Source organism: Cajanus cajan, chromosome 3 (assembly GCF_000230855.2).
Source record: "Cajanus cajan strain Asha chromosome 3, NIPB_CcT2T_4, whole genome shotgun sequence".
Classification (NCBI taxonomy): domain Eukaryota; kingdom Viridiplantae; phylum Streptophyta; class Magnoliopsida; order Fabales; family Fabaceae; genus Cajanus; species Cajanus cajan.
Window position 1 is genome coordinate 81110016 of NC_138519.1, and position 127459 is coordinate 81237474.

The 127459-nt window shown below is 33.6% G+C and overlaps 13 protein-coding genes, 1 long non-coding RNA gene and 1 other non-coding gene across 23 annotated transcripts; 6 read left to right on the top strand and 9 right to left on the bottom strand.

The window, feature by feature from the left end:
- Positions 1-328: 328 nt before the first annotated feature.
- LOC109807831 (Rhodanese/Cell cycle control phosphatase superfamily protein) lies at positions 329-7698 on the top strand. The gene is made up of 14 exons (XM_020370490.3): positions 329-524; positions 710-812; positions 952-1797; positions 2115-2215; positions 2321-2435; positions 2682-2759; positions 2924-3016; positions 3416-3499; positions 4227-4325; positions 5241-5303; positions 5753-5783; positions 6207-6253; positions 6488-6546; positions 7108-7698. The coding sequence occupies exons 2-14, from the start codon at positions 774-776 to the stop codon at positions 7325-7327; spliced, it is 1875 nt and encodes a 624-aa protein (XP_020226079.1). The 5' UTR covers positions 329-524; positions 710-773; the 3' UTR covers positions 7328-7698.
- Positions 7699-10756: 3058 nt separating this feature from the next.
- Positions 10757-33177, top strand: LOC109808066 (ARM repeat superfamily protein). Of its 4 annotated transcripts, XR_002240545.3 has the most exons (32): positions 10757-10927; positions 11177-11299; positions 11557-11714; positions 12603-12647; positions 12795-12873; positions 12980-13053; positions 14907-15013; positions 15579-15761; positions 16402-16605; positions 16975-17203; positions 17292-17363; positions 17460-17809; positions 18114-18306; positions 19370-19613; positions 19691-20030; positions 20489-20669; positions 20786-20926; positions 21065-21326; positions 21457-21912; positions 22286-22746; positions 23879-24015; positions 24118-24299; positions 24405-24785; positions 25121-25246; positions 25433-25498; positions 25575-27358; positions 27456-27735; positions 29613-29906; positions 30808-31338; positions 31429-31561; positions 32133-32488; positions 32573-33177. XR_002240545.3 is itself a non-coding variant. In XM_020370885.3 (31 exons), exons 1-31 carry the CDS (start codon positions 10859-10861, stop codon positions 32387-32389), a joined length of 8142 nt encoding a protein of 2713 aa, XP_020226474.1. In that variant the 5' UTR covers positions 10757-10858; the 3' UTR covers positions 32390-33177. The 4 variants fall into 4 exon arrangements, 3 of the variants coding, with proteins under 3 accessions (XP_020226474.1, XP_020226475.1, XP_020226476.1); XM_020370885.3 differs by having other exon boundaries at positions 32133-33177; XM_020370886.3 differs by having other exon boundaries at positions 18114-18300; positions 32133-33177.
- A 1667-nt stretch (positions 33178-34844) lies between these two features.
- LOC109808937 (putative magnesium transporter NIPA1) lies at positions 34845-38351 on the top strand. The gene is made up of 9 exons (XM_020372138.3): positions 34845-35035; positions 35119-35301; positions 35379-35435; positions 35675-35765; positions 35970-36130; positions 36213-36340; positions 36460-36597; positions 37668-37760; positions 38024-38351. Exons 2-9 carry the CDS (start codon positions 35175-35177, stop codon positions 38204-38206), a joined length of 978 nt encoding a protein of 325 aa, XP_020227727.1. The 5' UTR covers positions 34845-35035; positions 35119-35174; the 3' UTR covers positions 38207-38351.
- A 9489-nt stretch (positions 38352-47840) lies between these two features.
- LOC145956610 (uncharacterized) lies at positions 47841-50758 on the bottom strand. The gene is made up of 2 exons (XM_083072158.1): positions 49199-50758; positions 47841-48878 (listed from the first exon to the last, which is right to left on the bottom strand). Exons 1-2 carry the CDS (start codon positions 50361-50363, stop codon positions 48844-48846), a joined length of 1200 nt encoding a protein of 399 aa, XP_082928284.1. The 5' UTR covers positions 50364-50758; the 3' UTR covers positions 47841-48843.
- Positions 50759-54784: 4026 nt separating this feature from the next.
- Positions 54785-56302, top strand: LOC109807857 (chalcone synthase 1). Its single transcript, XM_020370529.2, has 2 exons — positions 54785-55045; positions 55172-56302. The coding sequence occupies exons 1-2, from the start codon at positions 54868-54870 to the stop codon at positions 56158-56160; spliced, it is 1167 nt and encodes a 388-aa protein (XP_020226118.1). The 5' UTR covers positions 54785-54867; the 3' UTR covers positions 56161-56302.
- A 655-nt stretch (positions 56303-56957) lies between these two features.
- Positions 56958-60925, bottom strand: LOC109808787 (uncharacterized). Of its 2 annotated transcripts, none has more exons than XM_083071473.1 (12): positions 60839-60925; positions 60671-60764; positions 60548-60596; positions 60357-60458; positions 60206-60270; positions 59900-59998; positions 59624-59703; positions 59323-59539; positions 58657-58712; positions 58471-58566; positions 58210-58393; positions 56958-57316 (listed from the first exon to the last, which is right to left on the bottom strand). In XM_083071473.1, exons 1-12 carry the CDS (start codon positions 60859-60861, stop codon positions 57194-57196), a joined length of 1188 nt encoding a protein of 395 aa, XP_082927599.1. In that variant the 5' UTR covers positions 60862-60925; the 3' UTR covers positions 56958-57193. The 2 variants fall into 2 exon arrangements, with proteins under 2 accessions (XP_082927599.1, XP_020227515.1); XM_020371926.3 differs by having other exon boundaries at positions 58210-58390; positions 60839-60924.
- A 130-nt stretch (positions 60926-61055) lies between these two features.
- LOC109807678 (cation/H(+) antiporter 8) lies at positions 61056-66692 on the bottom strand. Its single transcript, XM_020370254.3, has 3 exons — positions 64918-66692; positions 63834-64841; positions 61056-63070 (listed from the first exon to the last, which is right to left on the bottom strand). The coding sequence occupies exons 1-3, from the start codon at positions 65176-65178 to the stop codon at positions 61970-61972; spliced, it is 2370 nt and encodes a 789-aa protein (XP_020225843.1). The 5' UTR covers positions 65179-66692; the 3' UTR covers positions 61056-61969.
- On the bottom strand, positions 66135-66222 carry TRNAY-GUA (transfer RNA tyrosine (anticodon GUA)). The gene is given in 2 exon segments: positions 66135-66170; positions 66186-66222. It is a non-coding gene; the product is annotated as a tRNA-Tyr (tRNA).
- Positions 66693-66929: 237 nt separating the features above from the next.
- On the bottom strand, positions 66930-70988 carry LOC109809319 (uncharacterized). 3 transcript variants are annotated; one of them, XM_020372583.3, is made up of 9 exons: positions 70527-70986; positions 70361-70450; positions 70183-70287; positions 69959-70111; positions 69484-69582; positions 69252-69380; positions 68784-68963; positions 68155-68271; positions 66930-67210 (listed from the first exon to the last, which is right to left on the bottom strand). In XM_020372583.3, exons 1-9 carry the CDS (start codon positions 70755-70757, stop codon positions 67049-67051), a joined length of 1266 nt encoding a protein of 421 aa, XP_020228172.1. In that variant the 5' UTR covers positions 70758-70986; the 3' UTR covers positions 66930-67048. The 3 variants fall into 3 exon arrangements, with proteins under 3 accessions (XP_020228172.1, XP_020228174.1, XP_020228173.1); XM_020372585.3 differs by having other exon boundaries at positions 67100-67238; positions 70527-70988; XM_020372584.3 differs by lacking the exon at positions 66930-67210 and adding an exon at positions 67617-67836 and having other exon boundaries at positions 70527-70988.
- A 1611-nt stretch (positions 70989-72599) lies between these two features.
- Positions 72600-75988, bottom strand: LOC109809267 (Sec23/Sec24 protein transport family protein). Of its 2 annotated transcripts, none has more exons than XM_083071470.1 (2): positions 73585-75988; positions 72600-73105 (listed from the first exon to the last, which is right to left on the bottom strand). In XM_083071470.1, the coding sequence occupies exon 1, from the start codon at positions 75848-75850 to the stop codon at positions 73649-73651; it is 2202 nt and encodes a 733-aa protein (XP_082927596.1). In that variant the 5' UTR covers positions 75851-75988; the 3' UTR covers positions 72600-73105; positions 73585-73648. The 2 variants fall into 2 exon arrangements, with proteins under 2 accessions (XP_082927596.1, XP_082927597.1); XM_083071471.1 differs by having other exon boundaries at positions 72600-73128.
- An 11279-nt stretch (positions 75989-87267) lies between these two features.
- LOC109809678 (purple acid phosphatase 15) lies at positions 87268-91337 on the top strand. Its single transcript, XM_020373053.3, has 8 exons — positions 87268-87826; positions 88397-88588; positions 88833-89166; positions 89284-89501; positions 89776-89966; positions 90162-90446; positions 90555-90674; positions 90963-91337. Exons 1-7 carry the CDS (start codon positions 87553-87555, stop codon positions 90672-90674), a joined length of 1614 nt encoding a protein of 537 aa, XP_020228642.1. The 5' UTR covers positions 87268-87552; the 3' UTR covers positions 90963-91337.
- Positions 91338-91480: 143 nt separating this feature from the next.
- LOC109809680 (PLASMODESMATA CALLOSE-BINDING PROTEIN 2) lies at positions 91481-98397 on the bottom strand. 2 transcript variants are annotated; one of them, XM_020373054.3, is made up of 3 exons: positions 97925-98384; positions 92641-92686; positions 91481-91864 (listed from the first exon to the last, which is right to left on the bottom strand). In XM_020373054.3, the coding sequence occupies exons 1-3, from the start codon at positions 98241-98243 to the stop codon at positions 91669-91671; spliced, it is 561 nt and encodes a 186-aa protein (XP_020228643.1). In that variant the 5' UTR covers positions 98244-98384; the 3' UTR covers positions 91481-91668. The 2 variants fall into 2 exon arrangements, with proteins under 2 accessions (XP_020228643.1, XP_082927600.1); XM_083071474.1 differs by lacking the exon at positions 91481-91864 and adding an exon at positions 92186-92550 and having other exon boundaries at positions 97925-98397.
- A 789-nt stretch (positions 98398-99186) lies between these two features.
- Positions 99187-102199, top strand: LOC145956488 (protein FAR1-RELATED SEQUENCE 5-like). Its single transcript, XM_083072094.1, has 7 exons — positions 99187-99213; positions 99360-99425; positions 99510-99659; positions 99789-101598; positions 101647-101759; positions 101843-102001; positions 102143-102199. Exons 1-7 carry the CDS (start codon positions 99187-99189, stop codon positions 102197-102199), a joined length of 2382 nt encoding a protein of 793 aa, XP_082928220.1.
- A 1357-nt stretch (positions 102200-103556) lies between these two features.
- On the bottom strand, positions 103557-105331 carry LOC145956611 (uncharacterized). The gene is made up of 4 exons (XR_014432850.1): positions 105237-105331; positions 104830-104905; positions 103946-104250; positions 103557-103854 (listed from the first exon to the last, which is right to left on the bottom strand). It is a non-coding gene; the product is annotated as an uncharacterized LOC145956611 (long non-coding RNA).
- Positions 105332-107142: 1811 nt separating this feature from the next.
- Positions 107143-109882, bottom strand: LOC109807255 (F-box/kelch-repeat protein At3g23880). Its single transcript, XM_020369777.2, has 2 exons — positions 109064-109882; positions 107143-107412 (listed from the first exon to the last, which is right to left on the bottom strand). The coding sequence occupies exons 1-2, from the start codon at positions 109880-109882 to the stop codon at positions 107143-107145; spliced, it is 1089 nt and encodes a 362-aa protein (XP_020225366.2).
- Between the last annotated feature and the right edge of the window lie 17577 nt (positions 109883-127459).

Consider the following 127459-nt stretch of genomic DNA (forward strand, 5'->3'; position numbering starts at 1 on the left):
ATTCTATCTCTATGGACCAAAAATTGTTATATACCTGAATACAGGTACAGTACAGGTATGTTTCCTAAACAGTGGTATGTGATTCTAACAATCCCATTATTTAAACCTCAAATAATTAGCATCACATATTAAAATCATATGAATTTTTTTTTGCATACACGTGTCTCAAAAATACTACTTAAAATTAAAAAAAAGATAACAAAATTATTCCATAAAAATTATACACACAACATTTTTGAAATTTTAATACTAATAGTAAATTTGTTTGGCATCAAAACGAGTGATCCATGTGTGATGTGAGTTTGTGTGGTGTCGTTGGTGCATAAGAGACGAAAAAAGAAGCAAATAGGATGAGCCGTGCGTGTTCCACCATATCCATTTGGATAATCTACCAAAACATTCCACAAAAATTTCTCTTCTACGTTTATTTTTAAATAAATAAACCTTAAGCTCAATCAAACTTCAAACAATAAATTAACAAAAAAGAGGGGGGGACATAAGCACACGCAAAGGAGCTAGCTAAGGTGAGTAACTTTGTAACACATTAAATTAAAACATATTAGATTAAAGATTTGTGTTAATTTGGATTGGATGCTTGTGATTTGGAGTATAATAACACTTTGATTTCAAAATCACGGTTCTTGTTTCTCTAATTTGTAAAATATAAAATATAAAATAATTAGAAATGTATGTGTTGTTGATTTTTAAGCGGAGGATGATAGCAGGGAAAACCTGTTATGTTTGATTGAAGTGTTTGTTTAGTGATCGTCAATATGAGAATGTTGCCTGTTTGCTCAGCCACATCTTCCCAGGTCAGTTTCTATCCATTTCTTTTCAATTTTCTGACAATGTTCAGTGCTTCTGCTTTGTTCAGCATACATTCATGATCTGTCTGGGTGCTTCAGGAATAGCATATCTATCACTGTGAAACAATTGATGTTGTTATTGCAGATTCCCTTGTTTGGGGGATTACACCCAATTCGAAAGGATCTTGAGAGCAGATGTGTGGGGGAAGAAGGTTTGCATCTGGCTTCACAATATGGAACACATTCACTGAGAAATTCATTTACAGTGCAAGCTACAAAGACGGTCTTGGCTAGTTTTTCCTCACCAACTGAATCAGGATATCTTACAAGCACATGGGGTTATTCACCAGTGACAACAGATGGGTATCATTCACTTAGTAATGGGGAAGTCACACACATGGAGAGTTATCATTTATCTTCTGTGGACTTTGCAGAACAGGCACCGACACCACCAGAAACACTATCAAGTACTGATATAATGCCAGAGAAGTTTGCACCAAGTCCTAGTTCAATTAATGTGGACAATGAATCGTTAACCAGTACAAAAGCAAGTGTTGGAGACGTTTTCGCTGGGATCAATGAATCATTCAATGCCTCAATCAATAAGGGGGAAGATGCTTTACGAAGCTCAGTGGATACAGCCACTTCTTTTGTAGATTCTATTGTTAAAACTGCTAATGAATCTATAGACAACGCTTTTGGTAAGGCATTTTCGGCTGTTGATCAAACAGGGGAATTAGCAAATAAGAAACTTACCAGCTTTTCAAGTGAGCTGGGTGGAGTCACAAATAAAGTACCTGCTGTGGCTATTGATGTGTTGCGCCGCACAATTGTAGTAGTAGAGAGTTCTCTAACAAGTGGGGCTTCCTATGTTATCTACCTATATGGGTCTGCCAAGGAGCTCCTTCCTGCAGGAATTAGGGATACAGTCAATGTATATGAAGACAAAGCAACAGAAATCTTGAGGCCTGTTGGGTCCGCAACGGAAAGGGTAATGTTTTACAGATTAATAGAAGTTTCAATAAGATCCTTTACTCTCAACTTTACCTGATTCTAAGTCTTAAATCTCCTTGAAAATCTCATATGTTTGTTTGAACTTGATTTGAGTTACCAAATAAGTTGAGTCAAATCATCTTCTTCACGCGTGGCTCTTCGACAGCTTTGTTTAAAAAGTTCTTTGCACTTATTGGTGGTTGAAGTATTCTGAATATATGTTCTCAATATGTTGTTTCGTTTCACAAACATTCTAAATTTGTTAGCTGTTTCTAGTCTTTTTATGAATTGTGACAATTTTTGCTCCATCGACAGATATACATGGCTGTCTATTCATTGGAGAAGGGTCTCGGCTTGGATCCAAATGACCCAATTATTCCATTTATTGTTTTTGTAGGCTCTTCAGCCACATTATGGTATGTGAATTTCTCCTTCTTCAAAAGTAAATTTTGTTATTTATCTATTAGCGAATTCAATTTCCATCACAAGCACTATCTGTAATAGATTTCAGAGATATGCAGGGCCTTTTATTGGTTGTGGACATACGGAGGTTACTCAGGAGATTTATCCCCTAAATCAGCTTTGGAGCTTTTGGCTGAGGACTCAAATGCTGCACTTATTGATGTCCGCACCGAGGCAAGTTATGATTTAATTTTTCTGGCTTTTATTCATAGCAGGAAAAATAGTTATATAACTTTTGAAGGTAAAGCCCGACTATCCCCGTGTTTTGAAACCCATTATCTTTTTGTTCAACACTTATTCCAAACTCAAACTATGGTCATCTCATATTTTGGAAGTTTTCCTATCATTTTGCATTCGTTTGGCCAACTATTTTGATATCAAAATTGTCCAATGCATTTACTGCTCCTTTTTTTTATGCAGGAAATGCGAGAAAAAGATGGCATTCCTGATCTTCGACGGGCTGCTCGGTTTCGTTATGCAAGTATAATTCCACTTGAGGTTGGTTTAAAGCACAATAATGTTTAAAAGATGTGACTTGGATAATTGTGGTACATCTTAACTTGGTTAAATGGGCAATCCAGAATCTTGGTCGTTTGTTAGATGGGTTAGTAATTAATTTGTAATCTGTCTGTTGCTAATATAGGATATTACACAATTGTCAGGTTGATGGCTCCATACGCAAGTTGTTGAAGAGTGGTAGAGATCTCGATGACTCCTTGATTGCTGCTATTATTCGAAATTTGAAGATTGTTAAGGTGTTTTATCTTTGTATCTCAGAATACGGACTATTATTTCATGGAATAAACCCAAAAACTTTTCCTCTTTTTAGATTTTCTCTTTCTCTATTTTAATATTATGGTTTGAAAATACCTTAAGAGTAATACCAGTGACTACATGCTAAAGTAATGTAGTGTTTATAAAATAAGCATTGTCTTTTGGCAGTTTCATCATTTTAATTTTTCTGAGGACTTTAAATGGGGCTTTTAAAGTGGCTGTGCCTATATATCTTGCATCCTGCACAATAGGTAGAAGTTCATTGTATGAGATAGTCACATATATTCAATGAGTTGAGTTTGTGTGCCAATACTTTTTATATATGATTAGGATTTGGCATGACAAATGATGTCTCAAAATCTTATTTCTCTGGCCTATAGGACAGTTCCAGGGTTATTGTGTTGGATGCTGATGGTACTCGTTCTAAAGGCATTGCAAGATCCTTGAGGAAAATTGGAGTCAAGGCAAGTCTGTTAATACCTGCTGAGATATTTGCTGCAAAATTACTGATATGTTACATAAAATTCTTTGCTGAATTTAGCTTTGTACTGTGAGGTTTGGGATCTAGATAACACAGAACAGTTTATGTTGCTTCCATATGTGATATAGGATCCTTGAAATTGGCATTTGTATTTAAAGGTTGGGGTTGAAGAGCTCTGCCATGTGAAAATGTAAGATAATGATAGAGAAGAATCCCGGCTAATGTACCCACTATTCTACATAACTCAACTCTATGTTATTGTCTGCTTGATTTCAATGTTAGCCGTATCTTTATCATTGATATAAAATATAACATGATAGTTCTGAATAAAAATGGATTGAACTCATACTTTTGAAGTTAAAATATTGTTATTTATGAGCTAGTTCATAATACTCCAGCAAAGGACACAAGGCTTTGATTGCTTGAAACTGTAAAAAAAAAAAAAAAAGAATTTGATTGGATTCCAGATGCCCTAACTCATATGTTCAATCTAACACTTAGTCTTTCCATGTCAATAATGCCAATTGTCAGATATGTATTAGACATAGAGACAGCTCCTTCTAATTCAAGTATCTGTGCTTTAGTGGTTGTTTGTATGTCCCAGGTTGACTAACAGATACATTCTGTGCAATCTACTTAATCACCAACTTTGAAATCAAATCCATATAATCGAGTATCATAGAATTGACAACCTGTGTATGATATTACAGAATCCATACGTGGTTCAAGGTGGCTTTCAGTCTTGGACTAATCAAGGTGTCCGCATCAAGGAGCTCAAACCAGAGACAGCACTTTCCATACTCAATGAGGTATTAATCAAACTACTGTTATTTACCAATTTTGTTAGCTTAAGTAACTAAAAATAATGGGATGAAAACTCTAGAGGGTTAGATAATGGTACTGGCATACTGCTACTCAGATGCTTTAACTATGAATTTAAGCCTGAAATCACCAAATTGATTTCTATAGTAAGCGATTGGCTAGCTACCTATAATTATTTGTCTTCCACTTTTCAATGTCTGTCTTTTGAAAATTAACACAAAAGTTTCAACCATGTATGATTTTGCATTTTATTTTAGTAAACTTTAAAGTAGTCCCTCGGTATCTTTCTTTAGGAGTTTATCAAGAATGCAGTTGCTTTATAAATCTTCTTTTAGGACAAAATAAGTGCAAGTATAAATTTTTAATCCAGTAATTGCTTGTCTCTGATTCTCTCTTGAATAATTAAGACTTCTGCCAGCCTTCTTTCTACTTATTTTAGTATGACTTCCTCTTCTGTGTGTGTCAGATACAAACCCAAAAAACAGAACCTGAAATTTAAGAGAGGTTAGAAAACTGAGAAGAGAGTAAGTTAAACAATGCTTCTGTAATGATAGATTGAATGACAAGCAGAGAAAAAAAGAGAATACTCCTTCCCAGGGTTTCCCTATATAACTGAGCTAGAGCTGGTTTCTCCAATATTAACAATTCAGAAGGAATCCTCTTTTACCCCCTGTTACTATTCAAGCTAGCCACCTAACCAATTCTTTCACTACTCTTTTTACCTAACTAATTCTGTAACTACTCTAACTGTGTCGACTTCTTTCATTATTGTGTCCTGGGTCCCATCTGTTTCTGTGTCTATGCTTTTTAATTTGAAGACATAAAAAATTAAAAGGGAAACTTAAGCTAGATTTTATATGTTGGGTTTTAATTGATGCACATGCATTTTGGTACATTTACAGGAAGCTGAAGCAATTCTGGAGGATGTTAGGCCTTCTCCTTTGCAACTTTTAGGTTATGGTACAGTAAGTGTCGACTTACTTGAATGACATTTTGATTTTTCCAACTGTTATTAGTCAATTTGGTTGGATTCTCTGTTAACTATTAAGTCAAATTTGTATGGTTCATGTTTTTTCATAGCAAGATATGTAGAATACTACCATAGGGTAGAAAACAAATTTTTAGTGGAGCAACTTGTGTTGTGAAAAGTAAGGGGGAAAAGGAATTTGATAGCAGTTTCTAGTTATTTAATTTGTTCTTTTGTTCTAAATTTTTAGAAATTCACTTATTGCTGCTTGAATGTGTGTGTAACTGAATATTCCTCAGTAATAGACAATAATCTTAAACAAATATTTTGTCTACTTCCTTGGTATCATGAAGGAATCTTTTTCATATTTTTATTTGATTTTTCAATGGCTACATGATTATATTCGATTTTATTATCTGCTAATAAATGCAATTACTTTTGTTTCAGGGACTTATTGCAGGGCTGTATGCATTATTAGGTGCGTCCATGTATAAACTAATAATTTGTTAAGAATTTAAAACTCAATTTTTGGGTTCCATTAAATTCTATGGCAGTAGCCTGAGGTTGTAGAATTTTCTTCATTTTAATAGGTGCCTCTGCATACGTATGCCCACAAACATAGATTTGTGTGAAGCTGATTAGTGATTAGTCTACTTTTACTCGCACTATGTTTAAGAGGTTATGTAGTATATGCATATTTGTTTTGATTCAGTAGCTTAGACTGAAGATCTAAATTCATCAAAAATCATGCACTAAGTGATTCAATGTCTTTGATTGATTTATTTTTTAATGAAAACCTAATGAATTCCATTACTTTATTGTTCACCATTATCAAGTGGGATGAGGCTTTTTTTCCCCCTATTTTTCCTGATCTGACAAAGCAAAATCAATATTGTTTCAGAGTGGGAGAAGACATTACAGTTAATTGGTACATTTGGCCTCGGTTTGGTATGTTCATTTTCCTTTCAGAGTGGAAGTGCTTTTCAATTGAATTGTTTCTTTCAAAAGTTTCAGAGGGAGATTTAGTTTATGTATCCACTTTATGTTGGAAATCACATGGTGGGCTCGTATATCTGTGTTCTGGGAAATTCTCAAATTCTGTCATGTTTTATAGTCTCTTCTTGGTCCATATCATCAGAGATTTTCCATTTCCTCACAAATGGTTCGCTGTATATTTACCAGACCATATATTTGCGGGTTTCTTCATATGAAAACTCAGAAGATCTAAGACAAGATGTGAGGTAAGTCTACTTCACGATGGATATTTGATCATATAATCACGAAATTAGACTACCTTTTAGTAATTTAAATATTATCTTATGAATATGGTCATATATTTTCCGTTTTTAACAAGTTATCTTAATATTCAAGTCATGGAAAGTCTGTCACAATCATCTTTATGTTCTGAACTATTGCCTATATATTATGAATCATGTTAACTTAATTTGCCGTTGCATAGACAAAAGTTATGATTTTAGACTTGTAAAAGGATCAGAACATGTGTCTATACATAGACTGATAAACGTGAACATAGAGAGCGTGACACAAATGCATAAGCACTTTTTATTTTGGGGAGAATAGTTTCGGTCTGAAATTTCATGACATCTAGAATATATTTCTCTCCTAGAAGAATAGAAAACTAAAAAATTTAAACAAATAATCAATCTTCGGTGTAGAAAGATATGATTTAGAATAGTAAATAGCCGCTAACAAAAATACCAGTTTCTTTATCCTTTCTTAGCATTTTTACTGTGTCATCTGCTATAAAATTTGATATCATTGTCTTATTTTCTCCTTCAAAGGTTGTTGCTTGCTCCTATTAGACTTGGAGCTCAAGCATTTTCATGGGCTGCTGGAAAATTAGAATCCAATGGCTTAGGATTACCTACATCCCCTTCATCATTAGATGTTCAGAATCGGGTGTTGCAGGCTGCTGCCAAACATGAATCCCAACCATCTGATAGTGAAGGAAACCAAGATCCAGTTACGGAGTCTACTGTTCCTCTCAATCAGAATGTATGAGATCATTCCAGATTGTCATGTGCTAACATGTGAAGCAGAACAGAGATTACTATGGTCACAGCAAATTAACTTCCATGACTGAAAGTTTGCAAGTTGACTTTATCCAACCTTTGCCAAACACTATGCTGCCACGTAACTCGTCTCTACCCTGCCTGTAGCCATTTCGAAAATATGGAGAAAAAAAAATTCACAAGGATGATTATGTTTTTGTTGCATGCATGCCAGGCCACATTGCTTGGTACATTTTCCATAGTCGAAATAATAAGAATGTAACTATTTGCGTGATGTAAATTGTACTAAAAATTGTGGTGGTGCAACTTACTGTATCGCAAACTAATCCTTCAATAAACTCGTTGCAGTTTGGTCTTCTATGATCCGTTTGCCACCGGATCTTGCCACCGGATCACCTTGCCATCACGTAGCACGCAGTGGAAAAATAAAGGAAAGACAATAATTGTTGTTTATGGTAAACAATATTTTATAGATAATTATGAAAGACAACTAATTGCTATTGTATCAAGGGTTGACAAGAGAAATTATTAGATAGTGAAGAACCCTTAAATGTCCATGGTCTCGATCAATTTTTATGTGACACACATTTAAGTTTGTCGATGTATAAGTAAAAAATAAAAACCACTTAATTATATATTATGTAAAGATTAGTTAAGAAACATGTTCAAGTTTATTAATAATTTCTAAGTGGACACAGAGGCATTGTCAAAGATATGCTTGGTTTTGGAACAAGTGGATTTCCGTTATTTATGGCAAAACAATAACCAAACTGTCTTGCTCGGCACATAATCCTTTCATCTCGTCTCTAAATTTTTCTACTTTATTAATCCTCTCTCTCTCCTCTTTAACATTTTGTTTGCATGGTTTCATATACACTATAAGCTGAATCAAGATGCAATCAAATCTTTCATATTTTTTTTTCAACCGTAAAACCTTCAAACTACATAAATGGAGCTCCAAATCTTGTATAATTACTTACGTGATATAACATTCTTTTATAATATATTATAGATAATAGATCAGTATATATAATGTTGTATAATATTGTATAATTACTATAACTAAATATATTAAAATATTTTATGAATTAAAAAATAGAATAAAAATTACAAAGTCTATAGTATAAATTTAAGAATAAAAATATCTAATAAAAAAGTGAAAATAAAAAAAATAATTACTAAGAGATATCTTTTTCATAATCTATATCATATATAAAAGGATATCTCTTTTTGATTTTTACATTTTTGAGACATTTGTATATCTTTATTATATATTATTTTCTTTTCACCATCATATCTCTTAAGAGTAAAATAGAAGAAAAAATATGTATAAATAAAATTAATTATCCACTCTACCAATAATAACTAACTCTTATTTTATAAATATTAGTTTTCAAATTTATTTAAGATTATTTTAATCTTTTCTAATCATATATTATCTCATTTTATTTACATTCTATAACATCTATCATTTTTATTTTTTATTTTTTAAACAAAATACATAGAAGTATTAAATGTTTCGATCTTACTAATAAATATGAATGTATTATTCAAATTTTCTAGCAAATAAAATTAAAATTGATGTTAAAAAAAATAAAAATAAAATCCAATATAACTACATTGTAAAAGTGATTTGATTGGTTCAATTATTTTCTTAAAAACATTTATTTTTTTTATAATTTAGTTGAATTCAATTTTAGATAATTTAGTTTTTTTTTTTTTTTTGCATTTTTTATAGTTGAATTTTGAATTTCATATAGATAACTTCTATATTTTATGAATTAAAATATAAAATAAAAAATCATTGAAAATTTAGACAAAAAAAATGGTGTTATCACATGACATTTTCTTACGTGATATAACCTTCTTTTATAAGTAGTATTTTAGTATATATAATGTATATGTTAAATTATTTTCTTAAAAACATTTATTTTTTATAATTTAGTTGAATTCAATTTTAGATAATTTAGTTTAGTTTTTTGTTGTTGCATAACTAATATTGTTCAATTTTGCATTCCATATAGATAACTTTTATATTTTATGAATGAACAACTAGAATAAAAATCATTGAAAATTTAGGAAAAAAGAATGAATATGGGATTGTTATGTGACGTTTGTTTACGTAACATATTTTCTTTTACAATTAGTATTTTAGCATATTACATGTTTAATTCTTTTCTTAAAATTATTTATTTTTTTATAATTTAGTTTTTTTCTTCTTCTTTTTTTTTCATATCTATTATAGTTCAATTTTGAATTTCATATAGATAACTTTTAATTTTATGAATGAAAAAATAGAATAAAAAATCATTGAAAATTTAGGGAAAAAAAATTAATATGATGTTGTGATATGACATTTATTTACATGACATACCCTTTTTTTATAGCTATTTTTTTTAGCATATGCAATATATATGTTTAATGTGCGTTATATATAATTATTTTAAAATAAATTATGTATATAAATAAATATCATATTTTAATATATAAATTACATTTAAATTTTGAATAAATATATATTTTAAATTTATAAATTATATTTTTTATTAACGATAAATAATTTATATTACAGTACAAATTTATTTTATATATTAATTAATTATTTTAAATATTAAAGTTTAATTTATAAATAATTATGATGATTAGATATAAAGTTAAAAGAAATTCATAAAAAAAGTTTTGTTGAAAAAAATTTCTTAAAAATAATTTTGCATAAGATAATATTTTGTCTTTTATCTATAGAAGTTGATTAAAATTAAAAAAAAATAAAAATTTAAATATATAAATTATATCTTTATTTATAATAAATAATTATATTGTAACACAAAATTATTCTTATTTATTAATTAATTATTTTAAAATATTAAAATTTAATTTATAAATAATTATGATATTTAGATATGAAGGTAAAAAAATTTCTAAAAATTATATCGTCAAAGGAAAAATTCATAAAAATGCTATTGTATAAGATTGTGATTTTTTTTTATATATATAGAAGTTAATTAGTTCATAAATAATTATGATAAATCCCAAGCGTGTGGTTTAGCGGTAGGGGTTGATCCACCTTTAAGCAAGGTCAGGGGTTCGAATCCTGCCTTGTGTATGCAGCCGCGTTAAATCTTGGGGCCAGCCAAAAAAAAAATAAAAAATTATGATAATAAAAATTATAATAAACCTTAAACCTTAAACCCTAAAAATTAAATTAGATAAAAAATTAAAAAGAATTATTTAATTCTCTCATTAAAGAATTTTTTTTAAAAAATACTGTTATACAAGATAAAAATTTGTATTTAATATATGAAAATTAAAGTTGAAAATGTTGTTATATATTAGATAAATAATAGATGTATTTTAGAAATTTAAAAGAAAAATTGTAAATTGGAGGTGGGACTAGGTTAAGTTGCTGGGCTGGTCCAAGAGAGGAAATTGACATTAGATAACAGAGTGGGTTTTGTTCCCTCCTATTTCTCTCTTCGTTTCTATGCATCTCTGCAGCTGCAGCTGCAACACTTGACAGAACATGGCCACCCCTTCACATGCTCGAGCTGTCAAGTCTCTCAACAAGTCCCCTGGACGCCGTCGTTTTGTCGTAAGCTTTCCTTTCTCTCTTCTCTGCATCCTCTGCGTCTCGTAACCTGGCGGCTCTGCTAAAACCCTAAACCTCGCATTTGTTAAAATTTATATTGTTTTGGAATCGATATGCTTTTAATTTTTTTAAATCATTGTTAAGTAGCTACAAGTTATCGTTCAGAATTTGTTCCCTGATATGCTCTTTTGTATCATTTGCTCGGCATTCTCGTCTATTCTTCTAATTTTGAAAAAAATTCTGAATGTGCAGTTTAAGTCATTCTCGGAGAGAGTAGATGATATTGATATCAATGTATATCGAAGTCTTGAGAAGGTTAAAGCCGAGCCATCTGAGGGTTCCTGTTTTTTCAGAGACTGCCTTATAGAATGGAGGGTATGCCTTATAATATATACAACTCCTCTCTTTTTTGCTTTACTTATGAAACAATTTTTTATTTGCTGTTATGATAACAATGATAGGTGAGAGGGAATTGCATGCTAACCCGGAATTGATTCTTGTAGGATAAAAAATGTGTAGAGAAAGTTATTTTTGCTGACTTTTGTTACTGGCATGATCTTCTACTTTATCTCAATCATTCTTGGTACTTTGTAGTTGGTATTAATTATTTGCTCTTGATTGTCAAAATACAGGAGTTGAACACTGCCGAGGATTTCATTTCATTTTATGAAGAGATTATGCCTTATACACAAACATTGCCCCTGGTGCTGTTGCACAAGGAATCTTTAATCTCAAAGCTTCTTTCTAGGTTGCACATGAAAGCAAGGCTATCCCTTGAACCAATTCTCAGGTGTGCTAGTTATGGATTACCTCATTTTGCTTGATTCGGAATTGTATTGTGTTACATAATGAAATGGTCATAATAAATTATATTACTATTTTTTTGTAAATCTTGCATTCATGGTAATAACAACAATTTTGACACATACCTGACTTTTCTATCAGGACCAATTATTATCTAGAGAATTATGTGCACATTAATTGATTGATTTGGGATTCTTTTTGAGTGGTTGAATTCAGTTGTGATAATTTATTGCGTTTTATTAATTATAGTATTAGAGTCAAGCTGTATATGTATGCTGTACTAATTAGGGCTTTAGATACTGGAGTAAATATTGAATAGTTTTATATTTTGTTACATTCTGATTTATACCAGTGTTATTATTATCAAACTTGGACTAGTTATCAACTTCGTCAGAGTACTAGATTAATAAGTCACTGGTTGGACCAATGATTTATTGATCGAATTGAACTGGTGTATATTACAAATTCCAAAATAAATCATAACTTGCAATTTTCATACTTTCAAAAATAAAAAATTCACACTAATAACATAGTAACCATACCATAAAAATCTCAAAAAATTCCCAACACACTGGTTCACTTAAAATGTCACTACTTGGAACTGTTTGATTGGTTAGGTTACACTAGTTCCATAACAATTCTGAACCAGCATCAAACTCAGACCAATTATATACCTTTTCTTGATCAAACTGTTTGATCGGCTGGTTCAAGCTGCTTTTCATAAAACTGATTTGTACTTACTGTTAACGTACTGGTAGTTTTGGACTTGGTTAATTTATGCCTAGTTGGTTCTCTCTTTCAGTGCTTTTTTTTCCCTTGTGTCCTATTGTTTTACAGCTGTTGCCAATAAATCTCAAGACCTTGTTTTTTACAGGTTAATTGCAGCTTTATCTAGGGATCTCCTAGAGGAATTTGTTCCGTAAGTCGCTTATAACTTTTATTATATTTGGTTCGTTTGGGGTTTCCTTTGTTTGAATTGTCAAATTTTGTGTAGCTCTTGCACATTTATATTTTAATGAGAATGCTCACATGGTTTTCTTATCATTGTGGATATGGATTTTCCTAGGCTACTGCCAAGAATTGTTGATTCTTTAGTATCTCTTCTAGAGAGTGGTGGTGATAGGGAGCCAGATATCATTGAGCAGGTATATTCTGTCATTTTGGAAAATTTTCTTATGGGCTGTGTTCTTTTCTTCTGTGGTAGTTTCCTTAGTTCAGTGTAAAATCTTAAAAATGTTTGTTTTAATGCAGATTTTCACATCATGGTCATTCATTATGATGTACCTGCAAAAATATCTAGTACGCAACCCATCAGAGGTGCTCAAGTGAGTGATTGAGTTTGGTTCATGCAGCTTTTGTTATTTCATTTCCATATAAACTTAATTATTCTGCAAACCCTGAAATTCTGAGATGATTATGCCATTATCTGCCCCACTTTGTTAAATCCAAAGGATTAATTTAATTTGCATCAGATTAAAAATGCACCAAGACTGAGCATTTTTAAGCAGCACTTACACTTAGTTTATCTCATTTGATCAGTGAATTATTTGAGAGTAATCTTTGCCTTCCTTGATTATGCATTTTTAGGATTCATTATTTTAATAGAATTTATACCTTTTTTAAATAAGCAAGTTTTTGATGAAACAGAAAGCAAGTTGCATCAGATTATGCCATTATCTGCACCACTTTGTTAAATCCAAAGGATTAATTTAATTTGCATCAGATTAAAAATGCACTAAGACTGAGCATTTTTAAGCAGCACTTACACTTAGTTTATCTCATTTGATCAGTGAATTATTTGAGAGTAATCTTTGCCTTCCTTGATTATGCATTTTTAGGATTCATTATTTTAATAGAATTTATACCTTTTTTAAATAAGCAAGTTTTTGATGAAACAGAAAGCAAGTTGCATCAGATTATGCCATTATCTGCACCACTTTGTTAAATCCAAAGGATTAATTTAATTTGCATCAGATTAAAAATGCACTAAGACTGAGCATTTTTAAGCAGCACTTACACTTAGTTTATCTCATTTGATCAGTGAATTATTTGAGAGTAATCTTTGCCTTCCTTGATTATGCATTTTTAGGATTCATTATTTTAATAGAATTTATACCTTTTTTAAATAAGCAAGTTTTTGATGAAACAGAAAGCAAGTTGAGGCGAAAATCCTAGAAACTATTATTTAAATTGAACAAAAGTGAGACTTCAAAGTAAGTTTTTGTCATACCAAAGTAGTAAAATCTTAATATGGTATTAAAGAGACACGATGTGCAAACATGTAATGGCCCCTAATTTAAGCCTAAAGACTACTAGCCATAAAGTGGTAGCTGAATTTGAAAATTGAATGAAAAGCAAGATAATTGGGGGCTAGTATTGATTTTAATATGATGCTGGCCTTAAAAGAAAATTTGTGGGTATATAAATCATATAGAACTGGGAACAAAAAATATAAGATTAGTAAGTGTTAAAACAATTTCAAATGGTGTTTCTGGTCTAGCTGTGTGTTTTAGCTGTAGGAGATGGAAGACGGGTAGGGCAGCTTGAAAAAGGAGATAAAGCATAAATAAAAGTAAAACTCGCATCAAAACCTTGGTACACTGCTGACTGGTTGTGGTTGTGTTATTCCTTTCTTTTTTGGGTCATATAGATTTAATATATTCAATTATTCTTTGTACCCATTGGCTGGAAGTGTCAATAAATGTGAATGACAGGCATTTTGCCAAAATTTTGAAATAATGGTTACCTTGCTGCATCACTTGCTTTGCTCAAGCTGCATATCACCTTTTATTTGCAACTTGATGCACCTCAGTATACGTGATCCACCAGGCTCAGCCTGTAATACGAAAAACATAATGGGGGTGGATTGGCCCTTCTAACAATGCTGTGCATTTCTATATGGAACAGTGGGGAAAATTTCCAGAAAACAAACTGGAACTGATCAAATTATGTTTAAGGGTACTAAGGTAATGTTGCTAGGGTTTATGAATGGGAAAAGGGACGTTGCATCAAGGATTGTTAAGCCCTTTACATGGAACTTGCAAAATTTTTTGTGAACCAAGTTAGTTAGGCTCGAAGGACAACTGATTATATTTTTTATTTTAGCCTTCAACATGGCACTGAATTAAAAATCTGATGTTTCTAATTTTGTTTTTTTTCCTGACTTTGATTCTTCAAGGGTCACATCAAAACTGAGGTACTATCCAAAAGAATACATCCAACAATTCATGGCCGAAGCAATGTCATTTGTTTTGAGGAATGCCCCAGATGAGCAGCTTGAAAGAGGTATGCATGTTGATTATTTTTTGTTGCCAATTTTAATTAATTCCCCTGATTTTCTAGGGCTTGTTAAATACTACCTCCATCTCTAATTATGAGATCCTTTCAATTAAATTACACTCCTTAAGAAAATTAGTTAATTTAGTTAAGAGCATTAAATTTGTCAATAATTTAAACTACTTTTACAAAATTACTATTACATCTCTTAAATTAACCATCTCTCTTTCCACTTAATTGTTTCCCACCTAATTAATTAATGTTTGAAAGAGAGATATCTATGTGTTTATCTATCTTCTGCAATCCTAATAAGACAGTTTTATCTAATTAATTTCAAGCATTTATTACCTTTTGTATAAAAGAGTTGTTAATTAATTTTAGAGAAGATATAATTAATGTAACTAACAATTAGAAGAGGTTCTTATAAAAAAGGACAAGCAAAACAGTGAAAAGGGTCTTATATATAGGGAGGAGGTAGTAAGTTGCTTCCCAGTATAATCTCTCTCTGTGTAATTATGCTTCTATCGATTTGTTTGCGTGGCTGCAAAACTTCCACTATTGTTTAATGGAACAGGAATCAGAAGAGTAATTGATGATGCAGTGAAGAAGCCATCTCTGTGTAGAGAATCAGGTGTTGAAGTTTTGCTTTATAATATTATGAAAGGTTACTCATCCAGGTTCCATTCTAAAGCAGAGCGAGTGTTACAATTGTTGACCAGGGAAGCAATTTATCCTATTGGTGATAAATCTGACCAAAGTAAGCTTGTTCTCCGGTTAAAAGAGCAATTCTATTTTGGTTCTATTTTCATGACATTTTGATCAAGGGCTGAAATGTTCATTTGAGTGATTAGTGGCTACTATGCTACTTGGTATCAGTAACAGTGATATACAATCATCATTAATATATGATTATTGACTGATCTTTTTGTTCATTTGAAAATAGACATTTTTCATAGCTTAAATTGCCTCATTTTGGCTCTAACAATGTCCAGTGAGATGCTTCAGATCTGCTGCTGTTAAGCCTTTGGCTTACTGTAATGAGAATAAAATTGAATTTGTTGATGTCCAATGCAAATTGATTTCTTTTGAATTGAAAGTCAGAAACTGAAGCATTCTTAACTTTGTAAAGTTAACCAGTAATTAATTGTGGTGTGCAATTTTCTTTTGTCCTCACCTAGAGGGATAAGGCTTCTGTTATTGTATATTCCTTGTAAATTTCTCTATAATCTTTATTAGAACTCATGGGATTTTTCTGACAAGTCATCTTCTCTTTTAGGCATCTGATTTTTCCTTTACCATTGTCTATTGTTGGTTGGCTATATATAGATATAATATTGTGATTGATTTGTAATGTATTATATCACATTGTTTGTTATCTCTACCTGCCTTTATTTCAGATTCAATGACCATTCTGAAAATTGTCAAATCTGTCTTCAAGAAACTATGTGAGAAGATGGAGTCTAAGGAGTTGAATTTGGTCTGGAATTGCTTATATAAGGAAGTAAATGAATGTGTTAATACTCGAAATGTCAGGCACTTGAGACATCTTTTATCAGTGCTTGTTTCAGCTATAAAGATTCAAAATGGGCAAAAGGTGTCTGGTAAGTTGCAATACTTTGTTACTGAACTTTTCCTTTTGGTATGTTCAGCTAAGTTGAGCCAGTTGACAAAGTTAGTAAACTATGGCAGTTTCATATTGAGCTGATCATAAATTTATTTTGATAAATAATTTGAATTTAAAGTTTTTTTTAGGGAATCTGTCAATGTTTTTTTTAAAAATTATTATTTAATGTTTTTGGTACTTTTGGGAAGGAGTATAAGACTATTACCTTTGGCCATGGAATGTATGGTTATCCCCTTCCCAAAAGTAGGACTTTAGGACTGAACCTTTGTACTCCTGTTTGGTACTATTTAGCTTATTTTTATCACTTGTTAAGAGAACATATATTTATTGCATTTACTTTTGGCAGATTATAAGCCTATGCTGGAACTAGTTCTGCTGCTTGTGCAGGCATTTATCAAACCTCATGGAGTTATTGAGTCACAGGAAGATATATATTTAGTTGATAAAATCTTGAAATTAATGCTTGCTATTCTCAAGGGGCTCCGTAATTGCAATGACTCAATGATATCAGTGTGTGCTCTCCAGTGGGCTCCGGTTTTTAAATCACCTTCAATTATTAAATCAGGAAGCTCAAGGTAATGACTGCAACAGTGCAATTGAGATATTGACATTCTCTTTAGCTTGTTTATATACCTTCTTAACATATTTGAACTTGGATTACAGTTTGATGCGTTTCATTAGAGAACTGCTACAGGAGGATCTTTGTTTACTTCATTTCAGTAGTAATGTTATAAGGTAACCTCAAAATTGAGTGTGTGTGTGTGCACATGATCAAATTATTGTTTAATACTGGACGTATATATACTTGACTTCTATGACTTGTTCTTTTAGTGCAATTGATGATTTGATGGAGATTTCTGAGGAAGCGGTCATACATTTGTTACAATCTTTCTGTGAGAAAATGCAATTAGATAAATGTAAGTCAGACTTTGTGAATGGAACAAGTAAAGAAGCACCACTGGCTAGGATATGCAGTCGTTTGCAAGGGACAATCTGCTGTTGGAAGGGGAAAATAAATGATATTGCACATGATGATATACTATGTCAAATTGATGAAGGAATGCTGGCACTGCTGTGGGGAGCTGTGAGCTGCTATTCTCATATGTCTATAGTTGATGCCAATCCATCCTTGATGGTGGAGCTGGTGGATTCTGTAGATCATCTTATGACCGTTAAAGCTGGTATTCCTTCATTCTTGTGTAGTTTCAAATCTGATGAGCAATCTTGTAGAACCTTGTGTCTATCTGGTATTTCATTTGTGTTTTGACCAAATTGAGTTTGCTATCATAATATTGAATCAGATTGGACCATATTAAGGAAAAAATACCTGGTTATGAGGTTACACTTGGATTATTGTATTTGTTAATCTTATAACTATATTTTCTATTTTGCATGTTTTGCAGTTGAATTCTGTACATGATTAAAATAGAAAATATAATTTCTTATATTTTTTTGTTTCTTGCTCTTTCTCTGTTTTATCTGCAGGGTATATTGGGGATATGTCTAAAAAGGCTTGGGAAAGCATTATAGGTGCTGCGTTGAGTTCTTACGACAGATTGTGCCGCAACAGTAACCATGGAGTCAATGAAACTGGAAAGTTTTTATGTCTTGCAAAAAGATACAAATCATCTTCACAAGTGTTGTTGGCTGTTGCTGATTATTTGGATTTCAAGTATGGGTAGGGAACCTGTGTTAAAGTTAATTGCTTTAGACATTTCTTATTGTTTTCCACTTAAGTGTAGATCAAATTAGTTCTTTAAATTAGTGCTATCAAACTCGGCTCAGTTCGGCCAATTTGACCTATTGAATTGGAAACTGGCCACTTAACTGGTGTGAGCCACTTATTTGATTGGAAATGCCCTAGAATTGGTGTAAACTGCTTTAGACATTTCTTATCGTTTTCCACTTAAGTGTAGATCAAATTAGTTCTTTAAATTAGTGCTATCAAACTCGGCTCAGTTCGGCCAATTTGACCTATTGAATTGGAAACTGGCCGCTTAACTGGTCTGAGCCACTTATTTGATTGGAAATGCCCTAGAATTGGTGTAAACTGGTTTGACTGGGGCGATGACCTTAGAGTCACTGTGACCCAAATAGGTCACATACTTTTTTTATATTTATTTTTTCTTCCAAATTATCAACCGAGTCAAATGTTGATTGAACTCCTCTGGCTTCTGAATCCTGCAACACTAGTCATTTGGATATATGACAAGTGATCTACCACTACACCAATTTATAACTTTTTTACATGTTTGACATAAAGTGTTTGTTATATTATATAGTTAATATTAAATCATATTTAACGATATATCGATTCATTCAACCAGTGAATCATTGACGTAGTGCCTTGACCGAGTCGATCATCAGTCCGGTTTTGATAAGATTGCTTTAAATTAAAGTTCTAATCAATTTAGTCCTTAAAATTATAAAAATTTCATTTTGGCTCCTAAAATTGCCAAACATTAGTGGTTAGTTGTTTTAGCATCTATTTTTGTAATTTCATGACTAAAATGACCATTGTTGTTTGGTAGTTTTAGGGACTAAAATGTATGTCATTTGATAATTTCAGGTACTAAAATGGCCTTTTTGTAATCTTAGAGACTAAATTGATCACTTTGCATAATCTCAAGAAATAATTTGGTGTATTACTCTCTTCTATTCTTTAGTAGTCAATTTTGCCAATAGGTTTATCTGTAGTTATAGCTTTGTACTCATGTAATGGTCTCACTTGTACATTACAGTTCATTGGAAGACACTGGCTGTGGAATTTATCATCCAGAGCTTGAGGAAGGCACTGCAGATGCAGTGGAAACATTTGCTGATAATTTGCATCATTCAGACAAGGAGATTCGCATTGCGACTCTTAAAATACTTTGTAACTATAAAATTTTGGGTTGGGAAAATTCTTCAGTGGATCAGCCAGCTGATAAGAAAAGGAAACTTGAGGTTTCTCCAAGTGTCAGGACAGATCGCGCAAAAAATAATGTAATTCTCTTTTATATTCTGTTCATTTTTTTAACTTAAGCTTCAGTATGTCAGTGTGTATTTTGGTGAAACGACAGGCTCTGCTGTGTCTCCTTTCCATTGAAACAACTCCTATTTCAATTTCTACGAGTAGAAGCATTCAGCTATTGATTTCCAAGATACAGATGGAACTGTCTGCTGGAAGGACTCCTAATGTTTATGTGCCACTTGTTTTGAATGGATTGTTTGGCATCTTGAATAATCGATTTAGCTCCCTATGGAATCCTGTATTAGAATGTATTGCTGTCTTGATTAGCCTACATTTTTTACGTGTATGGGATAGCCTTATTGATTACCTAGAAAGGTGCCAAACAACATTTCATACCTCTGGTAACTTGCACGGGGGTATCAATGGTGCATTGTTTGATAAGCCAGCTGGTACGTTTGAACTTCATTAACATGATACATTATGTTCCTCTGTCCTCCATTTTTTTTTTGTGTACAGGATTTCATTGGTGTGTTGGGAACTATTTTATATATAATCGGTAGTTTAATCAGTTTGCATTAATAAAATATTGATATATGTTAAATTTGACTTGAGTTTAATATATTCTGTGAATTAATAATTAGTTTAATCAGTTTGCATTTAGCTTAGTTTTTATTAACTCAAATAAAATATTGATATATGTTAAATTTTGTAATTTCTTTTTCAAAAAATTTAAAATTCTTAACCATTAATATTCCCAATATAAAACAAAATAACAATTTTTTTATTTTTTATTTTATTTTTGGAGGTGTTCTGTAGGGAAAGGTTCCCATTTCAGCTTGACTTTTGAGATTATATTAATGTTCAGCAAAGCTGCACGGTTGGTAATCAAGTTGATTTTGTTTCTCAGGTCTTCTTGATTGTTTCAATTTGTTTGTCCATCATGCATCTGATAGCACACCACCTGTAACAATATTGGCATTATTGCTGCAAGCTTTGCATAAAATTCCAAGTATTATTGAACCTCGTTCTCGGCAATTCATTCCTCTATTTTTTAAGTTTTTGGGATACAACACTCTTGATCTTGCAAGGTGAAAATTTGCTGTATTTTTTTATTCCTTTCATGTTACATGACATTGAACTTTGTGAATCTCTTATGTTCTACCTTGATTGACAATTTTTTATCCTTTGCAAAATGAAATTGCAGTGTGGGATTGTTTGATTCTCATGCTTATAAAGGGAAAGAGTGGAAGGCTGTCTTAAAAGAATGGTTAAACTTGTTGAAGCTGATGAAAAATCCAAAGTCACTTTATTGCAGCGAATTTCTTAAGGAGGTTCTGCAGAATAGGTTGACATGCAATCAATTGTGTATCATTTCATTCTGCAATGTTTTGTTCACCAGTTACTCAGATAAACTTATGTAGATGGTCTTCTATTTTAATCATATATCTTTGTTTTTTTCCTTTCTGTTTTGGTCATTTGGCAGGCTTTTAGAAGAAAATGATCCTGAAATACAAATGAGGGTTTTGGATTGCCTGTTAATCTGGAAGGATGATTACATTTTACCATATATTGAGCATTTAAGAAACTTGATTAGTTCCAAAAATTTAAGGGAGGAACTAACAACATGGAGTTTATCAAGAGAATCTGAAATAATTGAAGAATGCCACCGGGCTTATCTTGTCCCATTAGTTATCCGTCTTTTGATGCCGAAAGTAAGAAAGTTGAAAGGACTTGCATCTCGAAAGGTATACCAATTTGAATTTGTTGTTGTTGTTGTTTTATATTTCTGTCATCCTATTTTTTGGTTTGTCGCACATGCTTTTCATCTGCCTTTTACTTTGTAGACTAATCATTTGTCATCTTATCATTTGTCAGAAAGCAAGCATTTGTCATCGGAAAGCTATTCTGAGTTTCATTGCTGGACTTGATGTTGTAGAGCTGCCTCTTTTCTTTGCGTTACTGATAAAGCCTTTGCAAATAGTGAAGAAAACTGATGGGCCTGCTAACTTGTTTTGGACTTTACCTAGAGGTTCCATTAATGAATTTGAAGCTGCGGCTTTGTTGGAATATTTTACTTTGGACAATATAGCAAACCTATCCTGGAAAAAGAAATATGGTTTTTTGCATGTCATTGAAGACATTGTTGGGGTTTTTGATGAATTACATATTAGGCCTTTTCTTGATCTACTGGTGGGATGTGTTGTTCGGTTATTGGAGAGCTGCACTTCAAATCTCAATGCAAATTTGAATGAGCTTCCTTCAGATGAGTGCAATTCTAGCACTAGCTCAAATTCTCTTGGGGAGAACAGTGCGCCAACAAACCAAATCCAGGTATTATTATTTTCATGCTGAATGCAAATTTACATGTGTGGTGATCTGTCTAAATGAACTTGAGAATGAATTTGTCAGTGTAGAGTTTGGCATAATTAGTAATTTGCACTTTGTGTTTGAAAAAAAATGAACTTTGGTATAATGCTATAATATATATATTGTTTATCAATCTGTTGTGTTCTGTGGATGTTTTAGTGGCAGTGATAGTTTCTTTCCTATGTTGCTTGTTTTGATGGTTTGCTGTTTCATTCATGTTGCTCGATGGCAACTAAAAGTAGATTCACTGAGCTACTGATTGAAATCATAATTTTCCCTCTTCTGATGTTTATTGTCTGTTTTATTCAATTTTCTACTTTTTAATTTGTTTTTGCAGATCAGTGGTACTATGAACCAGCTGAAGGATATGAGATCTCTGTGCCTGAAAATTATTTCCCTTGTACTCAATAAGTATGAAGATCATGAATTTAGTCCTGATTTATGGAACAGATTCTTTTCTGCAGTAAAACCGCTGATTGATAAATTCAAACTGGAGGCTGCTAGTAGTGAGAAACCAAGTTCACTATTATCTTGCTTTCTGGCTATGAGTGCAAACAACAAACTTGTAGAGTTATTAAGCAGGAAAGAAAGTCTTGTACCTGATATATTTTCCATAGTCTCTGTCCATTCAGCTTCTGAAGCTGTTATATTTTGTGTTCTAAAGTTTGTTGAAAACTTGTTAATCCTCGACAATCAGTTTAATGAAGCCAATTCTGCCCAAGGAGTTTTACTTTCAAATATTAAAGTACTGATGGACAGCATGTGCTGTTTATTTGGAAGTGATAATGCAATCAAGAGGTATCTTAGTTCTATTTGCTTGAGCTATCATAATTTTAGTTGCTGAATTAATTTGTTTGACTGTGCAAGTGTGCATGTTTCTATTAACTCAATACTCGGCCTCTGCATTGGGTATTGGGTTTGGCATTTGTATTTTTCTCCATGAAATAAAGTTACCTCTTAACAATGATGCAATACCCCATGGTTCTCTGTGCAAAAAAGAATTTTTTATAGTCTGGTTGATACGGGGGCAGTTATGGATGTTAACTGTAAGGAGCAGGAGGCAAACAAAAAAATAATTTTCACATGTGACTAAGTATCTCTGATCTCCATAATCAAGGTCAAATACATTCATCTAGGGAGAGCCTTTAGACAATCATTTTATCCATCTCGATCAATGTTGAAAATATAGATCTGAACGAAAACTGATAATGGGTCATTTGTGTGTTAAGCAATTATTATTTTTTTTCTTGGTGACAGAACAGGGCTTTACCTGTACGTGGTATAACCGAATAATACATTAGAGAATGAACCAATCAATGTGCCTTCACCTAACAACTTAAGCCATTTAGGTGAATTGGTCCTTAACATATATTAGTGTCTTTATGACCAAGTGGTTTGGAGTTCCTTGTTGCTTCCATTCTTCTAAATAAAAGTTGACCTCATGCACAAGGTAGTGGTCCTGTGCTTTGTCCACGCTTCAAGCTAAAGGCCCCAATGTGAGGGAGCGTGTTGGATATAAAATCAGTTATGTGCCTTCTGCTATTAGGAAGTTGGTCCTAGACAGTGTAGAAATAGAGGACAAAGACTATACAAAGGCATACTCATAATAGGAAGGAGGTAAACAGTATATCTTCAAAATTTATCAATAGGATTAGTATTGCAAGTGGAAAAAACACCTTTGCATAATGTAATTGGAAGTTTCTAGTGCACGAGGCAGAGGGTTGATCAACTCAATCAGATTATTTGGAGAAAAAAAAAAAGTACCGACATTAGGAAATGTGTGGACATGATAATTTTATCACATGAGAAGGCAGATGCCGTATTTTCTGATTGCATTTTATATATAGAAGAAACTGCATACTTTTACGTAGAAACACTTGTAGGATAATGAGGAATTGAGCGCTTAATCTTTTGCTTTTTTTTTCTTCAGAAAGCTGATCAGATCTCCTGGGGAGACAGTGATAAGAATTTTCAAATTTTTACCCAAGTACATCAGGGAGGCAGAGTTGGCAAAACAATTTGTGGACATATTGCTTCTGTTTTTGGAAAAGAAAACTCAAAATTCTGGTGAGAAAAAGTCATATATCCACGTTTGCTCTGTTTCATCCTTTGCCTTTTTTAGAACTTAATTTCTTCATTAATATTGAAATTCTTTTGGTTATATTGTAGATGTCTGGGTTGAAATTTTGCAAATCATTCAAAATATTATACCGATACTAGGAGATGGAAATACCACTAAGATTCTAAGTGCTGTATCTCCATTATATATTTCGGCTGAGTTGGATATGCGATTGAGAATATGTGATCTTCTTGATTCTCTTGTATCTTCTGATGCATCTGTACTCTCAGTGGTAATATGTGTTCTGTCTCTTTTGATCAGTGCATATTTCTTTCAAACAACCATTCCACATTTCACGTTTCTTTAATTTTTTCTTTGCTATTTTATTGGGATGCAGGCAAAACTTCTTCGTCAGCTGAATGCAACATCTACTTTGGGTTGGCTTGACCATGATGCTGTTTTAAATGCTTACAGTGTCATTAATACTGATTTCTTCAGAAACGTTCAAGTGGAGCATGCATTACTTATTTTATCACATTGTGTGCATGACATGTCATCAGAAGAAACAACTTTTATGTGTAGTGCACACAGTTCATTGCTCTCTTTTGTTGATTTTTCTGCTCTCATCCTCTGCCAAGAAGGAAACAGTGAAGTACAGTTGTCACTGATGAAAAAAACTGATAATTGTTGGACAAAATCTTGCATCCAGCGTATAACAAAGAAATTTCTCTTGAAGCATATGGCAGATGCGATGGATGGATCACTTTCAGTTAAAAAGGTATTTGGTAAACATTAGTTATAAATCATTTTTAAGCGATAGGTACTGTATCAATTTCTAGTTATATAAATTCAGGCATATATGTGCACATAGATGGGACTTTCTCCTATGTCTAGTTGTCTACCTTTGGGGAAGCACTTGTACGTCACATTGTCTCACATAAGTGGGCAATTTGTTTCCATTCCTAGTCTTTATCATGGCAAGGATAATGTGAATAGTAAACTGACAGATAGATACTAAGCTAATTACTAACTGGAAATGCAAACTTAAATTATAATTAAGTAGTTGTACTTGTATATTCCATTATGTTTATATACTGGTTTATGTTGTTGCAGGGATGGATAAAATTGTTACATCAAATGGTGTTGAAGCTTCCTGAAGTGGCAAACCTTAAATCACTTATGGTCTTGTGCAACGAGGATGGTGAAGTAAATTTTTTTGACAATATAACGGACTCGGTGGTATGTCTTTATTCCAAAGATTTTCTGATTAAATGTTTAATGAAGCAACTTTCTTCTGCCTTTGCTTATTATAATCAGAAACACTATCAAATTTAAATCTTGTTATTCATTTTCTAGTTCTTTAGTTCTGTTGTAGTAATTTAAATGCTTGCAGAACATCTCATTTAAGTATTTTTGGTGTTTTAGATACGCAAGAGAGTCAAGGCATTGTCATGGTTTCGAAATGTTATCAGTATGAACAAGTTTTCAGAGGTAGTAACTTTATCCTTTCGAATTGAAGTATTTTTCCTAGTTACTGAAATTTAATTATTTTATTGTTTACTTCCAGTTCATCACTGAGAAAATGTTCATGCGTCTCTTCTTCAACATGTTGTTCGATGAGAAAGAAGGATCGGCTGAACATATGAAAAATGCATGCATAGAGACCATTGCATCTGTAGCTGGTCAGATGGGATGGAAGTCATACTATGCATTATTGATCAGATGTTTTCGGGGTGCATCCAGTAGTCCAGACAAACAGAAACTTTTTATACGCCTGATTTGCTATATTTTGGATAAATTTCACTTTCCAGAACTTCCTTACAATAAAGAATCTATGGAATCTTTGGATGGAGTTTCTGACATAGGGATAACTGACACTGATGAGAACAAAGAGATACAGACTTGCCTGTATAAAATTGTGCTTCCAAAGATACAAAAGTTGCTGGATTCTGATTCTGAAAAGGTCAATGTAAATATTAGTCTTGCTGCTCTGAAGCTACTTAAATTACTTCCAGGTGATGTGATGGACTTGTATCTTCCAACTGTTGTTCATCGAATTTCAAACTTCTTGAAGAGTCATCTAGAAAGCATTCGTGACGAAGCTAGGTCTGCATTGGCTACTTGTTTAAAAGAACTTGGATTGGAATACTTGCAATTTATTGTCAAGGCTTTGCAATCTACCTTGAAGCGAGGATATGAACTTCATGTCTTGGGATACACACTCAATTTTATTTTGTCCAAGTGTCTTTCAAGTGCAGGTGTTGGAAAGATAGATTACTGTTTGGAGGATCTGCTTTCTGTGATAGAGAATGACATTCTTGGAGATGTTGCTGAGCAAAAGGAGGTGGAAAAGATAGCTTCAAAAATGAAAGAAACAAGGACGAAAAAATCATTTGAAAGCCTGAAATTGGTGGCCCAGAATGTAACATTCAAAACCTATGCTCTGAAACTCCTTGCACCAGTGACTGCTCATTTGCAGAAGCACATCACATCAAGTGTAAAAGGAAAATTGGAAAATATGTTGCATCATATAGCTACTGGTATTGAAAACAATCCCTCTGTAGATCAGACTGATCTATTTATCTTTATTTATGGCATCATTGAAGATGGATTTAAAGATGAAATTGGTTGGCACAAGAATAAATTGTCGAAATTGGAAGGTAACGACAGCCGTAGTAATACCAAAAGAATTTCTACAGGTCATGTAGTTGCTAAAGGCTTATTGTGTTCACACCTTATTACAGTGTTTGGTCTCAAAATATTTCATAAACGTATTAAGAGTATGAAACAGGGCGTAAAAGATGAAAATACTTTATCCTTATTAGACCCTTTTGTCAAGGTATTATGTGATGGCTTATGCTCCAAGTATGAGGATATCTTGTCTACATCCCTTGGATGCCTAGCTATATTGGTAAAGTTGCCTTTGCCATCCCTTCAACTACAGGCTGAGAGAGTAAAGGCTGCTCTGTTGGATATTGCCCAGGGTTCAATGAACTCTAGCAGTCCATTAATGCAGTCATGTTTGACTTTGCTGACTGTGCTTTTGAGGAACACTAAAATTTCTCTTTCCTCAGATCAAATAAATTTACTAGTTCAGCTTCCTATATTTCTGGATCTTGAAAAAAATCCATCTTTGGTGGCCCTATCACTTCTAAAGGGTATTGTCAGCCGCAAGCTGGTTGTACCCGAGATATATGATCTTGTTACTAGGGTTGCTGAACTGATGGTGACAAGTCAAATGGAATCAATTCGCAAAAAATGCAGTAAAATTCTGTTGCAATTTCTGCTTGATTATCAACTGTCAGAGAAGCGCTTGCTACAACATCTTGATTTCCTGCTCTCAAATTTGAGGCATGTGTTTCAGCATAGTTTTTTTTTGGTTATTAATATTATATTTTCTTTTTCATAGATTTGATTTTAGACCTGTGGATATTTTAATCCTTTACAGGTATGAGCATTCAACTGGACGGGAATCTGTTCTTGAGATGATTCATGCTATTATCGTCAAATTTCCAAGAAGTGTTTTGGATGAACAATCACACATTTTATTTGTCCATTTAGTAGCTTGCTTAGTCAATGATAATGATAATATTGTTCGTTCTATGAGTGGGGTGGCTATAAAGAAGCTCATTAGTGCTGTTAGTCCTAATTCACTTAAATCCATCCTTGAGGATGCTCTTTCTTGGTATTTGGGTGACAAGCAGCAACTATGGGGTGCGGGTGCTCAGGTAATTTTCTCTAAAATGTCTTTTGAACCATAAACTTATCAGAAAGCATAAACTTCAATAATATGTCATTTCAATATATTGATATTTATTTTGGGTTTGCTTGTAAAGTTGTAATGTGCCATGATCTTACCATATCATGCTTATGTGGTATCCTTTGTAAAAACAATTATATAAGGCTAATTACTAATTGTCTTTAGTTGGCTGTTACTTTAATTAAATTTTTATTTCTGGTCCTAGGGTATTATGATAATTTTTGCAGCCCTAAATGTGGATGGTGTGTGGGATTGCCAAAACAGTTTTGGATGTATTAGATTATTAGCAGATTGGCCAAGGGCATGTTGATGTGTAGAAAGTGTTTTTCAATAGATAGGTGAAGGGGGGATTCAGGTTTGACCAATAATAAGGAAGTAACAACGGAATTTATCTGGGTCTGCTACTTTATGGGGTATTTGGTCAGTCTGATTTTGACATTATGCTATTTAGACGTTTGGATTAAGTTGGCCAGTTGGCATTTCAGTAGAAAATCTGGTTAGTTGGTACAAGGCTTCTCACCATAATGGATGGAGTTTTGCGAGTAATAGTCTTGCAAAATGGATTACATGTGCTTGGCTGACAGCAAATGGATGTTTCTATTGACTTAGAGGCTACACGGGAAAGGCTGTGGCATAAAAAAGTGGAATGTGGAGGGCTGTTCTTAGGTATTAGATTCTTGTTGTCTCTATCATAGTGGGGAATGGGATGATTACGCTTTTATCATTTCTGTTTTGTATCCTCTGGAGGAGGGGTTTATATAGGATATTAAATATTTTTGGGCAGTGGAGCTTTTGAAGATAGTAAAGATGGGTGCAAAGTTTTAAGCTGTCATATGAATTATTGAATTCCAGCCTTGTATTGTGTCTAGCAGTTATTTAGGGTTTTTAAGGCTAGAGAATGTTCAGAGTACAGTCTAAATCCGTATTTCACTCTAGACAGTTGTGCAGGTGCACATTTACACTATGCACAACTATATGTTCAAAGTGACCCCAAGACGCCAAGTATTGACCTGTGTGAAGATATCATCTTTTGTGATCACCGTACTATACACAGTTTGATTAAATTTCTAACACTGAAAATCCAGTTCAATATAATGTAATCACATTTTTTTTTTCTTTCATAGAGAAAGATATTTTATTAAAGAAAAAATTCATTAGAGGTGGGCAAAAGAAATTTGGAAGAGGCGCAAAAAGGAAACAGTTGAAATGATACTTCCCCTAAAGCAACAGAGGACAATCTTGTCCCATAGATGTGGATTGGAAGAACTGCTGGAAATACAGCATTTCTTTTTGACCAAATGCTCCAAGGAATAGAGTAGATGTTACATTGGCATAAAATGTTTATTTCTGTATTCCTGTTACATCAATGATGGAAAAAATGTCTCTAAATTTGGATGACACACCTAACAGTCAATAAAAAATTCCAAATGACAATGTGCTGAGCATTACATTAGATGGGCTTCTGTTTTCTAAGTAGAATCACTTCATTGAAGAAAGAGTTGTGTAGTGTGATTAGTCATTAGAATTAATCTTGTTCTGGACTACTTCTCAAATGCAATATTTGATCTTAGAGTTTAGATAGCAGCTTTGTTATTTCAAAGGGTTTTTGTCGGAATGGAATCTTTCACTACTGTTAGAATAGTGGATTAAGCCTAACTGAAACAGGAACAAAGATTTGCAATAGTAGTCACCTCACCAGAAGAATCAAGAAACAATATATTCTTTGGGTTTTATTTAATTCCAACTCTTTTAACAGCATTAAACATAAAATTTGCTCTAGCATAGAACATTTTTAATATTTCCTGTCTGCATCATTTACATTGACTGCTGAAATTGCTGATACAGGTTTTGGGGCTGCTGATTGAGGTAATAGAGAAAGGATTTCATACAACATCAAAGCCTTATCCCACAGATAAAGGATTTCATAAACATATAAATTGTATTCTGCCAGTGACTAATAGCATCTTGTCTGTGACTAATTGCATCTTGCATTCTGCCATAGATGCAGTTACGAATAAACAAGAGGGCTTTTCAGCTGAATCTATCATTCCCCTTTGGAAGGAGGCATACTATTCTCTTGTTATGTTAGAAAAGATGATTAATCAGTTCTGTGACTTTTGCTTTACAAAGGATCTTGAGGTAAGTCTGTGTCTATTAAATATATTTGGATTTGGATTCAGATATTAAATGTGTATAAATGTGTTGCTTATGACATGTTAGTCTATGAAATATGTTTATATGCTTTTGATGCAATGTGATAGATAGGGGCGGACTGATTGAAATGGCTAGATAAAGGACTTTGGCATACATAGTTTAAGGGTTTTTGGCTTTGGCTAGAAAAAGCATGAAAGGGATGCAAATAGCTGAGTACGGAAGTTGATACTGAGATGTTGGCATCCTATAACTAATTTGAGTTGAATTACGGATATTTTCTGTCTTTAATTTGACAGGTTCTGCCAGAGCATTAGTTCTACAGTACGGAAGTTATTTGATTTTGTGTTTTGATAGAATGAGATATTTGGCAATTAATTGGAACTTCTAAAATGTGAGTTTTGACCTAACTCAATCCAATGTGAAACCTGGGTTTTTCCTAATAGGAAAAACTAAAACCTTTAACTGTTAATGCAAGGTTTTATTTCTTTAACATGCTCAGATGAAAGCATTTCTGGGCTTGCAACAAGAAAAGTTCATAGATCCAACCCCTTGTTCTGCAATTTTAATATTGTTAAGAACAAAGGAATGACAAGGTTCTGATACATTGTCTTGTAATAACTCACCTGTAAACTTACTCTGCTGTGTGGAAGCTCCAATAGTTTTATGATGATCTAACAATATTAGGGAAAATATAAGTTAAAATTTTATAATCCAAATAGTTTGTGCTATGATTCTTAGTTCCATATTGTATACAGTTTTTTCCTGCCCTTTCTACAAGCACTAATGTGTGAAAAATCCAAACTTAACCATTTAACTTGCCAGTCTTTAATTTCCCACATTTCTTGGCTAGTACACTGACATGTAATATTTTGTACATACTTTTCAGGATATATGGGAAGCAGTATGTGAGATGCTGTTGCATCCACATTCATGGATACGTAACAAATCAGTTCGCCTCATAGCTCTATACTTTGCACATGTAACAGATGTTAGCAGAGAAAATCATGAAAGTTCCTTAAGAAGCTATTTTATTATGAGTCCAAGTAGATTATATTTAATAGCTACTTCTCTTTGCTGCCAATTGAAAATGCCTCTTATAGATGATGCTGACAGCAACGTGATGACCCAAAATATCATCTTTGCTATATGTGGTGTGCATTCTTTGATGGGTCAAAATGCATGTATAGATCCCCCTGCATTCTGGTCTACTCTTGAGCAACAAGAAAAGGACCGGTTTCTTAAAGCGTTTGACTTGCTTGATTCAAGAAAAGGAAGAAGCATATTCATGTCATCATCTATTATGTCTTCTATATATGAAGACAACAATCAGCTGAATGTTGATAACGCCCAACATGTACTAGTCTCATTATTGCTCAGGAAAATGGGGAAAATTGCTCTTCAAATGGATGCTATTCAGGTTGGTACACAAGCTCTTTGCATGTGCATTCTTGTCTTGATCAATGTGCCTATGAATAATATTATTTCCTGCTTTTCTTGTTTAATGCAGATGAGAATAGTCTTCAACAGTTTTGGGAATATTATGGCGCAGATTAGTCAGGATGACTGCCTATGCTATGCACATGTGATCCTATTACCTCTATATAAAGTTTGTGAAGGATTTGCTGGAAAAGTTGTAACTGGTTGGTATTTCTAATTAGAAAATGTAGAAATGCAAATTAAATTTCTGTTTCCTCTCTTATATTTCCTTAATTTTTTGTCTAGTAGGTAGCAGATAAATTCCAAGTTTGTGATAGGTAGCCACAAATGGTTGGATCTAATTGAGTTTTGAATTTTTTTTTAAACGGATACATCAGAATTCTCTCGAGTTACCGATGGGAGAAAAAGATGCCAAAACAAAATCGGTGGAACCTACATAAATAATTGTTATTCCTGCTATAATTTGTGTCTTTCTCATAACGTAATCCTTTCATGTTATTAACAGGAGGGAGGATCCTGATCCATCCATATCTTGTTCTAGACTTTCTTTACCTTCTGTGTTCCTTATGTCTTTTCTTAGTCCATAGTTTTTTTTGGTGGTGGGGTGTGAGGGTGGCTAGACATGCCTAATGTTCTAATATATTTTCAATTGTTTCTACTCTACCTTTTCCAGTTTTATCTTACCAAGCCAACTTGTGTAATATTTTTAGTTTTCTTCTCTCGCTTTTATTGATGTTTGCTGACATATTACTGAGCATGTTTATTCTTTACCAGACAATGTGAAGAAATTGGCAGAAGACACATGTCGAAAGCTAGAGAATATTTTGGGTACTCAGAACTTTGTGCAAGTTTACAACCTTATCAGGAAGAACCTTAAGGCTAAAAGAAATAGGAGGAGACAAGAAGAAAAGCTCATGGCTGTTATCAATCCGATGCGAAATGCCAAACGAAAGATGAGAATTGCTTCCAAGCATCGTGCCAACAAAAAGAGAAAGATTATGACAATAAAAATGGGGAGGTGGGTGCATTGATTGAAAGGCGAGAAAGGTTCATATTTGTGCGTCCAGTTTGGCACTGAGTGCTCCTGTGTCAAGGTTTTCGTAAAATCACTAATCTTACCATTAACTAAGGTATTCCTGGAGATAATCACTTGCCGCATTTTGCTAAAAATTAAGATGTGATATGCCATTTTATAAAGGTTTCCTTCTGCGCAGTGTTTTCATGTATAAATGAAGCCATGCCAATGTCACATGATTGATGAAAAATTGTGGATTTGGAGATGTCATGTCAATGGATGGAAAAGGATTGCCTCCAATGGAAGATACTTGTGACATAGACAAACATTTTGTAAAAGAAAAAGTCAATTCAGTTATACCAGTTAGTTATTGGTCAGCCTTCCTCTTCACTTGAATGCGTTCTTCACTTGAATGCGTTCATCAGCCGAGGTGTTTAGCGGGACTTATTTCTGTATATCCAAATTCTTGTTGTACAGACTTGAGGATAAAAAGATACATACAACGTTGAAAGTAGATTGAATCCGGCGGGTTAACTCACCATAAACGGGTTGGTGGGTTGGGTGTTTAATTTTTTAACCTGCATAACCCAACCCGCAGCAGATTCAACAGGTGAAGGTTGAAGGGTTGGACTGATTTATGGATTGATAATTTATTTTTGGTTAGATGTTTTGACAGTGTTTAGTTAAATATTTTGCCTAACATGTTTTATTAAATATTATAAATTCTGTTATTTTTTTTATTTTACTTTATATTGGCTCCTTATTTAGTACAAGGATTAATGAATTATTATTTTTGGCACTTAATCTCTCGCAAGTTATGAATGGACTTGGACATAGTCGTAAAGATATAAAAGGCTACGTGGTCGGTTAATATTTGTCTCTAATATAACTTTATTGAATAAACTACTAAATTAATCCCTATTATAAGCATTCATTTTGATTCTTTTTAATCTTATTTTCTACTGATTAATTATTAAAATAAATATCTTTGTATTGCTTGTCTAATTGTTACTTGTAATTTATTTTTAAGTAAAATGAAATTTTGCTTGTCTAATTCAAGGGTTAAAAAACAAATAATTATTGACCTGTTATTAAAATAAATATCTTTGTATTGCTTGTCTAATTGATACTTGTAATTTATTTTTAAGTAAAATGAAATTTTGCTTGTCTAATTCAAGGGTTAAAAAACAAATAATTATTGACCTGTTAGAGTGTAACATGTTAAGCAAAAGGTAACTATAAATGGTAAAACACGTGAAGAAGGGCGATAGGGAGGACAGTTGGTAAGAATGGACTGAAATAAATAATGGCTTATTTTTGTAATTTTTTTAGGAGACATGCATAGTAACGATTTGAGCGTTATCTGTTGCGTTTCAATTCTCCTCTCTCTCCGTCTCTGGAGAGAGCGCCCCATCATCGTAATTTGAATCTTCAATTTTGATGTTCATCACTTTCTGATCATACCAAGATGGGGCTCTTTATTCAGTACAAGGATTAATGAATTATTTTCTTTGGCACTCAATATCTTGCAAGTTATGAATGCACTTGGACATAGTCGTCAAGATATAAAAGGCTACGTGGTCAGTTAATATTTGTCTCTAATGTAACTTTGTTGAATAAACTACAAAATTAATCTCTACCGTAAGCATTCATTTTGATTCTTTTTAATCTTATTTTCTACTGATTAATTATTAAAATAAATATCTTTGTATTGCTTCTCTAATTCAAGGGTTAAAAAACAAATAATTATTGACCTGTTAGAGTGTAACATGTTAAGCAAAAGGTAACTAAAAATGGTAAAGCACGTGAAGAAGGGGGATAGGGTGGAACAATTGGTAAGAATGGAGTGAAATAAATAGAAGCTTATTTTTGTGATTTGTTTTTGGGAGACATACGCATAGGTAACGATTTGAGCGTTACCTGTTGTGTCTCAATTCCCCTCTCTCTCCGTCTCCGGCCCCATCATCGTAATTGAATCTTCAATTTTGATGCTCATCACTTTCTGATCATACCAAGATGGGGCTCTTTATTCAGTACAAGGATTAATGAATTATTTTCTTTGGTACTCAATCTCTCGCAAGTTATGAATGCACTTGGACAGTCGTCAAGATATAAAGGGCTACGTGGTCGGTTAATATTTGTCTCTAATGTAACTTTGTTGAATAAATTACCAAATTAATTTCTACTGTAAGCATTCATTTTGATTCTTTTTAATCTTATTTTCTACTGATTAATTATTAAAATAAATATCTTTGTATTGCTTGTCTAATTGATACTTGTAATTTATTATTAAGTAAAATGAAATTTTGCTTGTCTAATTCAAGGGTTAAAAAATAAATAATTATTGATCTGTTAGAGTATAACATGTTAAGTAAAAGGTAACTAAAAATGGTAAAGCACGTGAAGAAGGGGGATAGGGTGGACAGTTGGTAAGAATGGAGTGAAATAAATAGACTTATTTTTGTAATTTTTTTTTGGAAGACATACGTATAGTTAACGATTTAAGCGTTACCTGTTGTGTCTCAATTCCCCTCTCTCCCGTCTCCGGAGAGAACGCCCTATCATCATAATTTGAATCTTTAATTTTGATGCTCATCACTTTCTGATCATACCAAGATGGGGCTTTAGCTACAATACTCTTTGGCAGGCTGCCAAGAAGAAGGTACCCTTCTCTTTTGTTTTGTTTAATTATTATCTCTTGGACATTTAATTTATTAATTAATTATGCATGCGTGGGTGATGAAGGTCAAGGCATTCTGTATTGGACATCTTGGCCCTGCTTGATTCGTTAGTTCCAAACCATGGGGGCATCACATGACAACGTAATTGGTCTTATATTGGCCGTCTCTTCCAGCGTTTTCATTGGTTCTAGCTATATAGTTAAAAAATTGGGTCTTAAAAAAGCTGCCGACAATGGCAATAGAGCAGGTTCGTCATCCCCTCTCATCGTTTCTGTTTTTTGTTTTTTAAACATAAAACAATATTTGTGATTTTAATTTTATCAGCCACGGGAGGGCATTCGTATCTGTGTGAACCCTGGTGGTGGGCTGGAATGATTACAAGTGAGTATTTTCATTTTCCCTCCTTTTACCTATTCAAATCAAATCAAATATATAAACAGTATTAACGTAGCGTTTCTGAATGCTTAAAACAAATTATGACTCCATTAATCAATCGGGTCTCGATCTAGTACAGAATAATTCTTCACACATACGTACAGCTCAGAGAAGTTTGTAAACGTCATAAAATTTCTTCAAGACAACTTGCTAAACTGTATATATATGTTCAAACCATTTTGTAGTGATCGGTGGCGAAATAGCCAATTTTGCAGCCTATGCATTCGCTCCAGCACTCCTTGTAACACCTTTGGGAGCTTTAAGCATCATTTTTAGGTTAGCAATATAATAATAATATTGTTTTGTTCCTTCCTTCACAATCATATTCGTAGCACATACTTGTGCTTTCTGTGCAAGAAATTCAAGAGAAACAGTTACAGCTTCATGCGTGTTTATATATATATATATATATATATATATATATATATATATATATATATATATATATATATATATATATATATATATATTATGATGCAGCTCAGTGCTAGCTCACTTCATATTGAAAGAGAAATTGCACATGTTTGGCGTGCTTGGGTGTGTTCTCTGTGTGGTCGGATCTACGACTATTGTTCTGCATGCACCGCATGAGAGAGCCATTAGCTCTGTTAAGGAAGTGTGGCATCTTGCTACAGAACCGGGTATGGGTATTTTTTAGGCCTTAGTTGCTTCAGTGGATTGAAGTCAATGACATTCACATGGATTTCTTTTTCTTATGAACAGGTTTTATTGTCTACATGTTCATTGTTGTGGTAGTGGTTACTGTTCTTATTGTCCGTTGTGTGCGAAACCATGGACAGGGTCACATGCTGGTATACATTGGAATATGTTCTCTCACGGGCTCCATGACGGTATTAATCTAATGTGCTAATATTCAATGCTTAGTACGCACATATATCATGGATCACCGTATAAACTTGGCTTTCTACAATTACAATTGAACTTAATGCTGATCCTACTTTTTATATAGGTTATGAGTGTCAAAGCAGTGGGAATCGCTTTGAAGCTTACATTTGAAGGGAGTAATCAATTCATTTACTTTCAGACCTGGTTCTTCACAATTGTTGTCGTAGGATGTTGCCTTTTGCAGATTAACTACTTGAACAAGGTAAGCTTTGGTATCATGTCTAAAATTAATGCATCTGCTCTCGGCAGCCATCATGCTGTATCTTCAGAATACTTCAAAATTATTAGCCTATACTAAATCGACTCCCGAGAGTAACTTTTTGTTACGATTTTTTACTTATGGTCTTAGTACTAGTACCAAAAACATGTCCACCGTTTCTGAAACCGTGACATTTTTTTTTAAAATATTGGAGAAATTACAAAAATGATCGTGAGATCAAACCTACACATTTCCTTAGGTTTAATGATATTACACCTAATGTCTCTACTTATTTTGACCTACACAAACCATTATCAATTTATCTAATAACATATTGTTAAAGCAGAAAAACCTTTTTTTTATTTTTTATTGTTGTAATTAATTATTGTTACTTGTATTAGTGTGTAAAGTTCTGTTATAATTATATTTGCTTATTCCAGTGGATAATATCCTGTTAAGTATCTAATTTTAGGCAAATCTATATACTTGATAGTGAGGATATGTGTTTTACTAACAACATTTATAGACTCATGTATGATGTCATTTTTTATGTATCTGCCTTATATATAAATGAAAAATATGCAGAATGATATAATTATTCAACAAATACAAAATTGCTCTATTTTTTACTATTTCCTCTTCTCTGTTTTATGATTTTATATGATTTTTATGTTTTATACTTTCGCTGCCCATTGCGTATCCTAACACATATCACCATGTGTTATAGTTTTTTAATGCATATTTCTCTTCATTTCTTATAAATGTCATGAATTATTTTTTAATATAAAACTTGGATGCAGTATTCTATTTACGTGTTTTTGATGTTATTTTTCAATCATATGTATGTATTAATATCGCGATCTACAGTAGTGTGAGCATACTGAACGCGTTATTCTTAATTCGCGTTAGACTGTTTCTCAATTCTCATTTCTCACAATTCCGTTTTCACACAAGGATGAACAAAACTTAGCCTGCAATCTAATTCTGGGAGTGGAATGGCTTCCTTTTTATGCTATTAATTAATTTCCAGTGAACCTTACTTGGTCTCAGCACTCTCTTAAACTTGTTTGTAGGCTTTGGACGCGTATAACACTGCTGTTGTGTCCCCAGTTTACTACGTCATGTTTACATCATTTACGATCATCGCCAGCATTATCATGTTTAAGGTGACATGTTACCAGCTTCCATGTTACATTTCCTAATTTTATTTAATAGTGATGCTTCTAAATTATCTGGACACATGATGGTAGTGGTGGAATATGCATAAAATCCTAAAAGCAGTCAATGAGGAGAGGAACATTGAATATTCACTGTTGAGAATATATCCATATGATTTGGCCCATCATATTATATATCCGCATAGCTTTATAGTGTTGTTAGGTTAATTTACACTATCTAGTCTTAAAAAAATATATCTTGATTGGTGCAGGATTGGGCGACGCAGGATGCATCGCAGATTGCAACTGAGTTGTGTGGGTTTGTGACAATTTTATCAGGGACCTTCCTTCTTCACAAAACTAAGGATATGGGAACTAAACCCTCAGAGGCCACGGTTTATTCAAGTCCCCAACTTCCTAAGGATACTCGCACACATGAAACCATCCAAATTTAAATCTATGTTCCCTCCTTAGCTAACACCGCTACTGTTTGGTTCTAACAATCTTGTAATTTCTCTTATATAAATATATATCAAAGCGAGAAATGTGATGAAAATATGTAGATAAATAGATTAAAACAAGCCTTTCTCTTTTGATTTACCCCATTCTCCTATTTTTTTTCAACAACCGGATCCGGGGAATAACCAAAAGTTTTTAAAACATAATACTCCATCATTTACTTTTTATTTGCTAGATTTTTAGTAAATTCTTATTTATTCATTTATTATCTTCAAATTTCAAGATAACATTAATTATTATGTTATCTATTATATTCCTAAATCTCACCTAATTTTTAATTAGTTTACACATGACAACTAATATGTATCTATTATGAAGTAAAAAAAAAAGGATAAAATATGGAAGCATAAAAATTATTTTATAAATCAATATTATTTGACACAAATGATAGCGACTTGTGTCCTTTAATCAAGATATTTAGGATTTGAATATTAACGTTGAGAGGAGAATATTTACTTTGTAGATTAATCATTGCTTTCAACAATAGATATTTCAATGATAGATATTTCGTATTAATATCAAAGTTATCTAAAAAAAATCATTTTATAGAAAAAGTTTATTACAATACCAAGGTTATAATAAAAAATTAATCTGTAAAAAATAAGAAAATTTACTAAATTTATTAGTTTGTATAAAATTGTTAGGATACAAATAAGTCTCACATCGATAAAATAAGAGAAAAAATAATAACTTATAAAACACACACATACTCCAATGTTAGAGAGATCTTTTGGGTAATGACCAAAAATAAAATCGTGAAGACTTAGTCTAAAGCGGACAATTTCTCATCATTATAGAATATGTTTGTGTAATAACCTTATAAAAATAATCTTCACAAAATATTCAATCAGACAAATATCATAAAATAACTCTATTGAAAATAAATCTTAAATGATTATTATAAAGGAATGAAGATAATCTTAATTAGCGCTTTGCTACATATACTTGGGATTTGAACCTAAGCATAAAAGTCCACCTAACACGTGGTTATGCCCGATAACCTCCTGGATGCATACTCAAACTATCTAATGTAAAAACAACTTATTAATATGCACGCACTTGCACATAAATCACAGTTGCATAATGTAAATCAATGCATACAAAGAATGTACAACTATACTTAATTACGAGTTTGGCAACATTTCAGTGGCTAGAAGCAAGCCAATTAATGAAGCAAACCTAACTCTATTTTTAATTGCCGAATTAACAACCATATATTATAAAAATGAGCGATCGATGAAAGGGACAAGATCAAGAAGGGACTGAAAATGAATTATTTTTTATTATTTTTTCATGTTCAAGTTTATTAGCTTGCTAATCTTTTAGTTTGTCATGTAATTTTTTTTATTCATCATAATTATAATAATAACACCAAATTTCAAATATAAAACCCTACACATATTAGAATTTTTTACGTAAATATTATTTTTTAAAAAAAAATACCCAAATAACCACTGTGCAGGTTTATTTACACAAATAGAACCATTCACTGTTCAAGCTCAGAATTCGGTTCCCGGGGAACCGAATTCTGAGCATCAAAGTGTATTTTTTTTTGTTTTTTCAACTCAGAATTCGGTTCCCCGGGAACCGAATTCTGAGTTGGTTATATATATATATATATATATATATATATATATATATATATATATATTTTTTTTTTTCGTGTTTGCAGGGAAACGTGGGCAGATGTTGGAAGCGGAACGGCCCGTTCCGAAAGTAGAACGGGTCGTTCTGCTTAAAGGAACAGAGTGAAATTTCTGAAAGTGAAACGGGACAAGAACGGGCCGTTCCAGCGTTAAGAACGGGCCGTTCTTGGCCCGTTTCACTTTCAGAAATTTCACTCTGTTCCTTTAAGCAGAACGGCCCGTTCTGCTTTCGGAACGGGCCGTTCCGCTTCCAGGTCTGCCCATGTTTCCCTGCGAACACAAAAAAAAAAATATAAAACCAACTCAGAATTCGGTTCCCCGGGAACCGAATTCTGAGTTGAAAAAACAAAAAAAAAAATACACTTTGGTGCTCAGAATTCGGTTCCCCGGGAACCGAATTCTGAGCTTGAACAGTGAATGGTTCTATCTGTGTAAATAAACCTGCACAGTGGTTAATTGGGTAATTTTAAAAAAAAAAAAATAATATTTACGTAAAAAATTCACACATATTACTTTAATCTTTTTATCATTCTTAGTGAGTTGTTTGTTTCTAGTGAAATATTTGTCATGTAATTTGACTTTTATTGTCGTTGTCTAACTTGAAATATATTATTATTATTATTATTATTATTATTATTATTATTATTATTATTATTATTATTATTATTATTATTATTATTATTGAAAATCAGACTTGATGAAATTCACTAACATGATCAGTTGCCAACTTGACCACACATCGTTTTTAGAACTATTAATATAAAATAATGGCTAATCCGTCCTTATCTAATACATATATTTAATTCCTTGATTTCATTATTTATGAACATCTTTTTAAATTCACATTCACACCCTAATTTTAGAAAGTAAAGATCAACTAATATCACCTCTAGTTGGCTCTCTTTGTCATCATAAAATACGAGTTAATCAGTTATACATTGTTAGTGTAAAATTTTTTTATACTAACAATCAATCATATTTTTTAATAATGTCATGTCAGTTGCTTATTTAATGAAATAATAATAATAAAAAAATAATTTAAAAGATATGGTTGGTTGCCAGTATAAACTAAATAATTAAAATAAAATTATATTATAATAATGTCATGTCAGTTACTTATTTAATTTTGCGTTTTTATATTTATAATTAAAAGTACATAAACTAAATAATTAAAATAAAATTATATTATAATATGTTAAATTTTAAAAACAAATATGTTATTATTTGATTTATAAAATAAAAATAACAAATATCGTAAAATTAAAAAAAATTTAAAAAGCAGGCTCCATGGCCCTTAGCGCCACACATTTGATATATTTTTTTTTTGCAATAATGACATTTTATTTTTATTTTTACGTTTTTATATTTATAATTAAAAGTACATAAACTAAATAATTAAAATAAAATTATATTATAATATGTTAAATTTTAAAAAATAAAAATGTTATTATTTGATTTATAAAATTAAAATAACAAATATCGTAAAATTTTAAAAAATTTTAAAAAAAGTCTCCATGGCCCATAGCAACTTCAATTTAAAAAAATTAAAAAAAATTTAAAAAGAAGGCTCCATGACCCATAGCGCCACACATTTTATATATATATATTTTTGCAATAATGACATTTTATTTTTATTTTTGCGTTTTTATATTTATAATTAAAAGTACATAAACTAAATAATTAAAATAAAATTATATTATAATATGTTAAATTTTAAAAAAAAAATATGTTATTATTTGATTTATAAAATTAAAATAACAAATATCGTAAAATAACAAATATCGTAAAATTTATAAAAAAAATTAAAAAAAGGCTCCATGTCCCATAGCGAATTCAATTTAAAAAATTTAAAAATTAAAAAAAAAAGGCTCCATGGCCCATAGCGACTTGAGTTTTTTTTTAAATTTCAGAAAATAATATTAGTTATTTATTTGTTATTAATTTAATTTTATAAATGTTATTTATAATTTTAAGTAATTATAAAAACTAAAGGTAAAAAAATATAAATAAGTTATTATTTGATTTTTAAAATTAAATAAACAAATATTGTAATATTTAAAAAAATTTATAAAAAAGGCTCCTTGGCCCATAGCGACTTCAATTTAAAATATTAAAAAAATTAAAAAAAAAAAGGCTCCATGGCCCATAACGACTTGAGTTTCTTTTAAATTTCAGAAAATAATATGAAAAAAAAGGCTCCATGGCCCATAGCGACTTGTGTGTCTCTGGTCTCCATCGCTCTACCAAAGTCATTAGCAAACCAGGACTAACTTTGATGTAATTAAGACGCGCTATCCATCCGAAACCAGCTTGATCTAGTAACGAAATTATTTGCTGTGGAACTCCCGCAATTCCAGTGCGCGTGGGAGCAGCACGTCGTGCTAATAGTCTCCTGTCTTCTTCTCTGTTCCAAACATGCCGTGACACATGTATATTTTGCAACGATAATAAATCATCGTCGACGGGTTCACATGTGACACGCATACCCTTAGAAGATGATGATGATGCCATCTATAACAAAATATAATAAAATTTATTATTTTTGAACACATAATTTATTTTTTTAATTTAATTAACATGATATAATCTATACGAAAATAACACACTAACAACCTTAAAAAATATATGTATATACATCAATAAATTACACATAATCAAAATATTGAATTTTAAAATAAATCACAATTATATCAATTTAAAATTGAAATATCATTATTTTTTAAATAAATATAAATTAAACACTAATATAACTAAATAAATTACACAAAATTAAATTTATTAAATTTAATATTTAAATATACTTTTTTTTAAATAAATTATTTAAAATGATATAGGCTTTGGCCACTTCACAAACAGAAAAAAATATACTCATAATAAAATAATTACGCAGAATTAAATTATAAAAATTAAAATTTAAATAAAGTCAGTTTTTATATAATTTATTGAAGATAATATAGTCCAAAACGACTTCACAAACACGAAAAAATATACTACCAATTAAATAATTACAGACAATTAAATTATAAAATTTAAAATTTAAATAAAATCTGTTTTTATATAATTTACTTAAGATGATATAGTCATAGCGACTTTCAAAAAATTACACAAAAAAATATAACAATACCAAATTAAATTACAATAACTAAAAAAATAAATACAATTAATTAAATTACAGAAAACAATAAAACACAAAATACCTCAAAGGCAAAATACCTCTGGAGATCTACGGAAATCCAAAAAAACAAAATTAATCTGAAATAATAATTAAAATATATATAAGTTACAAAAATTTTAAAAATAACAAAATAATTTATAATTAAATTAAAGAAATGAGAAAAAATGCTTACCTAAACTGCACTCGCTGGCTGAAGGAACGAAAGTGAAAGAAGTTGGGGACCATCACTGAAGGTAAAAACTGTCTTATATACACATTATTTTATTTTATTTTACTGTTTCAGGCCACGTGTCAAATTACTATTGGTTCAAATCGCGGTAATTTGACACGTGGCTGGGGGTAATAAATTTTTTCAACTACACCAAGGGTCACTATAGCCCATAGCGCCTCAGTGCCGCTTTGGGCCATAGCGCCCCATTTTTTTTTATTTTTTTTTCCTTTTTAAAATATTTTCACTTTATATATTACGAAAATTTTAAAAATTATATTTTTTCTTATTTCAATTCTTTTTTTCGCTTTTATCCAAAAAAAATTTATAAATTATTTATCAAATTTTATATTTATAAAATTATAGATATAATTTTAAAACTGGCGCTATGGGCCATAGCGCCTCAGTGCCGCTATGGGCCATAGCGCCCCATTTTTTATTTATTTTTTTTTCTTTTTAAAATATTTTCACATTATATTACGAAATTTTTAAAAATTATATTTTTTTCTTATTTCAATTCTTTTTTTCGCTTTTATCCAAAAAAATTTATAAATTATTTATGAAATTTTATATTTATAAAATAATATATAATTTTAAAATCGGCGTTATGGGCCATAGCGCCTCCGTATCGCTATGAGCCATAGCGCCTCACTTATATTTTTTTAAATAATTATTTTAGTTTAATTATTATTTTTTAGCAAAATTTATTTTTTATTTTTCTTATATTACGTTATTTTTATTCATTTTTTTCTTCGCGTAATTTTTTATATTTTTAAATTTATATTAATATATTTTTTATATTAGTTATATAAATGTGTTGTTATAGGCTATAGCGACTTCAGTTTTAGCCGTATTGAGTCGCTATAGCCTATAGCGACTTTGTTTGAGTCTCCACCAACTGCAGCGACTCTACTAATATGGTGTTCATGGCTTATAATCAGACCCAAAATTGTCACGTGTCACTGGTGTCGCTATGGCCGTAGAGAACAGCCCCAAAAGTGTAATATATTTCAGAACAATCCCATTTTGGTAAATAGTTTGTAAAACTGTTCTAAAATAGTCGTTTAGCCGGATTTTGATTAATTTGTTTAGTTTGTCGGGTTATTATTCGAAGTTGAACTTGTGTAAACAGTGAAATGATATAAAATACTTTTATATTTAAAATATAAAAGTAGTTTATTATATATATATATATATATATATATATATATATATATATATATATATATATATATATATATATATATATATAACACAAACGAGGTTATAAGATATAAAAAACGTGAGCAAAATTTGATTTCTCAAACTCTTTAACAAGTATAAGATGTAATTTTTTAAGGAAGAAAAATATGTTTCGCAACTAAAATATTTAATGTCACCCAAACTTTAATATAATAAAGTAGGAATGACTGGGATAGAAGTATATAGTAAAATACTTTGTATTCTGCTAAATAAACATTTGTTATGTAGTTACTTCATATTCTAACAGTTAGACGAATTTCTATAAATTTTATCAATATCTGCGAGTAAATATAGATATTTGTAAGTTTTTAAAAAGTAAAAAAAAAAAAAGATATTATAAATAATTTTAAATTTGTACTTGATATTAATTATATAAAAATATTAAAAATAAATAATTGATTTTAATTTTTAAATTTGGAATTAATGATAATTTTTTAAAATATTAAAAATAATATAAAAAATATAAGATAAAAATATAAATATTTAAATAATTTTATTTAATGGGTATCTATAAATATAAATATTACCATATTTATCCTTATTCCATTTATAAACAAATACAAAAATATCTATAACTATTATCTATTAATATCTATTTAAACTATCTATTATAAATATTACCATATTTATCCTTATTCCATTTATAAACAAATACAAAAATATCTATAACTATTATCTATTAATATCTATTTAAACTATCTATTTATTATTCATAACACATGCCATGTTGTGAAAACAAAATTTAAAAAGCATGTCACCAACAACAAAGGCTAATGACTATCATAGTGTGTGGGCAGTGGGCAGTGTAATTCGGGTTGGATTTTCTACCGCAAGCCCCCCTTTCACTATATAAAGGAAAGATATAAAATAATCATGATATTATTCATATTTTATTAATTTTGATATTATTTGCCATTATTTCGGAAAATTTTAATTTTTTTGTAAAATATGAAATTGTTATGTTATAAACGAACCGGAATTGAAATCCTATATACAGATTCACACATAATCTTTCACAATTTTGCGGGGCATCAAGTCACGAGTCTCACCACAATAGCTAATTAACTTTCATTCATATTAGATAGGTACCATGATATACCAATTATTTCGATATTCTTTTAGCAAAATGAAATTTAAACAGAAAATAAATTAACATTAAAAACAAAACAAAATAAAATAAGGCAAACGATAAAGAGACTTCGAGATCAATGTTATGTCACCAACAATTTTTTTTAGCGTATATTAATATTTATATTTAATAAGAAAAATGCAAACACGAAGAGAGAAAAAGTAAAGAAGAATAGCACGTAAAATGATCAAAGACTTGCATTCTTGTTATTAGCCATATGCACAATATTTATATACAAATCAGCTAACAGAGGTGAAATAACAGAAGTGAAACGGAATAACAGAAAAGTCGGTGCAACTTAATAATAACTAGTTGAGTAAAAACTAACTATAGTTAAGAGCCCCCCCCCCCCCAAGCTGGGAATGGATATCATGCATTCCCAGCTTGGAACAAATGTTATTAAAAATAGCGGGAGAAAGGGCCTTCGTAAAAATATCAACAAGTTGAAGAGAAGACGAAATGGGTAGAAGTTTGAGCAGTCCAGCATGAAGCTTTTCACGAATAATATGACAATCGATCTCGATATGTTTCGTACGTTCATGAAAAACTTGATTTGAATAGCAGACTGATTGTCACAATATAACAAAGCAGGTTGGACAAAGGAAACACCAAGATCAGTCAATAGATAGGTAAGCCATTGAAGCTCACAAGTAGTAGTTGCTAAAGCATGATATTCAGCATTAGAAGAGCTGCGAGAAACTGTGGATTGTTTCTTTGAACGCCAGGATATTAAAGAATTCCCGAGATAAACAGAAAAACCAGTGATGGATCTTCTAGTGTCAACACAGCCAGCCTAGTCAGAGTCACTGAATGCTTTCAGTTGAATAGAACTATTAGCATCTAAAAATATCCCAGAACCAGGAGCACGTTTTAGATAGCGAAGGACACGAAAAGTAGCCTGATGATGAGTAGACGTTGGGTTGGAAACAAATTGACTCAAATGTTGAACTGCATGTGTAATGTCTGAACGAGTAGTCGTGAGGTAGATGAGACGACCAATTAGACGACGATAAGTAGATGGATCCGAAAGGAGTGTGCCAGAAGAAGCATGAAGACGTGTGCCAGAGTCCATGGGAGTCGAAGCAGGACGAGATGCTAGCATCCCATTATCAGAAAGAATATCCAAAACATACTTTCGTTGGGATAAATGAATGCCTGACGCATTACGAGCAACCTCTAGCCCAAGAAAGAACTTCAAATCCCCGAGATCCTTGATCTTAAAGGTTTGATCAAGAAGATAAGTGATATGGGTAATTTCATGAATATTGTTACCAGCAAGAATAATATCGTCTACATAAACAAGGAGAGCTGTAACCGTAGTTGAGGAAAACTTGAGAAAAAGAGAGTGATCAGACGTGGAGTGTTTGTACCCATGAGAAACCAAAAAGGAAGAGAGACGAGCATACCATTGACGACTGGCTTGCTTGAGGCCGTATAGAGAACACTGTAAACGACATACTTGACCTGGTTTCAAAAGAGATAATCCAGGAGGAGGCTGCATATAAACTTCTTCATGAAGGTCACCATGAAGAAAAGCATTATTGACATCAAGCTGTTTAAAATGCCACTTATGTATAGCAGCAAGGGCAAGAAGAAGGCGCACAGTAGTAAGCTTAGCCACCAGCGAGAAAGTATCAAGAAAATCAAGGCCTTCTTGTTGTGTATAGCCCTTGGCAACGAGACGGGCTTTGTAACGTTCAATGGATCCATCTACATGATGTTTTACTTTATATACCCAACGACACCCAATGGCTATTTTGTGAGGAGGAAGATCGGTGAGAACCCAAGTCTAATTGGCTTCAAGAGCAGTGATCTCGTCGTGCATGGCTTTAAGCCAACAGTCAAGCTTGGAGGCCTCAGCATATGTTTTAGGTTCAGAAATAGATGAAATAGACATAATATATTGACAAAAAGATGGAGAAAGACGATGATAAGAAAGAAAATGATGAAGGGGATAACGAATACCTGGAGCAAAAGTGATCCCACTTGATGTAAAGGCGGTATGAAAGTCTCTAAGGTAAGCAGGAGGTTGACGTAAACAGGTTGACTGACGAATTGGAGAAGGGGAAATATGAGATGAGTCATCTGAATGAGACGTAAGGGGAGAAGAGATAGGTGACGGGTTGGGAGAAGAAGTAGAGTTGTCTAAAGGATAATAAGGTATAAAAGAGGTAGATATAGGAAGAGAAGGAGAGCCAGAACAAGATGTGGGTGAAATGTGGACGTAGGGAAAATAATCTTCATAAAAGATTACATTTCGGGAAACTAAAAGGGTACGAGAATGTAGATTATATATGAGATATCCTTTTGTATGTGGTTTAAAGCCAAGAAATATAGAAGGATGAGCTCGAGGGTCGAGTTTTGTACGATGAGCAGTAAGTGAGCTTGTGTAACACACACATCCAAAAATGCGAAGATTAGAAATATCACATGGTCGAGAATATAGTTTTTCGAAAGGAGAAGTATTATTTAAAAATGCAGTGGGAATGCAGCTTATGAGATATGTTGCATGCAAAAGAGCGAAACACCAAAAGTTTGAAGGTAGATTAGATTGAAAAAGCAATGCGCGTGTAACGTTTAAAAGATGCTGATGCTTTCATTCCACGATGCCATTTTGTTGAGGTGTTTCTATGCATGTAGTTTGATGGATGATCCCGTTATTCATGAAGTATTGATGCATGGAAAATTAAACACCATTATCAGAACGTATGATCTTTATAGTTTTTCCAAACTGGTTTTCTATTTGGTTAATGAAACTATGTATGTGAGTACGAGTCTCACCTTTTGAAGACATAAGGAAAATCCAACAAAAATGTGTATGATCATCAACCACTGTGAGAAAATATTTATGTCCATGCATAGAAGTTGTGGAACATGGACCCCATATGTCCATATGCATAATTTCGAAAGGTTGAGATGCATGCGAATTACTTAAAGGAAAAGGAAGACGTCTTTGTTTAGCGTGATGACATGTGTTACACATAAAATCCTTATTACTTATCAAACACGGATAATACTGTTTCATGCACTGCATACGATCATGATATATATGACCTAAACGGAAGTGCCACAAGTCAATAGGTATTTTATTACATCGAGGATGAACAACGCTAGTACAGACAGAATGGGAAATGACAGGTTTAAGTGTAATTTGGTAGAGACCACCATTTACATCAACTGTACCAATCTTCTGCTTGTTGGTCATGTCCTGAATGACACATGAATTGAGATAAAAAATTAGTTCACATTTGAGAGAAGAAACGAGTTTAGAAATTGAAATGAGATTAAAAGTAAAACTAGGAATGTATAGGACATCAGTCAAAAAGAAAGACTCTGTGAATTTCACCGTTCCAGAATGAGTAGCAACAAGGTGTTGTCCTGTGGGAAGTTTAACTACAATGGGATTTATAGTAATATATGAAGAGAAATTTGTTAATGATGAAGACACGTGATCAGTGGCTCCTGAATCTAATATCCAAGGAGTCGTGTGTGGTGTAATTGCAGAACAAACGACGGAAGGACATTTACCTGGATTAGAAGATGAAATAGAACTGATCTGGTTAACATGTGAAGTGTGTGATGCTGAGTTTCCATTACTTGGCTGTTGTATTAAAGCTAGTAGGGCTTGAAACTGCTGAGGTGAGAAGCGGAGATCTTGGTTCTCAGAAGTCTGTTGATCATTATCAGTGACCTTGCCATCACCAGTCACAGTGCTATTCACACTAGCGTTCTTGACGTTATATAGCCTATGTCCAGGTGGAAAACCATGTTTACGATAACAAATGTCTATCGTATGCCCACTTTTTCCACAGTGTGTGCATATCTTCCCATTGCGATTGAACATTCCTTTACTACCTTTATTATCATTATTCAAAGGAAACCCGTGTTTGCAATAGCAGACGTTTTCATTGTGACCAGCTCGTCCACAATAAGAACAAGCATTTGAAGAGTTAACTGCATTGATCATTGTTCCTTTCGTTTCTGAGTTAACCTGTATCATAAAATTGTTTCCAAGAAGTTGACGTTCTTGTTGTGCAACATACGAGAAAATTTTAGAGAGAGGAGGCGATGGATCCATGAGTAAAACATGTGATCTGACATTGTTGTATTGATCGTTCAATCCACGGAGAAACTGCATTGCTCGGTCTTCTAATTTGCGTTGAGCAATAATCGAAAGAACATTACACGTGCATCTTGTAGTACAAGCACAAACAGGATCTGGCCTAAAATTTTCAATTTCATCCCAGACAACACGTAGCTTAGTGAAAAACTCAGTTACAGAAAGATCACCTTGTTTTATGGAAGATGCTTCAAACTGTAAATCTGAAACTCGAAGAAGATCTCCTTGTGCGTAGCGTGACTTCAAATCTTTCCAAATCTCATCAGCATTTTCCATCCACAAAATACTATGACGAATTGAGAGAGAAACTGAATGAACAAGCCATGAAACAACCATGTTATTGCAACGGCGCCATGCAGTGTAGACAGGATCCGATTTCGGTGGCTGTGGAGCACTTCCATCAACGAATTCAACTTTGTTCTTTGCGTTGAGTGCAGTTAATACCGATCGACTCCATGAGTGATAATTTGTTGAATCAAGTAATGGAGATACAAGTGTTGTTGCTGGATTTTCACTTGGATGAAGGTAGAGGTAACTATGCATATTTGGAGCTTGCTTTGATGCGTCATTCATGGCGGTAAAGAATAGAAAGAACACCGAAATAAGAGTGCACAGCGGAGCTCTTCAATTGAAGAGCTCTGATACCATAATAAGAAAAATGCAAACACGAAGAGAGAAAAAGTAAAGAAGAATAGCACGTAAAATGATCAAAAACTTGCATTCTTGTTATTAGCCATCTGCACAGTATTTATATACAAATCAGCTAACAGAAGTGAAATAACAGAAGTGAAACGGAATAACAGAAAAGTCGGTGCAACTTAATAATAGCTAGTTGAGTAAAAACTAACTATAGTTAAGAATATTTTCATTATAATCCATTAAACAAATATGAAGCAAATGTGTAAATAACGAAAATATGAAAAATATTTATATTCATTATAATTTTAACCTAATTTTTTATTTTATTTTTAAATATATAGAATTGTGGTAATTAATTTTAAAAAAATTCTCTCAAAAGCTATTTAAATTGTTTCAAACATAGCTCAACTCAAATTTAAAGCCTACAACTTTAATTTGTGGAAGATGAAAAGAATAATATAAACTGATATTAAAGTCTCATTAAAAATATGTTTTGGATGCACATTCCTTAATATTATCGCAACATTTATATTAAAAATTATTATTAATTTTACTAATAATTTTAATTATATATATACATATATATATATATATATATATATATATATATATATATACTGTAATATTACCTTATAAAACTTTATGTAAATTTTGCGGAAGTTTTTTTACATTAATATTTTATTTTTTAGTTGAAATATAATTTTACAGAAGATATTTTTATTTTATTTTATAGATTATATATAATTTTATGATGAATTTTTTTAAAGAAAAGTACTAGTTTCAAAAGTCGTCTCCTTTATATATTTATTATATCATATTGTTATATGAATTTTAAATGGATCAATAATGAATTACATTACAAAATATTTATGTATTTTTTTGTCTAATTTTTATTATTAATATTACATCATGTTTTATTATTAATTTTGCATAAAGTTTTATATGTTGCCAATTTTTTAAATTTAATTTTTATTTTAATTTTAAATCAAACAATATTATTAATTAGTAAATTTGTATAATTAGTGATTAGTAATGAAACGTTAATGAACATTCATTAATATTTATTTAGACTAAAAACATAAAATACATATATTTATCTAATTCTTTAGTTATTTACTTTTTAGAATGAAATATTTATTTTATATGTTTTAACTAGAAGTTATGGAAAGAAAAAAAAATGTGACAAAATTCTTGGTTTTACATATTTTAAAAATGATATATATTAGTTGAGGAGGGTTATAATAACACCAATGTAATTTTTACTAAGTATTACACCGCTCAATAATTTTATATTAAATGTGAATTTTGTAAATCCAATCGTTAGATTGAAAGTTCTTTACTCTTAGATTATATATACAAAATTTTATATTAATCCAAGATGATTTGATACTTCATTCTTATAAAACAAAATTGATGTAATATATACATTTCAAAATATAATAAAATACGAACATTTTGATTACCTTCAAGTTGTTGTTTAATTTTAATAAAATTTGATATAAACATATAAAGTGATATGAACTTTTAATCAAACGGTTGGATTTACAAAATTCACATTTAATATAAAGTTATTGAACGATGTAATATTTAGTAAAGGTTACATCGATGTTATTATAACTCTCCTCATATTAGTTTGTTGTATAAATCTACAATAATCTACATGTTAAAAATAGTAAATATAGTATTTTGTTATATAAATCTATAATAATTTGCATATAAAATTTTTATTTACATTTTTGAAATCATATATATTTTTCAAATGAATATAAAATCATAAATATTTTGAAAAAATATGATTTAATTAACATAAAATTCTAAACACAGGTTTTTTAGAAAAAAAATTAATTTTAAGGGGAGAAGTTGTTGAATTTTTAGAGGAAAAATTATTCCGTTTATATTAGATATATAGAAATTTTTGGAGAAAAACAATTACTTTAGAATTTATTCCTTTTATATATATTAGAGGGGCTGAGGCACTGCCTCTAATAGTTACACGCAGACAAATATTAAAAATTACAGATAGTTATTTATAAAGAATATAAGTAGATTTTTTTTTTTCATTTTAAGGGGTATAATGGTCCACTAAAAAGTGGAGACCAAATGGGTAGTTATTAAAATATATCCCCTTTATAATGACTAGCAGGAAGTGCCTACATTGGATTAAAAAAATATAAATAAATAAGAAAAAAAATGAGAAGTTACTCATAAAAAGGTAGTTATTGAAAATTAAATAAAGGATAAAATAGTTTATGTAAAAATGAAAACCAAAAGTAGTTATTGAAAGTGATATCTTCTTTATATATTAGTATACATTATTAGTTTCAAGTTCTTAAATTTAATTAAAAATATTTCTTCTAATTTTTTAAAATAAAAGGGTATAATGGTAAAAAAAAATGGAGACCAAGGTGATTACCGAAAAGGGTATCCTTTTTATATATTAGTATATACTATAGAGTCGAAGCACTTCGTACCTTTATTAAAATAAAAATTAAATAATAAAAATATATTAATCTAATTGATATTATGATTAATCTATTAGTTTTAAGTTCTTAAATTTGATTAAAAAATATTTTTTTAATATATAAAATAAAAGAATATAATGATAAAAAAATAAAGACTAAAGTAATTACTGAAAAAAGTATTCCCTTTATATATTAGTATAGATACAATATGTAGACAATAATTTAAGATTAAATATATATGCCAACTACCAAGTTATATATGCGATTGGAATTTATAAAAACACGTGGCATTGCCGCATGCTAGGAAAGAGAAAATGAGAAATGGGAGCAGACGCATTTATGGAAATTTTTTAGTTAAAAATCATTTTAACACAAAATTAATAGCGTGTTATTTTCAAAAATTAATAAAATTAGACGTGGAATTAAATTCTTAATTTTATTGCTTTCTCTTAAAATCATTATTGGATATATGAGTCTGCTTGTTCAGTCATTAATATTTAATTATATCAAGAATCTATCGTCGCAAATTATGAATCACACTCTTTGGAAAGAATATATATCTACTTCTTAGTTATTTATGACAAATAATTAATACTTTTGGTCAAATTATACCATTTCCATTTCATTTGATGTTGGAGTTTAATTTTATATTTAGAATATCAATGTTAGGCATGGCAATCTAACCCGCCCGTGGGTACCCGCCTGAACCCGCCCCGATTTGGATGGGAAAAACTTGTGTTTATCGAGTTCGGGTTCGGGTTCGAGTTTTCCCCGATTATAAAATCGGGGACGGGGCGGGGGCGGGGATGTTAATACCCACCCCGCCCCCGCCCCATACCCGCCCCCGCCCCATACCCGCCCCCGCCCCCGCCCCCATACCCGCCCCCCGCCCCCGCCCCGCTTAATAATATAATTAAAAAATTATTTTTTATATATATAAACCAAAATTATAAATATTTATATATAAAAATTTATATTATTTTACTTTTCTTTTATTTTTTTTAAAGTTGTTTATATTTATTTAAAAGAAAGAAAGAAGAAAAAAAAATAGGAGCGGGGGCGGGGGCGGAGCGGGGGCGGGGGGCGGGGCGGGGAAACCCGAACCCCGCCAGGGACGGGGATGAGGACCTAAATTTTATCCCCGGCGAGTATCGGGGGCAGGGGTGGAGAACGTAAAACCCGCCCCGCCCCGCCCCGCCCCGTTGCCATGCCTAATCAATGTAAAAAATTGTAATGCTAATCAATAAAAAATTCATGCTAGGTATAACTTCTAATTTATCATACACGACAGTATGGGATAATTTTAGGGAAATATAAAATTTACATTAGTGGTCACTATTTTGTTTTTCATTTTACAATATTACCAATTTAATAAATAGCTGTTAAATTAAAACGAGGTTCAAAAAATCAATTTAAACTAAGAGAGATAAGAAATGGCCAAACTTAATTAAAAAAAAAAAAACTATATTTAAAGCAATACTCCGTACACAAATTGGAAATGGTATCTTGGAATGAGTTTTGAATTTAAGTGTGTAGTTTCACTTTCACCTAACGCTGGCCGTGACGAACCGGAAATATATGGTGTTTTAACATGTTTGTATTATCGTTTTTCTCGTTGAATGAGAAAGCTATGTGAGATAGCATGTTTGTGATTGATTTCCATTCAGTTTCGTGGACTTATTTTAATAGAGCAAAGCTGCAAAATATTGACCATTCAAATTTAGAAATATAGTTTGGTATGCAATTAACTAGTCTTGAGTCGGAGGAAGATGACTCACCTACCTCTCCAAATACATATTTTCTTCAATTATTCCAAGACTTTTAATCAGTTAAGCATGTGATCTTCATCTACCCACATTCTCTTCTTCAACCATATATATATATATCCACTATCTTCGAACTATTTTGTATCTCATCACATCCCTTAATACAACACAAGCACCAACCATTCACAACCCTTTGCTCCAACCTGCAACATGGTGTCTGTTGATGAGATCCGCAAGGCGCAAAGAGCAGAAGGCCCTGCCACCGTTCTGGCTATCGGCACCGCAACTCCTCCAAACTGTGTGGACCAAAGTACCTATCCTGACTACTATTTCCGCATCACCAACAGTGAACACAAGACCGAACTCAAAGAAAAATTCAAGCGCATGTGTAAGATATCCTCTTCTTTCATTATTCCATTCTACACATATATAATGTATTCTGATCACACCATGCACAACAACACAACGCAACACTAAGACTAAAGCTAAAGTGTTTGTATATATAATTTTTCAGGTGAAAAGTCAATGATTAAGAAGAGATACATGCACTTGACAGAAGAGATTCTGAAGGAGAATCCAAGCATATGCGAGTACATGGCACCTTCATTGGATGCAAGGCAAGACATGGTGGTTGTTGAAGTGCCAAAGCTGGGGAAAGAGGCTGCAACAAAGGCAATCAAGGAATGGGGTCAACCTAAATCTAAGATTACTCATCTCATCTTTTGCACCACAAGTGGTGTGGACATGCCAGGTGCTGACTACCAACTCACCAAGTTGTTGGGTCTTAGGCCATATGTGAAGCGTTACATGATGTACCAACAAGGTTGTTTCGCTGGTGGCACAGTTCTACGTTTGGCAAAAGACTTGGCTGAGAACAACAAGGGTGCACGTGTGTTGGTGGTTTGTTCTGAGATCACTGCAGTCACTTTCCGTGGCCCAACAGACACTCATCTTGACAGTCTTGTGGGTCAAGCACTGTTTGGAGATGGTGCAGCTGCTGTTATTGTTGGTTCAGACCCTTTGCCTGTTGAGAAGCCTTTGTTTGAATTGGTGTGGACTGCACAAACAATCCTCCCAGACAGTGAAGGAGCCATTGATGGCCACCTTCGTGAAGTTGGACTCACTTTTCATCTTCTCAAAGATGTTCCTGGGCTCATCTCAAAGAACATTGAGAAGGCTTTGGTTGAAGCCTTTCAACCTTTGAACATCTCTGACTACAATTCTATCTTTTGGATTGCACACCCTGGTGGACCTGCAATTCTGGACCAAGTAGAGGCCAAGTTAGGCTTAAAGCCAGAGAAGATGAGAGCCACCAGACAGGTGCTAAGCGACTATGGAAACATGTCAAGTGCGTGCGTGTTGTTTATAATGGACGAGATGAGGAGGAAGTCAAAGGAAGATGGAAAAGCCACAACAGGAGAGGGTCTTGATTGGGGTGTGCTCTTTGGTTTTGGACCAGGACTCACTGTTGAGACCGTTGTTCTCCATAGTGTTGCAGCTTGATTGCCTCAATATGCTACACTAATATGTTCCTTCAACAAAATTCACCTGCTATTTTGTACTGTATTTTTTTTTCTTTTTGATTAAATCTTTGCTTGCTTAGTTAAACTTTTGAATAAAGCTCATTTTACATTGATGTTCGTAATGATATTGCTTTATGTACTGTTCCATATACATCGAATTTGTCAACGGATATTAGAACGGTCTGCAATTTCATATTTATTAGTATTTCAAAGTGACAGACACTTCCATTTAGTAATATTCTACCTTTTTATTTAATTAGAATATGATTATTGACCAATTTGTTTAAAAAAAGAAACGTATTACTTGATTTTTCTAGTCTAAAAGCTCATTAACAAAAAGAATATATAACAACTACACGTATGTTCTGTTACATCTTTTTTTTTTGGGTCAACAGTATAAAAGGCCACAGGCCACAAATAGCCCAAAAAGCAAAAGCAAAGACTCCTAGTAGAGTGGCTTAACAATACACACAAAAGCAAAGACTTCAGTTATCTTCAAGTTATAATATAGTGTATACTTATACCATGGTTGCAGCCATCTCAAAAACAAATGGTTAAGAAACAGCTAAACCCCAAAACTGGCCCATAACATATATGGTTAGGAAAAACAGTTCCCTGGCCACTGATTAGCATTCTGCATCTTATATTTTAAAAGTAATTCTACTTTATTAACTTAACGAAACCAATAATTTCAACTAACTTTTAAAATATGTAACCCAAAAACAAGCCAATTTATTTCAGTTTGTAGACATAAATTTTTCCGAGTTTATTACGATATAGAGGAATACTGTTAATTTTTCAATTCCAATACAATATTCAATATATCAGCTGTTTCAGACCATTCAAATGTCGGATATACCTATTTAGCACGACAGTTTCATGTCTAGAATGCAGAAAGGCATCTTTACAAGACGTTCATTACATTTATTTTATCCGGTAGAAAACGAGTTTCATGACGTGATGCAGAATTTTAACCACATACAAAAGTTCTAGAGGTATCTCTACAAGTAACCTTAGCCTGAACTATCACCGACACGAAGATCATGCTGCAACTGTTCTATAAGCACTTTTTCAACTGCATCGACGAAACTTGATATATTTTGCCGAATATGAGCATCTAAAGAATTAGCCAACTTCTGCAAAATCAATAGCCCAAAAGAAAAAAGTCAGCTTGGAAATCTTCCGATCATATATAATATATACTGTCAAATCACATCATGATCGGAATAACACTTCAATGCAAAATAAGTTTACATAGTGCAAACACTTCATGTCTTAACTACATGTACTACTGGTGCAATCAATCAAAACAACTGTAAAATTACTAAGGTCATGTTTTGGATAATTTTTTCAAAAACACTCTAGAAAAAGAAGATATAGTGAATTAAACTTCTCCCGTTGAAAAAAAATGAAGTTCAATTCATTTTACTTTTGCATTTTCTTTTATATGTACTTATGAAGAAATTTATCCAAATAAGAAGACCTAAATATGGTACTTTCAAATATAAAATTATAAATTCATCAATATGGTGTGATTGACAGGGATAAGATGCCAAAGTAAAATAATACAAAAAATTGGAGGAAATTTACTGTTTCCGAATAAACTTATATTGGGCTCATTTCCTTTCTTCAAATTTACATATAAGGCCCCCAGTTTCAAACAAGTGAATTTGAATATAGGCGGGTTATATTTAAGTTTAGGGTTGCAGAACCACTTCAAAATTTGATAACCTCCCACAACCTGGTCTCGAAGCACCCATTATACAGACACTCAGAAGACAAATTACAGAAGTTAGACTAACATATTGGCTAAGCCGCTGAATTAATTTTCTAGTTATTGTCACAAGAAATGAAAAATATATGTAGGACTAAGCTACTCTGGAATTTCAAAAGGTTCAGTGAAAAACAAACTGCGAGCATTTTGAGCTTAAAACCCTCATAGCACATTGAGAATGCTTGTACAAATCCATAGACAACAAGGAAGAATGGTGAAAATTTTTATAGCTAATACAGATTGAAATTCTCTCACCTCAACTTTGCAATGAAAACTTAGAGATGTTCTCTTCAAATCATCTGATCCCTTTATACATATCAGCTTCAATGGAGAATCAAATATAGGCCAACCATGAGACAACCTTATGTACGCATCAATTCCTCCAGCCATATGAGCCACAATGGTCTCATCTTTGTCCAAGTATTCAAGCGAATATCTGCTATTGAGACATAAAAATGTAAAGAGAACGCTAAATGATCTTCCAAACTTAAGAACATCAAAGCTAAACAGTCTAACCGTGATTTATTAGCATCCTTTACTACAAGATGCCTAACTGTGCTCAGTATAATTCTATCTTGCACTTTCTGTATAAACCACTGCAACGAGGACTTGCTGTATGGTAAATGAATGTCAAGGCATGTGAGTTGTGGCCACAAGGAATGTGGGAACCAGGGTTAAGAGAAAAATGAGGACATGGCAAACCTGACAGACTTTACAGTATCAACAATGTCGTTCATATATATATCATTTGGAAAAACCTAAATAATACCCAAAAACAAAAATTCAATAAATCATCTAAAGATATCAAGGATTGTAAAATTGCTAAATTAAATTAACAAGTTAAGGTTTTTGATATATTGCTCCTTAGGCTAGGCATAACAAATGGAAGCATATCAAAACATCCAACAATACAAACCTAAAGGAGATTAGGAAAGAAAAAGGCAAATGTGTTGCTGAGTTATGCCAGGATCACATTCAAAGTATAGAAGCAACAAAACCAATGAATAGAAATAAATTCACATTGCACTTAATCCTATATAATTACTCCCTGTTAAATCTTCTACGTGAAATCTAAATTACAAAGCAAAATCTGATACTAGGTATTCAAGACTTATTAGGCCATTAGGGTACTCAATTTGGGAAAGGGAAAAATGTAAAACCTTCCATCACATTCACGCAAGGATCTTTAGAAATCTCAACAAGCTCCGTGACTATTGAAATTTCTAAATGAAGAATGCTAACAACACTTTCTCTATTATTGCCTTAATATTTTTTGGAAATTACAAAATTTGGTAGATTCCACCATTAAATCATGATTCAATAATCTTCATAAACAAGACAAATTAAGATAATGATCTATTTTGACACCTGAACATTCTTTAACTTCATAGTCCCCTCAAAAACTTCAATTAATAACTCATGATGGAGCTCAGCCGCATCAATGGTATCTTCAACGCTCTGTAGGTAGGAAATGCCCTCAAATGTTGGCATATAAGTCTGCAATGACAACCTAATGCAATTCTCATCAAATGCAAGCACTTTTAGACCTGTGAATTCATCCTCAATCTGCTCTATAACTTCAAACCTGAACAAGGGAACAAGATGAGTAAGCCGAAATACAGAATTACATATCGATACAAGAGGTTTCAGTGAAAGTAGGTGAACTTACAATTTGACCTGAAACTGAAGATTCTGCAGAGACTTCAGAATCAACTTCATTTCATCAATCTTATTATCAAGTTCGAATTGCTGCAACATACAAATGAAAACGAATACTCTTTATAAACAAATTATAGTAAATGACCAGCCAAACCATTAGCTTGCTATAAATGAACCAGAAAAAGAATTATGGATTAATTAGTCTGCACGTGTTTGAAACTAATTCAATTGAATGTCCAACCCTAGAAGAAAATAAATAGAAAGTAGCATGGGTTGACAACACCACCTCTAAATTCTCGCCTAGATTCGCAACACTCAAATTTGAACAATCATCTGCCAGAATTGGGGAATCAACACCTTGAGTAGCCTCAGCTGTGATCTGTTCCTATAATTAGTAAAAGCTAATGTCAGAAGTATGATAACTAGATGGAAAATCCTCTACTCCACATCAGCCAAAGGGATGGTCAATGTTAATGAGGAGGATGTAGTAATAATTAATGGAACTTACACACCTATCCATCAGAGTGAGCAAAGGAAATAGCTACAAACAGCATAAGCTGTTTTACAAGAGACGGAAGTAGGAAGTAGGAACCTTTAATGTAATATATTGAAAAGAAGATTCCAGTTCTTCAAGTTTGGCCTCCAAGAGAATAGAATCTGGAGAAAGGAGAAAACAAGTATTATTATTATTAAAAGTAATAGAGAAAAGATGAATTAAAAAAGAAATATGAAAGGAGTGAGACCATCGATGTGAGTTTGGGCTAGAAGCTGAATCTGGTTTTGTGCATGGGCTGTTTGAAGGTGGGCGTTGTTAAGCTCCTCTTTCAATTGGAGTAGGTAAGCATCTGGAGTAGGGCAATAAAAGTTGAGATTCAATGATGAGAAGAGAAAAAGGAAAAGGAAAAGGAAAAGGAAAAGGAAAAGGAAAAGAAACCTTGAATTCCCGATGAAGGGAAGTCGGATACAATCTGCTGCAGTGCGTTCTGTATGATTGAAATTTGAAATTGAATGAAGCAATAGGCAATTGGGAATTACAAAGGTAACCTAATGAAATCACCTGAAGATGAAGAGCAAAGTTGTGGGCATCCAAATCCAAAGGGTTGAATTCGTCGTCAATATCATTGCAAAGCTTTCGAATCTCTGCGATTCGACTGAAACGCATAACAACCGTCAACGGAACGAAGTGACAGAGAGGGAGAGAAGAGAATGAATGCTTTGTACTTACTTGCTTGCTTCTATCATGTTCATCGTCTCTTCTCGTCACTCTTCCCACCCTACAAATTTCAAATCTCTCCCCGCCCACCCCTTCCATCTTAAATTTATTTTATACCTCAAATTTACTATAAAAATATTACTTCTCATATTTTTAATCAAATTTATTTTTAAAATTTTAGATAGATGCTATTTATTATATTTTTATATAAAATAAAAATATATTTTTCGTCATTTATATTATTTATTAGTCTTAATTTAGTCTCATCTTAATTAATTGGATCAATATCTCAATATGTTTAATTTTTCATTTCTTCCGTTTAAATACTTAACAGATCTGACACGTGTCATGTTACATGTCATGTTGTCATGTCATGTATCATGTTATCATAACATGACAAATCTTTTAAGTATTTAAACGAAAAAAACGAAAAGTCAAACATTGATATATTTTAAAAATATAGGACTAAATTGATTTAATTAATTAAAATGAGATTAAATTAAATATAATAAATAATATAAGAGACAAAAAAAAATATTTTTTTCTTTATATAATAAATATAGATGGACGACACATGTCAATCAATTCATATTAATCAATATAGAAATGTTAATTTATTGACATGGCAATACTTATTAATAGTATAATAATATAACGTTATACAGTATATATATGCATAACGAAAGTAAATAAAAAATTTTATATGATATGATAGAGTTATATTATTTTTATTCACATGTTATATATCACTTTTTATTTTACTATTTTTCTTTTCTTTTTTATTTCTCTTCGTCTTATCTTATATTTTCCTTCCTTCCATTTTTTTTTTCTCCCCTAGTTATTGAAAAAGTTGTACAGAAAATGTGTAAGAGTTAAATTTTATTATACATACATTGTAAATTAGGGTGTATGATTTCATTTTCATAGACCCGAATTTACCAAAAAAAAAATGTAATAACTCGATTACATGTGTGGAAATTGACATAAATTAAGAACAGCGTCAGCAAATTTTGAATAGTAAACAAAAAGATTGGCCATAATTAAACGCTTGAATATCTGCATAACTTCCAAGATGAGAGAGGAAGGAATGAATGTTGAGCTATTCCTAATAAGAATACATGTCCTAAAAAAATGCATCCATGACTACAATAACCAGCCATCATGTTTCTTGACCGAGAGTTGTTGCTGCACCACCAAAATGGATGCACGACTCTGCAAATCCGGTGAAGCAAGAAAATCACCGATGACACCTAATTCTGGAAATTCACTCCAGTTTGTAAGTCCATCCGTTTGAGGTGAACTGATCCCATGCCGTCTCCCAACTATGAAGAAGTCATGTTCTTTCACTATGTGACGAAGAAAAGAAGCAGTCTCAGATCCTTCCATTGCTATGACTTGTTGATACCTTACACTATGTTCGTACTTGACATCTTGTAGCTCTTCATCATCATCATCATCCACTTCTTCCTCCGAGTTATTAGCAACAAGGTGGTAAACTACCAGGTTCACCCCCGGGTTCCTAATTGCTCTCTTAGCTATGCATAAGGCCTCTTCATCATCTTGTCCTCCCAAATAAACCATGGCTAATCGAATGCATGAATCTCTAATTTGGAGGGAAGCACGACGACTCACAAGGATACCGACCGAGCATGGAGATATTTCTAAGACCCTACAATTCAGTGCCCTTATGTTCTTGTCATCATATTCAACCTCACCGTCAGTGGACCATCTAAGATGAAATGGAAGAATTATAATGGACGCCACTTTGTCAAACGCGAGGTTGCAAACATCTTCATACATGAGGGAGGGTGGAGATATTGCCGTGCATGGATATGCTGTTATTGCATGAGGGTTATTATGCTCGTAAATATCGAAAGCAAGAATGATATCATCTGAGTATGACTTGCGAAACCCTGTCCCTTGCCTCTGGAAATGGTGGTGAATGAAAATGGGTAAGGCCCTTCCAACTAGCTCTATCAGATGCAACACATCCACAGTGATTGGATTTTCTGCTGTTGGACAACACAGGTCAAGCAGGTCTATCATTGACGATATGTGATTTATTTTATGAATGCACACCACCATCCTCAGCTCAGACCACGACCTTAAACTAATCATGTTCCTTTTCTGGTAGCCACCGTATTTTCTCGAAGGATCATACAAAAACTTCACAGACCATTGCACAATGCTTGCTATCATCATTATGCTCACTATCATTACTCCGAATGCTTGCCCATCGATTATCTGCATGCATGCATATAGTATTAATTTATATTATTTCTATTACCTAGCTTGCTGGATAATGGAATGGAATATATATATAAAATATTAAAGACTCACATGCATAATATCAGGTCAGAGAGAGATCCATGTGGGTGATTGTGGGAGTAAACGCACCCACTAAATTTTTTATGTTTATTTTTTCATATATATAATACTTTTTTTTTTAATTACACTTAGATTTAACTAGTTAACTTATTTTTTCTTAAAAAAATACATCCAATTCTTTTTTAGAAGAAATATAAACTTATAACTATAATATTTGTTAAAATGTACTTAGATATAATTTGTTAACAACTTCTTCTAAAAAAAAAAAAACAAGTGTAAATTAGTAAAGTTATATATATTAATTATAGTTAAGTAAATTTAGATAAAAAGTGATGACTTATCTAAGTTTATATTATATTTTTTTTAAAGAAAAATAAAATTTCAAAAGTGTTTGAAAATAAGAAAATCATTCAATAATTTTTTTAAATATGAATCTCTTGAAAAACAATTGTAATATATATATATATATATATTCCAAAAATATAAAATTATATGTTTATTTCTTCAAATTATATAATATCTTCACTATTTAATAAAATTTTAATGTGTGAATTATTTTTGTTCGATCTGAATTAAAGTTTTGCTTCAATAATACACTTGACATTGAGTGAATTGTAAGGTGCAACTCTAATTCTATGATTAGAGCGTAAATTGTATTGTTATAGTTACGGTAGAGTACCTCATTGTCGTATAAGAAGCAGTAGAGGCCGATTTCCACTACGCCTTTGGAGTTCAAAATGAGGGCAAGAGAGAGAGCGTCACGCAAGGGAATGTTGCAACTGAGGGCGGATACAATGCATGATATCATTTTGATGAAGTGAGTCATAATGATGACGAAAGCGATAGTTATAACTGATACCGATGAAAAATCCATGGAAAAATCTGCTTTCAACATAGAGGTGGTGACGTAGATAGGCAAGAGGAAGGTAGTAGAAAAGAAATTAAGCTTCTTAACCAATGCAGATCCTAGTGGAGGTCCTTCTGGCACAGACAATCCCAAAACGAAGGCTCCAAGCACGAATTCTTGATTTATCTTAACCGAAAGCCAACCTAGAAGAAAGACCATTGAGATGATGATGTAAATGTAACTATTCTTCACAGGTCTTCCTTCTGGAGTATGTTTGATGATCCAAAACATTGCTGGCCGACACAGTAATGGAACAAAGACACCCATGGCAACTAAACTGAACAAGTTTTTTACAACCTTTGACACACCAGAATCATCAGTGACCATTAATGCAGTGCCGGTGGTGGTAGCGATTGTGCACAATACGTCACTCACCAATGCTGAGGATAGTGCCAATTTGCCGAGTTCCGAGTTTTGCATTTTGAGTTCATTAAGCAGGGAAGCAATGACCGCAAATGAAATGACAGTGTGCGACACCAGTGCAACAACTAAATTATCGTAGTCTCCTATGTACTTAGTTACATGATTGTTGAATAAGATTAGTGCTGAAATGGAAGTGAAAAGAGGCACTACCAATCCCGCTATGGCAATGGCCCATGCCCTCTTTCCCATCCTTGTTATCAAGCTGAAATCCATCTGCACACCGTTTATAAAAATGAAGAGCACAAAACCAATCGATGATATTGTTGAAATGGTGTCGTGAGTTCCATACGGAAACAACTTCCTCAAGCCTGTGCCCAATGGTTCCACCTCAAAACAAGCTTGTAGAACTAGACCAGCCTGCAAATGAATGCTATCATTCATACTATTCTCTCGTCAAATTAGAGTTTTACTTGGGTAACATATAATTACATACCATCATTTGTGAAATGAATTGAGCGAGTCCCAATGGCTTGAGGAGGAGACTGCAGATTTGGGTGATGACAAATATTAAAAGGACCTGCAACTCAAACAAGGGGAGAAAAGACTTCATTGGGCTCCTTCTACCTTCTTTTGCACCCCATAAGCCATCTGAAACAATATGGGGTGGCGCATCAATGCATACCATGTACGTGCTCATCGTTTCATTCATTTTCGTAATTGACCGGAACATAGTTTCTTTTGGATTCAAATCCATTTTGGCCACGTGCTATTGGAAATTAAGAAGATGAATCTATATATAAAACCACTTGAGCCTCTCAGCAAAGATTGTTTGTTTAAGGTAAAACCAATCGACTTATATTGAGACAATAGCTTGCAATCTCATAAGTTGTAATTAGTTTTCAAGGGTTCAAGGTTGTTGCTATTTCATTATACCTGTTTAACAGAACATGCTTATTACAAGTTGAGACCATGCGATTCTATATTTACACTTACACGTGCCACAGTTGTAACCTTTCAAATTAGACAATATATAATGTCTTCTTAATTTAACCCTTATAAAAAACAATCAGATAGCACTTGACGGATTAAAATTACACCATCATCTGTTCCTATCCTCTTTGACTAAAATCTGACATTGTGTTTCAAAAAACTATTATTTTTTCAATCATCTGTCATTTTTTAATTAGGAGCACGGAGAATAAAAATAGTATAAAAGTTAACTATAAAAGTAAATTTGAAAGCCAAACAATAAGAGAGTTGAGAAAAAAAATAAACTAAAGGACTTAAAATAGTAAAAAGAAAAAAAAAATTAAAAATAGAATTTTCAAAAAGTATCATATACTAGTTGTAGTGAAAGAACTTTTATATAATAAAAAGTGAAGTTGACACTAAAAAAAAGTATGGAGTCTTCGAACAATATTACATGCATGGAAGATTCTTTAAATAATTTTATTCGTGCACCTATATCTTATTAAACTTTTTGTTATCTCTTCTTAATTTCAAGCTATATATATCCTCTCCTTTGTGTATGATTTGTTATAAAATATATATAAATGATATTACTCAATTGTGAATGCTGGGGGATTTTCAATGAAAGTCTCTGACTTTCCAAACTGTTGGACTTGCCTCCAATAAAAATTAGAGCAAATAACAGCACCACCATATGGTATAGAAATTTCCTTAAACAAACATAAAGGAATAACAAAAAGATCCGACCTGCCGGATTCGAACCAGCGACCTAAGGATCATCTGCACAAACAACTACAGTCCTCCGCTCTACCAACTGAGCTAAGGTCGGTTTCTATTAAATGGGAACAAGATTTTACTTTAATTTTAATGTAACACGCAATACCAGAGGATAAAATGTTAACATGAAAAATGGAACAGCTGTGCATAGAATGGTGAACAGCCATCCATCGTGAACGAATGAGTTTGCAATTCGCATGTTGTTTTTGATATTAGTTCTCACCGGGTCCTCCTCTTTTACTTTTCTACAAGTGAAAAGAAAACAAAAAAAAAGATTACGATATTTTTTTCTATTTTTTTTGGTTGAAAAACATAAAAAGAGAAAGATAACTTTTTTAGAGACAAAAGTTAGATACAAATATATTTATAAAAATATATATTTTTTAATTATTTCCTTTCCTTTTTAAAATACGTATTCGAAGTCAATATTTAGAAATTATATAATTCTGTTAGTCCCAACTTTGCTTGCTCATGAAAACTAAACTTTTTTCTCACAATTTCCCACATTTCCAATTTCATTCCTTTTATTATGCTCAAATAGCCTTAGAATGCCAAATATGAGAGAAGAGAATAATCAAGTGAGTGAGATGCAGCCATAAACATCGAAAACCAAGCTGAAAACAAGGATAAATGACACGTCTTAAAGTTTCAATAATTTCTTGTTATTTGGAGGGTGAATAACTGAATACAGGCGAATTTCACCAGGATCATAGTAATGTGGGATTACCATTCATAAAAAATGGAGAAAAAAAAATCAGATTATGCAAAAATACAAATTGCTGCCCCCGAACCAACATTTACAGAGTAATTTACAATCATTAAATTGGAAACACTACGTTAGAGACAAGCAAAAAGCTAAAAATCAGCAGTGAAAACCATTAGACTGACTGTACACGTAACTTATTTGCTACATGGAGCAAATGACTAATGTTTGTAGAGGGGTAACTTTGCAGCAACTTGAGGTTAGAAGTGAAATCACCCGCTAGAAGGCGCCTACGAACGAGAATTAGCATTGCACAGCATACTCTGAGAAGTGTCTCCTACACAGTATTGTATGAGTTAATTTTCCTGCTTTGGAAAAGGTGTGAATTATTTGTTTCTATAACTAAAAACTGAAAACCAAAACTTTTTTTAAAAAAAAATCAAGTTTTAAGTGTTTCAAAATAAGTTAAAAATTAAACTAGCTTCATTTCATTTGAACATATTTTGTTTTGCAATTTATATTGGAAACCAAACTAAAAAACCTGCTACTACCCCAAAAATGGCCTAATTAAAAACTTACAAAACATCATCAATAATAATTCTCTCATTTATTTTATAACACATGCTCTCTTTACCCCCGCCTGAAATTTGAAATTTAAATTATAAAACTGAAAAAAATTTAGCTTTAAAATTTTGAAAAATTGAAACTGCAATCAAAGCAAACAAGACCTTAGTTCTCCCCCCCTTCTTTCAGTCTTCCGGTCTTTGATGGATGGAGTTTCCTAGGAGGGTCTTTAAGCAGTTGCGGTGCTTCCCTTTACTGTTTCCTCTGTCAGATGTGTTTGTGTTGTGGTTTCTTATGGGGTTTTTGTTTTATTTTTCATTCTTCCTTCAGCTTTGTGACTTTTGGAGGATACCCGATCCTCTTTTATTTTCCCCTTCTTATCTAACAATGTCTCTTTTTCTGTCCCCCCAACGCAACAATTAAAAAATGTAAAGCAGTCTCATAGGTAATCAATAGAATTGTGAAAACTAACTCCTGATTTTTTTCATCATTGGTTATCCACTTCAACTATATTAATGTATAATGAGTAAAGTACAATCTTCTATTTAAAGAGGCCAATCCCTTTCCTTTATATTAGCTATTCAAAAATAAATCTACAATTTCAAATCCAACATCATCGCATAAGGTTAAATGCCAGTCCATTAATTTTTTTTATATTAGAGAAAAGTTTAGAGGAGTCCAACATAGTGCAAGGGGTAAATAGGAACAAAACTGTACCTTAGGACCCTCTGGATCACTTAAAAGGGTGTCCCAAATATGAAGGATGTCAGCAAAATCAAATTCCTGAGTCAAGAGGAGAGTAATCCACCTAAATGCATAGAATTGGGGGTTGACCTGACATTAAGAACTAGCAATGTAAGATTTTTCTAATCAACTTCTCAATAACCAAATCAAACACATCAAATCATCTGGAAAATTTACGCTCAAAAAAGTATGCTGACTAAGACCAAAAGTGTCACTTGTGACTTTTAACTAGTAGAGGAACATAAATCAGTGGAAACAGGAGAAAAGAAAAAGATGTCCAAAAGAAGAATTCTAACATAGAGAAGAAGGCATAACTGAAACAATGAAGCAGGTAAGAAACACACTTTCTAGATCATTTATTATTTAGTTTTATTAATATTGGGGCAATGAAAGTAATTCTTTTTAAAACAAATATAATAAAGCAGAGCTGAGGTGAGATGCCAATGTCTTTGTCTTCATTCCTTATATTCATTTGCCAAACAAAAATGAGTTAATCACCGTTGTTCCAAGAAAAAGTTCTTGCTCATATCCCTTTTCCATTCTCAAATTGTTAAAATGATTTTTATTTTTAGATAGAGCACATGCTTAAAATTGCATCTTACCTTGGTAGTGATCTCAAGATGACGCCACAGTTCTTCATCGTGTTCCTTTAAAAGCTGGGACAATCTTGTAATAGTGGAGCGGATTCCAACGATACTATTGTCAAGTTGTTTACAAAAATTATCTTGGAACCCACTCAATAGCTCAACAAAACAAAAGAATGTGTCCGCTTCAGCAAAGCCCTGCATTTAGTAATTGGCAACAGCTTAGAAATTTTAAAATCAGATAACATGAGTAAAATGAAACTAAATTACTCGATCACAGCTATCTGAGCAACTTTTTGGAAACAAAATCTTTACCAATATCCCTAAGACCATATTTTCACATTGTTTTCATTTTCTTTTACCTAAATGGCAACATTGTATCACATTTGGCAACATTAATTGTCCCAATTCCCTCACTAAGCAATAATACATTTTCAAACTCAAACAGAAAGAGGGGTGAAGGAGAGCTTCTTATAATACGCTTACCGCATTTTCCTCATCAGGGTCATTTCTGAACACATAGAAGAGAGGAGCCAATACCTCATTCATCCCTTGAACATATCTTATACCTGGGTTCAACTTAGCAAAAATAATTAATATGTTCTTAAAAGCCTCCTGAAAATGCCCCAAAAAGGAAAAAGTCAAACGAAAGGGTTCATTCCAAGAAATGGGATTGAGTTACTGAGTTTGTACGAATCTAAAAAACTATAAGGACAACCTGATTAGATTTTGCAAATTGAGAATCACCCGAGAAGAAGTGCATATCTGGATGAGTACGCTTTACATCTCGGTCAATCTGTTCTATGATCTCTGTGTCCTAAAACAATGAAAGGAGGAACATTAACTATCATGACAGTCACTTACACAACAGAGTACCAGACATTACATTAAGTTTTGTATAGTGGTGATACAATAAGGAGTATGAAGTTCATTACAGATTAAAAATTGGATAGCAGAAAGATTATTGGCTAAACGAATCCATTAATTCCCTCAACAATACGCACAGTAGTTGCACAAATAAGGCGTGACAAGGTAAGTGGCATTGTATATAATCTAACAAATCACAAACCTGGCTTGCAATTGTAACTGTGGGAAGTAAGATGCAGATTGGCAGTATAAATGGCTTCGTATTTTCTTAACTAAAAAGCAGGTGTAGGTGATATATTGATAGAGAGAAAAAATTGCAAAAGTACCTGGAAGAACTGATTCCATATGCTGGTCTTGCCAAGACTCAAAGGGTGGTCCCCGTGAGTGATTTGTGATCTAGAAAGCAAGGCCCGAGTATGAGGCTTTGCATCATCGATGTCATGGGAAGTGGAGTTGTGCATTCTCCTGATGATTTCTGACTGACTAGGCACAGAACATTCAGAAGTGTGTGGTTGGGGAAGTAACAAGTGAAGTAATGTAACTAACTTACAGGATTCATGAGGAGGTCGTCTTTGAAATGTTTGTACTGTGACCTCTTCTTGGCTAATTCAGAGGACCAAAGGGCACGATCGGGCGGAAGATATCCAAGCAAAAGCTGCGCAAAGGTTAATTGTTATTGTATGTGTGTGATTTCATTGGAAAAAGGAAAAAGGAAAAAGGTAAAGTACCTTCCAGAGCGTAGGACGTAAGGCGGGGGCGGCAATATCTTGAGAAGCGACTCTTCTCAACTCACGCATGTCTATCACCTTCCTAGATAACTAAGTTCACAAACTAAGTTAGCCACCAAAATTAAATGAATTAAAGTCGAGGGTTAGAGTGAGTGAGGAAGCTAACCTCGACCAACAACTGAGTCTGAGCGGCGGAGGAAGCAGAAGCAGACGCAGAAGAAATGCTGTGATTGGTTGGGATTGTCGGTGGATCTTCTCTGACCAAGACAGGGGGAGGGAGAGGAGGAGGAGGAGGAGAGGGAGGAGAGGGAGGGTCAAAGCGGTGGTGGTCGGAGGGAGAGTACCACAGAGAACTATTCAACCACTCCGGCACCTGCTTCTTCTTCTTCTTCATCATTCTTTTTTATTTTATTTTCTAGGGTTTCCAGAAGAAGAAGAAGAAGGTGAAATTGGATTTGGAGAAGAAAACTTTATAGTTTGTATTAATCCCTCTGGACTCCAGTCCTCATTCTATACACATGGCCCGTCGAAAAAATGCCACCGCACCACAGCTCCCAGCACACACTATTGCTTTGGCCATTTCCTCTATCACTGATTCACTGCAATGCCTTCCTATAACCACTTATTTTTTCATGTATTCGAGTTAAGTAATAACCATATATATTTTCAACAAACTTCTTTTTTATGATAGTTGGACATCATCTTAAGACAATGATTAAGAATTCAATAAATACAAACTTTTTATTCAAAATGAAGGCAAAGATCAATTTGTAATATTTCATCTTATATATTTCAATCAAAATTTTCTAATTTTAATCTCTCAATTTACTAATTTAAAATTTAATAAATAAAATAACTAATAATTTTCATAAAAAAAATTTAATTTATTTCAATAAGCTTCTTTATGTAGCTTATAAAAGCAACATCTTTTTAGTTTAATTCAATAAATGATATTATTGTATTTATAACATAAATCCTAAAGTTGGTGAGAGTTTATTAAAAAAATCCTTTGATTAAGTTATTTACTTCCTCAATATTTAACAAGACACTACAAGCTCAATTCATTATGTAAATTATTCAAATTTCCTTAAAGTATGTTCTAACTTCTAACAATGTTAAATTTAAGTAATTGAAAATTATTTAGTTAAATGTTCTTTTTATATTTAACCTTCAAGTCTAAGTGAAGAGTTAAAGTAGTGTAAACAGGATTAATATAAACTGATTTATTTCTTTCCCTTAATTTCTCTAGAATTTTTTTAATTTATTTACTATATTTTTTATTAATTATCCGTTGTAAATTAGTCATGTATTAGGCAACGTTTTCTCAGATAATTATAGGGAAAGTTTTCTTGCATAACTACAAAGATTAATATCTAACTTAGAGTCCATTTTCTTGATTTGTCTATACTGGTAAGCATCGTCTGGTTCGACATATATTTGTGGAGGAATGTTAGGAAGTCCTACATCATCTATCTTAATTCTTCGTGTGTGACTTAATTCTCAGAGTTTGAGTTCTAGAACCTAAAAGTGTGTGTCTCCATTATTTTAAAGGAGCCTTTGTATCTTGTTCGCCAACCCAATTTTTTTAGTTTCTTGTTACGTGTCCTGTTTCTTTAATTCTTGTTTTGTGGAAATTCATCCCTCTTGGTTAACCGTGTTTTGGAGAAAATTCTATAGTTCGATTCAATGAGAAGAATTATTTTAATTGGGAGTTTCAGTTCAAAATGGTTGTTAAAGGGAAAGAATTGTGGGGGCATCTTGATGGATCCAATCCAACTCCTAAAGCCAATACAAAAACTTCGAACAAGGGAGGCTGCAGATGCACGAATCATATATTGGATACTATGTTTGATCGAACCACATATGGCGAGCAATTTGAGATCTTTCTCTATAGCAAAAAGAAATATGGGAATATCTAAAACTGATTTATAATCAAGACAATAGTGCATGACGTTTCCAAATTGAAATTAGAGATAGAAAATTTCAGTCAAGAAAATTACACTATGCACAATTAATATATTCAAAGTGACCTCAAGACGCTAAGTATTGGCCTGTGTGAAGATATCATCTTTTTTTTTTATCACCATACTATACTCGGTTGATTATCTCTAACACTGAAAATCCAGTTCAATATAATGTAATCACATTTTTTTCTTTCATAGAAAAAGACATTTTATTAAAGAAAAATTTCATTAGAGGTGGGCAAAAGAAACTTGGAAGAGGCACAAAAAGGAAACAGTTGAAACGAAACTTTCCACTAAAGCATCAGAGGACAATCTTGTCGCATAACATAGATGTGGATTGGAAGAACTGCTGGAAATACATTTCTTTTTTACCAAATACTCCAAGGAACAGGGGAGATTTTACATTTCTTTTCAACTGAGTTATGCCTATAAGAAATACCATACTCCAGACTGATACTAAACGAGTATTCCATTTTTTACATTGTTGATCTGGATGTATTTTACAATATTCTGAAATTAATAAACAAATGTAATAATCAACTTCAGGCCAGAGTTTGTCACTAGCTTTCTAAATAAATCTTGTATGTGACGAAGGTTTGCAATCAAGGATTTGATACGGAGTGATTACTGGAGGCTCCATAGTCTGTAATTTCTATGATGTCAACCACATAACTATAGCATCATGTGTCTGAGGGTGAGGAGGTATTATTTTGTAAGCGTCACCAACCAGTTTTACCAAATCCAAATCAATATCACCTGACAGTCAGCGATAGATGAAGCCCTGAAAAGACCACTAGGGTTAGCCTAGTAGTTGGATGGGAGGGGTCGGGATAGTTAGAAGCATGAGAGTCTAAGTTCAATTTTCATTACGACCATCTTTATAATTTTTCCTATCTTTACCAAAAAAAAAAAAAAAAAATGAAGCCCTGGAAAACATAATGTCCCTTCCAACCAAGAGAATAAAAGACTTACTCGCACAGCACCATCAGGGGAAAAACATAAATTAAAAGCAAATGAAACCGAGCATATCTTTAATCTGCCATAATATTGTGTTATTTACAATACAGGCAAGAAGCTGGGAGGTTATATTATAAAGTTTCTAGTCAGTGTAATAGTAACAATATGCTACATCTTCAAAACTAGTCTAATAGACAAAACCATATTCTAATCACTGTAAAGATATCGGATATTTTACAAGTAAGTAAACAAAGAAACACAATCTGCCGAAAACACAAAACCTCTTCTTTGAAAACTACTTACAAAATTCAAATATTCTTTGACGTGAGCCGATATAGAGAATAATTCAAATGAATGTCCTTCTTTATCAGCTTTGCACCGCCAGCACCTGCAACTGGTCTAGAAAAACTTCCAAGCTGAGGTCATCGGTAAATATAATATCCGAGCCTTCTGTGTAGGTTGAATTTTGAGTAACAGATGGATTCAACTTGGCAAGAAGAAATCTAGCCTGACTACTATGCTGGTCACATCTTATAATCCTGGGCACCGGAATCCGGTCAGCCACCAATTGCTCGGCATCCAGTTCTGGGGCCTCCAACAACTTTCTGAAGTTCTCATGATTGGGATCCTTGTCATAACCCAGCTTCCTCCACTGTGCAATCTTGGAGCCATAATGAATCACCACATAGAAGAAAGAATCAAAGAGCAAGATAAAATCGGGAGAAACAGAACGAATATCTAGTAGTACAGGAACAGGTGGGCCATCAAACGAATACTGGAAAAGCGTTGGTTGAATCATTATAAGAGAGCCTACTACTCCCTCCCGGTTCAGCACCAGCCTGAAAAATGCAGTTTCATCGGGAGTAGTGTTGCAAACATCAATGAATTGAGATCTCCTCAAGTGGAACATAAACTGGGGATAAAGGGAAAAGTTTGATGATAGGCGGAAAGAAGATGCATCTTCCGGCACATAGTCCCCAAACTTGGAAGCAAAACTAATAAGTGTGTCATCCAGCCATCGAATGACATCACGGGCATGGCAAGTCTCTGCCCGGAGAATGGCGAGTCTGGCCATAACCGCAGCGGCGGCTTCTTGATCAAAGCCGGCGGCAATATCGGCGGAATGGTTCGCAACCCATCGCCTTGCAGCAGTGGTAACTCTTTTCCGGTATCCCAAGTTCCCCTGCCTGTATCGCGTTATAAACTGAATCAAAAACGCAGAGCCAGGTTGAATTTTGTGCTCATAATTCACTTGGAAGAAGAAGGCAATGCAGGTTTTGTTGGTGACTGTGTTTAACTTCCACACAGAGGTGCCACCTTCTCCAACCTCAGTCTCACTCACCAAACCATTCTTTCTCTGAAGAGACACGCAGGGACCAAGCGCTCCGGAGATTTTGACATCTCGGGTGGTGACAATTTCAATAGTGGCATCGAAATTCATCTCCAAATGGCCGTGGTCGTCGCACTTGAATATATGCCTGAGACATTTCTTGAACTGCTCGGAATCGAAGGAGTCGGAGAGGATCATGAATCCGCCGGAGCGTTCCACGGGTTGGCGTAGCTCGGCGGCCCCGACTTGGTCGAGGGAAGAGGCGAAGAGATCGAGGACAACAGAAGCGTCGGAGAGCCTCTTGGAGACTTGGTTATAGAAGGCGCAGGACTTGGCGTGGTGCGTAGCTTGGGCGTTGAAGATGTGGTGGTGGGTTCGGATAGGTTGGCGGAGATCAGAATCGACGACGATTCCGGGACCGAGAGTGGCGGGGCCGGAGGTGAAGAGCATGATTCTGGAGCCGGTGGAGATTTGGCAAGATTCGAGGAGGCCGAGGGCGACGGAGATTGCAGCGCCGGTGCAGCGCGGGGGGCGAGTTTGGGAGGGGGAGGCGGAGGTGGAAGTGGAGCGGATCTCTTCGATAGCGGAGGTGATGGTGAATTGGCATTCGGAGATAGGGAGGAGGAAGGAGTGTTTGGGGGATTGTCCGAGGAAGTGGCGGATCTGGGTGGAGGAGAGGTGGCGGTGGCCGTGGAAGAGGAGAAGGGAGGAGAAGTGGGAGTAGCGGAGGCGGTGGAGGTAGACGAAGGAGTCGAAGGTGAGGAGGGAGACGAGGGCGTGGTCGGGGAGGTGGTGGAGGAGGTGGAGGAGGTGGTTCTTGAGGGGGAGGAGCTGGTGGTCGGGGGTGGAGAGGTCGAGGAGGAAGAGGAAGGCGGGGGGAGGGGGAGAGGGAGGGAGGAGAGAGTACTCGACGGTGCTGTAGGTGGGAAAGAGCTCGGCGGGGAGGTTGGTGTCGGCGATGGGGCGGGGGAAGGGATTGCGGCGGGAGCAGAAGGGGCAGTGCCAGATGCGTGACTGGTAGTCGAGTCGGGCGTAGGGGTTCAAAACGGCGCCGCATCTGGAGCACCCAAGTGGATCGTATGGCAGAAGAGGGACATCGCTGCTCTGCATCAAGGCCAAGGGTGTGCACATTATGCTGAGAGGGATCACCAGACTGTTACTGCTTTTCTTCCCCTCCGCCGGCCATGAATTCCACGTCCATCGGAGCCCTTCCACCGCCTCCAACTCCACCAGGTCCATCCCAATTCTCTCTCTCCTCAACTTTATTACCCTTCTCTTTTACTCCATTCTATCCTCCAACTACAACACAACCTTCCTACTTCCTACTTCCTACTTCCTACCCCTACTACTCCACTTTATTTTCTCTCTCCCACGTTAATTTATCCCTTCTTTTTCCTATTAACCATTACTCTTATTTACTTTACTAAATCCCATTCATCCTTATTTTTTCTTAAAACCTAATTTCATTCCCAATACTATTATTATTATGGACACATAAATATCATCTCATTCTTTTAAAATTGTTTTTAAATAAACTATTCAAATTTCATTTTTCCACTCTAATTATGATAAATTTTACAACTGTTCTTCATTCATTTGGTGAGGATATTTTCAATCAAGCTGCCATTTATATCATATAAATAAAAAAAATACATGTTTATTTTCCAATGCAAAAGACCAAACTATCATTGATTCCACTAGTTAACATCTCATATGTGCTTCAGATTGTGAGTTTTTTTTTTTAATATACTGTTTTTTTTTTATTTATTTAAATGATCCAAAGTGAAACATATTTACGTAAATATACCATTTGATTTTTTAGGTGAGAAATCGGTTACTGGGTAACCGATTTCTCAAAGGGATTTTTCCAAAATTTTGAAAAATCCCTTTGAGAAATCGGTTACCCAGTAACCGATTTCTCAAAGGCCCTTTTTTTTTTTTCGTTTTCTATTTTTTTTTTCTGATTTTTAAGTTTTTTTTTTCAGATTTATAATTTTTTTTTTAGTTTATCAGTTTAAAATATATAGAATTTTAAAAAAAAATTATAATGAAATTTAAAATAATTAATTTAGTTATTATTTTGAATTTAGATTATAAGAATGTATTTAAAATTAAATTTAAAGAATAAAATTAAATTTAATTAGAAAAATTAAAAAAGAAAATATTATGATAAATGACAACTTTAGATAAAAACAACATTAATTGAGATGAAGAAGTTGAAATAAAACCAAAATACAACAATAATATAGGAGTTCTAATAAAAAAGAACAACAACAGAATAACAATGCAGCAAATTAGAATCCAACTTTAATGATGTTTATGGCCACCCGTTCCACACCTCGAAGGTTGCCGGTTCCTTGTTGGGTTTCGACGACCAATGCGTGGTTGTTGTGGTTCAACCTGGTCCTCGTCATGTTGTATATTAACAGTATCAGTGGCTGGATTTGACGAACCACTTCCATGGACCTCAGAGTGATAAGACGAAAATGAAGGGAAATTCATGCTTTGCATGTAATTATATGCACTTTGTGGCGTGTGTATGTCGACGCCAAAAAGATTGCTCATGAAGTCCCCTGTTGGAGTTGTTGTTGATGGTGGTGTGTACATGAATTGTTCATGGTGTGTATGAAATGATGGATAAGACTGAGGATGTTGTTCCACAGTATAAGGTGGGTGATTATCTCCAGCCATTGCGAATGTTGTTGTAGTTGTTGTTGGGAGTTGCGTACTAGAAGTGGATGCATGAGATGAAGAATACTGGCTACAAAGAAATAATTTAGAATTAGCATGAAACCATTGTAAATACTCTGGAGTGTGTAGGAGAGACCCTTGAAGTGGTTCCCCAAAAATAACATGTTTGCGTCTGTCTTTCCAAATGGAAATCCAGTCAGCATGTTGTTGAGCCCAGTTGGTGTCGCTATGTCCTCTCATGTCTATGTCGTGCAATTTATCAAGATTATGAGCTTCGTTGGGAATTGGTTGGCATAAGCCAAATTGCAATTGGACTCTATCAGTTTGATGCCAGACTACAACTGCAAATGAAGTTAAAGCAGTACAAGCAGTCCATATTCTAGAATCTTGATAAGCACGTGGTGGCAATGAGGACTGAAATTCCCTATATGGCAACCATAGAAACTGTAAAAGAAAAAGGTTAATTATTGTACTTGTTTGATGTAAAAGAGAGTATGTTTGAGAGAAGTTTACATTGTATTACCTCGTTATGATTCATGTTGTCATATCTTAATCTGTAGCCTAGTAAGTCTCCATGGGGCGTCCCGGTAAATCTTAGCCCTCTTCCTGACCACCTAAAACATTTGTACAATTATAAAATTTTAGATTAAATATTTTACTTGTTTGATGTATTAAAGTGGTATAAAAATTAATCCATACCTCGATGCTAGCGGAAATGTAATATCCCGTTGGACTGTTGGTTGGATCGAGGGCATTCTATACCAAGCCCAAGACTGTAGAAGTAAAGAACATCCACCCATTTTCTTTGAGGATGGATAGATTGCCCTACACAATTCTCTATACAAATGTGCCAAACAAGCAGAACCCCAACTATATCGTCCTGCACGTTCCAAGTCAGCCAATAATGGTAAATACATTAAGTGAATTCTATTACCTGACTTGTCTGGCATAATGACACCACCGATCAACCCTAAGATATATGCTCGACAATGTTGAAGCAATTGTTGTTGAGTGGGTTCATCTGGTAGTGCAATTGCATGGTCTCTTATCCATTTGAGTTTTATGGTTGAGCCAACTAGAGCTTCCCCTTTTGGAGGTACGAAGCCTAATAACTCGTAACATAATTCATCCCAGTCAAACAAAGTTGGTCCTGTTACTGGTTTGCCGTCAATCCTTAAACCCAATTGTAGTGCCACATCTTCCAAAGTCACCGTGCACTCACCAACCGGGAAGTGAAAAGTATGTGTCTCAGGTCTCCACCTCTCCACCAAAGACGTTATCAAACAATCATCGATTTTAAAATGTCTTATTTTTGCAACCTCGGCAAAGCCAGCAACCTCCAACAAATTCTCAATTCTTGGGTCAGGTGCAGGCATGGAATGATAGTAAGATTGAATGATTTGATCACTTGTTGTCTGCGAAAATGGTAGAATTAAAATGTTTGTAAAAGATAATATTAGTTGTCAACATTATGCAATGTATAATAACTTACCATAAGATGAGTATCATTTGACCTATGAAGGTGTTGTTTCCACAACATAGTTGAAGATGAAGAAGACATTATTGAAGAACAATAGCAACGAAATTGAATACTGCAATAGCTGAAGAGAAATGATCTTTGGTTGTGTGTTTAGTGTTGGATTGTATGTAGTGTATATATAGTGGAAAAAATTAATGGTTGATGCAGAGTAATGAATGCTTGGTACCAGAGCGTCAGAAAAGTTATTGCTTTGTGCAGGGTGTCATTGATGCAGTGTGTCATTGATGCAGGGTGTCATTGATGCAGTGTCCCAGAGCGTCAGAAAAGTTATTGCTTTGTGCAGGGTGTCATTGATGCAGTGTGTCATTGATGCAGTGTATCATTGATGCAGGGTGTCATTGATGTAGTGTCCCAGAGCGTCAGAAAAGTTATTGCTTTGTGCAGAGTAATCAATGCTGTGTCCCAGAGCGTCAGAAAAGTTATTGCTTTGTGCAGAGTAATCAATGCTGTGTCCCAGAGCGTCAGAAAAGTTATTGCTTTGTGCAGGGTGTCATTGATGCAGTGTCCCAGAGCGTCAGAAAAGTTATTGCTTTGTGCAGGGTGTCATTGATGCAGGGTGTCATTGATGCAGTGTGTCATTGATGCAGGGTGTCATTGATGCAGTGTGTCAGAAAAGTTATTACGGTTGTTGAATGTAATTGATTGACTCCTAACTCCACCTTCTATTTAAATGATACGAATGTTGGGTTCAAATGCAAAGTCCAATTGAGCTAAGCTTTGTTGTTTCTGTGTGTTAGTCCTTGTCTACAACAATGTCTTCCTCTTCTTTGAATGTGTTAGTCTTTTTCAATGGTGAAATCACTCAAACAACTCAAGGAGATACTTTTGTATCCTCTGACACAATATTTTTATCAATTAGATCACGTATCACACTTGATGCGTTGAAAGCTAAGATCCAAAGAAGAATTTCGTTACCACAACCACATTCAGTTGATCAACTTTACTTTCGGTATCCACAAGTGGTAGGCGAAGGAATGCTTCATTTCCGGGCTGTCAAGCTTACCGACGATGAAGATGTTCATGGTATGATTCAAATGATTCATTCCCTTAAACATCTAACTTCTGCTGAACTATATGCAGATCTCACACCAATTATTTCTGAAGAACAAAACCAATCTTCTACCTATGAAAACCAGCCTTCTACCTATGAAAATCAGCCTTCTTCCTATCAAAACCAACCTTCTTCCTATCACAACCAACCTTCTTCGTATGAAAACCAACCTTGTTTTTATGAAACCCAACCTTCTTCATATCACAACCAACCTTTTTATCATCAAAACCAACCATCATTAGACGATTTTCATACACATGGATCATTTACCAACCTCCTTACATCTGGAGTCCAACAAGAAGAATAACAGCAAGGAGTCCCTGAAGTTGGAGTTCCTGAAGAAGAAGTTGGTCCTTTCAGTGAGGGGGAAGATGATGCAAGACTCCAACAAGACGATGAACAAGATGAGGAAGATCGTGTTGTACAACAATCTCAGCACGTAAGCACATTCAGTTTTCCTTCACACATGCATAATGTTGATTTGCAAACAGATTTCACCGACCCAGAGTATAGACATGCACTTGACCATGTTGATGTCGAGTACTCTCTTGACAGCCTATTTCAAGGCATGACTTTCAACACAAAGGAGGAAGTCCAACATGTTCTAAATGCATACCATATAAAGAAAGGTTTGTATTACAGGGTGGAGAAATCGTCACCAACGTTAATTGTTGCACGCTGTGTTAACAGTACATGTGATTGGAGGTGCAGAGCGGCTTTTATTACTAAAAGCCAAAAATGGGAGCTTCGTAAGGTATCAGGTGAACATTCTTGTTCATCACCTATTATTACACAAGATCATGTTAACCTTGGCTATGTATATATTAGCAAAAGTATTCTTCCTTTGGTGGAGAGTGATCCATCCATTTCTATTCCAACAATAATAGCACACATCAAAAGTGCTGAAGGGTACACGATCTCATACCGCAAAGCTTGGATGGCAAAGCAAAAGGCAATTGAAGACTTACATGGTAACTGGGAACAATCTTACCATGATTTACCCAAGTTGCTTAGTGCCATGAGTGGATTTCTTAATGGATTTGTTGTTGAGAAGCAAACAAGGCCACTATACAACCAACAAGGTGAGATGGTTCATCATTATGTTCAATTCCATAGAGTATTTTGGACATTTAAACCTTGTATCGATGGGTTCAAATACTGCAAACCCATTGTTCAAGTTGATGGCACATTCTTGTATGGCAAATACAAAGGAACTCTCCTTGTGGCCGTGGCTCAAGACGGTAACAACAAAATCTTTCCAATTGCCTTTGCAATTGTTGAGGGTGAAACAGCAGAAGCATGGTTTTTCTTTCTACATTATCTCAAAAGACATGTTTGCCCTCAAGATGGCCTTTGCTTAATTTCGGACAGGCACGAATCTATCAAAAATGCCTACGCTAGACAAGGCAGTGGTTGGACACCCGAGAATTCAGTGCATGTATTTTGTATTCGCCATATAGCTCAAAACTTCATGAGGCATTTCAAGAATACGGAACGAAAAAAATTAATCATCAACATGGGTAGGTACTTAGCATCATTAATTACTTCAATTTGTTTCACCATATTTCAACATTACTAAATTATTCATTTTTTCCTGATCTGATTTCACAGCTTATGGGATGACTGAGCCAAGATTCAATTACTACTACAATACGCTAAGGAGCGAACCAGAAACCGAAGGTGTAATTGAATGGCTCAACACCATACCAAAAGAACAATGGACTCTTGCATGGGATGGTGGCCGACGATGGGGACACATGACTACCAACTTGGCTGAGGCAATTAACTCCATTCTTAAAAAAACAAGAAATTTGCCAATTTCTGCAATCATCATGTCGACTTATAAGAGATGTAATGCCTTATTCATCCAAAAGGGGAAGGAAGTCGATGCTAAACTTAGGGCTGGCCAAGTTTATACGGATATAATGAATAGGGCCATGAGAGATGCAGAATCAAAGGCTAATAGTCATCATGTCCTCGAATTTGATCGTCACAGTACACGTTTTTTGGTGCAAGAGACCATTAACCCAAGAGAAACACGACCTACTGGAACTTTCACGGTTAGACTACATGACAACTGGTGTGACTGTGGAAAATTCCAAAAGCTACACATGCCATGCTCCCATGTTGTTGCTGCATGTAAGCATGTTCACCATGATTATAAATCTTACATACATCCGGTATACACATTACAATATGTTTCAAATGTGTATAACGAATTATTTGGTGAACTTCCTAATGAATCTTATTGGCCGGATTGTGAAGAACCGCAAATCATACCAAATCCGGAACACATTAGAAATAAAAAAGGTCGTCCAAAGTCATCCAGAATACGCACTGAAATGGATATGGTTGAACCAGGCCAACCAAGAAGGTGTTCTCTCTGCAGGAATGTCGGTCACTCAAAGAAGAAATGTCCTTATCGTCAAGGGAGTTCAAGTCACCAAGCTTAAAATGTCATCAAACTTTCCAAATATTGTATTTTCTTTACTATCATTTTAAATAAAAATTGTCTTTTTTTAATTAATTTAAATTCATATTTATTTCATTATTTATTTATTTAATAATTATTTTATTATTTATTCTTATTCTAAAAACTTAACTAAATTATTTTATTTACAATTAATACAAAATTTAAAAATAACTTAAAATTTAACAGTGATACAACATAGGTGGAACCAGAAGTAGAAGCTATGATGTTCAAATGAATAAAGTTGTAACAGTGATACGTCATTTTCTGGGATCAGTAACACATGTTAATTTAAAGGTACTGACATCCTAATAAATGTGGTTGTCCATCTGATTCATTACCCAAATTGAATTCTTCAACAACCCACCAAATTGGTCATAAACATCATTAAAGTTGGATTCTAATTTGCTGTATTATAATTCTGTTATTGCTCTTTTTTATTCGAACTCCTATTTTATTGTTGTATTTTGATTTTTTTTCAACTTCTTTATCTCAATTAATGTTGTTTTTATCTAAAGTTGTCATTTATCATAATATTTTCTTTTTTTTAAAATTTTCTAATTAAATTTAATTTGATTCAATTTTATTCTTTAAATTTAATTTTAAATACATTCTTATAATCTGAATTCAAAATAATAACTAAATTAATTATTTTAAATTTCATTATAATTTTTTTTAAATTCTATATATTTTAAACTGAAAAACTAAAAAAGAATTTATAAATCTAGAATAAAAAATTTAAATTAAAAAAAACAAAAAAGAAAACAGAAAAAACGAAAAAAAAAAAAAAGGGGGCCTTTGAGAAATCGGTTACTGGGTAACCGATTTCTCAAAGGGATTTTTCAAAATTTTGGAAAAATCCCTTTGAGAAATCGGTTACCCAGTAACCGATTTCTCACCTACAAAACTAGGTGGTATATTTAGGTAAATATATTTCACTCTGGGTTATTTAAATAAATAAATAAAAAAAACAGTATATTAAAAAAAAAAAGTCTCAGATTGTAGACACCCAAGCTTATTTAAGATTCAAGAAGATCCATGTATTATTGGCCCCATGAGGCCTAGTATGATTGTGTAAATATCCAGCAAATTGGGTTTCACATACACTATTAACTTGTAGGTCATCCCAGAGTGTTCTCCACACTAGCTACCCGCGTAATTCTCACTACACCCTTGATCCATTAACTCACAATGTAAGCACTTAGTTACTCAACAGATCTAACAAGTGAGTCAAATCTTCTTATTTACTTGCTCTACCTCGCTTTATACTTTATATTGTATTGTTAGTTTGAATTACCACTTGCTTAAGCATAGCGGTGTTTATTGGTTTTTTTGAAAAATTTAACCTGAACCGTTTTATAAAAAAAAGAAATCGGATATATTTTTTATAAAGTGGATAAGTTTGTTTTTCTATAAAATATGAATATTATTTTAAAGTTAGATCGGTTCAGTATGGTATAGTTATCTATTTTTTATTTATATATAGATTGAATTTTTAAGAAAATTAAACTGAACAATACCGTTCCACTTTATAAAAATAGATCAGATAACTGAATCGATTTTATAAAGTGGATTGGTTCAGATTTTTTTTTCAAAATGAATTAGATTTTCCAATATGAAGCGAATCGATTATAGATCAGTTCGGAGCAATTTAGATTTTTTGCACACCCCTAACAATGTTTATAAATAATCATCATTATTAATTCACTCACTACACACAAAAAAAAAATATATATATAAGTAAAATATTTAAGTTTTTCTTACTGCACAATGAATGTAAAATGATTTTACAACCAATTACATATCATTATTGAAATAAAATTCTACAATACTTATTTATTATAAAAGTTTATAACTTATCATGAATGATGAAATGTAAAACTATTTCACATGTATCGCCTATTTTTCCAAGATATTTTATCTCATCAAAGTGATAAAAGCTAATAAATGCAATGTTTAATATAAATATAAATATGATTTTTAAAAAATTAATTATTTTTTTAAATTAACTCATATTTTACGCAATAACATTTTTTAGATATTATTATTTAACAAAAACATTTTTAGAAATTATTTTAACTTTTTATCTAATTCAATTTTTTTATTTATCATACTTATTTATGAATTAAATTTTAATTTTTTAAAATAAATTATTATTAATTAAAAATAATTTTGTATCATAATATAATTATTTATCTTAAATAAAAATATATCATTTATATATTTACAAATATCTATTTATACAAATTTTAAATCTAATTTATATATTCAAATATAGTATTATTTTTATATATAATTATTAAAAAATTAATTATATACAATAAACACTTAATATGAAATACACATACTAAAATACTATTCTTAATTAAATATCAAAACTATGTTACATTATATTGAAAAAGATAATATATATATATATATATATATATATATATATTTGTACAAACATTACATTAATATATTTATAAAAAAAATTACATTAATATCATTTAATGTTATACTAATATTTTTTCTCAAGTCTAGTTTACTTCTTTTTACTTATATCACCTATTGAATTTTTATTGTTTAAAATATGTATATATTAGTTTTTTTTAATAAATTCATAATTAAATAATAAACCCGTGCGATGCAACTAATATGTTTACTCGTACATCACACGGGAGCATGTGAAATATACTTTATATAATAAAAATGATTTTTATAATTTTAGACTTTAAAGCGTATTTTATTTGTATTTTAAATTTTATATTTATTCTATAATAATAGAAAAATATATAACGTTTATAAATTAATGTATAAAAAATAAATCTACGTAACTAATGTATATGGTATTTGAGAAAATTACTGAATAATGTTATGAAAAATATGAAAGATCGTCTTTTGAAAGTTGGTAAAACTGGAAGATTAAGAAACTAAATTGGAAATTAAACTATTTTAAATGTAGGAAAGTGAGATACACTATATTTTGAAATCTCCATATCCCTTATGTGGCTTCTAATTGAGCAGACATATTAAAATTGATGAGGCTCACATTTAATTAAAAAATTGTTATTGGTTGTACAACCCAATGGACGTGCAATTAATATTTTTTAATTGCAAAATTTATTATAAAATTTGAGTGGAAAATCATTATTAAAAAAAACTCATTAATATTTTTTTATGAGGAAAAATTAATATATGCAGAATTTATAGAGAATGAAGATGACATTGAAAAATTATCGAAAAGTTTTTCACTTTAATGTAAGTAAAGATAAGATAAGATTTTTATGATTTTTAATAAAAGTATACATTTAAATTCAAATTACTTTACAAATATATATATATATATATATATATATATATATATTAATTTAATATCAATTTTTATTATAAAATAAAATAAAATTTTGATTTTGATTTCTCAAATTTATTATTACTTTATTAAAAAGTTCGATATTAAATTAATATTTTTATTTTGATTCCTTAAATCTATTAGTATTTCGATGAATTATCGATGGTAAATCATGAATTATTGCAAGTAGATATAATTATATTAGAATTTATTTTGTAGACTTTATGTAGAACATAAATGAGAATTATTGCATGCAGATTTGATAATGTTAGATTGTTTATTTTATAGAATTTATTTTAGAAATTGTTCATTTTAATATAAGTATGATAACATAAGATATAATTTACAAAATTTAAATACAGCATTAAATGCTATAATTAATAACATTTATTCTCAAGTCTAATTTACATTTTATATATTATATTAATATTGATTTGTCTTTTTAAATGTATTTTTTAAACTAAAATTTTTAATTCTTAATTAAATAATAACATTGCGAAACCATTAGGGTTAGCCTAGTGGTTGGGTGTAGAGGGGTTGAGGTAGTTAGAAACATGAGGACCTAAGTTCAATTATCATTGCGACCATCTTTGTAATTTTTCCTATCTTTACAAAAAAAAAATAATAATAACATTGCGTCATATTATATAAGGGAAATCTATTTATTTACATATTTATATAAATATTACACTAATAACACTAAATATTAAATTAATTTCTTTTTAGTCTAATTATATATATATATATATATATATATATATATGAAAAAGAGGCATATTGTGCCTCTTAATATTTATTTAAAAATAAAATAAAAGAAAGATAATAAAAGTAACATTTAATTAAAAATCAATGATAAATATCGTAATTGACTTTAGATTTTATTATATATATATTTGATCTTCTCATAATTTTTAATCATTAATCTTTTAGTCAAACAATTATAAGTGTACTTTATTATAACTTATTCACTTTTAGGAACTAAATTCAATAATTGCTAAAATATCTTTTAATTTTTTATTTTTTCTTAATAATTAAAGAGTATAATAATTGATGTTGATTAAAAAAACAGTTACTAAATGAAGTATTTCTTTTTATACAGCAGTATTGATTTAACAATTTTGATAACTTAAATACATGAAACCTGTGAAACGTGGATTTTTCAACGAAAGATTGAACTTTCTTTTTAAAATAACCAGAAATTTTATAAGCACAATCTGTTCCAGCATAATGCTTTCACAATTGATGCTGTGTTGTTGCTTTCATAACAAATTACTGATTAAATTAGTATTAATTAATTAATTAGTTATAGAAGATATTTTATTTTAGAAATTACAACTAGTAACGCTTGAACTTTTATAAATTAGGCATTCCTATGAAAGTTGCAAAAAAAGTATAAATCCGATTCAGTATTCATTACGTACATTAAAATATTTATTTATTATTTTTATATACTGGTGCTCTGATAAAACATTTGACTGGAGAATTGGAAAAATTGACGTTTATAAATATGATCGATGTAAACGCAGGTTTAATTTATCCAGCAACCTTAAGATTGATTAGTCCAAACAAAAAACACCCTCCATTCCCAATATATCATCACCACGTGTAGTGATCATTTGATTTGTTGTTTCTTTTTTATATATAAAGTCCATTTCTTTGATCTCCTTTCTAGCGTCGCATTAAATAAAAAATCTTCTTTGTTTGCTCCATTTGTAACGTAACGTTCCTCATTTTGAAATATTTCTTACATAACGGATGAAATATTTGACTTTGACCCTTGTTTTTTCTCTTCTTTCTTCCATCCAAGCTCTCATCTATTTAAGCATCTCAACTCATTGTGCTGTCATTGCACTTGAGAATGTTCAGGTTGAATCCTGAAATGGGTTGGCTTATTATATTTTGTGTGTTGTTTTCACTAAGTTCAGTGTTTGCTGATGGAGGAATTCCAACCACTCTGGATGGACCCTTCAAGCCTGTGACCGTTCCTCTTGATAAGAGCTTCCGAGGAAACGCCGTGGACTTGCCAGATACAGATCCTCTCGTTCAAAGAATCGTTAAAGGGTTCCAGCCAGAACAAATCTCTCTCTCCCTCTCTTCTTCTCATGACTCTGTTTGGATTTCTTGGATTACAGGTACCACTTTCATCTTCATTACTACTTTCTCATCTTGTTCCCCCCACTTGAAATAATAAAAACAGGTCACAAATGAATGCAACCATCACTTTTCTTGTTTTTTTGCTTCATTCCTTCACGTGAACTTATAATTCATGCCATCATGGCATGCAGACAAATGGCTTTGCTCTTGTTTTCATTTTCCAAATGCAATTAATGTTGCTTTCAGTACCGTTGAATTAAAACCCGTGTTGCTACAGGAAGCACCGAAGCACACTCACTCTCTAGGTGCTTATACCTTTTCCTTCATTCAACAATTAACATAAAGTTGCTTTTTAATGCATTAAGCTACCAACAATCGTACAATTCGAGGTTATCGAATTTCATTGAACCTTTAGCTATCTACCAATTGTAAGTGTTGAATTTGTTTTTTTCTCCTAAGGCCATATTTTGGGCATGTTACTGCCATAACTCTTAATTTCATGTCAAATTCAAGTGACTATATAGGTTTACTTTTACCTCATAACTAGTGCTTATCTATAAAACGTATATGGCATAAAATAGGTGTCACATTGTCGATTATATTTGCAGGGGAGTTCCAAATTGGGGACAATATAGAACCCTTAGATCCTGAAACTGTTGCTAGCATAGTTCAATATGGAAGGTTCGGAAGGAAAATGAGTCACCAAGCTACGGGTTATTCCCTCGTCTACAGTCAGCTTTATCCATTTGAAGGCCTTCAGAACTACACCTCTGGAATTATACATCACGTTCGTCTCACAGGTATAAGACTCTGTACAAGCTTCCCTTCTATGTTCTAACCCACTTGCACTGGAATTTTTTTATCCAAATAAATGTATTTATGACTTGGAAAGAATAAGCAGGGTTTAGAATCATTATCCTTTGCCTTTGCTAGTTATTTTAAGTCAAATGTGTATTTGTATGGCATATATAATTGGTTGTGCACTTGTACCAGAGGCAAAAGAAGTTATTGGGAAAATTTAGAATTGTGTTGTATTTGCCGCAGGAGTGAAACCCAACACACTATATCAATATCAATGTGGAGATCCTTCTTGGTCAGCAATGAGTGATATTCATTATTTCAGGACTATGCCAGCTTCTGGCCCCAAGAGCTACCCTAGCAGAATAGCAGTGGTTGGAGACTTGGGCCTTACATACAATACCACATCCACTGTTAATCATATGACCAGTAACCATCCTGATCTTATTCTGTTGGTTGGAGATGTTAGTTACGCTAACCTGTATCTTACAAATGGTACTGGGGCAGACTGCTACTCTTGCTCATTTTCTAACACTCCCATCCATGAAACATATCAGCCTCGTTGGGATTATTGGGGAAGGTACATTTTGACTTTCTTCCTTAGGAAGCTTTTTTCTATCATTGTTTTAGTGGTCTTGCCATGCCGTTATCTTGATTTTCTTTACAATGCAATCAATGTTGGTTGTTGTTGATTCAGGTACATGCAGCCTCTGATTTCTAGTGTCCCAATAATGGTAATAGAAGGGAATCATGAGATTGAAAAACAAGCTGAAAATCGAACATTTGTTGCTTATAGTTCTCGATTTGCATTCCCATCAGAAGAGAGTGGATCATCATCCACCTTATATTATTCTTTCAATGCTGGAGGGATACATTTTATAATGCTGGGTTCCTACATATCGTATTACAAATCAGGTTAACTCTCCCTCTATCCTTTTCTTTTATTGTCTTCTACATGATCCAATATTCTTCGTACTATTAACATGGTTTAGACATTGGAAAGCATTGCTGTTTACTTGCCTGCATGATATTGATTGGGATAGTGTTAATAGTTTCTAATTAGCTCACTACTAACATGGTTTAGACTTTGGAAAGCATTGCTGTTTAATTACATGCATAATATTGATTGGGATAGTGTTAAAAGTTTCTAATTAGCTCACAACCAATGCCATCCCCTCTTTTATTGCAGGGGACCAGTACAAGTGGTTGGAGAGAGACTTGGCTTCTGTTGACAGGGAAGTAACTCCGTGGTTGGTAGCTACATGGCATTCACCTTGGTACAGCACCTACAAGGCACATTATAGAGAAGCAGAGTGTATGAGGGTAGAGATGGAAGACTTGCTATATAAATATGGCGTTGACATTGTCTTCAATGGACATGTATGCTATTGTTTTCATTAATTTTCATATATGATGCATTAGTCTAGCCTTTCTATGGAAGGATATTTGTTGCTTGCCCTATCATTTGTCCATGATCCATAGATAAATTGGCAAGGTGAAGTTCAATAAATGCATTTTTAGTTGAGTCATAGCTTGTACTTGTAAAATCTCTAATGGGAACCGAACGTTGAACAGGTTCATGCGTATGAGAGATCAAACCGGGTATACAACTACACATTGGATCCTTGTGGTCCTGTTCATATCACGGTTGGTGATGGTGGCAACAGGGAAAAGATGGCAATCACACATGCTGATGAACCTGGAGAGTGTCCAGAACCATCAACTACACCAGATGACTTCATGGGAGGCTTCTGTGCCTTTAACTTTACATCGGGTCCAGCAGCAGGTAACTTCTGTTGGGACCGACAGCCTGATTATAGTGCTTTCAGAGAAACTAGCTTCGGTCATGGCATTCTAGAGGTCATCCTTCTTTCTTTACTCTTTTCTTTATGGATGGAAATTACCATAACATTCACTCATTCATGCATGTTAGAGGTACACAAAACATAACTGCTATGTCATATGCAGATGAAAAATGAAACCCATGCACTGTGGACTTGGCATCGCAATCAAGACTTTTATGGTAGCGCTGGAGATGAGATTTACATTGTTAGGCAACCTCAAAAATGCCCACCAGCCAGCCCATAGGTACATAATATTTTTACATTGTTGCATTAGATTGACCGTTGATATATATATATATATACACACACAAAAGTAATACTTGAAATGCTTTAATATCTTCTTTTGGCTTGCTATCAAGTTTTTTTCTAATATCTAGCTACTTTTCTCGTAAACTCAGCTATATAGGATTATATTAGAGTATCTTACACGCAAGCATGGATTAAGATTTGTTATCTGTAGCAAGTAATTCAGTTTCTTATTTATTATGAGTAAATATGTTTTTAACCTGGATGCTTTCCTTCAATTTTGCAGGAGGGCGCTAAATTTTTTTTACTTGAAGATGCATTAAGCACATCAATGATTTCAAGGAGTGTAGCGCTGAAATTATCATATCTGACACCACGTGCGGCAATTGGATTCAAAGGCATACTGTATGTTATTGTGTATTAGTTAACAAGAATGAATTGTAAACAAGTATTTTAAAATTAAAGAATAAAACAATATCTTGAGTGGATATTGGATACACAGGATATAATCGTAACGTAGGACATGTATTGCGTTTTACTCGGTATGAATTTTGTATTCTTATAATCCTGATAACATTTTTCCAATTTATTGGAATCCTACTAGTGTTTCTCTGCAACAGAAAATTGGAAAAATGCATATTACTATCAGATTTAGTCTTTATTTCAAATATGCAAGACCTTAGACACTATTTATTCGGTCAGGATTTTGATGTGTCTCACTTGCATTTATCTATAAAATAAGCTGGTAATCTATCGGCCTGATCGGTGGCCTTACAAAAGGAGGAGCAAGAAAAGTAAAGATCATAGAGAAAAAAGTGATACGGAAGAAATTCATTGTAAGGAAGCAGGTCTAAACAAACAAGTATGCGAAGAGAACAACGAAACTGAGCTACTGACTTAAATAGAAAGGTCTCCGAACAATTCTTGCTCTATACCTCCCACTTCAGAGGAGGATATGACTTCCATTACATAACTCAGGTAGAAAAGTCTGCCTAAGGGATAAGGAGCAGAATGAGAAGGAAAACAAAAAATGAGGAGGTGGCCATTGTCTTTGAAGGTGCTCCAGAATTTTCAGGGATTAGAGGGTTCATTCCTGATGCTGATGCTGCACCATCTCCTCCATGGATTGGACTTGTTATGGTACTGGTAGGTGGTGTTGTTACTGTTGTATTTGTTACTCCAACAGTTCTAGACATTATAAGAAATAAAGTAAGCAATCATAACTCAGTTTACAGTAATGCATTCATCTTTTATATTCAAATGAATAATCACGCGGGTGTGACCAACTGGCCAACTGGGAGTGACCTCGTTAAAGTCACCTGTTTTCCCGAGCAATTTGCTTTCTTCGCCGAGGGATAAGAAAAAAAAGAACTGCACATTTTCTTTCGACTAACTATAATGAAAAAATACTTTAAAAAAAAAAATCTCTCGTCTGTTTCCTTTTTCCTTTGAATTTAATTTTAAAATTTTCTCCGTTCAAATAAATAAGGAATAAAAACATGGTTACTATTGGCCAGTAGCAATGACATAGTTACTGTACTTCAGAAGTCCATCTTTGTCTTTGCTGTTTTGGCGAATCACCAACAAGTTGTGTTCCCATTGCCAATGACACTTGAACATAATAATATAGTATCTTTACAGTAAACCACCCACCTAAACGTAGTTAAAAGGGAATAAGGTTTAAGTGAGATATTAATTAACACTAAGTGAAGGCAGGATGAAGGTTGGATTGAATGCATACTACAACAAAGTGAGAAGCACAAGGCCGCAACAGTACAACCAAAAGGGGCAAGACGTAAGGGACAATAAACCATTTTTCTTTCCACTTCCAGAGATCTCTCTCTGTCTCTTCCTGGGAACTCAGGCCATTCCCACTATCACAAATAAATAAATGGCTACAAAACGAATTAAATTCTTGTTGGTGAAAGAAAAGAAGTAGAAGGAGAAGGAAGAGGCATATATACCTTGTTGGTGAGGCTGCGAAGGAAGGGTAGATGCAAGATCCATAGCCTGTAATGTATATATATATATATATATATAGAGAGAGAGAGAGAGTGGAAGGTGCTGCAGCAGGAGAAAGGAGAATAATAACAGAAAGAAGAGATAATTCAGAGAGAAAGCAAATACTTTTTTCTATTCTTTTCCTTTTTCCATACAGTAAAGTGCTATATATGCACGAATGGCAATTTGCCTTGCAGTACAATCATTAGCTAATAACAAAAGGATATTCTCAATCAATCCTTCCTAACGGAATTCTTCTTTGTGCGTGGGTCAGGGCACGTGGTCACATAATCCTCCAAATGCTGAGGTGGACGTCTCACCCTTCTTGCATGTGCCTCTGGTGCATTCAGTGCTTGCGTAGTAGTGCTCTCAGTGGGTTCAACAGCACTAGGACTTGTATTCCTTACATCCCCTCCAGGTTCAAGAAACACCTTGTCCTCAAGGTGAAACTGAGATTGCAAGATGGTCCAAGGTTCCCAAGTGGCCTCCTCAAGTGGTAAGCCCTGCCAGTGGACTAAGACAAGAACTGCAGGCGGACTAGAAGAATTATCCCATTTCCAATCGAGAATAGCAGCAGGTTCCAGTATGGGGTGATTGTCCTCAATTACCGGGGGTAAGGAGAGAGGAGGGGAGGGCAGGGGACCCTTATGCGGACGCAGGAGGCTAACGTGGAACACGTTATGTATTCGCGCGGAAGGGGGGAGCTCAACTTCATAAGCAACGGAACCAATTTTCCTCGAAATTTTGAAAGGTCCAAAGAATCGCTTCATAAGTTTGACAGAATGAGTCGCAGTGACAGAAGTTTGCCTGCGTGGACGCAAACGGATATAGACCCAGTCACCCACAGCAAAATGTAGCTCCCGGCGAGACTTGTCAGCCCATTTCTTCATTGTCTCTTGAGCTTTTTTAAGATTAGACTCCAGCTTGTGCAGTATTGCAGCACGGGTAGCAAGCTCAGATTGAACTGCAGCATTAGAAGTATCTTCAGGGAGAATGGGAGGCATAAGGGGTGGTTTGCGACCATAGAGCACTTCAAACGGAGAAAAACCAGTGGAAGCATTGACCGACGTATTGAAACTCCATTCGGCCCATGATAAGAACTTGCCCCAAAGAGAAGGTTTGTGGTGAACGAAACAACGAAGGTACTGCTGTAGAACCTTGTTTGCCACCTCAGTTTGACCATCGGTTTGAGGATGGTAGGCTGTGGAAAGACGAAGCTTGGTGCCACTTAACCGGAAAAGCTCTTGCCAGAACTGACTGAGGAAAATTGGGTCGCGATCAGAGATGAGACTGAGGGGGAGGCCGTGGTGTTTGCAAACAACATCAACAAATAACTGAGCCACTAAACCTGCTGAAAAGGATTTGGGCAACATGCCAAAATGGGCACCCTTGGAGAATCTGTCAACAACAACTAGTATAGTGGTAAAGCCCTTATAAGGAGGAAGGCCCACAACGAAATCGAGGGACAAGTCTTCCCAACAACGCGAAGGAGGAGGTATGGGTTGCAGTAGACCCGATGGCTTCTGCGTTGGTATCTTTGTTTGTTGACAGGGTTGACATTGCTCCACAAAGCGTTGGACATCCTTGCGAATACTGGGCCAATAGAAATTGGCAGAGAGCTTGCTAAGGGTGCGAGAGACCCCGGTATGGCCAGCCATGGGAGTAGAATGGAACTCATGGAGGAGGAGGGGAATGAGGGAGCAAGAAGACGGCAACCATGTTTTCCCTTTGTAGGTAATGAGGCCTTCACGAAGGGAAAAATGTGGGAAGTCAGAAGGTGCTGCAGAGATATTATCCCTCAATTCCTTGAATTCCACGTTATCTGCCAAGGAAGATTTCAAATCCTGCAAGAAATCAGAATGAGTGACAGATAAAACCAGCAATGAATCTGCACTATTGTCAAGGAAGGTTTCTCGCCGAGAAAGAGCATCAGCAGCCAAGTTGGATTTTCCTGGTTTATACTGAATCTCGAAATCAAAGCCCAATAATTTGAATAAGTACTGCTGCTGTTCTGGAGTGAGCACCGTCTGGGTGAGTAGCTCCTTAATAGAGCGTTGATCTGTCTGTATAATAAAATGACGACCAAGGAGATATTGGCGCCATTTCTGCACTGCAGAAGTAATTGCACATAACTCACGAATGTAGGTGGAGGAGTTGCGCAACTTCGGACAGAATTGTTTGCTGAAATAAGCAACCGGATGTCCATTCTGTGAAAGGACTGCACCCATACCTGCACCAGAAGCGTCAGTTTGAATAACAAATAATAAGTCAAATTTGGGAATTGCTAGAACAGGGGCAGCAATGAGGGCCGACTTAAGGCGATCAAAAGCCTCTTGTGCTTTATCAGTCCAAAGGAAACAATCCTTCTTCAAGAGGTCAGTAAGGGGATGGGCAATAGTAGAGTACCCCGAGACAAAACGCCTGTAAAACCCTGTAAGTCCCAAAAAACCCCGAAGGGATTTTAATGTGGAAGGACGGGGCCAAGTGCGAACAGAATCAAGCTTCTCCGGATCAGGTTCCACACCCTTGGCCGAGACTACATGACCCAAATATTGAATTGATTGGAGACCCACACAACACTTGCTGCCCTTGAGGCGAAAGTAGTGTGAGAGCAGTAACTGAAATGTAGTTTCCAGGTGGAGAACATGGTCTTGCAGAGTCGGACTATAGACCAAAATATCATCGAAAAAGACGATGATGAAACGACGGAGATGAGGCCGGAACATGTCATTCATTGTAGCCTGGAATGTGGAGGGAGCATTACACAACCCGAAAGGCATGACCCGAAATTCGAAATGGCCGTTATGGGTTCGAAATGCAGTCTTTTCGGAGTCATGAGGTCTCATCAAAATCTGGTGAAAACCGGAGAAGAGGTCCAGCTTTGAAAACCAAGAAGCATGGCCCAACTCATCAATAAGTTCATCAACTGTTGGGATAGGGAATTTATCTTTCACAGTCACCGTATTGAGGGCCCTATAATCGACGCAAAAGCGCCATGTTCCATCCTTCTTTTTGACCAAGAGGACGGGAGATGAATAGGGACTGGTACTGGGTTTGATAAAACCGGAGTCTAACATTTTCTTCACTTGCGACTCAATTTCCTGCTTCTGAAAATGTGGGTATCGATAGGGCCGTACAGAAATAGGAGCAGTATTGGGTTGTAATGTGATGGAGTGGTCAGTGGGCCGAGGAGGGGGAAGGGAGGTTGGGGCGGTGAAAAGGGAAGCATACTTGTGGATGAGGGATTGTAATGGTGGCTGGGAAGAGGAAGGGAGAAGGGTAGCAGTGGTGGGTGGGGGTGGTTCAGTATGGAGGGGGGAGGGTGAAAAGTCTAAAGAGAGTTGGAAAAGGGCTTCGACTCGATTAGTGGTTTGTAATCGGCGAAGCTGGTGGGCTGTTATAGGTGAAGGATTTGGGCCGCTGTCCCCCTGTAATTCAACCATATTCCCTTGCCACATGAACCTCATGAAGGGCCCGTTATAATCCATCACAAAAGGGCTGACCATGGAGAGCCAATGAGCTCCCAAAACTACATCTGTACCTGATAATTCCAAAGGGTACAGATCCACCGAGAATTGTTGCTGGTCTATGGAGAGTTGAACTTGTGGACAAAAGGAAGAGCAAGGTAGGAATTCTCCATTTCCCACCATGACTCGTAATGGGCTCAGTGTGGGCTTGGAGCATAGATGAAGGAATTGGGCAACCCTGCTCTGGATGAAATTGTGTGTTGCACCACTATCCACAAGGATTTGGACCGCATAACCCTGGATGGATCCGGTGACCCGAAACGTGCGTGGGGTCCAGTGACCAGAAAAAGCGTGTAAACTGATCAACCCAGCCTCTTGTTGGACCTCGTCGGTGATTGGATCCTCATCAGTGGCCGTAAATTCACTCTGTTCCTCAGAATCAAAGGTGGTGAGAAGGAGGAATTGGGGTTTGCAACGATGGCCTCTAGTGTATCGTTCATCGCAATTAAAACAGAGGTTCTTGTCCCTCCGAGCTTGCATCTCAGCTTCAGTAAGACGTTTAATAGGCAGCCGGGTTGGTGGTGTAGGGAGAAGAGGGGGAAGTTGTTTGAGGGGGGTAGGTGAAGAGGGCGGTGGAGAGGGTGGGGAAGGAAGGTGAGTACGGCCAAAACGGTTAGGGGTGAGCTGTGAGGATCGGTACTTATCATCATGGAGTTTAGCCAAGGCTATGGCACTGGGAAGATCCGGTGGCTGCTGAGCGGTGACCTCGCGGCGGAGGTTAGGGCGTAGACCGGAGAGAAAACAGCTGAGATAGAAACTCTGTGGAAAGTCGGAGATTCTGTTGGCCAAAGTCTCGAACTCCGAAAGATAATCGAGGAGGCTGTTCGTTTGAGTGAGCTTACAAAGGGAAGCAATGGGATCGTCAAATTTGGAGGGGGCAAAGCGGAGCTCTAGGGCCCGCAGGAATGCCTCCCAGGAAGTAAGCAACCCATTGCTGAACATCCACTGGTACCATGAAAGAGCTGAGCCTTCTAAGTAGAAGGATGAAATTTGGATACGTTGGTCAGGGGGGGTTTGGTGGTAGTCAAAAAATTGGGTGACCTTAAAAATCCACCCAAGGGCCTCAGAGCCATTAAAAGTAGGGAGGTCAAATTTGACAGGTTTGGTAGAAGGGGATGGGTGATGGTGGTTCTGGTTTTCAAGAATGGAGGTGCGATTGGCTAGGTCATGGATGGTATGGGACAGGTTAGCATGGGAAAGGAAGAGCTGCTCCAATTGTAGGTTGAGTTTGGTAAGCTCCCCTGAAGGAGAGGTAGGGTCGGTCATGGTGAGTAGGAAGCAATGAAAGCACCAAATGGAAGGTGCTGCAGCAGGAGAAAGGAGAATAATAACAGAAAGAAGAGATAATTCAGAGAGAAAGCAAATACTTTTTTCTATTCTTTTCCTTTTTCCATACAGTAAAGTGCTATATATGCACGAATGGCAATTTGCCTTGCAGTACAATCATTAGCTAATAACAAAAGGATATTCTCAATCAATCCTTCCTAACGGAATTCTTCTTTGTGCGTGGGTCAGGGCACGTGGTCACATAATCCTCCAAATGCTGAGGTGGACGTCTCACCCTTCTTGCATGTGCCTCTGGTGCATTCAGTGCTTGCGTAGTAGTGCTCTCAGTGGGTTCAACAGCACTAGGACTTGTATTCCTTACAGAGAGAGAGAGATGTGTGATGTGATCCTTATGATTGAAGTAAAGTAGTGAAAAGAGAAAAGGGGCATGTACTGGGATCGGTTTGAGCGATGGTGGATGTTCCGGAGAAGAGGCATGCGTCGGGAGCTCTGGCATTACGCTGGTAGAAGGTGTTGAAGGCATAAGAAGCGTGAGCTTGAAGGGTGTTGGGAATGTAACAGAGACCATCGGGCTGAATGGGAGCGCAATCAGCTCCACCGCCTCCGCAAGCAGAGTCCAGTGCTGTCTGCAGTGCTTCCTCGTTCGCCCCAATCTTCGCCACGCACCAACTCCCTCCTTCCACCATGCTCACCATCACCATCACCATCACCACCATCATCCAACTACCCACATTTACTTTTGCCATTGCCATCACTAATCTAAAGGGATGCTTAAAGAGAAGAGAATTTATTTATTGAGTTTTGGTCTATGTTATCTTCATTTATTGACCAGTTTTGGTACTCTAGAGTGCCACTGTCCCTTTCAATAATCTATCTAGACTAGGCTCCAAATCTTCGTTCGACCTCGAAACCCTGTTTTGTCACCAAACCTTTTCCTTAAAAAAAAAATGTCAATTCAATCACATCATTACTTTTAATTTTAATTTTAATTTTTTAAAAGTATAATGGATCCTTCCACCATCACTCAACCAACCACATTTAGAGTGTGTTTGAATATCTAATTCAATCACTTTCCATGTGAAGTCTCTGATGGGAAAGTTTAGGAAGTGGTCCATCCGTGCTGCATGTTTAGGATTTAGGATGATCGTAGATATAATATTAAAAAATTGAACGGTTGAGATTATAATGTAATGAGTAAGATTTAATAATTGCAGAGTAGTCTTTCTAATTTTGATATTTGTCCGTGTTTTTAGGTTTATGAAGGGTTTTGGTGTTGTTTAGGGTTTTCCATCATCAGTTGATTTGCGACCCGGTTACTGTGGTGTTTTGGTTGTACCAGTTCCGATTACGAGGTGCGATTGGCGGCATCGTCCTTTTGTGGAGAGCATCTTCGAAGTAGGGCTCCGGCGGCCCGTCCGTTGTTGTTGGTGGTAGTCCGCAACCGGTGCGAAGATTTGTTAGGTTTAATAGGTGACCAATCGATTTTGTTTATTTTTGAAACCTAAAGTGTCGCGTACAAAAGGAAGCCGTTTTGGAAGTTAACGTTTTTTGTTTATTTTGCATTTGATTTTATATGTATGTGCAATTTTGTTGATACATCTGTTGCTGGTGTCTACCGTTAATAGAGAGATTAACTGCTGCGGAAGTGTTTTGAGGTTGATAGATTGACTTATTGTTATTAAACGTGAAAGTAGAATGGACTTTCAGAATTCAAGTATAGAGGTAAGTGATATTTGTGTCATGTTTAGGGTTGTGTCCTTTAATATTGCGTTGTGTCATGTGTGTCATAACTGTCATGATGAAGGTTAATATTCTTTTTAAGTTTGTGATAGTCTTAAAAGGTTTAATTGAGGATTAAAACTTTTTAGGTGGCAGTAGATAATTGTGAAAGCATAAATGAAGGAGTAGATAATTTTGAAGGCATAAATGAAGGAGTATTTAATTTTGAAGGAATAAGTGAAGGAGAAGATAATATAAATGAGAATGAGGAAGATGAGAATTTGGTTATTGATTTATAGGAAATTTGTGATGAAGAAGTGGAAAATGTTGTTAATGAAGGAAGATTTGAGGTTTTTGACAGTGAAAACGGGGTGATAGTTTCTACTTTGAATGATATTTTTAATTTAGATTTGCATTTAAGTCCCCATGAGCTTAGGAATGTTCAATTTGTAAGTGTTGAGATGGCTTACTTATTTTATTACTGGTTTGCAAAAGTTAATGGATTTGCCGCAAGAAAGAGCAAGAATTTGATAAATATTAAGGGGGAAAAATTACAATAAACATTTGTTTGTTTCAAGGAAGGATTTAGAGATAACCGTGTTTTGAACATACAGAATCGAACGCGAAAGCAAACATCGGAGACAAGGTGCGAATGTGAAGCAAAACTAAGAGTGCATATTGATAGCAGATGTGGACTATGGTACATTACATATTTTGTGGATGACCACAACCATAGTTTTTTGGAAGATAAGTATTGTAGAATGTTAGCTTCTCATAGAGATATGAGTGAGTTAGATATAATGCAGTTGAATAAAATGAGAAAAGTTGGCATAAGTACTCCTCAAATTTATGGGTCACTTGCAGATCACCCTGGAGGGTATGAGAGACTTTCTTTTTGTAAAAAGGACATATACAATCAAATTGGAAGGCAAAGAAGGTTGCAAGGTTTGGATTCAAAATGTTCCTTGGAATTTTTGAATGGTTTAAAATGCAATGATCCTTTAATGTATGTTGGTCACACTGTTGATGAGGAAAATAGATTGCAACATTTGTTCTGGTGTGATGGCATGATGCAGATGGAGTATGAAGTTTTTGGTGATGTGTTAGCATTTGATGCAACATATGGGAAAAATAAGTATTTATGTCCTGTAGTTGTATTTTCTGGTGTGAATCATCACAATCATACGATAGTATTTGGGAGTGCTATTGTTTCAAATGAAATTGAAGAAACATATATTTGGGTACTTGGGCAATTTGTAGAAGCCATGAAAGGAAAGTCACCAATGTCTATTATCACTGATGGTGATGTTGCAATGAAAAATGCGATAAGAAAGGTATTTCCTAATTCACAGCATAGATTGTGTGCATGGCACTTATTAAGGAATGCGACAACTAACATTAAGAAGCTGACATTTACAAAGGATTTAAGAAAATGCATGTTGGGTGAGTATGAAATTGGTGAATTTCGAAAGAAATGGTCTGAAATGTTGAACAAGTTTGAGTTGCATGATCATCCTTGGGTTATAGACTTATTTGAAAAGAGGAAGATGTGGTGTACAACTTATATTAGAGGGGCTTTCTTTGCTGGTTTTAGGGCAACTTCTCGGTGTGAAGGATTACATTCTGAGTTGAAAAAATATATTCATCCGAAGATTAATCTAACAGAGTTTGTTCAACAATTTAATCGTCTTGTGAGTTATATGCGTTATAGGGAAGTTGAAGCTGACTTTGCATCAATTCATGGTGATCCTGTTCCAGAAACAGATTTTCATAACCTTGAGCTGTCGGGGGCAAAGTGTTATACAAAAGAAATATTCAAATTATTTCGTGATCAGCTTCATAGTTCATGTTTGATGAGGGTGATTGGTTGCAAGCAGACATTTGGTTGTTGTATATACATAGTGAGAAAATATGAAATGATTGACAAACAATGGCATGTGTCATATCAATCAACACCGTGTGATTTGAAGTGTTTGTGCTTAAGAATGGAATCAATCGGCATTCCATGTGATCATATACTTGCAGTGTTGGTTCATCTGAATTTATCAGAGTTACCAAAATGTTTTGTGTTAAAAAGGTGGACTAAGGTGGCGAAGGATGAAGTGAAGGGCAATGTTAGTACACATAGGTGGGACTCTGAGAAAGATGCTAGATACTTGTCATTAATGGAGTATTTTAAAGAGCTTAGTACTTTGGCATGTGAAACATATGATGATTATGTTGATAAAAGGGATAAAGTTGTAAATGAATTAGTTGAAATAAGAGCTAAAAAAGGTGATGAATCCGAAGAAGGCAATGCATTGGGTGATGAATTAAGTGTAGTTATAAGAAATCCTGTCATTGCTAGAAGTAAAGGAAGGTCTGTTGTTGAAGGTTCATGGCGCAAAGGTAGGAAATAAAAAAAGAGTATTAAGTGTAGTTTGTGTAAACAAATAGGTCATAACATGAGAACGTGTGGAAGACAACAGAATTTGGATGATATGGAACAAAGCACACGTGGAATGAGTTTTGAATTTGAAGAAAGTTATATAGCTTACAAAAATGAAGAGGTAACGAATATAAATTATATTAAAATTATATATTTATTGGTTAAACAGAGTTAGATGTGATGTGTGTAATGTTGTCATTGTAGGAAGATGAATACATTGAAGATTTGTTTGACAAATGCGATGAATTTGATAATGGGGTTGCTGAGATGTCTGTTTCACAGTCAGAATCAATATATAGTTATGAAGTGTCGTTATCTCCAGCATTCAGTGATACAGGTAATGTTTATGAATTAGTAACTCAAGTGTGTTATTGTAGCTGTATGAGAAGTAGTAAGTTTATTTTTATTGTATTACTATGATGTTATATTATATTATTTTACTTGTGTATGTGTAATATTGCAAGTAATCAATTGTTGATAATTGTTATTAAATTTTATTTGCAGGTTTTTTATACAATTGATGACGGATGCAGTAGAATGGAAATGCATGAATTGACATAGTTTGGATTGAAAATTTAGATGAATGTGACTTTTTTTGTTATTTATGCAGGAGTTTTATTTTATATTGTTTTTAATTGAAGTTGGAAAATATTATGCAGTAATGAAATTATGATAGATGAATTGATGTAGTTTGGATGGAAAAGTAAAGATGAAATACAGTTTTGTTGTTTATTTTTCCAGTAATTGTATTTTGTAATATGATTAGTTGAATTGATAAAAGATATAATTAATTAATATTTTCATGATTTGTAATTAAGAAAATATGCAACATACAATATGGTTGAAAATATTGTATGTTGATAGAATAAAATAAATTTTTAGTAGTTAGATTTTGTTTATAATTTTAGTATAATAGAAAAAAGAAAAGGCTGGTTGATTTATACACTAACACAGGAATTGAGTTGTATTTTTGACAGTTAATGAGAAACTAATTTGAATTGATTATTAATAATAAATTAGTAATTTTTATAATTTATTGAAATAATTTAGGCTTTCGTTTAGGGTTGGTTAAGTGTTTAATTGGAATATTTAATAATTGGTAGTTAATGACCTTAAATGTTATACGATGAGCATTTTATGTAAGTGTCATTTTTTCAGTTGTTTTCTATTAAAGGAGTATAATAAAAGTAAAAAAATAAATACTGATTAATGGGTATAAAATGTTTAGCCTAAAATGAATGTCTGAAACGGAAAAAAAGATCATTGAAATTCCTATAACATGTGGTTTTATTGAATGATGTATTTAATTTTGATTCTATGATTTTGTCATGAATAAGTAATAAAATCAAACGTAGGTGGTCTTTTGAAATTGCATGTCCTAATGCAGTGTTGTCCATATGAATGAATATGTCAGTTTGTTGACCCAAGCCACAATTCATTACACATACATAAGAACCATTGATGACATAACTGGTGAAGACAAAAATATAACATCAGTAACCATGAATATATGGAAGATGACAATCTGAGATGGAAAAAAAAAGTATATAATGAAATAAGATACAGAAATATTTAAGTTTTGATGATTGTTAATGGTGATACACATCCAAAGAAAAAAGAAGTTTGAAATGATAGAGAAGCAGTTTATAACAAAACAATAGTTATAAAAGAAGCATGAAGTCATGCTTTGTTAACATTGAGGACGAGGAAGTTTAAGTCAATAAGTTTTCAATCTTTAGTCGTAAGCCTTGCTAGTATCCTTGACGTCTAACAAGCTGACACCATTCCTTCCCCAGGTAGAACTCGTTTTTGTTGCGGTGTGTTGATGTTCGTTTCATGTCAATTTGAACCATTTCTCCGTCTTCATCAATTAAGACACAAGTATTGTATTTGTGTATGCTCCAAAGAAGAAAGTATTTAATCGGAAAATACTGCAAAGAATAGTGAAAGAAAATTTTTGACATTAATGTGTATATTAATTATTGTAATAAAAAAAGTTATTAATTACAACAAAAATTGTCATGTAACTCCATACCAAAGGTTGTCTTCCAGTTGATGCAGATTTTATGATAGTGTGAAACCAAACAACCCGATGTCTTGCCATATGTTGTGTTGGAAAAGGCAATTGTAGTTGTTGTTCTTGTGGTTGTGGTGAATCAGGGCCCGTTAGATCTATAATTTCCATTTTAGGCTCCAGAAGAGTAACATTAACGTTGCTGACAAAATTAAAAGTGCACAAAAATTAAAAAAAATTTAAAAAATTAGAAATTAAAGTTAATGAAAATAAAGGGTTGCAATTATATGTACCTTTTTGAAGTGTGCGCATTTTCGTTTTTAATTTGAGGATATAATATTTCCTCTTCAGCAAAAGTAAAGATATGCAAGTTAAAGTTGTTTGACCCCTTGTACCAGAACTCAGCAATATGTTTAGTTTTGATACCATAAAAATGTATCATTTCTTTGACCCCTTTATTAAACATACCTACTGTTTTACATAAATTTTTGAGATAAACCTTGAACGTATTCCCTTTTGGGTCAGTAATGATACAGTCGTCTGGTTCTATTTTACAAATCCAGTACTTGTAAAAGTGTGCATTAATATAAATCCGACCCTACAGAAAATGAAAAAAGGATATATATATATATTATGAATACCATGGAATTATGTTAATTAAATTTAATTAACATACAATATAACCAACTTAGGTAAATTCTCTGAAGGACGACTTATACAAGTGGTGTATGGATGCATGACTTTTATTGAGCATTACATGTATGTAAACGTATTAATACACCCTATGACAGAAGATGAAACTTTCATAATTTTGTATTGAAGTTTTAAAATTTTAATAAAAAATTGAACGAAAAAAGTAAATGACCGTTGGTGATGTGTTTTTTTCATCTGAAATGGGCCGTTGTGAATGTCAATAGCAGTTGCGTGGTTACATTCGAAGATGTGTTTTTTGGTTCATTTATTTGCTTAAAATTAATTACTTTAATAGAAAATTCAGAAACTTTTATCGTGTGTGATATGGTGTATGATAGGTAATACGATTAGATGCATCTAATGCTGAATGAATGATAATGTCAGGAGTTAATTATTTTAATATTAAATGTAGGGTGATTATTGATGCAACACGTATGCAGGACTTGTCAAAGTTGTCTATGAGAGACATGAGCAAAAACTTCACCTTATTTGGGGTGACGTCGCATCGGAAGTGTGTTGGTGGGTTTTCCAGATCTAGGTCGTTTAAGAAGTCCATTTTTCTACATTGAAGGAGGAAGAAATACAAGTAAAATGACGGGTTTAGGGTTTACGGTTCATGTTGTTCTGTTTTTTCATATATAAACCGTAAAGTGTAAAGCTAAAAATAGATAATGACAAAATAATGTATGGAATGCATCCAGATCATCATAAATCAATGTGGGTTATACATGCAATGAAAAACATTCATTTTATTTATATGATGATACAGATGAAGAGCAGTGTAAAGGAGGAATTTTAATCATTATATTAACATTATTGAAGTTTGAAAAATGTTAATCGGTAAAAAAAGTCCATTTTTTACAACAACGACAATGAATAGGAAGAAGTTACCGAAAGAAGGACAATGAAGTTGTTCAGATGAGTGTGCGAAGAAGATGAGTGTGCGAAGGAGACTACTTTCAGAAGAAGATGAAAGTTGTTTTTTGTGTTTAGGGTTTGGCGACACAGAATGGTGAAAGGATGTCACTTTATCTCTGTTTAGGAGGCCCCTTTGAACCGTTGGATTGCGTGATAAACTGATAAATAAAAAGTCAGTCATTGTTGCCCCGTTTCCGCAGTCATTTTGGTTTGAAACATCAACAGCTGTCGCAAAATAAAGACCGTGGTTTTTGATTATGAAAACGACCCCACTGTACCTTCCGGTATGAGTTATAAGTATTTTTGGTAATCGAAAAACCATATGGGGTGGTTTAATTTTTTTAATTATATTATTATTATTATTATACATTAAATTGAACATTAATTGTAGCAACTTTTGAAGGACGTATTAATTTGTGGCCGTCTAATCCGGAAGTTGAGAATTTTAAAAATTATTAAAAATTTACGATTCTTTAATAAAAAAGTAATGTTTTGAATTTGTTGTTTTATTTATGAAATGGATTTCGTTTTAAAGTAGTTTTCGATAGTATCTGTTACGAAATTTATTTAATTATTTTAAATTTCAATGTTGATAGCAATAAAATGGAGTGATTAGTATAAATTTTTCGTGGTTCATTGATGGACTTAGGCAGCAATAGTCGAAAATGATTTGTGGAATGTTTATTTGTGGAAAATAAATGTATATTACTGTAATTTAAAAATATAATTTTTTTAATATGAAACCAAAATATTTTAAATTTTTAAAAAATTGGATTGAGGTTGGTGTTGTCGTATGTTGTTGGCACGTGGAAAGTATAATCCCAAAATTGGGGTTTATTGCTAAAATTATATGGTGAAAATTGAAGTCAAAAATAAAACGATGCATGGGACTAATAATACAAAAAACGATATAACAAAATTCTTGAAATTTATCAAATGTAAATAAAATAAATTAAATATAATAATAAACAAACCTTTGTTATTGTGCAGGTGTATTCTTGTTTGCTGTGACCTGCAAAGACAACCAAATATATATTTCGGCAGCAAACAACCAAAGTAAATATTTTCATGCAAGTATTAATTAAACACATCAAAATATATAAATTGATGAGAATATTAAAGTAGCAGTATCAAAAAAATTAATTAGAAAATATAAAATGTTCTGTTCAAAATTTGAAGTAGCAGTAGCAAAATAAGACAACGAAGGCGAGCAGCAGGCAGCAGCAACTATAAACTCGCCTGTTCAGAATGAAGCTTTGTCAACATTCAAAACTAAATAATTGGGGTCATTAAGTTTTTCAATTTTCAACATTTGCTGTTGGTTGTATCCTTGTCGCTTAATTAGGTGACCCCATTCTTTGCCCACGTAAAACTCGTTTATGTTGCGCTTTGTACACTTTCTGATAATGTCAGACTTGACCATATTTCCTTGCAATCAACACACAAATTTTGTACTTGTTAACGTTCCAGACATCAACATATTTGACTGGAAAATATTGCAATGAGTAAAAGTTGTTGGTGATAAATTTTAATATTCATTTATAAATATAAAAACAAAAAATAGAATTCATTTTATTGCTCACCAATGGTTGTCTCCGGTTGAAGCGGCCTTTGTGAGCGTTGGAAACCAAGTTATTGGATGTTTTTCAAGTTGGGTTGCAGGATGTGTTTGAAGTTGGGTTGGTGGAATCGTTTCATCATTGTCAACTAAATGTTGATTTTCAATTTCAGGTTGCATAATTTGCACAGTATCAATGTTGACAAAATTAAAACTGTAATTTAGTACTACAAATATTAATAAAATAATAATACATTGGGGTTTATGTGTATGTAAACTTTACCCGATATTTGTTGAAGTGTTGTTGGTTTGTTTTTTCAATTAAGGATAGCATATTTCCTCCTCAGCAAAATTATAAATACGCATATGAAAATTGTTAGTGTCATTGTAGTAGAAGTCAACTATGTGTTTGGATGTAAGACCATAGAAATTTACAATTTGTTTTACCCCATAAAACATGCCAACAGTTTGTCCTAAATTTTTCAAATTAAGTTTAAAGGTGTTCCCATTTGGGTCTGTTATGATGCACTCGCCAAGTTCTATCTTACCATTCCAGTGTCTGTAAAGCTGAGCATTTAAAAATATCCGATCCTAACAATAACAAAAGAATTCAACGAACGATCAGTATGAATATTAATACTTTATAATAGTATTAAACCATTTATATGGAATTTGAAAGAAAATATAAAATAACTTAACTTTATTTGGTGATAACTCAGATCTGAACTGTTTGACTATGTTGTCCATTTGAGAATTCATAAGAGGGTCCATTTTCTGGATTTTAAGGTTTTTATTTAATATACAAGAACATGCAACAAAGACAATACATGGGACGAAGAAAAGAGTTTTAGAATCAATGATTTTGTTTATGATAACAGTAATAATAATCATAAAAAACTAAAGGTTTGTTAATTTTTTCATGAAATTTGTTATACTAAAACCGAAAGTTAGTGAAAGGTAAAATAACATACATTTAAGTGTCCTGAATATTTATGTGTTAAGAATATTTATGTGTTAAGAAACAAATGTCAATAAAATAAACTAAAAATATAAAATTTTCGAATCAAATACAATCATACCAGTAGATGTTGTTTAGCGTTGCAAAATGGAAAGGGGGTGAATTTCGGTGAATCCCTTCAATGGATATTACGACTTTGGCAGACAGAAGAGGAAGAAGATGAAATACTTGGTTTTAGGAATGGTCTTTATCCCACTTCTGAAAAGAAAATATGATTTTCTGAAACGTGTAATTATTAAGTTTCGATCGTGCGTTTGGCAGTTGGAATTTTAAATGCTTACGTGTATCTATGGAAAGCAAATGAAAGGTCACATGGGTTTATATTTAATTTTCCCATAGGTTACCGGAACCGTCGCATATATATGTATATATTTTATTTTATTGTAATTAGTTGTTTTATTTATATTTTAATTGATTGTTTTTAATAATTTATGTTTATCAAATTTGTTATGTGTTTAAATTTTTTTTATATTTTTAAAATTTCATCTTAATGTACCATGTATTATAATTACATATTTTAATATTAATATTTTGTTAATATTTTTAAAGTTTTTTTTTCAGTCTTAATTATTGAATTTATAATATTAATTACTTTTTCAATTACATTATTTATTAATTTCCTTTTTATTATTTATTAAATTGTTTATTAATTTAATAATTTTATAAATTTATTATAAATTTTGTTTTTAAGTTTTTAATACTCATTGTTTGGTTTAACGTTCCCATGTGTGTTATTGTTGGTTAACGGTTTTTTTAAAAACCAAATTCTTCATAAACTATTAATTAATAAATTTGATTATATAATTTATTTAATAAATGTTTTCTTCAAATTCCATATACAAATAAAATAATATAATATATATATATATATATATATATATATATATGAACAATAAATAAAATTATAATATATATATTATATAATATTAAGTATACAATACAAATTCCAATTCATTACATGTTTAATACCTAATGGTAAACATTAAAATAGAAAGCCTACACTAAGTAAAGCAAAAAATTACATTAAGTTTAGGTTGAAAGAAGTGTCTCTTCACAGACTATCATTTGGTGTTCAAATGGGAGTACATGGTCAAAAGTCGTATATTCTAATGTCTCGTCTAATGCATTTCATGTGGCCAAAAGTCCGCTTTCATTGTTGACAAATACAAGGGAATTCTCTGAAGAACAGGCGGGTAACATATATCCTGAAATGTGATTACTGACCTGCATACATGTCAACTTAGACCAAGATGTTGTGACACCATATTCCTTCATTTCCCATATGTCCACCGTGTAGTCCCAATCATCCGGAATACTTAGTTGATAAAATTTTGACTCAAATAAATTATAAGCCAAAATAAAATCAGCATTTGTTTCATAGTTGAAAGTAATCCAGTGAAGAGAATCTGCAAAATACAGTCCCATAGATCCCTGATGAACAGAAACAGAAGGGTGTGTAATGGTGGAAAGGGAGTCATGTTCGAAATCCCTCCATGAATCATCATTGACAGAATACAGCAAAGTGTGATGGGATGTATCACGTTTACTAAGATAAATTTGAAGGACAACATAATTGTCTTCAGATCGGTCATAACCAAATCCATACAAGTTCATATCAAATACATCCCCACATATAGATATTGTAGTAGCTGACCATGGACAAAATGAACGAGTAAATCCAGTAGAGGGATTCCATATCAACATCAAAGTAGGCACCGAAATTAGTACCATTCCCCTACATGTACCAACGATTTTACTGTACCGAATGGAGTTGCCCAATGGGGACCGAAGAATGCAAGTGGCGTCTAGAGCAACAAGAGGCTTTGTTACGTCTACTGATAGTATTTCATTTACGAAACATGAAAAGAACATAATTTTTTTCGCGATTCTATTTTGGTCTACTGCTAGGTCATAGTGCATTTTCGCGAGGACAGATTGAGCAAACAAACCAAACCAAAGCTTACACACCGTTTTGGCTCTGTAAAATGATTTCACGGGTGCTCGCAAAAATATCTCGGTTATTATCTCGAATGGAAGTGCCATATATTTGTAAGTGTGATGTTAAGTGTACAGAATCAGAGGAGTGTATTGGTGGACAAGTGAGACAATGATGAGTAACAAATGACGATGGTCATATTTATACGAAAAAGCAGTTTTACGAAGAGTGATATGAATACTAGAAGTTGCATCCCTTCTGTTTCCAAAAACTGCACTCCCTGCATTCGACGTTCGGTGGAGTACAACTGTTTATTTAATCTATGCACCCGTTTATATACATTTATTTTTTGTTTTATATTTTAAGTGGATTTAAGTGGATGAGGTTGCAGGGTTTTCAGAATTTAATAAATATATAACTAATAAATATAGAATTGTCTATTCCAATAAATACATATTAATATAGTATAAACAACATGTATAGAACGGCTGAATTAAATTTTTTTAATTAATTATATAGTGAAGTACTAAATGAGAATCACATAAAATTCAGACTTTTAAGACAAAATATACAGAAAATTTTAAGTAATACTTAACATTAAATAAAAATTATAATAATGTTATTTAAAAAGATGTTTATTATTTTGTGTTTTAAACTAATTTCGGAAAATGTTACGGAGATTTGTGTCCGAACACGTACAATTGTATACGTGTATGACTTTATGATGTGATTATTACTTTTTACTTCTGAAATCATCATTGCTTATGGAATGATTCATTGCAGTGATAGAAACATAAATTTGATATCATGCGTGTGTGCTTCGTAAATGTAAAAACCGCTTTTGTGTCTTTTGGGGTTATTATGATTAATTATTTTATAACTAATTAATACCCATTTCGGTAAAGGGTTTTAGTGTAAATTAGCAACCCTTCATATTTGGTGTTATATGTAAACCCTTTCAACTTAAAAACATGACTGCTATTTTTGTTCAACAAACACACGCTTTTCACATTCCGTCTTCCACAACCGAACACCATATATTTCCAGTTTGAAACTAATATTTTATAAAAGCCTAGGTTTGGTTTGGGTTTTGTTCAGGGTTGACTTCATCGTTGTCTCATTCAGGTATGTCGGTTTTCAGTTTCATTTGCAAATTTATTTAAACTACAGAATCCAAGAACATAAATAATTGTTAGTAAAGAAATTTATTTGTTCAGATTTTAAAAATGGCATCTTCATCGACATCGGTAAACAAGGGCAACTTCAAATACTGGTTTCAAACTTCCGGTTCAAAAATAACTCCAGGAATGGTAATTTAATATTATTTATTATGTTAAGTAGTACTGTTTATAAAGTGTTTTTCTTTGTAATGCAACTGTTTATATTTGAATATACAGGATTCAATGAAAATATGCAAGTACTCATAATTAGTTTAAATAATAAATTTATTGATCACTAATTATAAAATGTTGTTGTTGTAGACTATTCCATGTCATGTTGTTAGAGATTTTATCCCAGATGAACAACAAAAAATAGTCATACAAGATGAGGAAGATAATCAATATTTATGTCAACTTAAGGGAAGTTGTCATAAAAGGTACATGGCTGCAGGATGGTATGAGTTCGTCTGCTCAAACAACTTTTTGGTGGACGATGTCCTTCAATTTTATTTTACTCATGATCCGAAGATACTATATGTACAAAAAGGGTAATGGTGTTTGTCTTTATTTCAAGAGATACTGTATTACATGACTTTCCTTATGACTTATAATTTGTAATCATTGACGCTACAATTATATTGTTAGTTTATAATGAAGTTGACTACATTAAATTAACACAAATTATAACACAAAATGTTTATATTTAACGACTGAATTTTAACAGGCAGACTCAGATCAAATATGAATGAATATGTGGATGTTAAAACAAAAGTAAATGCAATTATATGTAACATGTCTATTAATGACAAATATTTGCAGCGCATAACTAAAACACTCAGTGTTCACTGCATAAATAAATAAAGACAAGGTTCGGTGAGTTGAGTGGAAGTTGAACAATTATGATGAATATAACACATTCGTCATTTTAAAAAAAGGAACAAGTTAAATACATACAGAATATCATAAAACATTGTCATAAAAGGAAATAACCACCCTTTCCAACAACATCAAAAAACAAACAAAAACATTTATCATGTCCTTAACATACAAACAAAATATGCAGTGACTACGGCGGAGTAGGATACATGTTTCAAACAATCATTGTTCTTGTTTTTCCTTCGCACCTCTCAAATTTGCCATCTGTTCATTTAACATACAAACCTCCATCTCCAGCTCCAAATTTTGATTCATTGTTTTTTCAAGTTGTTCATTTACCCGTTGCTGCTAGTAGTAGACGAATCAATGAAGCCGACACATCCTCTTGAGCATCGTAGTCATTTGCTGCAAATTTTCCCAATGAAACCAGGTTCCCAACATCACCCGTAACCAATGTTCCATAGTACCTACGATACTCAACTCCTTCAACAATTTGTTTTCGCTCCAGAGTGAACATTGGCTCAGGATAACCACGAACGGCACATATGTCAGACAACAATATTCCCATGCTTTGATGAACAAGAAACACCTCACTATTAGTGTCCTCTGCAATATCATGTGGCTTACTACCTAATAACAACAACATAAAAACAAAAAGTAATTAAATATTTATAATAAATAAATTATTCATAAATTAATGGAAAAATGAACCTTCTCCGCCACTCGTTGATTCTTTTGGAGATTTTCTGTGACCTTTGTTTTTATTTTTTTTTGTGTTGAGTGCCTTGTTTGTTGCAGTATATTATCCAAGCGGATCATGCTTCTTCATACGTGGCATATGATTTATGCTTGTTACCCCTGTAGCCACTAATATGTGCTTCACATTCTTCCCAACAGTAATAAATTCCTGGGTTCCGTCCCTCAAAGACGACATAAACCTTTGGCTGAGAGCTGTTTGTACTCATTTTTTTTTGTGTTGAAAGAGGAGGTAGGGATGAACTCAACCTGACAATACACATTAGCATTTATAATCAAATTACGACGTTAATAAATAATAATGAAAACATTTTTTAATTTATTAATAGTGTACAACACGTATATAAAAAAAACATAAACCCATATGATTTGATATTTTATTTTGGCATGTTATTTGGTCAATGAAAAACCAAAACAAAGGTGTACACACTGGACAACGAAATTAAAAGTAATAAACTATTGGAAAACCATTGCCATCATTCAACTTTGTCACTCAGAAATTGAAAATAATAAATGAATGATTTCCAATCCAGGAGTATGCGGTCAGTAGGTTCTGCGGATGAAGTTTGCACATAATGATGACAATAAAAATGATTTGATGTCCTCGGGTTGTTGTCCATGTTCAAAAAATATATCTATTGTATACATCTTAAGTTAATTATATTGACAACCAAAATGCTGCAACTTAGGTCTGAAACAATGTCGCCTATTTTCTTATCAAATTCTTGTACAAAGAAAAAATTATGATATAAAATTACAACAACTTTTTTTTATTTAACGGCTATAATTCATCAAAAAAAATGTGGGCATCAAAAAAGATACTACGAAAATATATCTGTTTTATAATATGTATAGAATGTATACAATATGTATACATTAAAATAAATAAAATAACATTTTTAATTATATTTAAGGAGTTTAATCGTCAACTAAAAAATTGACACAAAATGGGTAGTTACCAAAATATATCCCGTTTATAATATGTATAGATAAAAAATAATGTTATTTATTATATGTATTAAATACTGAAAAATATACAATAAAAATACGATTGAAATTATTAATGAATAAATTAAACAAAAATTTCTTATACTGTAAACGGTTGTACAACAAATGAAATTTTATATTTATTAAAGTAATTTAATTTACTTAAGACGTACTAATATAGTTGTGGTGTTGTGCATTAGGATTCTCTTACTTTTTTATAGTTTACTTGTGTTGTGTATCACATGTTGCCTACGATTGTGTTAAAGCATGTGGTACTTCGCGCGTTGTGTTGTTTTATTGTTGCATGAGGTGACTACTCACCACCGTCTCACTTGTCACCAGTGACATGCCGCATCACATCACTTATGACCAGCATTTGACCAACCATTCCCTTAATGCCGCGTGGAGACGGTGTTTTTTCTAATTTTCAGTTTCTCTATTTATACATGATGCCTCCTTTGCTTTGCGTAAATTTTTTGTTCTCCGCTAGACTTCCTTGCTATAAGTGTTATTTTCCTATTAATTTTTGTTTTTATATATCATATTTATATCACAATAATATAATTTATTCATACTTCATATATATTTTGTCAATATATTTGTATTGTTCGTTTGCAGGTTAGAAATAAATTACATGTATTTACTACTAATTTTTACACGTAAGTCTAATATAACAATTGAATATTTCAGTTTATCCTTAAATTAATGTTCTAATCAAATGTCATGTATATGAAGTATTTATTAAAATACAATACTATATTTATTATAACCCATAGTGTAATAAATTTCGTACTTAATAAATACTATGTAACATAAAAAATTTCAAAATAAAGTTTTAACATTTTAATATAAAAAATCTATGTTTTCATATATTTGTAAGTTAATATAAATAATATATTTAACGAGTATTTTAAATATTTTATAATAAACACATTTAAGTAAAAAATTCAAATTATTAAACACAACGTACGAAACATCCTCAGCCTAGTGAAATTATATTATTTTTAACATATTATAAGTTAAATGATTTGAATTAATTTAAATAAATTTACGTACCGTGTTTAACTAAATTATTAAATAGTATAAATATCATAAATATATATATACTGAATGTACTATTTAAATATTGTTAATAAAATCCGTACATCAAATTTATTTAATTTATTTAAATTTAAATACATGATAAATATTAAATAATTGACAAAATAAAATAATAATATTAAAATAATTTTTTTTTATTTTATATTAGAAATGTCTCGTAGAGGACTGGATTACGTGCCAGAAAGCAATGAGCAGCAAGACTTACTTCGCTCAGAGGAAGAAATCATACATCAACAATTACTATCTCAATGGATAAGGATTAGGGCAGCTAAAGAAGTTGCTGACGCTACAGAACAACGGGCATTGTCTCCATTATCATCACCACCGCAGGAACTTGGAGACAACATTGATGAGCACACATTTAGGTCATTTAACATACCCAATGTTATTCCTGGACCTGGTGGTGTGGTGCAAGCTGAGATCAGGAACATGCAATCTGATAATCCTTTATCAACGCAACAGTTGCATTAATGACTTAATGATCATAACATTATTGTATTTTCAGTCTATGTTGTTTTTTAATATGGATGACTGTTATTTAATGTTTTATTTTGATTGTTAAATTTTTATTTGCTGGATAATTATTATTAAATATTGCTATAATTGTCGTATGGTGGCTTACCAACTCGTTAATAGTGCATGACAAGTTTTAATTTCATAAATAATTTATAAAATTCAACTTTAATTTTCAAAATTCTTAAAATTACTAAAAAAATTTCAATAAATAAGTTTTATCAAATTTTCAAATACCAACGATTGCAGGTGCTTAATTAGTATAAATTTTTATATTTATTATCCATAATAATCAAATTTATAAAAATTAGTGATAAACTCTACGGTCAGCTATCACAAACCGTAGTATGAGTTATAAAAAAGTAAACGTGATTATAACCAATTTTCATTTGACAAAAAATTATATAAAAATAGTATGAATTGGTTCTAAGTCATCAGGGATAGTTGAAACCATTTAAAATACATCAAACTTACTTATAACCAACTGTCATTGTACATGTGCATCATACTAAACTTTAAACTCAAACATGTACATTGATTCATGTAAATTTACTACAAAAGAAAACAATACAAAACATTTAATATGTACTTATAAATATTGTATGAATATATATATTTTTTTAGTAAAACATGTATATGAAATACAAATATCTACCTTTTGAATTTATTCTAAATTATAACTAAATAACATAAACTATATAAGGTTTAGGGTTAAAATTAGTGTGTACAAAAATTGGTTTATGGTTTGTGATTTTCAGTTTACGGATAACATTTTATGCTTTATTGTCTTTATACCCTAACACAAAAATTTATATATATTTTAATATCATACATTTTTTAAGTTTTTATAAGTATTGTCTTATTTTGTTACTAAAACATTTATAGTCAATATTAAAAACATATAACAATTCCACACAATAAGTATATAAATTATAAAATTTTCATTATATAGTATTACAAAAACTATAAAATAAAAACTCAAACTATAAACACCAAAAATAATAATATTCTGTCTATATGATTTATGCTATGTGGTTTCCAGATTAGGGTTTACCTTTTAATGTTATATTATGACTAAACCTTACAAATATTAACCCTAAACATACATAGTGTAGCTTCTACTTAAATAACAATTCATATTGGATTTACATAATACAATTCATATTAACTTTCCTTATCTCAAGTATGTACTAAATACATTATTCTAACTTATCGTTAAATGACCCTTCATTCAGGGTTTCCTTCATACTTTACTGTAACTTCTACGACTATGTCCTTAACATGTTAACACAAACATTTATATTTATTTAAACATGATATACATAAAATATAACTATGTAAATTCAATTAATTATATATATACATATATACATATATAAATATATATAAGATTATGCTTTTGTCTTTCATTAACCCTCAAGTTTAAAGTCTTACGTACATATCCTAACTGCTGCCATATGTGATGTCATACACCATTTTAAGAAGTGATGCATGGTACACCATGACTTTTGACCATAAGAATCATCTAAACTAATAACTTATAATACACCTCATCACACAACATATAAAACTAAAACTAACAAATATTTCCAATAATTTAAATGAGACAAAGTTATATTTATAATACAAAATTTTGTTTCTTGTTATCTTCTAATTACAATTACAAATTTATGCATATAATTAATGTAAACCTCTAATTCTAATATAAAAACATTATCAATTGAAAAAGTATATTTAATTTAATGTAAACCTCTAATTTTATTACATAAACATTATGAATTTTAAAACTATACTTAAAATTTTAAATCTAATTTAGGAGAATGAAATAAATATATAATTTTGCTTTAAAAAATTGTTATGACAAATATGTACTTACAACGACCTGTTCCGAATGCAGAACGGCCCGTTGTGGTTTAACTAGTGCTGAGTTTTTTTTCAATCTGGAACAGGCCGGGCTAATTTCGGAACGGCCCGTTCTCATCCATTGTCATGTGTTTCTTTTCATCTAGAACGGCCCGCTGTCATCCATTATTCATGTCTTATTTTGACATCTACAACGGCCCGTTCTTATCTCAGAACGGGCCGTTCCGAAACTCATTAGCAGGTGTTGCACTACATCGTAACACGTGTTATTTTTTTTTTGAGTTTTTAAAATAAATTCAATAATTTCTCAAATAAACGGAAATTTGGATCCACTGTCATAAGCTCTATAATAGTCTATTACTTTATATGTATGTTATGGTTAAAATTCATGCTGCACTTATACACCACTTATATAAGTGGTTCATCAGACAACTTACCTTGAACGCTAACGCTAAACTGTAAACACTAAATCCTAAACCCTAAACCCAAAACACTCACATACATCACAATTTATAAAAACTTTACTTCATACTATTAATATTAACATTTGATGTTTCAAGTATGTACTTAATAGTTAAACCTAAGTTCTATCACTAAAGCCTTTAATGTTAACAAAAACTTTAATATATATTATAACAACATATATAAATTTAATATCTAATTTTTAACAATTGTTTTTTTTCCTTCACTAAAAAACCAATATTATATATTGATCAAAAATTAAATTTTTATTATTAAAAAATGAAAACTCAAATACCAATATTGTAAACACTAAAAATTAATTATTTGTGTGTACCGTTAAACATTTATGGTTTCTCAAAATAATGACTTCTTTCTATGAATTGTTATATATATTGATTTTATAATATTCAAATTTTGTTTTAATAAATAAATTAACCATTATTTTAACAAATGACACAAATATTGTATTTCTTTTTTCTTTAAATTTTCTCTTATATTATTTTTTATTATAAAGTCTTATATAAATAACTATCATAATCAAAAGTTCTGCATTTGTAGACTATAAACATTAAATTAATATAAATATTCTTAAGTATGACACAAATGAATTTTCACTGATAAAAATATTATGTAAGTATCATAAATTTTAAATTATAACTAATTTTGTTATAATACTATTTATTTTTGTTCACTACATCACATTTACATTTTTACCCACTACCTCGCTGCATCAATAATTAATTTTACATATGCTGTTTTTGAATATTCATTGAATAACTGATAAAGTTTTCAAAACGGAAGGCCAACCAAAGCAGCGTAATTTTAATAACTAAAGTCCAACCAAATGTTACAAACTACTGCTCTACGTAATGATGGACGGTGTTTCCGGGGTTTCATGAAGCTTTTACTGTCCCGAGGAGCCTCATTAAATTGCCAAGACACATGTATCCGTCCCTCTGATCAATTAATCCAAAACTTTTTCGATATTAATCCAAATATCACGATCCTAGCATCAAGCGAAGCGTCACAATATCACTATTGCTGTCACAAATCATTAAATTAATAAAAAAAATTACAATATTAATTATTACGGTTTGCGATACAAAAATGGCACACATTTCTTACAAAATATCACTGCTGCATGCAATTAATTCTCCGGTGACTACATGTCAAACATTAAATCAACTATTAATGAATTTCATTATTAACCCTAAGTCTACAAAATTTTTATAATAAAATAAAATCTCAATTACAAAACCTTAACACACTTTACTCCTTTACAATGGACACAAATAAACTACATTTTTCACCACTTGCTATGACTTCTCCTGATGCCAACTGCATGAACACACAACCAATTACTATTGAAATGTCATTGCCATCAACAAACAAAACTCCAACCATTACGTCGTCAACAAATGTTGAAGCCTTTGAAACCACTTCAACTTCTTTTGGGTTAGTTTAACAATGCATTTATTGTAATAACTTGTATTCATTCATGGAAGTTACATGCTTGCTAAACAATACTTTTTTTACAGGCCAATAGAAGTTATTGCTCTAACCAACAATGCTGACACAACCAACCAACATGAAAATCATTCGAAGGTAACATTTTTTTTCTACTACATCTCAAAAATCATTGTCATTACGTACATACATATCCTGAATTCATTTAATGGTTCATTTTGTAGAATGCAATTGAACTACTACTTACTCAGAAAACTATTCAGGCCATATACTCCGCAACAAAACTCATTTCTAACATGACTCAGGTTTTGCATCAAACATTTTATACTTTTTTTTTTATTCATCAACCTGAATCATATATACTAACTTATTTATTTACAACCTTCATTTATAGGGTGTTAATGACCGTCTCCAGGAAATGGAGAAAAAACTAAATGAAATACATCACAAGCTTCCAAAGATTGAGTCTCAAATTAATATTACAAGAGACATAACTATCAGTGCAATTTCTCGGTCAATGAATGTTTAACAAAATTCTCCAACATTACCAACTACAAATCCAGATACTGGAGTAAACACCACACCTAAGAGAATATATTCTCGGAATTCATCTCCATTGACAAAGCAACCCCAACGCAAGTTTGTCAATCAGTCACACATTCTCAATCAAGTTGATACAAGACCAAGTAAGCGTAAGATGATTGGTAAAAGCATTTTGAGCAATAACAAAATAGTTGGATATTCATCTTCTAACAACACAAATGCAATTGAACTGAAAGTTCATCATCGTCAGTCAACCCAACGACCCAACTACAATCAAAATAGTAGTTTTTCCATTCCACTCAAACGGAAGGTCCTATACACTTTACTTTACATTTCATTTACAATACATTCATTTACTTCTCAATCAAATTAGTTTTTCCATTCAACTGACTACAATTTATTTTTTTCAGCCAACAATTAATGAAGGGTCATTGGAGTCAGCTTCGCAATCAAATGTCTACAGAAACTTGACATTTAACGACTCAGCTGCACAAACCAATGTTAAAATACCTAACATACCAACTGAGTTAACACAAAATGCAAAAAACCAGCTTCAACAACCAAACAACACGGATGTGGAACATATACCATCAAGCGATGATGAGTTAGATGGTATCGTTGCTGTCGGCCATATTTTGCCACGGGTAAACATTTTTACATTTTTTATTTTTTTTTCATTCAACTCGTCTAACACAGCTCTATTGTAGAAAATCAACTCAATCTTTAGGCCCACCCAAGACATGGCATTAACAAAAGATCAATTACGACTATGCACTGTCGCCACCCGCCGAAACGGACCTTGGCAATCGCGACGATGGTTGGACTCTTTTTAAAGTTTTGAAAAGTGGTGGATTGATAGAACGACTTATTCTCAAACTGAGACCTTGTCGAGCTACCAATTTTATTAAATGATTCACCAATCCATATTAATCCCAAGCGGGACCCTCTATGGATTAGTGGTTTTCGCAAAAATTAGGGTTCTTGGAGTCGCCACCAATATTTTACTCAAAACATTGGAAAAAGATTTAAGGCAATTGATTTTATAAATCAACTTTGGCCATTACAACCAGAGTTGGGTAAGGGAGTCGGTTACGTGTGGGGAAGGTGTTAGCACCCCCACAGCGCCCCATTAGGGTTCCCTATGACGGATTATTTATTAAATAATAGCGCAAAATTACTAAATTACCCCTATTTATTATAAGCGATTGTAAATTAAATATCTACATGATGATAAATTTAAATATGCAACAATCAGAAAGCGGTAAAAGAAGGGATTTTTAGAAAAGAAACCTCTTGAAGCGTGCTTTTTATATATCAATGAAGTCTAGGAGGCTTTTTGGCACTCCCTCCCTCTACAAGCTCGCTCGCTCCTTCCTAAAAATAATTTTTGACTATGGAAATCCAAAAGATTTCCCTTCGACTAAGTTCGAATCTCCAAGCTAAATGCTCGGAATTCCAGAACTTCGTCGGATCGACTCCTAGAGAGATTTCTAGGGCAGAACACTGCTCAAAAACCCCAGAATACTCAAGGAGGGAGTCAAAACTGTGTGGAAAAGTGTGGAATGACGTCCAAATGACGTCCTATTTATAGGGATGAGGCGCAGTACGGCCCCTGGGTTCAATACGGCCCGTATTGAGTTTTTGTACTTCAATACGGCCGTATTGAATTCAGTACGGCCGTATTGAAATACAGAAACTTCAATACGGCCGTATTGGTTTCAGTACGGCCGTATTGTAGTACAAAATGTGCAGTACGGCCGTACTGAACTCCAAGGAGGCAGTATTGAGCTCCAAACCTCCCACTTTCTTATTTTTGGCTACTCTAAGACCTCTAAACCTACAGATAGTCATCCTATGGTCTTCTGGGAGTCCTTCTGGCTGACTTTCCTTTGATCTTTGAGAGTCTTCGAGTCTTATTTCCGACCCGGACAATTTTAGGGGTCTACAGCTGCCCCCCCTTTACTTAGTCGGACGGCCTTTTGGTGTACCGGCTGACAAGTAAAGGAGTTGACCCAATTGTCCGGGTGATGTGCCATCCTTCTGACTTGTAGCGTCTTCCGGTGGAAAATTGTTGAGTAGCCTCTCCAGGTTGAGTATTAGTCGTCGCCTCTCCAGGCTCATGCATACCTCAGTGTTTCTGACAACCTCAGTAGCTGAGTACCGCCTCTCCAGGCCCTGCCTCTCAACATGAGTCAGTTGAGTATCGCCTCTCCAGGCCCTGCCTCTCAACATGAGGCAGTTGAGTATCGCCTCTCCAGGCCCTGCCTCTCAACATGAGGCAGTTGAGTATCGCCTCTCCAGGCCCTGCCTCTCAACATGAGGCAGTTGAGTTTGCCCTCTCCAGGGTTTTGCCTCTCAACATGGGCAGCTGAGTTTGCCCTCTCCAGGGTTTTGCCTCTCAACATGGGCAGCTGAGTTTGCCCTCTCCAGGGTTTTGCCTCTCAACATGGGCAGCTGAGTTTGCCCTCTACAGGGTTTTGCCTCTCAATATGGGCAGCTGAGTTTGCCCTCTCCAGGGTTTTTCCTCTCAACATGGGCAGCTGAGTTTGCCCTCTCCAGGGTTTTGAGATAAGTTTGTCTCCACAGTCCACAATGCTGCTTCGACGGTTTGTTTTTTCTGATTTTGTGCCGCTGAGGGCTGGAAAACGCAGGGATCCGTCTAGGGGATGTGCAGTCATTCATAGGTTTTTGTGCCCCAACTTGCATTGCTTAGTTGGTACCCATGGGGAATTTCTGACTCCTTGGGGTGTAGACACATATGCTCTCTCTCTCTGAGTTGAGCGATGCCTTATGTTTGGCTGACGTCCTTTTGACGTAAGTGGAGTATCCCGGTTGTCCTTATTCGGGTGTCTCTTTTGATTTTCTGATTTTTGTAGCCTCTGTGTAGGCTGTTATCCGCTGGGGGATTCTGTCATTCAATTCTTGACTGGCCTCTTCTGTTAGGCAAATCATCTTGATGTTCGGTGTTTGGCTGGATGCCGAATTCCGCTTGGGGAATATTTATTGATATATTTTTTTTATTTTTCTCCTTTTGTAGGGGTGCCTCTTGAGTAGGCGACTGGGGATTTGGGAATCTTATGTATCCCAGAGTATTATTTAGGAAGCCTCTGCAGGCTTAGCCTCACTCAGCGCTTGAGTCAGAGAGCTATCTTCCACTGAGGAAGTTTCAAGTCCTTTGACTGAATATTTTGCTTGGATGATCGCGCTTCCATTGGGGATTTTGACGATCTTGCTTTGATAGCTCTCGCTGGGGATTTGTTCCATGAGCTTAAGCTGAGGTTTCTCTGGGGAGTATTATTTCTGCGAGCCTCTCCAGGCTCAGTTATTCTGAGAGAGTATTATTTCGGCGAGCCTCTCCAGGCTCAATTATTCTAAGAGGGAGTATTGTTTCGGCAAGCCTCTCCAGTCTCAATTATTCTGAGAGAGTATTATTTCGGCAAGCCTCTCCAGGCTCAATTATTCTGTACAATTGGGGATCTTTATGTTTGCCTTTTATCGATGTTTTTGGCTTTTTCTGTGTCTTGCCTTTTTGTTAATTTTGGCTTTTGCTGTATTTTGCCTTTTTTTCGTTTTCGGCTTTTGTTGACTGCTGTCATACACAAGCAATTTTCTATTTTTTCTATTTTATGCAATTGCCTCGTGGTAAGGTCTTTAAATGTGCAACTAATGTGTGTGATGCACGCGATGCAAGTTTTTATTTTTGTTCTTTTATTTAGAAAAGTGAATGGCTCTCCCTATCCTCTTCTTCTTTTAGAGGGACTTCTGTTATTAACGCGAGGGAGTATTTTCGTGAGCCTTTTAATGCAGGAGATTACTGATTTTTATAGGAACCCCTCCAACTTTCTTTATTTGACCGATTATTAACAGAGTTTCGTACAATTTTTGAATCATCAATTTAAAGGCATAATCACATGGTCAAGAGAGAAAAGAAACAAATGGATATTTTATTGATATTCAAATGTTTTTTTACAGAAAGATTTACAAAGGGATTTTCTGAAGAATGGCTGGCCAAGGTAGGCTATACATTTTTGGCTTAAACAATTATATCTGTAATTGTCGCTCTTCCCGTTCCCCTAATCGCTTCGGGTGAGATGCCTGAGCCAGGAGTGTAGATGCTGCAAGACGCTTGCTTCTAGAAGATAATCACTTGAACCGCCTTTCGGTTTTCGATTCAAGTGACCGTTGCTTGCTTTGCTTTTACATCTTATTCTTTTGCCCCTAACTTTTGCCTAGGACGTATCCTAGCGGGGATAATTTTGCCTTTGTTTTGCCTAGTACCCTTGTACTGGCGGGCTTTTTGTTTTGCCCTAACTTTTGCCTAGGATGCCCTTTTTCGGGTTTTCATCCTAGCGGGCTTATGCAAGCAACGTCTTCAAGCATAATACTTCTTTACCACGTCGGCGTTGACTGGGTATCGAAGTTCTTCTCCATCTATGTCTGTGAGGATCAATGCTCCTCCGGAGAAGGCTCGCTTCACCACGTATGGTCCTTCGTAATTCGGGGCCCACTTTCCGATTTTGTCCTTTTGGGCTGGTAGTAATTTCTTCATTACCAGCTCTCCCTCATGGTAGACTCGAGGGTGGACTTTCTTGTCAAAAGCCTTTTTGATCTTCCTTTGATAGGCTTGACCATGGCATATGGCGTTCAGCCGTTTCTCTTCAATGAGGTTCAATTGGTCGTATCGGCTTTGAACCCATTCTGCCTCGGAAAGTTTCGCTTCCATGATTACCCTTAGAGAAGGTATCTCGACTTCAACAGGCAAGACCGCCTCCATCCCATAAACGAGGGAGAATGGAGTAGCTCCTGTGGATGTGCGCACTGAAGTCCTGTATCCATGGAGAGCGAAGGGTAGCATCTCATGCCAGTCTTTGAATGAGACAACCATCTTTTGCACTATCTTCTTGATATTTTTATTGGCTGCCTCGACTGCCCCATTCATCTTTGGTCGATAGGGGGAAGAGTTGTGGTGTTGGATTTTGAACTCTTGGCACAGTTCTTCCACCATCTTGTTATTTAGATTGGATCCATTATCAGTGATGATTTTATCGGGAATACCGTATCTGCATATGATGTTCTTCCTGATGAAGGATGTTACTACCTTTCGGGTCACATGAGCATATGATGCCGCTTCTACCCATTTGGTGAAATAGTCAATGGCCACAAGGATGAACCTATGTCCATTGGATGCTTTTGGCTCGATAGGTCCAATAACATCCATGCCCCACATTGCGAATGGCCAAGGTGAAGCCAACACGTTGAGTGGAGTGGGTGGGACATGAATGTTATCGGCATATGCTTGACATTTATGGCATTTCCGCGCATACTGGTAACAGTCTCCTTCCATGGTCGACCAATAATATCCCGCCCTGAGGATCTTTTTAGCCATTGCAGGCCCGGGAATATGGGTGCCGAAAACCCCCTCATGTATTTCTTTAATTACGTTTTGGGCTTCGACTTGGTCTACACATCTCAACAAGACCGAGTCATGATTCTTCTTGTAGAGGGTTTCACCAATTAGTAAAAATCCCATGGCCCTTCTTCGGATATGCTTTTTGTCATTATCGCTGGCCATATCAGGATATTCCCCTTTTGATAAGTATTGTTTGATGTCGTGGAACCATGGACAATCATCAATAGCTTCATCTATCAGAAGGCAGAACGCTTGCTTATCGTGTCGCCGGATATTGATGATGGGCATTTCATGCTCTTTATCCAAGGCGAACATCGACGAGAGCGTAGCAAGGGCGTCGGCAAACTGATTTTCCTCCCTTGGAATGTATTCAAAGACGACACTTTGAAAGAGATGTGTCAAATCTTTGATATGCTCAACATATGGTATCAGTTTAGGATTTCGGACTTCCCAGTCACCTCGTAGCTGATGAATGACTAAAGCCGAATCTCCAAACACTTTGAGCTTGAGGATACCATTGTTGATAGCTGCCTGGATTCCTAACGCGCAAGCCTCGTATTCGGCCATGTTATTTGTACAGTCGAAGTTGAGTCTTGCCGTTAGGGGGATATGTTTTCCTTGTGGGGAGATTAACACTGTTCCAATCCCCTGTCCAATCATGTTGGAGGCTCCATCAAAATACATGGTCCACGCATCATCTTTAGGCTCTTCATGTTGTAAATGCATTATATCCTCATCGGGGAAATCGTCCTGAAGGGATTGATAATCATTGGTCGGCCCGTGTGCTAGGTAATCAGCTAGGGTACTACCCTTGATGGCCTTTTGAGTGACATGTATGATGTCAAATTCTGATAATTGTACTTGCCATCGGGCGATCTTCCCAGTGATTATGGGTTTGTCGAACACGTACTTAATTGGATCCATTTTGGAAACCAACCAAGTAGTATGCCTAATCATGTACTGCCTGAGCCTTTGTGTTGCCCATGCTAACGCGCAGCACGTTTTTTCTAGCGGCGTATAGCGGGTTTCATAATCAAGAAATTTCTTGCTCAGGTAGTAGATGGCTTGTTCTTTCTTTCCTGTTTCATCTTGTTGTCCCAGCACAGCCCCCATAGACTCATCAAGCACCGTCAAGTAGAGGATTAATGGTCTTCCCTCGACAGGTGGCACCAATACCGGTGGATTGGCCAAGCACTGTTTGATCTTATCAAAAGCTTGTTGACAATTTTCATCCCAAACTTCGGAATGATTCTTGCGCAACAGCTTGAATATTGGCTTGCACGTGTCAGTCAACTGTGCGATGAACCTTGCGACGTAGTTCACCCTGCCGAGGAATCCTCTAATTTCTTTCTCAGTTTTAGGAGTAGGCATTTCCATTATTGCCTTTACTTTATCGGGGTCCACCTCTATGCCTTTTTCACTGACGATGAACCCGAGAAGCTTACCCGACCGGACTCCGAAAGTACACTTAGCCGGATTTAGCTTAAGCTGATACTTGCGAAGCCGATTGAATAATTTTCTCAAATATTGAATGTGGTTCATCTCGTCTTTCGACTTTGCGATCATGTCGTCCATGTATACTTCAATTTCTTTATGGATCATGTCGTGGAATAGTGTCACCATCGCTCGTTGGTAGGTGGCGCCCGTATTTTTAAGTCCAAAAGGCATCACCCTGTAGCAGAAGGTGCCCCAGGGTGTGATGAAAGAAGTTTTCTCGCGGTCTTCCATATTCATCTTGATTTGGTTATACCCCGAGTATCCATCCATAAAGGAATAGAGTGTGTTTGTGGCTGTGTGATCCACAAGTGTATCGATGTGTGGCAAGGGAAAATCGTCCTTTGGACTGGCACGATTTAGATCCCTATAGTCAACACAAACTCTAACCTTTCCATTCTTTTTGATGACTGGCACAATGTTAGCCAGCCATTCGGGATACTGGGACACAACCAAGAATCCCGCGTCTAATTGTTTTTCCACTTCCTCCTTGATCTTTAAAGACCATTCGGGCTTGATTCGTCGAAGCTTTTGCTTAACGGGTCGAAACCCTTCTTTCAATGGCAACTTGTGCTCGACGATTTTAGAGTCCAAACCGGGCATATCACGGTACGACCATGCGAATACGTCCTTGTATTCCCTTAATAATTGGATCAATTGTGCTCTTATTTCATCACTGATATGGGTCCCAATGTTGACCTCTTGCAACTCTTGACCCTGCCCCAAATTCACGGTCTCCAATTCTTCTTGATACGGTTGGAGTAGACGAGCTTCTTGATCTAGCAGTCTTCGCAGATCCGGAGATATGGTCTCCTCATCACTGTCCAACTCAACCCATTCATCCTCGGCTTTCGGATCCCGATCAGAGCGAACAATCACAGACATAATTATTTATTGGTTCTGTTTAGGTTTAGAATTTATTAATGTTAATAAGAGAGAGAGAGAAAAGAACTAAATGAGAGAATAATGTGTGAAAAATGCCTCTTTATTGATATATGTAAAATGTACAAAACCCTTATTTATACGAAAGGTCCTCATGATCTCGGGTACTG

Coding starts and splice junctions, on each gene's coding strand:
- LOC109807678 (XM_020370254.3), bottom strand. CDS start 65,178: ATGGATTTGAATCCAAAAGAAACTATGTTCCGGTCAATTACGAAAATG. Junction 64,842..64,917: donor AATTCATTTCACAAATGATG/GTATGTAATTAT, acceptor ATTCATTTGCAG/GCTGGTCTAGTTCTACAAGC. Junction 63,071..63,833: donor GCTTCTTATACGACAATGAG/GTACTCTACCGT, acceptor GCATGCATGCAG/ATAATCGATGGGCAAGCATT.
- LOC109807831 (XM_020370490.3), top strand. CDS start 774: ATGAGAATGTTGCCTGTTTGCTCAGCCACATCTTCCCAG. Junction 5,304..5,752: donor AACTTTTAGGTTATGGTACA/GTAAGTGTCGAC, acceptor CTTTTGTTTCAG/GGACTTATTGCAGGGCTGTA. Junction 6,547..7,107: donor GATCTAAGACAAGATGTGAG/GTAAGTCTACTT, acceptor TCTCCTTCAAAG/GTTGTTGCTTGCTCCTATTA.
- LOC109808787 (XM_083071473.1), bottom strand. CDS start 60,861: ATGAACATGATAGAAGCAAGCAA. Junction 59,999..60,205: donor TTCAATATATTACATTAAAG/GTTCCTACTTCC, acceptor TACTAATTATAG/GAACAGATCACAGCTGAGGC. Junction 59,704..59,899: donor ATCTAGGCGAGAATTTAGAG/GTGGTGTTGTCA, acceptor TGTATGTTGCAG/CAATTCGAACTTGATAATAA.
- LOC109808066 (XM_020370885.3), top strand. CDS start 10,859: ATGGCCACCCCTTCACATGCTCGAGCTGTCAAGTCTCTCAACAAGTCC. Junction 11,300..11,556: donor ACTGCCTTATAGAATGGAGG/GTATGCCTTATA, acceptor GTCAAAATACAG/GAGTTGAACACTGCCGAGGA. Junction 16,606..16,974: donor AAATGGGCAAAAGGTGTCTG/GTAAGTTGCAAT, acceptor TACTTTTGGCAG/ATTATAAGCCTATGCTGGAA.
- LOC109808937 (XM_020372138.3), top strand. CDS start 35,175: ATGGGGGCATCACATGACAACGTAATTGGTCTTATATTGGCCGTCTCT. Junction 35,302..35,378: donor CGACAATGGCAATAGAGCAG/GTTCGTCATCCC, acceptor TAATTTTATCAG/CCACGGGAGGGCATTCGTAT. Junction 36,341..36,459: donor CTCTCACGGGCTCCATGACG/GTATTAATCTAA, acceptor CTTTTTATATAG/GTTATGAGTGTCAAAGCAGT.
- LOC145956610 (XM_083072158.1), bottom strand. CDS start 50,363: ATGAATGACGCATCAAAGCAAGCTCCAAATATGCATAGTTACCTCTAC. Junction 48,879..49,198: donor TATTTCATCTTCTAATCCAG/GTAAATGTCCTT, acceptor TGTGTCATTCAG/GACATGACCAACAAGCAGAA.
- LOC109807857 (XM_020370529.2), top strand. CDS start 54,868: ATGGTGTCTGTTGATGAGATCCGCAAGGCGCAAAGAGCAGAAGGCCCT. Junction 55,046..55,171: donor AGAAAAATTCAAGCGCATGT/GTAAGATATCCT, acceptor ATAATTTTTCAG/GTGAAAAGTCAATGATTAAG.
- LOC145956488 (XM_083072094.1), top strand. CDS start 99,187: ATGGACTTTCAGAATTCAAGTATAGAG. Junction 99,660..99,788: donor AGCTTAGGAATGTTCAATTT/GTAAGTGTTGAG, acceptor GTTTGTTTCAAG/GAAGGATTTAGAGATAACCG. Junction 101,760..101,842: donor TAGCTTACAAAAATGAAGAG/GTAACGAATATA, acceptor TTGTCATTGTAG/GAAGATGAATACATTGAAGA.
- LOC109807255 (XM_020369777.2), bottom strand. CDS start 109,882: ATGGCACTTCCATTCGAGATAATAACCGAGATATTTTTGCGAGCACCC. Junction 107,413..109,063: donor CTAAGTTGACATGTATGCAG/GTCAGTAATCAC, acceptor TGTTATTGTTAG/GATCGGATATTTTTAAATGC.
- LOC109809678 (XM_020373053.3), top strand. CDS start 87,553: ATGTTCAGGTTGAATCCTGAAATGGGTTGGCTTATTATATTTTGTGTG. Junction 88,589..88,832: donor ACATCACGTTCGTCTCACAG/GTATAAGACTCT, acceptor TATTTGCCGCAG/GAGTGAAACCCAACACACTA. Junction 89,967..90,161: donor ACATTGTCTTCAATGGACAT/GTATGCTATTGT, acceptor AACGTTGAACAG/GTTCATGCGTATGAGAGATC.
- LOC109809267 (XM_083071470.1), bottom strand. CDS start 75,850: ATGGACCTGGTGGAGTTGGAGGCGGTGGAAGGGCTCCGATGGACGTGG.
- LOC109809319 (XM_020372583.3), bottom strand. CDS start 70,757: ATGATGAAGAAGAAGAAGAAGCAGGTGCCGGAGTGGTTGAATAGTTCT. Junction 69,583..69,958: donor TATGGAATCAGTTCTTCCAG/GTACTTTTGCAA, acceptor TCATTGTTTTAG/GACACAGAGATCATAGAACA. Junction 68,964..69,251: donor ACCCTGATGAGGAAAATGCG/GTAAGCGTATTA, acceptor TACTAAATGCAG/GGCTTTGCTGAAGCGGACAC.
- LOC109809680 (XM_020373054.3), bottom strand. CDS start 98,243: ATGGCAATGGCAAAAGTAAATGTGGGTAGTTGGATGATGGTGGTGATG. Junction 92,687..97,924: donor CATCGCTCAAACCGATCCCA/GTACATGCCCCT, acceptor TATACATTACAG/GCTATGGATCTTGCATCTAC. Junction 91,865..92,640: donor TTCGCAGCCTCACCAACAAG/GTATATATGCCT, acceptor TATAATGTCTAG/AACTGTTGGAGTAACAAATA.